This window comes from Brassica rapa, chromosome A04, assembly GCF_000309985.2.
Source record: "Brassica rapa cultivar Chiifu-401-42 chromosome A04, CAAS_Brap_v3.01, whole genome shotgun sequence".
NCBI classification, from domain to species: Eukaryota; Viridiplantae; Streptophyta; class Magnoliopsida; order Brassicales; family Brassicaceae; genus Brassica; species Brassica rapa.
Genome location: NC_024798.2, coordinates 11,664,394 through 11,773,781, shown reverse-complemented (window position 1 = coordinate 11,773,781; position 109,388 = coordinate 11,664,394). Strand labels below are relative to the sequence as shown.

The 109,388-nt window shown below is 35.4% G+C and overlaps 19 protein-coding genes, 2 long non-coding RNA genes and 2 pseudogenes across 28 annotated transcripts; 14 read left to right on the top strand and 9 right to left on the bottom strand.

Annotated features, from left to right (window-relative positions):
- Positions 1 to 673: 673 nt before the first annotated feature.
- Positions 674 to 1,659, top strand: LOC103864242 (cold shock domain-containing protein 4-like). The gene has a single exon (XM_009141999.3). The coding sequence runs from the start codon at positions 792 to 794 to the stop codon at positions 1,407 to 1,409; it is 618 nt and encodes a 205-aa protein (XP_009140247.1). The 5' UTR covers positions 674 to 791; the 3' UTR covers positions 1,410 to 1,659.
- Positions 1,660 to 4,229: 2,570 nt separating this feature from the next.
- LOC103864241 lies at positions 4,230 to 4,909 on the top strand. The gene has a single exon (XM_009141998.3). It carries the CDS (start codon positions 4,380 to 4,382, stop codon positions 4,716 to 4,718), a length of 339 nt encoding a protein of 112 aa, XP_009140246.1. The 5' UTR covers positions 4,230 to 4,379; the 3' UTR covers positions 4,719 to 4,909.
- Positions 4,910 to 6,139: 1,230 nt separating this feature from the next.
- LOC103864240 (serine/threonine-protein kinase ATR) lies at positions 6,140 to 15,970 on the bottom strand. Of its 2 annotated transcripts, XM_009141997.3 has the most exons (15): positions 15,802 to 15,970; positions 15,565 to 15,709; positions 15,378 to 15,490; positions 14,988 to 15,292; positions 14,747 to 14,871; positions 14,450 to 14,594; positions 13,776 to 14,321; positions 13,619 to 13,694; positions 13,225 to 13,528; positions 11,782 to 13,029; positions 8,217 to 11,583; positions 7,550 to 8,119; positions 6,767 to 7,387; positions 6,474 to 6,668; positions 6,140 to 6,376 (listed from the first exon to the last, which is right to left on the bottom strand). In XM_009141997.3, the coding sequence occupies exons 1-15, from the start codon at positions 15,968 to 15,970 to the stop codon at positions 6,227 to 6,229; spliced, it is 8,079 nt and encodes a 2,692-aa protein (XP_009140245.1). In that variant the 3' UTR covers positions 6,140 to 6,226. The 2 variants fall into 2 exon arrangements, with proteins under 2 accessions (XP_009140245.1, XP_033145941.1); XM_033290050.1 differs by lacking the exon at positions 15,802 to 15,970 and having other exon boundaries at positions 15,378 to 15,476; positions 15,565 to 15,704.
- A 1,810-nt stretch (positions 15,971 to 17,780) lies between these two features.
- On the bottom strand, positions 17,781 to 20,885 carry LOC103864238 (probable metal-nicotianamine transporter YSL4). The gene is made up of 7 exons (XM_009141995.3): positions 20,323 to 20,885; positions 19,928 to 20,100; positions 19,750 to 19,847; positions 19,521 to 19,658; positions 19,266 to 19,455; positions 19,066 to 19,189; positions 17,781 to 18,976 (listed from the first exon to the last, which is right to left on the bottom strand). The coding sequence occupies exons 1-7, from the start codon at positions 20,669 to 20,671 to the stop codon at positions 18,030 to 18,032; spliced, it is 2,019 nt and encodes a 672-aa protein (XP_009140243.1). The 5' UTR covers positions 20,672 to 20,885; the 3' UTR covers positions 17,781 to 18,029.
- Positions 20,886 to 21,114: 229 nt separating this feature from the next.
- Positions 21,115 to 22,516, bottom strand: LOC103864239 (mitochondrial import receptor subunit TOM20-4). Its single transcript, XM_009141996.3, has 6 exons — positions 22,256 to 22,516; positions 22,084 to 22,162; positions 21,844 to 22,013; positions 21,726 to 21,773; positions 21,507 to 21,602; positions 21,115 to 21,423 (listed from the first exon to the last, which is right to left on the bottom strand). The coding sequence occupies exons 1-6, from the start codon at positions 22,349 to 22,351 to the stop codon at positions 21,298 to 21,300; spliced, it is 615 nt and encodes a 204-aa protein (XP_009140244.1). The 5' UTR covers positions 22,352 to 22,516; the 3' UTR covers positions 21,115 to 21,297.
- Positions 22,517 to 28,488: 5,972 nt separating this feature from the next.
- On the top strand, positions 28,489 to 33,887 carry LOC103864237 (chloride channel protein CLC-a). The gene is made up of 6 exons (XM_009141994.3): positions 28,489 to 29,965; positions 30,927 to 31,127; positions 31,218 to 31,395; positions 31,468 to 32,000; positions 32,327 to 33,464; positions 33,552 to 33,887. The coding sequence occupies exons 1-6, from the start codon at positions 29,790 to 29,792 to the stop codon at positions 33,654 to 33,656; spliced, it is 2,331 nt and encodes a 776-aa protein (XP_009140242.1). The 5' UTR covers positions 28,489 to 29,789; the 3' UTR covers positions 33,657 to 33,887.
- A 275-nt stretch (positions 33,888 to 34,162) lies between these two features.
- Positions 34,163 to 46,416, top strand: LOC103864236 (annotated as a pseudogene).
- Positions 36,303 to 37,145, top strand: LOC117133351 (glutathione S-transferase T3-like). Its single transcript, XM_033289358.1, has 2 exons — positions 36,303 to 36,834; positions 36,928 to 37,145. Exons 1-2 carry the CDS (start codon positions 36,303 to 36,305, stop codon positions 37,143 to 37,145), a joined length of 750 nt encoding a protein of 249 aa, XP_033145249.1.
- LOC103864415 lies at positions 37,842 to 39,161 on the top strand. Its single transcript, XM_033289357.1, has 2 exons — positions 37,842 to 38,436; positions 38,575 to 39,161. The coding sequence occupies exons 1-2, from the start codon at positions 37,842 to 37,844 to the stop codon at positions 39,159 to 39,161; spliced, it is 1,182 nt and encodes a 393-aa protein (XP_033145248.1).
- Positions 46,116 to 48,118, bottom strand: LOC103864235 (cystinosin homolog). The gene is made up of 8 exons (XM_009141993.3): positions 47,768 to 48,118; positions 47,550 to 47,682; positions 47,383 to 47,472; positions 47,163 to 47,287; positions 46,892 to 46,934; positions 46,681 to 46,798; positions 46,543 to 46,592; positions 46,116 to 46,461 (listed from the first exon to the last, which is right to left on the bottom strand). The coding sequence occupies exons 1-8, from the start codon at positions 47,884 to 47,886 to the stop codon at positions 46,336 to 46,338; spliced, it is 804 nt and encodes a 267-aa protein (XP_009140241.1). The 5' UTR covers positions 47,887 to 48,118; the 3' UTR covers positions 46,116 to 46,335.
- Positions 48,119 to 56,013: 7,895 nt separating this feature from the next.
- Positions 56,014 to 58,385, top strand: LOC103864234 (putative F-box/kelch-repeat protein At4g39600). Its single transcript, XM_009141992.3, has one exon. It carries the CDS (start codon positions 56,934 to 56,936, stop codon positions 58,230 to 58,232), a length of 1,299 nt encoding a protein of 432 aa, XP_009140240.2. The 5' UTR covers positions 56,014 to 56,933; the 3' UTR covers positions 58,233 to 58,385.
- Positions 58,386 to 60,905: 2,520 nt separating this feature from the next.
- LOC103864232 (glutaredoxin) lies at positions 60,906 to 63,954 on the top strand. The gene is made up of 4 exons (XM_009141991.3): positions 60,906 to 62,559; positions 62,678 to 62,766; positions 63,349 to 63,447; positions 63,565 to 63,954. Exons 1-4 carry the CDS (start codon positions 62,504 to 62,506, stop codon positions 63,789 to 63,791), a joined length of 471 nt encoding a protein of 156 aa, XP_009140239.1. The 5' UTR covers positions 60,906 to 62,503; the 3' UTR covers positions 63,792 to 63,954.
- A 1,154-nt stretch (positions 63,955 to 65,108) lies between these two features.
- LOC103864231 lies at positions 65,109 to 65,663 on the bottom strand. Its single transcript, XR_632189.3, has 2 exons — positions 65,522 to 65,663; positions 65,109 to 65,382 (listed from the first exon to the last, which is right to left on the bottom strand). It is a non-coding gene; the product is annotated as an uncharacterized LOC103864231 (long non-coding RNA).
- Positions 65,664 to 66,688: 1,025 nt separating this feature from the next.
- LOC103864230 (RNA exonuclease 4-like) lies at positions 66,689 to 74,919 on the top strand. Its single transcript, XM_009141990.2, has 6 exons — positions 66,689 to 66,799; positions 67,702 to 67,853; positions 67,936 to 68,066; positions 68,586 to 69,013; positions 69,166 to 69,246; positions 70,700 to 74,919. Exons 1-6 carry the CDS (start codon positions 66,759 to 66,761, stop codon positions 70,938 to 70,940), a joined length of 1,074 nt encoding a protein of 357 aa, XP_009140238.1. The 5' UTR covers positions 66,689 to 66,758; the 3' UTR covers positions 70,941 to 74,919.
- On the bottom strand, positions 72,498 to 76,656 carry LOC103864229 (protein farnesyltransferase subunit beta-like). 3 transcript variants are annotated; one of them, XM_033290059.1, is made up of 14 exons: positions 75,668 to 76,656; positions 75,483 to 75,569; positions 75,120 to 75,225; positions 74,843 to 74,968; positions 74,668 to 74,750; positions 74,527 to 74,580; positions 74,330 to 74,381; positions 74,049 to 74,113; positions 73,901 to 73,957; positions 73,667 to 73,739; positions 73,500 to 73,586; positions 73,223 to 73,388; positions 73,076 to 73,143; positions 72,498 to 72,934 (listed from the first exon to the last, which is right to left on the bottom strand). In XM_033290059.1, exons 1-14 carry the CDS (start codon positions 75,781 to 75,783, stop codon positions 72,695 to 72,697), a joined length of 1,380 nt encoding a protein of 459 aa, XP_033145950.1. In that variant the 5' UTR covers positions 75,784 to 76,656; the 3' UTR covers positions 72,498 to 72,694. The 3 variants fall into 3 exon arrangements, with proteins under 3 accessions (XP_033145950.1, XP_033145951.1, XP_033145952.1); XM_033290060.1 differs by having other exon boundaries at positions 74,933 to 74,968; XM_033290061.1 differs by lacking the exon at positions 73,076 to 73,143 and having other exon boundaries at positions 72,793 to 72,934.
- A 1,897-nt stretch (positions 76,657 to 78,553) lies between these two features.
- Positions 78,554 to 80,641, top strand: LOC103864228 (WAT1-related protein At5g40240). Of its 2 annotated transcripts, none has more exons than XM_009141986.3 (7): positions 78,554 to 78,924; positions 79,028 to 79,093; positions 79,169 to 79,282; positions 79,565 to 79,817; positions 79,912 to 80,070; positions 80,134 to 80,319; positions 80,402 to 80,637. In XM_009141986.3, exons 1-6 carry the CDS (start codon positions 78,710 to 78,712, stop codon positions 80,314 to 80,316), a joined length of 990 nt encoding a protein of 329 aa, XP_009140234.1. In that variant the 5' UTR covers positions 78,554 to 78,709; the 3' UTR covers positions 80,317 to 80,319; positions 80,402 to 80,637. The 2 variants fall into 2 exon arrangements, with proteins under 2 accessions (XP_009140234.1, XP_009140233.1); XM_009141985.3 differs by having other exon boundaries at positions 78,561 to 78,924; positions 80,134 to 80,285; positions 80,402 to 80,641.
- A 1,565-nt stretch (positions 80,642 to 82,206) lies between these two features.
- On the top strand, positions 82,207 to 84,101 carry LOC103864226 (WAT1-related protein At4g15540). Its single transcript, XM_009141984.3, has 7 exons — positions 82,207 to 82,544; positions 82,627 to 82,692; positions 82,763 to 82,876; positions 82,969 to 83,179; positions 83,260 to 83,418; positions 83,506 to 83,657; positions 83,793 to 84,101. The coding sequence occupies exons 1-7, from the start codon at positions 82,342 to 82,344 to the stop codon at positions 83,935 to 83,937; spliced, it is 1,050 nt and encodes a 349-aa protein (XP_009140232.1). The 5' UTR covers positions 82,207 to 82,341; the 3' UTR covers positions 83,938 to 84,101.
- A 94-nt stretch (positions 84,102 to 84,195) lies between these two features.
- LOC103864225 (protease Do-like 9) lies at positions 84,196 to 89,544 on the bottom strand. 2 transcript variants are annotated; one of them, XM_033290055.1, is made up of 9 exons: positions 88,859 to 89,544; positions 87,732 to 88,112; positions 87,466 to 87,657; positions 87,151 to 87,383; positions 86,975 to 87,076; positions 86,849 to 86,899; positions 86,674 to 86,778; positions 86,448 to 86,595; positions 84,196 to 86,301 (listed from the first exon to the last, which is right to left on the bottom strand). In XM_033290055.1, the coding sequence occupies exons 1-8, from the start codon at positions 89,448 to 89,450 to the stop codon at positions 86,497 to 86,499; spliced, it is 1,755 nt and encodes a 584-aa protein (XP_033145946.1). In that variant the 5' UTR covers positions 89,451 to 89,544; the 3' UTR covers positions 84,196 to 86,301; positions 86,448 to 86,496. The 2 variants fall into 2 exon arrangements, with proteins under 2 accessions (XP_033145946.1, XP_009140230.1); XM_009141982.3 differs by having other exon boundaries at positions 84,196 to 86,595.
- Positions 89,545 to 93,361: 3,817 nt separating this feature from the next.
- Positions 93,362 to 95,314, top strand: LOC103864414 (annotated as a pseudogene).
- Positions 94,916 to 95,290, bottom strand: LOC103864413 (heat stress transcription factor A-1d). Its single transcript, XM_009142164.1, has one exon. It carries the CDS (start codon positions 95,288 to 95,290, stop codon positions 94,916 to 94,918), a length of 375 nt encoding a protein of 124 aa, XP_009140412.1.
- Positions 95,315 to 95,574: 260 nt separating the features above from the next.
- LOC103864224 (putative F-box/LRR-repeat protein 23) lies at positions 95,575 to 97,822 on the top strand. 3 transcript variants are annotated; one of them, XM_033290068.1, is made up of 5 exons: positions 95,575 to 95,936; positions 96,034 to 96,983; positions 97,071 to 97,261; positions 97,352 to 97,503; positions 97,648 to 97,822. In XM_033290068.1, exons 1-2 carry the CDS (start codon positions 95,620 to 95,622, stop codon positions 96,416 to 96,418), a joined length of 702 nt encoding a protein of 233 aa, XP_033145959.1. In that variant the 5' UTR covers positions 95,575 to 95,619; the 3' UTR covers positions 96,419 to 96,983; positions 97,071 to 97,261; positions 97,352 to 97,503; positions 97,648 to 97,822. The 3 variants fall into 3 exon arrangements, with proteins under 3 accessions (XP_033145959.1, XP_033145958.1, XP_009140229.1); XM_033290067.1 differs by having other exon boundaries at positions 97,595 to 97,818; XM_009141981.3 differs by having other exon boundaries at positions 97,071 to 97,503.
- On the bottom strand, positions 97,517 to 105,175 carry LOC117133566. Its single transcript, XR_004457443.1, has 2 exons — positions 104,411 to 105,175; positions 97,517 to 102,358 (listed from the first exon to the last, which is right to left on the bottom strand). It is a non-coding gene; the product is annotated as an uncharacterized LOC117133566 (long non-coding RNA).
- Positions 105,176 to 105,728: 553 nt separating this feature from the next.
- LOC117133564 (proline-rich receptor-like protein kinase PERK9) lies at positions 105,729 to 108,736 on the top strand. The gene is made up of 2 exons (XM_033290064.1): positions 105,729 to 106,520; positions 106,769 to 108,736. The coding sequence occupies exon 2, from the start codon at positions 106,943 to 106,945 to the stop codon at positions 108,161 to 108,163; it is 1,221 nt and encodes a 406-aa protein (XP_033145955.1). The 5' UTR covers positions 105,729 to 106,520; positions 106,769 to 106,942; the 3' UTR covers positions 108,164 to 108,736.
- The last annotated feature ends 652 nt before the right edge of the window (positions 108,737 to 109,388 follow it).

Genomic DNA, 109,388 nt, shown 5'->3' with positions numbered 1-109,388 from the left:
AAATTGTGGGGCTAGTCAAAATATCTTCTTACGTCCGTCAACTTTAGTGTTGACTGAACCTAAAACCTAAAACCTTTTTTTTTTTTTTGGTAACACAGTGTTGACTGAACCTAAAACCGAAATATTAAATATTTTGTCTTCTCCCCATAATATCTTTCACTCCGTTAGATCTCTTCGGGAGAAGAAGATAAGCTTTGAACGATTTCGATCTATTTTCTTATTAAAATATACTCCAGTAGTATAATCAATTATGAGATCTGAATCTGACGGCTTAGAGCCATCTTGCAAAGCATCCCCAACCGTCCAGATCGAAGCTGGGCCAGCGCTTGCTTTAGTTTCCCAAAACGGAAAAAATAATACAGTCTGGACATTAGATTGGCCCATATCCATTTTAATTGATTTATTTACTATTCACAAATTTGTTTCTATGTGAAAATGTTAAATTTCCTCTCATTTTTTTTGTATTTTTGGCGTAATTTCTAAAATTTAAATTCTTTTTGTTCTGTTTGAAAAAGTCAAGAGATTCATTGTGCAGATTTAAAAAAAACATAAAAACGAATCGAAAATGGGAATACGTACGTCAATAATGGGGAATACGAAAATATTATAAAATGAAAAGAAAGTAATTCCGGAATAAATTTTTTGGGGAATAATAAAATGCAGACGTGGCGGTGATACCCTTTGCACACATCTGCTGCAGATATAAACAGCGTCTGCCTCACGCCAAAGTAGAGTGTGTTAAAACAGAGAGAGATAGAGATCTGTTCGGTTATTTCGTAGATTTGATCAGAATGTCTGGCGGCGATGGTAACAACGGTGGAGGGAGACGCAAAGGCTCCGTGAAGTGGTTCGACACCCAGAAGGGGTTCGGCTTCATCACACCCGACGACGGTGGTGAAGATCTCTTCGTTCACCAGTCCTCCATCAGATCTGAGGGTTATCGTAGCCTTGCTCCGGAGGAATCCGTCGAGTTCGAGGTTGAGGTCGACAACAGCGGACGTACCAAGGCTATCGAAGTCTCTGGACCCGACGGCGCTCCCGTTCTTGGAAACAGCGGCGGTTCATCTGGAGGTCGCGGTGGCTTCGGTGGTGGTGGAAGAGGAGGGGGACGTGGTGGTGGCGGGCGAGGTTATGGTGGTGGTGACAGTTACGGAGGAGGAGGTTATGGTGGTGGTGGAGGTTACGGAGGAGGAGGTTATGGTGGCCGTGGAGGCGGTGGTGGTGATGGGGCTTGTTACAAGTGCGGAGAACAAGGTCACATGGCGAGAGACTGTTCCCAAGGTGGTGGTGGATACGGAGGAGGTGGCGGCGGTAGGTTCGGCGGTGGAGGAGGCGGAGGCGGAGGGAGCTGCTACAGCTGTGGAGAGTCGGGTCATTTCGCGAGGGACTGCACAAGCGGCGGTCGCTAAATAAAAAGTTAAAAGCGGCTTGTAGAAGGGTAAATCAGTCATCTCGCCGCCTGCTATCTATCCTCTATCGTTATGTATTAGGACTTTGTCGTTATGATGGTACTTGTGTTGCTTAAGAATCTGGTTTCATGTTTGCATGTTTTATCATTGTTCTTGCTATTTACTCCAAGCGTTCCATAATTTTTTTCCGGTTAAAAGTTTGTTCACGATTCAAGTCTAAAAGTTGTGTTCTGCGAACGGATAAATATTTTTTAATCTCCCAAGACTAACCTATAAAATGATTGTTTAAACTTGATGAAAAGATTTGGATAAAGATTTTCTCCTAAAACACTGGTGGCTTTGCTACTGAGAAGGAACCCAAATCTCAGAAAATTAATTTTGATAGTAAGCTTTTTACCAAAAAAAGTCTCCGAAAATTTTGTGGGTTTTGTGGGAAACGACAACTTTCACTGATGGACTCTTCACAATGATAAGTTGCTCTATTGATTTATTATTGCTTTTGATTCAAAGGCCACCAGCAAGGTTGCCGTTAGGTTGGCCGAACATAGGAGTCGAAGCCATCACTGGCTGAGGGCATTGTCAGCATATGGTGAAGTATAACACCAGCTTGCTTGGTCCCAAATCCTTCACTCCTACTTATTGTTATGTTGGATCCCAAAGACTTAAGGGCAACATTATTGGTGTCCTTAATTTTTGGGTCCTTAGATTAGTTTAATCTTATTTTGATGTTAAGGACAAAAGTTAGGGACAATCCAAAATAATAGGATTATTGGTAGGACTTTTTGGAGTATCTTAGCAAAGTAATAAGATTATTATAATTAGTAATGACATATAAAAGATAAATTTAGAATAAAACATATAATACAAAACGACTGATTACATGAGAAAATTAAAAAAGTGAAAAAAAAATTCGAAAAAAGAAAAAAAAAACATTTTATTGAATTCATAGAAACTTAAACATTGTAGTTATTTGGGAGATGTCCAAATTTAGTCCATATATTTTCAACCAAATCATCTTTTAATTGTTGATGGCCTTGTCTATCCCGAACTCCTGCTCGACGACCCATTGTATTACTGAGATTTGTAGTCCTCCTAACTTCAAATGTAGGATCCCCATCTTCTCCATGTTGAAATTCAGAAGCGTTAAGCTGAGTGTATGAATCTCGTTCATCTTCGACAATCATATTATGGAGTATGATACATGCTCTCATAATATTTCCTATTTTCTTTTTATTCCATAAATTAGATGGATTTCTAACAACGGCGAATCTAGCTTGCAGGACTCCGAAGGCACGCTCAACATCTTTTCGGACGGCTTCTTGGTTTTTAGCAAATTAACAATTCTTTGGACCTTGTGGGAGTCGGATAGATTGAATAAAAGTTGTTCATTTCGGATAAATACCATCGGCAAGATAGTAAGCCAAATGGTACTCTCTGCCGTTAACATAGAAATTGACTTCCGGAGCATTTCCGTTAATAATTTCATCAAAAACAGGTGATCGATCAAGAATATTAAGATCGTTCATAGTACCTGGAGCTCCAAAAAACGCGTGCCATATCCAGAGATCAGATGAAGCTACCGCCTCCAATACAATTGTTGGTTTTCCGGTTCCTCGTGAATACATTCCTTTCCACGCGGTAGGGCAGTTTTTCCACTCCCAATGCATACAGTCGATGCTTCCAATCATTCCCGGAAATCCCCGTTGTTCGCCAATTTGGAGTAGTCTTTGCAGAGAGAGGAGTCGAGACCAAGATTATTCGAAACAGATCTTCGTGTTTCCTCTACCCCTTTCGGTTTTCCAATCAAACTGTGCCACGTGCTCAATAAGGACGAGCTCGGACATTCCTTGATTAACCCACGTCTCTCTTCTTTTCTTTTATTTTTTATTTATTTTTCGGCCCATTTCGCCTAAGGACGACCTGCTGGGACGCCGATAATGTTGGCCTAAGAAACAAATTACTTCAAATTTTTTTTTCACATCTCATTAAACTTTTTTTTTTTTTTTTTGACAACCATCTCATTAAACAAAACACTCGGATCAATACTAAATAACTGCAAACTAAACAAATATGGAACATGGTTAACAAGTGGAGATATTAAATAACTGCCAACTAAACAAATATGGAACATGGTTAACAAGTGGATATGATCCCGTTAATATCAGAGAACACACGATGCCATGACTCTCGTATTATTATTACACCAGTATTATTATTATCAAATCTCATTCACTCATTAGAAGCAATTTATGATGTAAGTATAAATCTTTGCATTGATTTAACCATGTCTGACATCAATGTATAGGGCGTTGGGTCTTAAAACAGAAGGGCCAAAAAAACACAAGAAAGAAACAAATTTGTTGTGTTTTGAGTCCTCTTTGAGCCACAACATCACCAACTAATATGTCTAACTAATATGATTATATTAGGAAACAAATAAAATAAATCATTCAGTAATTAATGTACCTGGCCATGGAAATTGGATGCAATTGTTAGGTACCATGCAGTGTATGTAAGTGGTCATTCAATAAAAGACCGGACTAGTTTTACACCAATGTAAATAAATCATTGATTCCTTTTTTTTTTTTTGTCAACAAATCATTGATTCCTTTTATTCCTTTATTTATCAAACTATGATTCATGACTTATATGTAAATAATCCAATACCATTATATATAAACAATTATATTTTACAAAAAAGTTAGTTAGATCTCAAAAATTAAAAAGCTAAAACTATGATTAACTACAAACAGGAGAATACAATATTATTTACTTTTTTTTGTCAGTGCGATTTATAACATTTCTTATATTTAATATTTTTTTAAAATGATTAACGGGCTTTGAAATGGGCCAAAAGAAGTGGCAACCAAGCAAAGAGATTAGAGCAAAAAGGCCCAGAAGGGAAGGGGTTTGAGAGATAAACCCTAAATCGAAGACTGTTCTCGGTGATCTGATCTGATCTGGTAATCGATGGCGAGTCGGCTCAAGGAGATAGTGAAGAAGTACGGGAAAGTAGCGCTGGGGGTCCATTTCTCCGTCTCCGGCGTCTCCATCAGCGGATTCTACATCGCCATCAAGAACAACGTCGATGTGGAGTCCCTCCTCGACAAGTACCAAATCCCTTGGTTCTCCTCCGATGAGAAAGCTTCTGCGGAGGAGAAGAGCCGGCAGCTGGCCAAATCAGCAGGCGGAGCCCTAGCTTTGGCGGTTCTGTGCAATAAGGCGCTGTTTCCGATAAGGGTGCCGATCACGATGGCGTTGACTCCCCCGATCGCTAGATTCCTCCGGCAGAGAAAGATCGTCGGATGAATTGCTCTCCGCAAACATTTCATCATCTGTTCTTTTTTTGTTTTGTTCTGTTCTGTGTGTGTTGGATGAGAAATTTCAGAGATATATTGTGATGCTTATTGTATCGAGTGAATCCCAAAATAGTTTATGAAATTAGCATTTTCCCAATAAACATAACAATATTGAAATCAAAAATAGCTTTTTTTTTTCTTTCGTTTGGTTCTTGGTTTGATTTTCTTTCAGATGATCCAACACACAGCTTTCAGAGAGCCTCTGCATTGATGTGGTCCCGTCTTCCCCACTCTGTTTCTATGTATTCTGTAGAGAACACCTTAACTAAACAACGACAGCTCAGGTTGTTTGATTCCTTGAAGTTTCTATTTGTGCATCCAGATCAAAGAGCTAAGTTTTAAAAGATTAACAAACTGAGACAAAGGAAAATAACGACTCTCGTGATCGTTATCAATACAGCTACAACATGTATAGACTAGTTAACAGATCTTGGAACATATATAGCATGGTTCAAGGCGCCAGTTTGTTCTGTAGCATGCTCATAAGGTTTGCAGCAAAGCATGCACCCAATATGGCAAGCTATGGCAGGGTTAAAACGGCAGTGGTTTATGTGGCAGAGTAATGGCAATGATGCAGTCTATCGAGAAGGCTTTAAAAGCAATTATCTTAATCAATCTCGATTGTGTTCAGCAGTTTAATCACTCTTTTTCCCAATACATTTTTTCTCTTTGTTCTCAATAAACTTTTTTTCTTTGTTCATCTTATTACTCTATAAAAATAATCGTAATCAGAAAACAAAAAACAAAAAAAAAATCATGTTTCAGTATATATATGTACTCGAAAAAACAACCTCGAAGACATAACAAATAATAATCAAAAGCAAGGGTGTATAATTTGACAAATGTTATTTTTTCAATCAGAAGAACCAATATAGAAAACTATGTCAATTCCAACTTCAGTGGCACAAAACTGATCTGGAAGCCTCAAGTAGACCAAGTGGTCTTGGTGTTTTCTTCTGGTTTAGTAGATTGATTCAAGGGTCTCTAGGATGAGGCACACATATCTAAGGTTTGACTTACAAGAATCAAATCAGAAATCAAGCTTCAAGTGACAGTAATCGAAATTTCATTTTCTATATATTTACAACCAATGTGATATTAAATTGCGCAAGGTTGTATTTTTTATTCGAGTAAGAAGACTAATGTGAAGGGTAGGAAGAATAATTTTGATCTGTTTGAAGAGAATGATAATAGATGAGCAATTTGCAATGATTGGAGATGGGATTGCGCTTATTGGAGGATCCGATGACACGGACGATGTGCCTCCCAAACGACATTGATCCAAGTGAACCATGCAAGATTTGTAGCCACCCATGTTGCCATAGGCGACTCATGAACAATCAACTTAAATCTATTTTCTGTGCTGTTATCACGAGGCACAAATAAGGCATTTCATAGAAGATTTATAATTTCCATGTTAAAATTAAGTGGCACCATGCAATATTTGATAGGTTTAAATCAGAACCAGGGCATCCACCAGATATACATCTTCCCAAGATTCTCAAGTGAAACTGCATCAGAAATTAACCGGCGAGCTTGCCCTTCAACTGGTAGGGGAACACCAACAACCACCCCCCGCAGCCGGGCTTCAATGCTGCTTATGGCCCGCTGTTATTGCCAAGTTTATCACACGTTCAATTAGAAGACAAAATGTAAGAATAGAAGTGACTGACATGTACGAGAAGCATCAGACTGTTATGCAAACCTGTGCATGTGGGTTCTGAACTTCTACACCGCTTGATTTGTGTGATTTTGTCCACTCCACAAGAGGATCGTGGATGAAAGTCTCCAGGATGCTCATTAGTGTCTCCCTATGTGTCCTCAACACTGTGAGAGTGATTTCACATACCTTCATGAAGATGCCCTCATATCCAGTGATGCCCAAACCATCTATCATGTTCTGTCGTTTGGCAAACCAACATTTACATGGTCATTATTATTATATAACCAAGGGGGCAAAAGTATCAAAATAGAACACACAAACAAACGAGAGCTTGCCTGGGTCAATCTGAATGGCACCAACTCAGGCTTCTCCAGTTGCAGGCCTTTGTCAAATAAGCAACTGAAGTCTACATGAACACAGTCGCCTGAAGTAGAATCAAAGAGTATATTTTCTCCATGACGGTCCCCAAGTCCAACAACGTGCCCAACCATGGACCAAACTGCTGTGGTGTGAGCATAAGCTACACGTGACCTAAACCAAGCAGCTGGTTCAGAAAACGTTGTCAGGAACCATTTATGGAAAAGTGGAGGGAACATAGGGAGGATCTTGGTCTTGAGCATCTCACACTCCTTTTTAGCAGCACACTGATCATATATTCTTTTAATTTGAGGATTTGTTTTCTGCCGATCAAACCTCCCGCAAGAAATGTATATATCTTGTAGAATATGGCGGAGTCCACGTGTATGTGGAACCCACTCCACCATGCCACAGTCCTCAGTCAGCGGAACTACTGCAAATGTGCGGATATATAGCTTCCTTCGCCTGCTTTCGGGATATTTGGATAGTAAGCGGTTTATCATCGCATTAAATTCCATCATCCGAGCATCTTTCCTGAGATCATCCTTGGGCTTGCAGAGGAATGGATACTCAATACCATCATTTCCCAGCAGGATGATCTGAATATACAAAATATAAAGGCATATTTCAGGACTGGTCCTCGAAGATAAAAATGTATCTATGTTATTAGCAGACATAGAAGGAGACAAGCAGAGAGCAGTGCAGAGAATCATGGAACCAGAGAATCACATTTTCAATCCGTGAAAAAAGGAAAAGCATACCTTCTTTGGGCGCTGAAGGGATGAAAGTATCTCGGCTTCATCAGTTATACCACATATAGTTGGTAGATCCGAACCAGAAAAGACACTGGCAGAGTGTCGTTCATTATTCTTCATATCGAATGCTGGTAGGGTAATTGTAAGAGATTGTTGAATTGGCATGATGATATCCAGAGGCATCATTCTTTTCAAGGCACTGAACTCAGTCGCTATATTAATAATCTTGGATCTTGGTTGTCCCCCATGGAAGCACAGTTTAATGAAATGATCAGTCAAGCTAGCAAACTGAATGAACATATTGTGCCCTCTGTCACTTTGGTTAAAGCCTTTCCGTGCACCTTGTAGAATTTCTGCAGCTGCTTCCCTCCTAGCAGGAACAGCTGATTTCGAAACAGCAGCCATAATCCACAGCCCTTGCTGAGGAAATTGGTGTAGAACAGAGGTGATTAAATTTTTAACCATTTGCACTGTTTCCCCGTTCTGGTGGCAGATTCTAGATACCAACTGAGGCAACACTGTTAACCATTGATAGGTTGGCAGATCCTTTAAGCACCCCCTCATTAAACTCATTATCTGCCAGAATAATCAAAGATATTGTTAACTTATGAAACAGGAGAAGTATTAAATGTCGAAGAGCTATATAAAATAGAGAGTACACAATCAGTACTACCTTCATATGAGTACTTTTCATTTCCTTATTTCCTGCTGAACCACTCATTTGATAGATTGTACTAAAGTCAAACCATAGTGTTAACAACCTCGGAAGTGCTTGAAAGAGATTCTTGTGCCCACTGTGAAGTCCCTTAGCATAGAAATACATTCCCTTAAATAGGTAATCCCACCCTGCTTTCTCAGTGCTCGAATTCGACGAGACTGAACCTTTTTTGCTGCCTGCAGAGCTCAATACAATGCTCTCTTGTTGACACTTTCTTGCATCAACATATAGTTCATCATAATACTTAGCCAAGTGGAAATATCCCTTCTCCCAGGGCTGCAAGTCCTTCACTTGGGTATAAAGATTTAAAACATCTTTCTTTTGTTTTTGCCCGCTGTGGTGGATCCATTTGGTATACAGAAGAAGCGTCTTCGCAACATCCTTTTTGTCACTGAAAGATTGTGTGTTACGAACTGTTGGCTCTGGATTTGGGGGAGCCATCAATAAGCTATTGATAGAAGAAATTACAGTGGAGTCGACAACTCCCTCAGGCATATTCAGGAGAGATTGTTGTAGCTCTATAATGGCACTGTCCGAACGCCTAGTGATCCAAAGAAGTTTTGCCTTTTCCATGTGAACATTAGGTGCACCAGAAGCCTGAGCTTCCAAAAGTGCCCTGTGAGCTGTCTCATAGTGCCCAGCCAAACGGCAAAGCTTTGCATATTGTAGCCAACAGTTCCCAACTTGAGCACCAAGCCCAGAGGCACCAAAGACAAGCCTTCGGAAAGCTAAAAGGGGTTCCCTTGTCCACAATGATGATTGAGTGAACCTGAGCCGGTTCTCCCAGTTATCTACTACTTTTGAAAACACTGGATCACTTGTACTAAATGATTTCTCCAGATATGATTCCCCATTAAGAAGCGCCTGTAAGTCCTCTAGCTCTCTTAGCAAGTGAAGTTTGACAACAAAAGGATAAGCTCGTGTATAGGAGTCCATGCCTGCAGCAGCTAGAGGAGCAATAAGAGCTTGCTTGGAAATTGCTATTCTCTCAGCTACGGAATATTGATCCTTCTTCATCATTGCTTGGAGAATCTTTGCAACATCTCTGTCAAAAGAGGCATTACTGTCTGAACTACTGAAGAGTAGACCTTCTTCATCTGCTCCACCAAGATACTCATCCATCAAGTCCCATTTTCCGAGTCTCCATGCAGCTTGTACACCTTGCGTACACCACGTTTTCTTGTACTCAGGTACTCTGGAAATTAGTCCGTCAACATGAGTGACCATTGTCTGATGGTGGCACATGTTAAGTAAGCAATTAAGAACATCTGAGTGTCTTTGAACTGATGTTGGTTCCATCTGAAGGGCTTGTTCACATGCAGTAAAAACTTCTGCCCAGTTACCAGATTTCTTATCTATCAACAATTGGTCTTGCAAACTTAACGATTTGCTTAAACTTGCAAAGCCAGAAAGACCATCAGGCTCGTCAAGGCAGCTGTATATTCCCATCAGAGAAGAAACATCAGCATTTTCAAAGAAGCCTGTCTTCTCAGCTGCCGGATTCAAGGAACCCGACTTTTCACGTACATGGGATTCAAGGTACATCAACGACCTAGCATATGCTTGACACCTGAATGATGCCCTAGCAAGGGTCACCTTGGGAATAGCAAGCAAAAGCTCCAACACATATTTACACTGTACAAGAAGTTGATCCTGTTCTGTTGTTGAAGTTGAAACCTGGTCTTTTGATTTGGATGCTACTTGTCTACCGCCTGATGACTGTACAGACAATGAGAGTGCTACTCCCTGCTTCACATCATCAACCCATTGCCCAAGGTTGTCAAGAAGCGTGAAAACAGATTGAACACAAACTTCACTCCGACCAACACCAAAATTGTTTACCCCACTATTTTCTGATGTAGCAGCATCAAGAACAGAAAGGATCTCTTCCGAAATGCTAAGCCGTGCTGCCTCCGTCCCATGGCAAACAACATCCAAAACTAAATATGGTAAGAGATACGTAGCTGTCTGCATATCGTGACGCACTATGCCCCGGCAAGCAGCAAATATGCTTACACGGGATCCATTTGCATGTGCTGTCAATTTCTTTATCCAGTAGGATAGCCATCTTCTGAATGACATAGATGGCCGATAAATTGGTCCAGCTGATCCGGGGTCAGACACATTTGGAAGCTGAAACCTTGAAGTCAAGCAGGGAGCTATTAGTTCTTTAACATAGTTTGAGAACCGGCCCCATAGTTTTTGTCCCCTTTCATTCACTTCACTGCTACGTCCAGACTTTATAGAACCAGATACACTGACTTGCACAGGTTCCTGAGACGTAAGGACAACAACATTCCCAGCTAATGATGGCTCACAACCAGCAATCTTTAGTAATTCCTGTATAGCAAGAGCAGCAGAGTCTTGTATGATTGTATCCTGTGCAGCTCTAAAAGCTCTTGCCAAGTGTTTGTCGATGAGCTCAAAGATAAGATCATCATCTGAGCACTGGATTTTAAAACGGTTGCACGAAGCAACTCTCACTTTGGCGGGGTCAACAGCACCTACAGCTCCAAGACAATCTGCACAGACTAGCTTCAACCTCTGACCCACTGTAGTTCTTGATTCTTCTGAACATCCCTGTAGTAACGATGTGATCAAAGAGCTCAAGATCTCCATGTCTGACATAAGTTCACCGGAAATCAGTGCAGCAACATCTTCATTTCTTTGATATAACAATTTGCTTAGCTCACATGCTACCATGTATCTAACATTCAGGTTCTCATGTTTCATACCATTTACAATTTCCCGTAACTGATCCTTCAGGCTCATTAATCCACGTGCTTCTTGAATAGCATTGTTCAGTCCTGCTAAAGAAGGTATGCTAGGTAAGAGTGGGAACTCACAGATGTGCTGCTTTAGTATATCTCTATTCTTCAAAACAAGTTCTTCAAGAATTTTCACCACTTCGTCTAGACATACATGGGGACCTTCCTTCTCTCTTTCCAAGAAGGGTATAAGCGCCGCAAAAACCTGAGAAATCACATGTTTTATGCTAGACGGCGAGACGGCGGCCAATTTTTTTGTGAAAAAATGCAAGACTAAGAGACCCTCGCTCTGAAGTGCATCTTTGTCAATGGCATGCATAAGGAGAACCATAAGCTTCGGCACATATGTGCTGAGATAGTGACCCATCATCTCAATGAGCAGCTTAATACGCTTCAATGCTTGTTTTTGAAGGAAAATATCGTCGGCATGAAGCATTTTTCTGTCAATACTGTTAAGGAGTCCAACAAAATGGTTTTGTAAGAATCCTGGAAGATCTTCAGCATTTGTTAAGACTTTTGAGATTTTCTTTATTGCTTCAGGCAGTCTCTGTAGCCTGCATAAGAAAAATTCTGAAATCAAACAGTATGTCATAAGAACAAACAAAAAGGACGTTCAGTTATTTGTTTAAAATGATGATTGAAGTTTCCTCTCACGACTTTAAACAACCTCTATCTAGTCCAGTTAACATGTCAACGTTAATGAGCACACGATAGAGCCGTAACCATGCATCAAAAGAAGAAGGACAACATACCGTCTATCTGTCTCGGCTGTATCAGCAATGTCCAAAAAGCACACAAGCTCATCTAAGAGTGCAGGTAGTGCAGCAGAAAAAATTTCTTTGTTGTCAGAACCAATCTGTGAATGATACAACTGCAAAACTGAGAGGAGATTCTTCTCTTCTTCTTGATTCAGAGCAAAAGCAAGAACTCTGGGTAGCCAATTTACTATTAGAGGTACCACATCTGTGTCTAATAACTTGGCCAGTTCGTTCAAGGTCTTTGCTGCTTGAGCATTGTCCTGCCAATATACCAAGAGCTTAGGAAGAATAACAGGGACCATTTTCTTCACCAGTTCTTCAGTTTCAACACCCAAAACAGCCTCTGCAAATTCTCTTACTACATTTGGACGGATGGTCAGCCTGGCAGATAGATTATCAAACAATTTAGTTTGAATATGTGCAGCTCTGGAAAGTAGCATCGCAAATCCCCCTTTCACATGGATGTAGCATGACCGATTTATTAACCTTGACGCATTTACTCGGACGATCAAGTTTGGATGATCAAGCTGATCAATCAGCAGGAAAAGAGAAAACAAGAAAAGCTCACTGGTAATATCAACAGCTACCATAACTTCAGCTGCCGTTTCCAAGAGAGTCTGAATGACAAGCAGATCCTTAGCTGTTGCTAGAGAATGCTCAATCAAATCAACAAAGTTCCTTTCGTAACTTTTTTCCGTAGCATCCTCATCAAGAAACAAACAGCTCACAATAGGTTGCTGTACAAAGATACCAATCTGCGCACAGAATGCTTCCCTTACATCTGTATTTACATGAAGTAGCAGATACTGAAGGCATCTTATCCATTGAGACCGTGTTCTGACCAGAATATCTGGGGTTGTGTGACCAAGAACTCTTTGTATTACTTCTACACAAGCTAGTTGAGTCTCTTCAGAAGAGTCATCATATAGAAGGTTAAAATATAAGGATTGAAGATCAGAGTAATCACAATGATGACCCATTTCTAAATTTCCCATCTCGGGAGTCTCTATGATTCTGAAATGCTTCTCATCTTTGCTTTCGATAAGTTTATCACACTTCGAACACTGGAACCCTTGAAGTAGACAGTTCAGAGTCTCATCTTTCTTTATATCTTCATGTAGGAATAAATGGCATGCAGTTTTCTCTGGGCCAGTAGTACTTGATCCATATAGGCACGATAAGAAGCCAAGAGACTGAGGAATGGTTTTCTTAACCATCAAATCCTCTTCTTTCAACAAATGCCTACGAATGTAAGACAAAAGAACAGTTAAGTTACGTTTTAAAAGAACCCTGAGCAAAAAGAGCAATATGAACTTTAGATTCATTATAATGTCATTTTTCCAACTCATTTCAATAATTCTTTTAGTTGCTTTGATAGGTGCTATTACTGTGTCTCGTCAATAAAAAAAGTTCTGATTAGTAAAATTATCAACTTACTCCAGCCTTCGGAATATATGAGGAAGGGCATCAAGACCAGTGAAAAGAACTTTAAGTGGCATGGAGATAACAGCAACAGCTCGCACTTGTTCAGAATCATCTGAAAGAGCCATACTGAATATATCAAAACCACTCCCGGATTGTATTCCAAGCTTCGTCCATATCCCCACGGATAAGCACTTAGCCTTTCGTAGCGAACTAGGCCTCTTAAACAGCAGAGAGTGCGTCCAAGGAAGCTTCAGCAAGACTTGTATAGCATCCAAATCATTCTCTTTACTTGTATATTCATGTTGTAAATCCAAATCTGATGAAAGGAGAAAACATCAAGAAATGCTGAACCCAAAACTTGTATAAAGCAAAGGAAATGTCAGACTTCATGGACAAGGAAGGTTACCAAGCACGAGTAGCATATTATATATTCCTTCCAAATAAAGAGAGATATCGAAGATGATAGAGCTTTTGTTCTCAACCTACATACGGATCTTTTTAAATTAAAAAAAACTGAATTGAAAACTTTAATATAAGAAAGGGATTGGGGAGTTTATGGTTACCTGCTCAGCTATCCAGGGTATCCAGGCATACATCTGGCGAAACAAGCGATAAGTCATTCTAGTCCAGGGACATAAACAAAATGCATTGGTGAGAATGCTAAGTGCCATTATCGAAATTTCAGGCCGTAATAGACTAGGTCCAGCAGGTGGAGCCTTTAAAGATTCTACAGCTGAAATAAGCATCCTATGCAGATTGGCAGAATCCTTTCCATCAGTCTCATCAGTAATTTCAGGAGCAAAGTAAACCCCTTGTTGAGTATCAACACCAACTTTCTGGCGCTTCCTTTTGTGGGTACTTCCATCCTTCATATGCCTTTTTTGCCCAGCGTTAATACCCTGAACAGGTCTATCACTTGCTGCTGTTGTATGACTACCACATTTGGCTGTATCAAAATCAGGCCGAAGAACTACAAGAACTGCTTGAAAACATTCTATCAATTGAAAACAAGGTTCTGAAAGATGAAGCAACTCTAGAAGGCAATGTAGCTTCCAAACATAAGGAGGACAAGATTTCACAATCCGCACATAAGCACTGCACAGGGAAGCCTGCATACATAAATACTCAGTCATGATTTCCCAAAAAGTTGTTGAAAGTGCAGCAGCAAAAATCAAGTAGAAATAATTCATCAGAAATTCATAGAAGATTGAGACATGTGTATGAGATCCAAATATACCTTAAGCTCATCACTCTTTGTTCTCTGTAATGCATGAGGGAAGACCAATACTATACTTTCTGCAGTTAGTTTGACAGTAACATCAGAACAACTGGAATATACTGCCGCAAGGCAACGTCCAAGGGTAGAATCATAAACCGCATTCCTGTAACACAAACCCAGAATTTGAAGTCTTAAAATGAAGGTCTTTTATCCGAAGTTTCATAGGAATATGTGAGGAAGGTAAACAGAAAAGATCCAAAAAAATTTAAAATTAATTTACAATCATGTCAGAATCTTGAGAGTTGGGAAATGCACCTGTACACAGGAAGTCCTTCTTCATCTGCACTTAAAAGGAGTATGATTGACTGTATCAAACCCACATGAGGGAGGATGTTGAAACTAAGGATAGATCCAACGAGAGAAGCAAGTTCAAAGCATGCCTTCCATTACCAAAACAGTTATCAGATTAGTATCCCCAAAAATCATCACAGTAACACTAACAAATCAGCAAAAAAAAAAACAAATCACCAAGCTAATGAGCAAAATATCAACTCACCATCTGCACATCAGCACCACCACAGCATACCAAAGAACAAGCCGCCTTTAAAAATGATGTATGGATGAGACCCTCAACGTAGAGTGTCCCCTCAGTGAGGCATTTACAGATGAGTTTAATGACACAAGTAGCAAAAGGCTCCCACCGTTTGGCTCCCAATAAGCTCAACACAAGACCATCCCCCTCTGCTGGCTTATTAGCAACTGGCAGATCACAAAGATGACAGGAATCACCCCAAACTCCGGAAAAGGACATAGAGAAACACCTAAACAGAATGTGAGATTCATATGCAATAGGTTGCATATCTGGTGGAGACATAGAAAAAGGCATGTTAAGTAGAAGAACTCGTATTATTAACATTCACAGAATCACTTGGTCTTTGAGTCTCACCTTGAATGGCCTGCAAGGCGTCTTGGAAGAACATACGGTAGGCCTTCCTTGAGTTGGAACGCAGCAACATCAAGAGAGATCCAACAGTGTCGAGTATCACTACATGCCCAGGACTGCAATTGGTTAACAAAGAGAAACACATTAAACCGAAACTCGGTCTAGTAACCAGTGGGGGATTCAAACTTACGCAAATTCCGGTTCAGCAAAAAAGGGCAAAATATGAGCAATCACAGGGAAGACGGCAGCAGGATCTCCGTGATAGAAAACTCCTGGAAGATTCCTCGCTGTATGACCAACAAGCTTCAGTACAGCTGTCACTTCCCTCCTGCTCCCTGGCAAAATCAATCATCCGCATCTGAGGTTTAACCTAATTGAAATCATCCAGAGGGGAAAAATAGAGAAAGAGATTGTGGCGATTTGGTACCCAGAGAAGGGACGACGTATGCGTTCAGAAGATTAGGGATGACGGCTCGAAATCGAATCTCTAGAGCATCGTCTTCTCCGTAAGCGTGGCCAAGGTTGTTAGCCGACGATGCTGCGACGCGTTCACGGAGTTCGTGAACCAAGCTCGAGAGATTATTGTCGTTCGCCATTTCAGTGTGTCCCAGACGCTTCTTCTCCGCCTCTCTCCCCCTCTTTTCCTTCCCTCCCAATTTTTTAAAAGAAAATAAAAAATGTAATTTGTGTAGTGACTGGAGAATAATATTGGTGGGAAACCAAGAAAAAAATTGCAATATATAACAAACAAACAATTAGTGATTCATTATCTACTCAATTTTACAGATATAAATATTTTCTGTATTTTCTTTTCTATCAAAATAAAATATTTTTATTCTTAAAAGTATGTATAAACCTTTTTGTAATATATTTTTGGAAAATAAATTTAATATATTAAATCATATTCGGATTTCTTGAAGAATTCACTACAAGAAAACAGCGGTATACTGAGGGAAAAAATCGTCGGTATGTCGTCGGAATAACGCTATTCCGAGGACATACCGACGAAACAAGTCGTCGGAAATATCTCCTCAGAAAATCATATTTCCTCGGAATTCCGTCGGATATTTCCGACGGAATTCCGAGGAAACAAAATTCCGAGGAAACTCCGAGGACACAGAGTTCGTCGGAAGGTTCCTCGGAATATACCGAGGGACGTCTTCCTCGGAATATTTCGATGGAATTCCGATGGACCAATCCTCGGAAGTTTCGACGAAATATTCCTCGGAATGTATATCGGAAAATTCCGAGGAACTTTTGTCCCTCGGAAAATTCCGAGGAACATGTTTCCCTTGAATTAACCCCATGAATTCGGTTATACCTTGTTGGTATTCTTCCGTAAGCAATCTCGTGTTCGGATCCAAATGAGGTCGATCGATCCAAGAACGAAAATAATTTGAAGAAGACATGTTTTTTATGAATCAAATTCGTGTGTAAAGAAAGTGAGAGGGAGGATGAAGATATGGAGTGAATGAAGAGGAAGAGGGGTGTTTGTATTTATAGTTGAAATCCTGTCGACGGTCCGAGGAAATTCCGACGGAATTCCGATGCAAACGGCTAGTTCGTCGGAATTTCCTCGGAATTTTTAAAATCCCCCAACGGCTCTTCAACGGCTCTCTAACGTCTATAATATTTCCTCGGAATTCATCGGTTTTTTCCGAGGAATACTAGTTTCCTCGGTATTCCGTCGGAATATTCCGACGAGATGAATTATCCTCGGAATTCCGTCGGAATATTCCGAGGAAGCCAAATTTTGTGTTTCCTCGGAATTGCCTCGGAAATTCCTCGGTATATTCCAAGGAATTCATTTTCCGTCGGAACGTCCGTCAGAATACCGCTGTTTTCTTGTAGTGGAAGTATTCAAGATATAAATATTTATTCAATCTGCATTGAGACAAACAGTTCATATTTGGTGAACATAATCGAGAACACATTTAACTCGCTTATTTTTACATCGGAATTAACTTAAGATTTGATTGACAAAATATTTACAAAAGCACTCCTACTTCCCTCTTAAATGATAGAGATAGAAGGTATATATCTGCTAGCACCTAGAGAGAATCCATCCCACAGGTGAGGGCGAAGGTTATGGCCGAGCGAAAAGTCAAGGCTTCCGCCGTAAGGGGCGACAATGCGAAAGTTGAAGTTGCTGCATACTGTGAACATGATATCAGATCATCAATAATCTAACTAAAACTATTTTACTTTTTTTTTGAAACACTACTAAAACAATTTTACAAACAATGCTATTTTGACACTTTTTCTTGTCCACAATGTCACTTTGAACTTCCAATTCAATTTATATATGTTTTAAGATTAACATTAATTGCAAAATGCTTAAACTTATAAATAATTTTATTTATCTAAAAGTATTAGTTAAACTAATATAATTATTAGAGACATAAATGGACTTCGATCATTTTTATGATTTATGTAAAATGTTCAAAAAAACATTCTTTGTAAAACAAAGGGAGTATATAAGATTTTGCATTTGGACTGTTGCCATAATTTACTGTTAGGCAGTTTTGCAAAGCCTTCGATCATGAAAAGCAAAAGTAAAAAAGAATCATTCAACTTATAAACATCTCCTGGAGATTAACTTCAAAAGTTTGGCCTTGACACATTCTTTCCCCTAATGCACAAAGACATTAATGTCTAGGATGGTCTAAAGTACATACATATGGGTGGATTGATTCTTAAGATGGAAAGAACCGCAGACGGTATTGTCCATATTCCATCGCCACATATCAGTCCTGAAGCTACTGCACCCGAGTAATCATCTGCGTCTTTCTTATCTACCCGTTCCCATATGAACAAAACCACGGTCCCAACGAACATGTCGATGGCAAAGTACGCTCCTATATAGAATGGAGCAGCCATAGCCATAGGAAGTGGTGTAAACTTAGAGATCTTAGGCGGTGTGATGTCTCTGACAAGATTCACAACGAGAGCAGCGAGAAAGAATCCGCAACAAAGAGCCAAACAGTGTTTAGGCAGTTTCGCAAACCCTTCTATCCCAAGAATAGCCATTTCCCGGTAGATAACAGCGTAAGGCGCTTTGTAAAGACCATCAGGATCTCCGACCTCAAAAGCAGTCCAAAACATCCAAAACGTGAGGGGAGCGATCACGCAACCCATTGCTGTACCCAACAGCTGAGTTACAAACATGGATTTCGCAGATGATAACGTGAGGTAACCTGTTTTGAAGTCTTGCATGAGATCTGCTGCGGTTGAGACGATTGCCATCATAACACCACATGCTGATAAACCGGCAATGACTCCACCACCACCACCACCACTATTGTTTCCTACTATCGAAGCTATGGTAAAAAGACCAATCTTTCCGTAGGTCGAAGGCAGGCTCATATCCGTGAGCCCTGCTCCATAAGAGTTGCAAAAGGCTAGACCCGGTGCAACCAAGTATGAAGAGAGGACAAAGTACCATTTCAATGGTGGGAATATTAACGGGATGGTTGCGGTCGAAATGGCTGCTAGACACACATAACCAGAAACCGCGAAACCGAGGGGTATATGGTCCTTGAGAAACACTTCATCTCTTTTCTTCTTCTCCAGCAGTGATTCCGAGCGCTCACCACTCTCATCTGAATCAAGAAACTCTTAAGAATATGTTTGAGGAAGACTATTAATTAAAAAATGCTATAGATAAGTCAGAATCATATGTCCTTCACACCTAAAACGTCAGTAAAGACAGGTAGATGTTGTTGTTTGTTGAAGAGTTCCTTCATAGTGAGAATAGTGATCTTGATGAGGTTGTAGAAACCGTCACCAAGGATGATAGCAATGGGGATAAAGACCTATAAATGTGGTAATGACATAAAAAAAAAAAGCATGGTTCAAGAAAGTAAATATGAAAAAACTTATTATCGTTACCTTATATCCGTAGAGACCTTTGAAGTCGTTGGTCTCGAGGTCAGATGGATACCAGTCTCCAGCATGGTGTGATATGAACGGCCAGAGAAAACCCCAAGAAACGATAGCGCCCAGAAGAACAGAGCAGTTCACTAAGTGGGGACATATCAGACCACATCCAATAAAAGTAGGACTAAAATCAAAGTAAAACCTGCAAAGTCATGTAACTTGTTACAACACATGCTAAATCTTGTGTAGTGTTAATAGAAAACTTACGTGTTCTTGAATAGGGTCAAACCAAGTGTGGGAAAGTTATCAAACCCACATGCATCTCCAATCCCACTAAAGAACCACTTGAAGCAGCTCCAAACAAAGCTAAGGCTGAGATACTTCCCAAGACATTTAACTTGGTTTCTGAAGTAATTAAACAATAATATTAGAGATAAACATTAGAGCAAAAAAAAAAACAGGTAGTGAGATTAAAGATGATATCTCTGAAAATTACTCTGCAAGCTCGGCTCCAGAGTTGTCATGAAAACTGTTAATCAGCATTGCTGTAGCGGTTCCACTGGGATACGTAAGCTTGTAATCCAAAATCATCACCTGAGATAACACTTTTGTATAAGTATCAAGAAACCACAAACATCTAACAAAAGCTTTTCTCTTAATTAGTGAGACGATACCTTGCGAAGTGGAACGAGACTGAAAAGACCGAGGAAACTGACGGCAAATAAGAATACAATCATCCACCACAATCCAGGATTTATAACATCTTCAGGATTGTTTCCCGGACGATCAGCACCAATGAGCTTGTATGTCCTCTCATCCATAGCTATCAAATACGAACCAAATCCTCCTGAAACAACAGTTAAAGAGTTAGCAACTCTATCAGAGGACCATTCCATATAATCCTTATGTAGTAGCAATCAGTAAACATTCACATAGACATAAAACTTGGAAGCTTATTATAAAATCACACAAAAATAATCAAAAGTTATCCACAATATCAACATTTAAATAGCTCAGGACATATCTTAGAACAGCTTAGGTGTGAAAGGATATGTCAATCTCAAGTTACCGCTATAAGCGAGGCCGTAGCAAGCGACAACGCAAGTCTGAATAACGGTGTTCTCTTGCTTGGTAAAGGGTTTAACTGAAAACCCTAGTTTCGACAAGAAACCAGTCCATGACTTGACGAAGAAGAAACCGAGAAGACCAGCAGCTACGTTTAGCGAAGGAATGATTCCGACAGTGAGGTTAAGCTTATGGGTAATGATGCAGAACAAGATCCCTAACAAGGCGCTAGCGATCAAGCCTCGGGTCGTGATCTGATCCTTCCAATGAGGTATAACATCTTCGTCATGATTCGTTGCAGGGAACAACAATGTCTCTGAGATCTCCATTGACCTTAGAATCTCTGTCTCCATTACTTCCTTTCCCCTCGAAACTTAGCAGCTTTAAGTTGAGAATCTCTGTTGACCAAGATTAGTCCACGATCAAATTCGTAATAAAGTGAGCTGTCAACGAGGATAGAATAGTGATTACACAAGCACGACACGACTACTAAATAAACGAACATGGCCTATATGGTAGTCAATTTGCGAAGACTGATGTACTTTTAGTTACCAATAAAATGGTGAATTAATCTTTTTTTCTTTAATTAAGTATTAGTAACAGTTTTGTCATCTATTTTTAATGACAAGAAATAAAGGTCTGAGAACATGAAAGCAAAACAGAACATAGCTTTAAAGAGCAGAGCAACGAATTAAAATCAAAACCTAAAGCAAATGGAGTTAACCTGATGGTCGCACCACAAGCAACTCAAGCTAAACGGTGGAGAACCAATCTCAGATGATCATGGAAAGTACTCTTCTGAGTTAGGTGACTTAACTATGGTCTTTCACTAATTCATTCTAAAGCATGTAACTGTTTTCAAAGTTGTTATACAATGCAAATTCTCTCTCTCTCTCTCTCTCTCTCGTTTGAAAATGATTATTAGAAGTAAAAAAAAAAACGTTTCTGATCTTTAGACTCTTGCGTGTGTGTGTGGAAGTTACTGCCTCGGTGGAGGAGGCATCTGAGATTTAGCAAAACTGATCCATGTAGCAATTCCAGCGGCTAAGATGACCCATCCCATTACATCATACTTGAGATCACTGCTCTTCTTTTTCTTCACATTCTGCGATAGAGAAAAAAAAACACAAACGTTACTCAGATTTCATCAAAACCCCCAATTTGCATTTTGGAGTAAAAAGAAACGACCTCTGAAGTCGAGGCAGAGGCTGATGGTCCAGCGACACCGCCTAAAGCTTGTGGGCCTAAACCATGGCTATGAGCAGCTTTATGCAGCTCTGGAGCCTGCAAGTGGTGTTGGTCAAAAGAACAAAAATCAAATCTTCATATCAACTATTGAGAGTCCAAACCACTAGCAAAAACTCCTATTACTAGAGGAACATCAACACCATCTACTTATCATTGTACCTTAGAAGTCAGCTCCAAAGATTTGCGGTAGAGTTCGTTCTCTGGTTGCTGCAAACAATACAAAGATTATGTACAAAAATGATGATGATAAATAATAATCAGAATTATATAGTATTACCTCGTCAAGAGCTTGTTCAAAGTAGTGAGAAGCTTTCTGAAAGTGATCGGCAGCGACGATTTCATCAGGAATCATAAAGCCATATGAAGTGTGGACATTCCCAATGCACCAAAGCGCAGCGTGCTTCTTCGGATCGATTGACAAGGCCTCTTCCAGCTTCGATATGGCATCTACACAAACCAAAATTAATTTATCATTCATTCTAAAAGGAAGCTAATAATAATTAATCTGAATCTCCACCTAGAAGCATTTGCTTTGAGGCTGTGGGGTTCTGAAACTGGGAGAGTTCTAATAAAGCTCCTCCCCATCTCAACAAGTTCTGCAGAAATTCAAAAAAAAAAAGGTGGAGACTTTATCAATTTTCTTTAGAGCCAATCAAAAACGAATCTTAAAGATTAGGGAGAATACGAACATCGGCATCTAGAGGGTTTTTGATGTAAGTAGCTTCTGCTGCTTTCCGAGCATGTTCGAAGAACATCAATCTCTCGATTTCTCCCTGCATATCCATTCTTTTCTCTCGAGCTTCCACAGAACAACCAAGGTTACAAAATTGCCAGAGGATCGTTTTCTTTAGGGTTTTTTTAATGGGGAATTAATTAATGAGAATTTAGTCCCTACAGAAAACCAATATTAGTTTAAATGCGTTTTCTTTAGAGTATTTGCATTTCATATACAAAGATTATTGTGTATTTGGATAACTACCTGTAACTATTATTTATGGGTTGACTGTCTATTCCCATCCCAAGACACATTAACCCTACTTATTTTCCTCCCGCCTAACTATCAACCTTTTCGTAAATCCACCTCATCATATACTTTCTCTTTAAATCTCCCCTCTTCATAAATTTTTTTTTTGAAGCTAGAATACCTCCTGCTTGTTATACACGACCTTAACTTCCTATGACTTCATTCTAATCACCTATAAATAGATCCTCATGCCGTATTTCTTTCCTTACATCAAAAACCTAACCATAGGCATTCCAAGTGCACCAGAGCCTTAAAGTAAACCTTCTAGTCTTTAGCTTTCCTTTTATATTTAGTTTCTAGTTCTTTATTTAGATTTATGATTAGATCCTGATTTTGACTTACATAAAATCAAAAATCTGTTTGTTTTATGATTATGATCTAGATGGGGCTTGTTCTCTGGCAGACAACATTGGCCAAAATGATCACCTTGGTGCGTAATACACAATGGTGATTAATTGATTGTTTCCATTAGAACTTGTGTCTTCGTTTGTGGTTGTTAATTACAGAAAACAATTATTTATGGAAAGAAGAACACCTCAGCGATCATAAAGATAACAGCCTGTGAAGGGTGGATGTTTTGGAAGTGGAAACTCTGAAAGCTCAAATTACTTGAATGTTTTTTCCACTCTGTGTGCATGATGGATTAATTGATTGGATGATGATTGATGCATATTGGGAGATAATTTAATTGTTAGAGAATTTCGACTCACCCAGCAAATTAGTTGCTAATTAGTTTTGCGGGAAACTATAGGAGTATCTTAGGTTACGAAGGAGCAGTAATGCTAGCGTTGTTTTTATGCGTTTTACAAATAAGTATGCATTGTATAAGTATTAAGTTTAAAAGTAGTGCCTTATATATGATTGATGTTGTTTGAACCTAATAAGTATTATATGAATAATAAAAGTTTATGAAATGCTTGGGTATCATCACGAATATTCATCAGATCTCCTCTACTTTCTCTTCTATTGTCTTCATCCACATCTCTCGTGATCAAAACCGAAAGTCAGACCGGCTGGCTAAAAGAGCCTTGGCCCAGCTACGCTCTATCTCTTTTCCGAATTTCATGCAATCCCTAAATGGACCAAACTATTTTTGGGCCTTCCTCCTATCTTAATGAAAACTAGATCTTGACCCGCACATCTGTGTGGGTTTTTTCTATACTAAAATATTTTAGTTTATATAACAAAATTTACCAATAATTTAATGTAATTTAGTATTATATAATATATAACTCTATAATACCGATGTTTATGTGGATTATATATTATGACGATGAATTTTTTGTATTTTTGTACCAAATATTATTTTGAAAAAAAATATTAGGTAAAAATACTACTTTACATATTTTTATTTCTAAATTTCATTTTTATATGGATAAAAATAATTTGGACCTATCTATATAGTAGAGAAGATAACTTTTGCGATAATGTTAAAAACAACAATAGATATTTTTAAGAAGTAAACTATAATACAACGTACTTCAAAATAAAGTAAAGATCATATTTGAGAAAATACTTGAAATACAATAAGTTGGATAAAAACATTTCTTTTAATTTGAAATAGAAATGAATCTTTCTAACAAAATATTTTTGAAATCTTTGTAAAATGTTTTTTTTTTAAATTAATCAGTTTAAATTGTTATTATCATTAAAATATAAATAAAATCCTTCATATACTTTTAAATTGTCGAATAATTATATATTGATGGAATAATATATTTTCGAAATTAATAAAATCTAATAATATTTTGATTGAATAAAAAGAGAATTAAATATGTTGTTGGGATTTTATTATGAACATACAAAAAAGTTATGTAAAAAACTTTCTAGGAAATAGTCCATTTAAAAATATCACACATGAAATAAGTCATGATTTCTACTTTAATAGTATAGATGTTTGGTGCACAAAAAAGTGAAATGTTTGGGTTCCATGTATTATTAGTCTAGTCTAGGATGAACCAACAAATGGTTTCAAATTTGGATTACAAAACCTTAACTTGGAACCGGTAGGAAACCCATTTTTAGATATTTGACCTTGGGATTTTTGAGTTGATGTAGGATATTTGGATCAAATGTTTCGGTCCGTGGTAGTAACATTTTTGATCGGGTTAAAAGAAATTTGTTGGTCGTATATGTTCTTATTTGTAACAATTTTGATCGGGTTAAAAGAAATTTGTTGGTCGTATATGTTCTTATTTGATTATTAAACGGAAAACTAATCATATTAGTTGAAGGCTCCTACATCAGATACAAATATTCTTCTCATAGTCAAGCTCATCTTTCAAATAGTTATATACATGGTCTGGAGAGAAAGAAATTCTAGATTGCATACGAACTTATGCAGACCTCTTCAGGTAATTATTCAGGAAATCAAGCAAACTCTAAGGCTAAGGCTTGACCCACTGTCTCGGGACATGAGGACCACCAATAGCTTTTCTCTTACTTTTTTGGGATCTTGGTTAATTTTTTTTAGGGCATTGTTAAGTCTCTGGTATAGTCTCCCCCTCTGGTTTACAAGGCAGGTGATCTATGGATCTTGTAATCAGTTCCATTAATTTTGAATAAAGAGTAGTTTTAACAAAAAAAAAAAAAAAATTCTAATAGGGGTGTTACAGTCATATCACATCCCCAAGGTCGAGGAATTGCATAACAAACTCGAAGAGTGTACGTACCATAGGCGGTGAGTCGATGCCGTGTTCAATACTACCATCTTATTAAAAATAAAATAATGTTGTCGCCAATATATTTGTCTAACTTCATACTCCAAGAAAATATGCAAATCTCAGTATGCAATTATTTAATACTGGAAAATGCAAATTTATCACGAGAAGACTTGTGCAGCTGGAGATCTATATTGTTTCATTTCTAATATATAACATTGATCAAACCCATAGAATCATTATTTCAAAATAGCATTTGTTCGTATAGACTTTGAATATCATTTTTAGATATATAAGAATCGCAAGTTACAAGTGATTGTCAAAGAGAAATCGACATCTAGAAAGAAATAAACAACTCATAAGGCCAAAATAACAAGCTGGAGAATTTTATTTTGGAATGTCGGTGTAATTTCGAAAACATTACAACACTCAAATCAACATCTTTAAACTCTCAAAGATAAGATTCATCCTTTTTCATAACGTTGGGGTCTTCTGGACTGGTCTTGTTCAGTTACAACCAATGATCAACCAAGACATTGTGTGTGAGTGTTTTTCTTATATAAAGCATTAAAGCTTCTATATATTTTCAAGTTATAATTGGTTCATGTTATCATCATCTCGATTCGTAGGATAAAAAGCAAAAATCAAAAACTCACATGAACCATGACGAGGTACGTGTCCCACAAATGAAACCAGCCAGTTGGAATAGATCTGACATCCGCTAACACTGTGATCACTTGTGGCCCCAATGAAAACAAGATCGTTGTCAAAAGGACTCTACAAGTGGACACATGGTCTCCACAGTTGCCACGTGTATGTTCATCTGTATGTCCCCAATCTGCGGCGAAATTGACGTTAAAGAAAATACATCATAGAATCCTTTTTCTTTGTTTGTTAATCTGTTATTTTATTTATAGGGTTTATTTGCCAAATAACCAAAAAAAAATGAAAATTAGATTTTGGGAGAGAGAGTAGAGAGAGATAGGAAGAGAAAGTAGGAGAGAAGGGAAGATTTAGGTTAGTTAGTGTATTTAAGTTTTTTTTCATGTATATAGAGTGCAATTTTCCTTATTTATAAGCAACTTTTTTTCCGTTGTCAATAATACTCAACCTCATGATTTTCAAAATCATTTTTTATAATTTTTTTTTTATAGCGAAGCATCGTATAATCTTAAGACTTAAGGTACATTCAGTCAAATATTTGTTTTAATATTCGGTTTTTGAGGCCGGCACATATCACGTGTATGCAGGATAAATGATTAGGTCGAAAATATTCGTACAAGAAAAATAATAATATAAAAAGTGTCTGCTCGTTTACCTCAAGGGTCGGAATTCTTATGAACGTTGGATCTTGAGATGATGAACGAGTGTGTGTTATTTACAGTTACACGTGATTATCTGTTATTGGTTACAATGTTTTTTGCTGATCTGTGAGATATTAATGGCTGCGTTGCTGCTCCACACTAGCTACCAGCCTAATGGTCACTTGGTCAGTAGATAAACCAAATGACAGATTGAAAAAATGAAATGTTTAGTTTATGAATAAATTAAACTATTTAAAACTTCTATTCAATTTTTTTTTTTGGACTAAAAGACTTTTATTCAAAGTTGATATTAAACTTCTCCGTATAGGAATAAATATTAATACAAAAGGCCCATGCATGGGACAAAAAGCTACTTATTCAAAACTCATGATTTTTCAAAACATTTTTAACAGTATTTTGAAAATTATGAGTTTTTTGGTATTATTTAGCTGCTTGTGTATGCATGGTGTAGATCACATTAAGAAATTTACGATCATATTTTTTTAATTTATCATCTTGATGAAAATGAAGAAAATTGAAAGATCAGATCGTCAATTTTTAATGTATTTATCGTGTATAAACAAGCAACTGTAACAAATGTATTCAATCAATGTTGTAAAAAGGATAGCCTCTAGCTAGTGAAAGTTGTAGAATATTCTACAAACTTGTATGGACAGTATTTGTATATCATTATAGTCTTATACACATAAAAACATAATAAGTTTGTCAGTGATGCCTTATAGCTAGAGATCCACGTGCAACAGTCTTTATCTATCCAAAAAGGAAAAGTATGGAGCGTTGATCTGTGCAAGAAACAAGTGAAAATAGTCATATAATGTTGTACTTTAGAAAATACACATTTATACATTTGATAAATAAAGAAATTATGAAAATGTAGTTATCCTTAAAGGAAAATAATAAAAATTGCTTTTACAAAAAAAAAGGTGAAATTTGTTAGAAATAATTAAATATATACGAGAAACTCTTTCGTTAAAACTAAAGAAATTACATCTCGTAGATAAGAAAAAAATCAAAATTCACAAAATGACTAAAATCTTATTTATTTTCCCTTCTTTCTTCATATTTCTCTCTAATCTCTTTCTTAAAAACTAATTTTAGTTTTTTTTTTTTATTTCACAAATAGCACCTTAGGGCATTTTCAACCCTACTGTAAAATCTTCTCCAACCCCACTCCATTTTGGAGTTAAAAATGGAGTAATGGCTAGGGTTACTCCATTTATGGAGTAATCTTACCCATTACTCCATTTTGGAGTTGAACTTTTTTTATTTATAAAATGATCCTTTGAATCTTTAATGTTTCTATTTTTTACTTAAATAATATTTAAAATGATACAATAACATGAAATTGCAGAAGATGAAAATGAGCGTGAACTTGATGCACCAATTGAACTTGAAAGAGAAGCTCCACCTCCAGATATTGAAATTGCAGAAGATGAAAATGTCCGATTTCAAAATTTTCTTGCTCGATTTAGGAATATCAAAAATAAAGAAGCTCATTTTTCATTACGAAATGCATTAGTTGATCATTTGTGGGAAAAATATTCTAATGCTCATTGTTGAACCTATATATATGTTGTCTTTTTTAATGATTTCTTGTACTTTTTAATAATAAATATTTAATTCAAATAATTTATATTTTAATTATTATCGTAAACATAAAATAATTGGGGTTAATTGGTAAATTTTTATAAGTATAAGATTTTATTTGCAATTATTAATAAAATAAAAATGAAATTATTTAAGAAATATTATTTTTGGAGTAGAAAATGGAGTAATACATTGGAGTAAAACCTTACTCCATTTTGGTGTTGCACCATTTTGAAATAAAAAATGGGGTAATACATTGGAGATGCTCTTAAAACTAATATACCAGCTTGCGTCATAAAGAGTTGTCATCATGCATACACCGGGAGATTTTGGAACTATCCACGTAAAACGTTTCTGTTTGCCACAAAAACTCTTGAATGTTTCTTTTTTCTCTTTTTGAAAAAAAGAACTCTTGAATGTTCGAGGTCAAGTGGATAAAAATTTATTAAGTTTAGTGAATAATATAAAGAGTGTGATTAGGAAATATGATATATTAAGTTTGTGACTATCACAACCTTTTACTGATCCAAAAGATTATTTCTATGTTTCACTAATAATTTACCAAACAAGTAAAATATGTTTTTTTTTACTCTACTAACTATTCAAAGAAAAATATATACACACTCAAATTTACTCTCAGTTTTGTTAGAATAATATTTTTTTGTCATCAACATAAACAGATTGCTAAAATTCTGAATAATATTTATTTTGTACTTTTTCAAATTTCTTGCTTAAAATATAAATGTCATTAACTGAATAATGATTGGTTGATTACCAGATTAATTTGGAATCCAGTTTGCTCGAAAGAAACTGATTTTCAAGTTTCAAACAAAAAAAGAATCTGATTTTCACAATTTTATTTTACTTCATTTTCCACCTTTAATTTTTACTTGAATTTACTTTAATACTATCAATCAGACTCTTACCCTTGTTTTAGTTAGAGTAAATTTGTTTGTGTATTTGATCATCAATGACAGTAACTTGAAGAAATAGAAAGAATTTTTTTCACCTAATTGGTAAATTTTCAGAGTAAATAAAAGTAATTAACTTTTCTCTTAATTATTAATTCTCAATGTGCCATACAGTTAAAGCCAAATATGTTCTTTCATTACTTCTTCAACATGCGTCAAAATCACATATCCTTGTAAAACATAGTTACAAAATAGGAGATTCATACACACAAACTGATAAAAAAATTTACGTTTAAATCGTAACAGATACGGTAATTTTACCTTTTGTTATATTATTTAAGTATATAAAAAACAAAGATTGTCTTATTTCTCCTTCTCTAGTGAGAAACGCATATGGCACCCACCCATCCACCCACTGTGACTCCCCACAACAAATAAAATTTTAAATAAATGTTATCATGTGTGTACAATACAAATATATATACATATAATGTGTATGTAGAGGTATGCATGTATGCTTCTATATGTGAAAGATCTATAAAGCTTTACAAAAGTGCTTCATCTAGGAGAAACGACAAAATACGCAGAGAAATCCAAACAAAAAGTGCTTCCTCTTGAAGATCCATCGAAAAGGTTCTTCTTCCGTTTTTTCTATTTCTCTTTCTTTCTCTGGGTGGTCCTGTTGATCATACAGAGAGGAAGACAAAGAGTTATCGATGGCTGAAGATGGAAACTTGCATATTGGTAATAGTAATTACAATAGAGAAGAAGAAGCAGATCCAGAGAATAACACTATGAACCAACCTCTCCTTAAGAGACATAGAACTCTTTCTTCAACTCCTCTTGCTTTGGTCGGTACCAAGGTTTCACACATCGAGAGCTTAGATTATGAGTATGTCTTCTTTACCTAGCAGAATCAGATTCTTAGTCTCATTCTCTTTCTATAAATCTTTGATATTTACTCTGTTTTCAGTTAAATTTTTATTTTTTTGACTAAAAGCTTTCATAAATTTTCATTTTTGCAAAATAAAAGAAATACTTAGGCTTTGAATGATGACCAAGAAACGAAAAGAAACGTTGAATTTCTTATCATTCCAAAAAAAAATCACCATTCAAAAAGAATAGTTTTTCCTTCTTGTTCCTCTTCATTCTATTTTGTGTAGAGAAATATAGAACAAAAGCATTTCTTGTTAAATTTGATAAGGAACAATCAGTCTTTTTCATTCTTGTAATTTTATTTCTATACGTTCTTTTCCTATTTGTTCCTCGTGTTCCCGTAAAGGTCACCGGTCGGAGCCTTATTCTTTTTTTTTTGTAACTGGGCTTAAAAATCTTTTCTATATAGTGTTGAGCTTTTTTCTCTGTTTTCAGATAATGTTTATTTAAGAAAAAAATTGGATATAAGGATTTAATCTCACTCTCTTTTCAAGTAATCTTTTTTTAGAATTTTTTGAATGGATTCTGGGTCTCAATCTCTTTCTATAAAGCGTTTGTCTCTATCTATTCTGATTTTTTAGAACATAAATTATATTTTTAAAAAATGGATAAATATTTTAGTGGTCGAGACATTTGAACTGTTGTAACACTTCAATATTTTCTCACATCTCAATTTTCCGCAAACAATCATCAGCAAATCTTGAAAAGAATCATGATAAGATTCTGATACCTTTTATTATAGTTGTCTGATAAGTCTTGGTATCTATCTTTTTGATAAAGTTTTTTTTATCTTCTTCTCTATTAAAAGATAACCTTCATTCAAATAAGAACATGGGGAACAAATTTCGGTGATAATTTTGTATAAAAAAACAAACAAACAAACAAAAATTTAAGCTATAATTTTGTGGTTTCTTCAGGATAAATGAGAACGATCTGTTCAAGCATGACTGGAGAAGCAGATCAAAGGCACAAGTGTTTCAATACATATTCGCAAAATGGACATTAGCTTGTCTTGTTGGTCTCTTAACTGGTCTCATCGCTACTCTCATCAACCTCGCCGTCGAAAACATCGCCGGTTACAAACTTCTCGCCGTTGGCTATTACATAGCGCAAGACAGGTATTGACTCACCAGTCAAATCTTGAAAACAAAACAGCCAAAGATCAAGAAACTGAGTTACCTTGTCTGACAAGTCTTGTGTTGAAATAGGTATTTGACAGGTCTGTTGATCTTTACGGGTGCAAATTTGGGTCTGACTTTGGTGGCGACAGTACTTGTTGTTGTCTTTGCTCCTACGGCGGCTGGTCCTGGGATTCCTGAGATTAAAGCTTATCTCAACGGCGTCGACACTCCCAATATGTTTGGTGCAACCACCATGATCGTTAAGGTTTGCTTCTTAGACCTTGTGGACGTTCATGAACCTTTTTTTTTTTGTTAACTCACCCAATTTTGGACTTAGATCGTTGGAAGTATTGGAGCAGTTGCAGCTGGACTTGATCTTGGCAAAGAAGGGCCTTTGGTTCACATTGGAAGCTGCATAGCTTCTTTGCTTGGCCAAGGTGGTCCAGACAACCATAGAATCAAATGGAGATGGCTTCGTTACTTCAACAACGATAGAGACCGTAGAGATCTTATTACATGTGGATCCGCCTCTGGAGTATGTGCGGCTTTCAGATCACCAGTAGGAGGAGTGCTCTTTGCTCTTGAGGAAGTCGCTACGTGGTGGAGAAGCGCTCTCTTGTGGAGGACCTTCTTCAGCACAGCCGTTGTTGTGGTTGTACTGAGAGCGTTCATTGAGATTTGCAATTCTGGTAAATGCGGGCTTTTCGGTAAAGGAGGACTCATTATGTTTGATGTGAGTCATGTTGAGGTTAGGTATCACGCAGTAGATATAATCCCTGTCACGTTGATCGGAGTCTTTGGTGGCATTCTTGGAAGCTTATACAACCATCTTCTTCATAAAGTTCTTCGTCTTTACAATCTCATCAACCAGTAAGTGCAGCTTTTAGAGCATTTCTAATAGTATTCTATTTTTCATTTTACAATAGAATTTAGAATAAAAATGCTCCATACTACTCTACTTTAAATTTTATAATAGAGTAAAAAATAAATTTACTCTATAAATAAAATAATTCATTTACTTTGTATTCATCACTATATTTTATTCTATAAAATAGAACATATTAGAGTATAACTCAATTTTGTTATATAATTACTCTATTTTAAAGAATAAAATAAATAAACCATTGGAGATGGTATGATCAATAACAATTTCAAAAACACCAAAAGTTTGACTTTACTTACTACTTTTGGTGCAGGAAGGGTAAGATTCACAAGGTGCTTCTGAGTCTTTCGGTGTCTCTATTCACTTCGGTGTGCTTGTACGGTCTTCCTTTCTTAGCGGAATGCAAGCCTTGCAACCCTTCGATAGACGAGGCATGTCCAACAAACGGAAGATCAGGGAACTTCAAGCAGTTCAACTGCCCCAACGGTTACTACAACGATCTAGCGACACTGTTTCTCACAACCAATGATGACGCAGTAAGAAACGTTTTCTCTTCAAACACTCCTAATGAGTTTGGTATGGTTTCCCTCTGGATATACTTTGGCCTCTACTGCATTTTGGGGCTTATCACATTCGGTATAGCAACACCTTCCGGTCTCTTTCTCCCGATCATCCTCATGGGTTCTGCTTACGGTCGGATGCTAGGCACTGTAATGGGATCTTACACAAAGATTGACCAAGGGCTTTACGCGGTACTCGGTGCAGCTTCACTCATGGCTGGTTCCATGAGGATGACAGTCTCGCTCTGTGTGATTTTCCTAGAGCTCACCAACAACCTTCTATTGTTACCCATCACAATGTTTGTGCTTCTCATTGCTAAAACAGTTGGAGACAGTTTCAATCTAAGTATCTACGAGATCATTCTCCATCTTAAGGGTTTACCTTTCTTGGAAGCGAATCCGGAGCCGTGGATGAGGAACCTCACTGTAGGTGAGCTTGTTGATGCTAAGCCTCCGGTTATAACGCTCCGCGGAGTAGAGAAAGTCGCGAATATAGTCGATGCGCTGAGGAACACAACACATAACGCATTCCCGGTGTTGGATGGAGAAGATGTAGATAATGGTGCTGGGACGGAGCTTCATGGGTTGATCTTGAGAGCACATCTTGTTAAAGTTCTGAAAAAGAGATGGTTCTTGAATGAGAAGAGAAGAACGGAAGAGTGGGAAGTTAGGGAGAAGTTCACACCGGTGGAGTTAGCTGAGAGAGAAGACAATTTTGATGATGTTGCAATCACAAGCTCAGAGATGCAAATGTACGTTGATCTTCATCCTTTGACCAACACAACACCTTACACTGTGGTGCAGAGTATGTCAGTGGCCAAGGCTTTGGTGCTTTTCCGATCAGTTGGACTCAGACATTTGCTGGTTGTCCCCAAGATTCAAGCTTCAGGAGTAAGTTCGCCACCTTTTTTTTTTACTATCTTGAATGTAACAATCTTTCAAGAACACTACTAAAACTTGTTTCATGTCTCTTTGCAGATGTCTCCTGTCATAGGGATCTTAACAAGGCAAGATCTAAGGGCTTATAACATTCTACAAGCGTTTCCTCACTTGGATAAACACAAAAGTGGAAAGCTGAGATGAAAGAAGCTAATCTAAGCAAAAGCAAAGAGGCTTCTTCACCTTTTGCTTTTGTGCCACTGATTGCATCAGCTTTGGATTTGTGTTTCATTCTCCCATTCTTGGTCATATTTTTTCTGTCCAGTTTTGCTTGCATTCTTTCTTCAATACCCCCCCCAAAAAAAAATATATACTGTTGTTTCGTAGATATGTATTTTCTATTTGTAAAGCTCTATATTTCTTTTTTACCAGATATTATAAGAATAAAAGCAATTTTTTAGAAAAATAATTACTTATCCCCAAAATCCTAAGAAGAGGATAAGCTTATACAAGAACAGAACTGAAATCAAACAAAATTCGGTACAATCTTACAACTTAGCAACTTCGAATCCTTAAGACGATACAGTCAAGTCGCGGGCAATGATATTTTTGAAAAAGATAAATATTGGTTTTATTTATTTTATAATTCTATGATTAATATATAGAAAAATATATAGAAGCAAATTCTTAACATTATTTTTGAATGGAATGCACATATCACATCTATATACTATTTTAGTGTATAAGTAAATTCTACCATCAAAGGCTTTCAAAGATTGCATTTAGTAAGATGTGGATCAGACCAATCAAACAATAATTTTGAAACGTTCTGATAAGAATTTTGTTAGTTTACACTCAAGCAATTTTGTTACTTTACACTGCAAGCAATGATGGACTCTCTTACTTGTTTGTAATTTTGTTAGTATCTAAATTCAGAGAATTTTGTGTTTATTTATCAGTAGATGCAGGAAGAAGAAAAATGGTTGCTTTCAGTGATGGTTGTAATGTAAATGTATTCTAACAACATTACTTGTAGTGTAAAGTTGTTTATTTGGTGTAACAAAAAAGTACATAAATCGGTACATACATTGATTTCCTTTTTTTGACAACCATTAACTTTAATTACTTACTCCTAACTTATGAAGGCTTTATTTCTTACCTACCCTAAATCATATGTAATATATGTATATATATATAATATATTAGTGAATATAAAATTAAATATAAAATTACAACAAATAAAAATAAATAAAATAGATTTGAAACATGTTTATATTATCATTTTTAATTTTTTTTATAAAATTCATTTAAAGATTATAGAGTTTTTATCATTTGCAAACAGATTTTTTTTTTTTGAATAAAATGTTAAATTCGATTCAAAAGAAAATATACTTGTTTACAGCATTAGCTACTTTGTTTATAACTTTTTGAGCAACATATGATTTTAAAAAAAAATTAAGACTCCACTGATACGATCCATGCCTTTTGCAAACAGATTACTTTGTAAGTATATGATCACCAGAAAACTTCGTTTCACCTTTGGTTTCAATTGTCAACTACTTCATGTCAACAACCATAGCAGAAACAATTTATTTTGTTAAGCTTCTTAGACCATCATTATCGCGGTATCAAGAGGAGGGTTTTAAGCTAATTTCGGTTTTAAAATAAATAAAAAATAGAGAATTAAAGAGAATACGTAGCTTAATGTGGAGCGGAAGAGACGGGGTTTCAAGGGCACGTGTCACTCAATCACAATCTCTCTCTCTCACAACCGTCTCGTCTTCTCTCTTTCTCTCTTGGCGACACCGAAGGCGAAAGAATGATTTCTCGACGACGATGATCTCTCCGACTCGTCGACGGCATCAGCCGGAATCTCTATCGGTGGAATCGTCGCCTCTCTCTCTGTGGTCGACGAATCTCCGTCTCCACCGGTCTCCTCGACGATTCCGCCTCTCTCTCTTTATCGGTCTCCCTCTCGATCTCCTCGACGATTCCGCCTCCCTCTCGATCTCCTCGACGACTCTGCGTATCCCTCGCTCTCCACGACGGCTCACTCCACCTTTCTCTCCGGCCTGTGGCTATCATCCACGAAATCAAACCGAAATCAAAAGCTAAGTTTTTCCCCTTATACGTCTGAATCATTCATTTTTTTATTGATTCGTTTGTTGTGATGCATGCGTGTGTTGTGTTTGTTTATGTCTGATGATTAAACTCGGTTATGTATCTGTCTTTGTTTGTTAATCATTCGATGGTTTATGTCTCTGTCTTTGTAATTATTCATGCGTCTGAGTTGTTGCTCTTGTGTTTGTTTGTGTCTCAATATATCAATCGAGACTGTTGGATAGTTTATGTCTACTGATTCAAGAGATGATGTTTCAGTATTTGTTTCTTAATCTTTCTTGTGTTTTAATCGTTCTAGTGTTGATTTGCGTTTCCTTTTCAGAAGAGACATGAAGTTTCTTCAAAGAAGACGTCTGTGGTTTGGACGGATGTAGACGCAATGGCTTTTTGAGGTTAGTTATTTGATTGCCTTAACTCTGAATTGATTGCGAATCTGAATTAGAAATTAGGTAGATAGCAGGTAGTTAGAAAGGAAATGAGTTAGATAAATCTCTGACCGATAGTGTGATAAATGAGGTAGATAGCAATGAATGTTAGCTAAATTTGAAGTGTGATTAAAGAGTTAGCTAAATGTCACCTCCAATGTGGTTGTGGGTGTGATCAAAGCGTTAAACGCTTTCTCTCTTCTATTAAACAGGGTCGTTCTTCTCTCTTTCTCTATCAAACACGCTTTCTCTCTTTTATTAAACACCATCCATCTTTCATCTATCTTCTTAGAAAAATTCTGATATGGATTCCCATCCGTATATGAATTTAAATTTTGTTGATCTTCTTCAAACTCAACAAGATTCTGGCGTTGGTTCGGAATCCTCACCTATTCCTTTATTTGGGACGCAAGCAACCGAAGGTTCAAACTTCGAACCAGACAGTCCTGTGGAGAGTAAAGCAAGACGCACGTGGACTCCAACAGATGACAATGTCCTCATCAGCTCATGGTTGAACACCAGTAAAGACCCTATCATTGGGAATGAGCAACGGAATGATGCTTTCTGGAAGAGGATAGCAGCCTACTACTCGGCTAGTCCTAAAATTGCTGACTGCGACAGAAGAGGGGCATCACAGTGTAAGAATAGGTGGCACAAAATCAACGAAGCAGTGGGGAAGTTTTGTGGAGCTTTTGAAGCAGCGACTCGTTCTAAAACCAGTGGGCAAAACGAGACTGATGTTCTCAAACATGCCCACGAAATCTTCTTCAACAACTACAAAAAGAAGTTCATATTAGAACATGCTTGGAAAGAGCTAAGACATGACCAGAAGTGGTGTGATCTATCTTCGCCTTGCTCTCAAGGAGATTCCAAAAGGAAGAAGCTTGATAACGGTTCATAGTCAGGGTGCTCTGTAGCTGATGAAGCAGGGATTCGACCCCCTGGTGTTAAGGCTGCAAAAGCCCGTGGGAAGAAACCAATTGTTGAGGGAAAAGACGTTGGTGAGCTTCAGGTAATGTTGGTTAAGAAGGAGAAGATGTCCAAGATGAAGCTTCTGGACAAGCTCATGGCTAAACAAGAACCTCTAGATGATGATGAAATAGCTCTGAAGAAGAAGTTAATTAAGGAATTGTTGCTGTCTAATTAGGTGTTCTTGTTGTTTGGTTAATTATGTTTGGTTCTCGGATTTGAAAGCTCTGTTAAAGAGCTTCAGTTTTAACTTTAATTATCGGATTTGAAAGCTCTGTGAAGAGCTTTATTTTTCACTTTATCTGTAATTGTTCTCCTGTTCTTGATGATATAAAATATTTAAGTTGTTCTTGTGTTGTTCATGATATATCTTGTTTCTTTGTCTTGTAGAGAAGTCACGGAGTCCACAGAGATGCTTGGACTGAAGGGAGTCACGGAGTCCACAGAGAGATGTCATGTACCATGTCTTGTAGTGTGCTGGGTCTGTAACGAGTCACGGACCATGTGTTTGTATGTGTCAGTATGTGTTTGTATGTGTCTTGTATGTGTCACAGAGTCCATGTTTTTGTTTGTGTTTGTATGTGTTTGTATGTGTCGATGTCTTGTAGTCACGGACTGTATTTTTGTAGTCACGGACTTTTACCAAACTCATCTTCTATTTATAACATCAATCTCATCTTCTATTTATATCAACCTTCTCTCTCGAAACATATACAACGAACTCTTCTTCTCTGCTTTACAACAACAAACACTTCTTCTCTTCTTTACAACAACAAACTCTTCTTCTCTTCTTAACAACAACAAACTCTTCTTACCATATTTATATTTTTTCCCCTTATTATAAACACCAAAACCATCTTTATAAAAACTTTATATGGCTTCTTCTTCTCATGATGATGATGCGTTTGATGATGCATTTGATGATGTTTTTGATGATGTCTATGATCAATATTTTGATCAAGCATTTGAGAATTTGACCATTCGTCGTGATCAAGAAGAACGAAGAAAGAAAAGAAAAAAACGAGCGTATATCGAAAGACATCGTGAGGAAGGGCATATTCGTTTATGGAATGATTATTTTAGTTATACTCCAACGTATCCTGAAAATTTCTTCCGACGACGTTTTAGAATGAACAAGTCATTGTTTATGCGTATTGTTGACCGTCTCTCCAACGAAGTTCAATACTTTCAACAAACGCGAGATGGTCTCGGAAGGAGCAGTCTCTCTCCCCTTCAAAAGTGTACTGCAGCGATTCGTGTCTTGGCATATGGGTCTGCGGCTGATGCGGTCGACGAATACCTCCGGCTCGGTGAAACAACAACTCGGTTATGCGTGGAAAATTTCGTCGAAGGGATTATATATTTGTTTGCCGGTGAGTACCTCAGAAGACCGACACCGGCTGATCTTCAACGTCTACTTCATGTTGGAGAGTATCGAGGATTTCCCGGAATGATTGAAAGCATCGATTGTATGCACTGGGAGTGGAAGAATTGTCCCACCGCTTGGAAAGGGCAATATTCTCGTGGTTCGGGTAAACCAACAATTGTTTTGGAGGCGGTTGCTTCATACGATCTCTGGATATGGCACGCGTTTTTTGGACCTCCAGGTACGTTAAACGATATCAATGTTCTTGATCGCTCGCCTGTTTTTGATGACATTATAAACGGTGAAGCTCCTCCAGTCACTTTCTCTGTCAATGGAAGAGAGTATCATATGGCTTACTATCTCACCGATGGGATCTATCCAAATTGGGCGACTTTTATCCAATCAATTCCACAACCACAAGGGCCGAAAGCTGTTTTATTTGCTCAAAATCAGGAAGCTGTCCGAAAAGATGTCGAGCGTGCATTTGGAGTCTTGCAAGCTCGCTTCGCCATTGTCAAAAATCCAGCGCTGTTTTGGGACAAAGCCAAAATTGGGAAGATTATGAGAGCGTGTATCATACTACATAATATGATTGTAGAAAATGAAAGAGATGGATACAGTCTATTTAATGTTGCGGAGTTCCAACAAGTAGAAGACAACGGAACTTCACAAGTCGATCTCGGTTTTTCACAGGAAATGCCTACAAATATCGCCAATATGATGCATTCTCGACAAAGAATTCGTGATGAACCAACGCATCACCAACTAAAAGCTGATTTGGTTGAACATGTATGGCATAAATTCGGATCTGATGAAGACGACAACTGATGAAGCTTCGTTCCAATAATTCTCCTTTATTTTACTAATCTTTTTTTATATTTTATTTTAATTCTATATTTAAAATGTTATGTATAATAATTTTATTAATAAATTTTAAGTTGCCTAAAATAATGTTTTTTTTTTAAACCCTAAAATTAGAACCTTGCAATGGACACACATATTTGAAGATCTCTTATTTAGGTTTCTTAATGTCACTTTTCCAACTTAATAATATTTAAAAATTAATTAGCACCCCTAAGTGGGTATCAAGGATAATGGTGCTCTTAGGCTCATAATTTAAGCCCGGTTTTTTCAATTTTTTTTACCAAATCCTAATATAAACTCATTTATAAACAACAAATTTAAAAATTGTTCTTAAAACTTCGAATTCTATTAGCCGTTTGACTGACAGAAAAAAAACAATTTAGAGAAAAGTTTTTTAGAACTGAAAGAAGATTGGCAATGGGTGAATCTGCAGTTCTGTTTCATTCATATTCATTCGCAGCTCCTCTTTCACGTCATGAATCTCATGAGGTTACCTTCTTTCCTCTCCTTTTTTATTATTATTTGAGATTATAGTTTGTTGGGTTCCACAGGATAATACGATCCATGCGCTTAGCCAATCAGTCTCCTTTGGAAGATTCACGACAGAGAGTCTTGAATGGGGGAAGTGGTCAAGTTTCTCGCACAAGAAGTATGTTGATGAAGCAGAGAAATACTCTCAGCCTGGATCTGTTGCTCAGAAGAAAGCTGTCTTTGACGCATTACAAGAGAATAGCCGAAGCTAAGAAAGCAAAACAACAAGTACAACCGGAAAGTGTTGCGGTGTTGCTAAACACTTTGGAGACATTGACTAAGGATGAAGTTAAGGAAGAAGAGGAAGAGAGGGGTGAAAAAGAGTTAGTCTTGTGTGGTGAAGAGTTGGTTTCGAGTATTGAGAAAGATGAAGAAGAACCCAAAAGGACTAGTGCACTAGAAGACGTTGTGGAAGCTAAAACCGTGATCGAAGATGATTTACAGGCTGTTATTGAAGTGCTTGATGGTCTAGAAGAGAAGGAGAATCACACTGAGGATGAGAGCTCTTCTGTTGAAGAAGAGAGAAAATCTGTCACCAAGAACTCATCGTTGTTTAGATCAGAAGCTCCGGACAAAGCAATGGAGCTTGTTGTCACTCGTAAAACAAGGTACATAAAAGCAGCTGTAGTAATATAAACTTGATTTATGATATTTCACACACCTGTAACTTTACAACATTTTAGTACATATATAATCTAAAGGTTTCCTAGAAACAAAGGTTTCTCAGAACAAAACCCACGTAATATTACAGATGTCCAAAACTAGTCACTTGCTTTTCACATGCAAGTCATACCAAAATAGATTACGTAATCACTTGACCACCTTGCCACATCTTTGACTAAGGCACTTTCCAACAAATCTCCTCCTTGCCTTAGTTCCTGGAAACACCTAGTTTGTTTCTCAGATATTCAAACCTTGCTTTTGGTAAAGCTTTGGTGAATACATCAGCGATTTGATCATTTGTTTTGCAGTACACCAACTTTATCTCTCCATTCTTCTGTTCTTCTCTTAGATGATACAGCTTGATATTGAAATGCTTGGTTTTGCCATGGAAGACAGAATCCTTTGAGATAACAATAGCAGCTTGATTATCAACAAAAATCTCTGTTGGTTCCTTTTGCTCCATATGTAGATCAGCAAGTAGTTTTCTGATCCAAACTGCTTGATTTACCGAGGCATTTGCTGCAACATACTCTGCTTCTGCAGTACTTTGAGCTACAACATCCTGTTTCTTTGAACACCATGAAAACATTCCTGATCCAAAAGTGAAACAGAAACCTGTTGTGCTTCTCATATCATCAATAGATCCAGCCCAATCACTATCAGAAAATCCAGCAAGCTTGGGACTGTGAGAACATGTATACTTGATGCCATACTCTGTTGTTCCTCTAACATATCTCAAGATTCTCTTTGCAGCTTGAAAATGTAATTCACTGGCACAATGCATAAACCTTGAGAGAGAACTTACAGAAAACATTATGTCAGGTCTGGTGGATGTGAGATACATCAAGCAACCAATCAAGCTTCTGTATTTATTTTCATCTATCTTTTCAGCTCCATCCTCTTTGCTTAATTTCTCCTTTTGATTCATTGGTGTGTCTGTGCTCTTGCAATCTTCCATCTGAAACTTCTTAAGAATCTCTTTTGCATATTTTCTTTGATGTATAATAATCCCATCACTTCTTTGCTGCACTTCCATTCCCAGAAAATAAGACATCAAACTGAGATCTGTCATCTCAAATGCTTTGAGTATTTCAGACTTGAAAGCACCCACTACCATCTCGTCACTCCCTGTCACAAGCAGGTCATCAACATAAATGGAAACCACAAGTAAATTACTACTTGTTTCTTTGATATAAAATGTAGCTTCACTTTGACTTTTGACAAATCCCATCTTTTGAAGATGATCATCAATTCTTGTGTACCATACTCTTGGAGCCTGTCTAAGACCATACAAAGCTTTTTTCAACAAGTAGACTTTCTCCTCCTGTTCCTTTACTCTAAACCCATCAGGCTGTTCTACATAGATTTCTTCTTCAAGATAGCCATTTAGAAAGGCTGATTTGACATCTAAGTGAAATACTTTCCAAGTATTTTGAGAAGCCAACGCAATCATCATTCGTATCGTGTCTAACCGTGCCACTGGAGCAAAGGTTTCTGAAAAATCCACTCCATATACTTGGCTATAGCCCTTCGCCACCAATCTGGCTTTGTGCTTGTTTATAGATCCATCAGCATTGAGTTTAGTCCTATAAACCCATTTAACCCCTACTATCTTTCTGTCTGATGGTCTGTCCACTAGCTGCCAAGTATCATTTTTATCAATCATTCTAAGCTCTTCATTCATTGCTTCAACCCACTTGTGATCCTTTTCAGCATCCTCATATTCACCAGGTTCAAAGACAGCAATATTGCAATGATCATAGATGTCAGACAGTAATCGTGTACCTCTCACTGGAATATCGTCGATGTTATCTCCAGTGTCTTGTAGAATCCTAGGCACATGTTCTGAATCAGATTGCTCCCAACTCCATTGTTTATCTTCCATAAAAGTCACATCTCTGCTTACCAAAAGCTTTTCATGTTGAGGATGAAAAATTCTGTAAGCTTTACAAGAATCACTATAACCAACAAACACCCCAGGTTCTGCCTTCTTGTCAAGCTTATCTCGCTTCACATATGGAACATGAGTAAAACAAAGACAACCAAACGTCTTCAGATTAAACATGTTAGGCTTGTACCCATACCAGACTTCGTATGGTGTCTTTTTATCCAAAGCTCTTGTTGGTAACCTATTGAGTAAGAATACTGCAGTGTTTGCAGCTTCTGCCCACAAATTCTTTGGAAGCTCTTTTTCATGCAACATGCATCTTGTCATCTCCATAATGCTTCGATTTTTTCTCTCACTTACACCATTTTGTTCAGGGGTGTATGGGGCTGTAAACTGATGCTCAATACCGGATTCTTCACAAAACTTTCCAAAAGTTTTATTTGTGTATTCAGTCCCATTGTCAGACCTCAAAATCTGCAACTTGCAACCACTTTGATTTTCCACCCAAGCCTTGTATTTCCAGAATATGTTAGCTACCTCACTCTTGAATTTAATGAAGTAAGTCCAACAAAACCTGCTGTAATCATCTATGAACACAATATAATACTTACTACCATTCAAGGATGGTGTGCTCATAGGACCTCCAACATCTGTGTGTACTAGTTGCAGCTTTTTTGTAGCTCTCCAAGTTGCTTGAGGAAATGGTTTTCTTGTGCTTTTTCCATATTGACAAGCTGTACAATCTCCTAACTCACTTTCCAACAATGGAATTCCTTTTACCATGTTATTTTTCTGCATATAAAGAATTCCACCATGATGAAAGTGACCAAGCCGTTTATGCCATAAACTTGCATTACTGATTGTGCTTGTGTATGCCATATGGTCTTCCTCCATAAGGTTTAGATGAAAGCTTTTCGCTCTCATTTTAATTCTGAACAAGTCACATCCTTTAGCATCTTGTATCAAACACCATTTGTCTTGAAAAATGACTTTGAAACCTTTCTCTAGCAACTGTCCAACACTTAGTAGATTCTGATTGATCTGAGGCACATAAAGAACATCTTGAATATACTTCACACCTGTTACGCATTCGATGGCCACCGTTCCTTGCCCTTTAACGGAAAGAAATTCACCATTTCCAATTCTTACTTTAGAAGTAATAGATGTATCTAATACCTTGAACAGTTCCTCATCGTTGGTCATATGGTTTGTACAACCACTGTCAATCAACCAAGAATCATTTGAGAAGTTAGCTGCTACAAAGCTCGTCGCGACGAACAATTTTTCTTCCTTTTCTTCTTCGATCATAGCATTTGCTTCATCCTTTTGTTGTGTCTTGCAAACTCGCTCCACATGGCCAAGTTTACCACACTTTCTGCATTTAATGTCTGGTCTCCACCAACACTTTCTTTCTTCATGACCTGTCTTCTTGCAGTGAGGACAGGTTTTATTACTAGAAAGTTTGTACATACGTTTATCTGAAACTCCCTTTGCTTGAAAAGCCTCTTGAGTTTCATTATTTGTTTGAAAAGCTCCTTCCATTGATCCTTCTTCTCGCATTGATCGTCTTTGCTCTTGAGCTTGCATTGCATTTACCAATTCTGCTAAAGAGATATTGGATAAATCTTTGGTTTCTTCTAGTGCAGAGATTTTAGATTCATATCTTTCAGGTATGGATACCAAAATCTTCTCCACAATTCTTTCATCTGAGAAGTCCTTGCCAAGCAGTCTCACCTTGTTGACAATACTTAGTAGTTTATTTGAATATTCTCTTATGGTCTCTGTCTCTTTCATTTTTTGAATCTCAAACTCCCGAATCAGATTAAGTATCTGCATATTCTTGGTTCTTTCATTTCCTTGATACTCCTTTTTGAGATATTCCCATATGCTTTTTGCTGATCCCAAGTTCATTACTCTTGTAAATATGGTGCCTGATAGTGCAGAGAATAAACATGCCTTGGCTTTAGACTTCCTTGTCTTCTTTTCTTTGTGATTTCTAAGCTGGCCTAGCGTGGGATTTTCAGGCAGGGGAGACACTTCATAATCTTCTTCTATAGCCTCCCAGAGATCAAGAGCTTCAAGATGAACCGTCATCCTAACTGCCCAAGCTTGATAATTTTCACCGTCGAATACAGGTGGTGTGCTGAAGAAATTTACTTCTGTTTCCATCACAGATCCCTTAAGAAAAGAGCTCTGATACCACTTTGTAGTAATATAAACTTGATTTATGATATTTCACACACCTGTAACTTTACAACATTTTAGTACATATATAATCTAAAAGTTTCCTAGAAACAAAGGTTTCTCAGAACAAAACCCACGTAATATTACAGATGTCCAAAACTAGTCACTTGCTTTTCACATGCAAGTCATACCAAAATAGATTACGTAATCACTTGACCACCTTGCCACATCTTTGACTAAGGCACTTTCCAACAGCAGCTTTTGATTGTTGTTTTTTTTTACTAATAAACTTTTGTCCTCTGTCTGATTAGTTTTATGATGTTACCCTTGCAGCGACAATTTGATGAAGAACAAGGAAAAACCAGTTCGTCAAAAATTCAGTTTATTGAAGTAAGACGGATTTGATTTCTCTTCTTGAGTCAGTTTGCATTTGAGTTTGATGTTCGTGTCCTAATTGTAAAAACTCTTTAAATTTTTGTGATGTAGGTTTTTGATGGGAAACAACACTAAGAGTCTTAGTCTAAGACTCAACGTCAGAACTCCAAGGTAAGATTCCGATATTAACAACGAGAATATTTCTCATTGCTATTAGGAATGTAAAGACTGATATAGCTGTGTTTTTCCTTACAGAGAAAGAGAGATAAGAAACCAAACAAACCATTTCTATGTCTTTGCTTCAACCCTGATGTGGTCAGGGAAACAAAAGGGCCAACCAAAACTAAGAAGGGGAATATCTGAGAATAAACGATAGATTCTGTGTTGGCTAAAACGCTTTTAGAAAGATCTGTCCTCGGATTCAGAGTATGGTAGCAAAAGAGAATCTTTTGAGTGCACAGTGGCAAAACACAAAACTGGAACACCCAGAAGAAAAAAGGCTTCGTTTTCTTGTATTGTGTATCTTCAATGAAATAATTTGGTTTCTTTTACAATCTTATTCTCATTTTGATATGCTATTATGCTTGCTTGTGTTGTTGTTATATTGTAGATCTTCAATGAAATACCTTGGTTTCTTTTACAATCTTACAAAACCAATAACTTGGTTTCTTTTACAACCTGATGGTAGGAACCTCTCTTTTGATTTGGTATGGATTGTGTCTGTTCAGTATAAAGATATAAACTCTGCAGAATTATTTAGTTTTGTAATCACTATAAACAGACAAACCTACTCCACATCTAAACAGACATACCTACTTTACATAACTTATCATTATAGTTCTTTATTTAAGAATCAAATCACATCTTGTATGGAGTACATACCAATAGAGCTAAGAAACATCTTATGTTACTTTTGGCCCAAAAAATAAATATATCATATGTCCCTGAAACACATGCTTTATTTGCTTTTTATTCAGGGCCGGCACTGATGTCCATCCACCACCCCCACATCACAAAAACTCATCCTTTCATTATCATGAGAACCATATTCTCCTTTATCATCATCATCATCATCATCATCACCACTTTGTTTCTGTATATTCACAAGTTATTCTACAACGCTTCATTTGCATTCTCTAGCCTCTGCTTCATCAGATTCATAATCATAACCATAATACTTCGAATATATGATAATATATGTATATAATTATAATGTATATATCTAATTATCACGGACAAGAAAGATTCTCACAAACTTATTTGATAGAAATAAATTATATTTAATGAAATAGGTTTGGACAATTTTCAAAGAAAAAGTTTTCTCGATCTTACAAGAAACTCAAAATTGACCGTTGTAGTATGCATTCGGTTTTTTCTTTTAACATTGTGATAAACTACAAACACTGTAGTTACTTAACAATACAACAAAGGCTTTACTTTCTGTACAAAAGGAAAAGCTGTGGAACTAAGAAGGGTTTTGTTTCCCCGACTTTAATTCTAAATAGATTCATGAGAAGGATCTATGAGAGGCTCGTTCGATTCCTCAAGACATTTTGAGGGTTTCTTCGGAGGGTACAACACATAGTGTTGAAACATGAAAATAAGATCGAAAAATATCGTGACCTGCAGAAAGATATGTTTGGTCAGTTATAAGAAAGAAAAAAACAGAGAAAGGAAGACTAAGAGGCTCTGGATTTTTCTTACGAGTGAGAGAAGAGTCTTCCCAATGTTCCCATAGAAATTCACCCAAGAACCTAAAAAAAACGAACAAAAGAAGATAGTGAGTGTTAGTTTATGCGCAGCAAACAAATTAAAGCAAATGGTGAAAAAGAGATTTGTTACCTTGGTCAATCGATTGAACAACCATTTGGAGATAATTAGAGACTCCTCCAGTAAAATCGAGAAGAATATTCTCAATGCTCCACCCGACTGTGCTCTTCCTAGTAAAGTTCATCTTCGCCTGTGAAGAGACAGATAAATGAATCCATAGTTAACACAGTTTCAAAAGTAATTGTGAAAAAAAAACTAACTAAGCTTCAGAATCGTTTCTCACCTGTGGAATGTACTTGACGCATGTCATGCATACCTGAATCGAGCTATATAACAATGAACATTATCATCAAAAGGTATATCCACAAATATTTACATCTTTATTGTTAGTTTATTTATTACTAGAGTTGCTCTTATGAATGAAAGGTATCCATTACAGATTTAAAAAAAAACAAGGAGTTATCGTTTCCTCTAATAAACGAATAGGAGAATGTTTTTTTGTTAGTTTTTTCTCGAAACATCTTAATAGGATAACTCGCTAGTCAAATGCTTACTTGAAGAGGGTAATGAGCCAGAGCCAAGAATGTGTAGGCAAAGCAATGAAGAAACAAGTAGCTCCAAATCCCCAGACAAGGATGACAAGACCTGTAGCACATCTTGATACTTTTTGAGTTCCGCGCTGACAATATTAAGTCACTTAGAAAACCATCATAAGATTAAAGAGAGAGAAAAAAAAAGAACAGCCCATATATATAAAAGGAGAAGACTACTCACTTCGTAGATACAGATCTGGAAGAGGGTAAAAGCTGTCATACAGACAGCATGGATTGAGAATGCAACATCATTTGCAGCCACAGGTATCATCTGGAGAAAATGATTTAAGTTAAACAAAAATCTGATAGGGAAGGAATAAAAAGCAGAGAGAAGGAGAGAGATACTACCTCTTTGTCTCCATAAAGGTCAAAGTACTGTTTCTGAATAAAGGGGCTAAAGTAGAGGCAGACGTTGTAGATCATATACGACGAGTGCTTTGTGAAATTCAAAAGAGCAAAGTCGAAGTTCAATCCAACAACACTTCAAAAACACCGAACACATACAAAATCAAATTTCCGACACAAAGCCCATAAAGAAAGAAAGAATAAAGATGAGATGAGATTACCTTTTCCTTTTGAAATTCAAAAGGAGCTGAGGGTAGAAGCTAATGGACCACGAAGCAAACGTGATCCATCCGACGATCTCGTACAAGATTTCTAGGGGGATCGAATTCCACGAAGCCATATTTGTCTCCGTCTGATTCGATCAAAATCTTTTGACGACTTTTTTCTTCTTTGGAGGAGATTGGACGAGAGCCGCTTAATAAAGCTTAAAAACAACAGAAGCAATATGATGATGTCGTGTCATGACGGCCTTGGAGACTTTTACGCTGCTTAAAAGATTCCACTATCTGAACCTAACGGTTAAACATGGGTATATTCGTATTTTGGGAAGGCTCACCCACCGACCATTTTTCTTTATCATCAGTTTTTATGTTCAAATAAAGAAATCGATGGGGACCTCCCAACACCCACGTTTTTTAATTATTTAACTTAGATAAAATATTGTGTTAAACTTATCTTTTTAGTTTTATTATATTTTTATAGGTTTGAGCAGGAGCGAAGCCAGATATATTATTCTATGGATGCATTATTGATAAAAAGAAAAACAAAAGAGAGTTAAACTTAATAAACTTAGGTGCATAATATGGTTTTTACCATTTTACCTAACAAATTTTAATGGTTTTAAGAATAAAAATTTGAATCTTATTATTTGTATGGGTGCACCTAGCGCTGCCTTCACCCCTGAGTTTGACTATAAATTATATATCACTGTATTATTAGGGATAATTAATCCATATGCGTAATTTCTTTAAAGCCTAAGACATTGATTTTCTGTTTCGTAATCCCAACTTCTGGTTTACGCGGTTGCGTATTCGATCTCCAAAATAAAATAAAAAATAAAATTTTAGATAAAAATAAAATCATTTACTATCTGAGAATTATTTATGTAGCCTAGGCCACTTGTACATGCTATATAGATAGAAAAATATTTATGTGGGAAATCATATGTTATATTGGATTTTCATCATAGGCTTTGATATCATATTAGTGATGAGACTAACTCACACCTCAAAGCTATCTCAAAAATGAATGATTACCCATACACATATATATTGCCCAAGGAACATCATCATAAACAATGTGGGACTCTATTAATCTCGCCTACAGTTATATATATAATAGACTCTGAAATCTGATAATAGATTGAAATCTGACTTGAAACATTTTTAACTAAGAGATAGTTAGACAAAACGAGGATTTTTACACCATTGTATTGTACTCTTTTTTAAATCAATAAAATCTTACTTTTTGCAGAAAGAGACCGCTGCAGAGGAAAACAAATATGGATATTCGATAAAGTGAGAGAAAAGAAATTTGAGAAAGTTCAAAATATAAAAAAAAAGGGGCAAAAGAGTTATATTGCTCTCATCTTGGATACGCCACAGGTAAAAAAAGTTGGTTTGAATTAAAGAACAAGAATTTAATTCTCAAAATCTGAATTTTTTCAACGGTAAACTCATGATTTACTAACTACAACGGTAAGATATCCAAAGGACATAGTTAAAATATGAAAAATCTTTGAAGTAGTTAACCAAGATGCCAGATGATGTTTTCAACGACAAAGTTATATCATTAGATCTTCGTGATCATCACCACCCGAAGCTAGACACCTATCTAGGATGGCATCTCCCTGAACTTCTATTCCACCTCTCGGTCGCAACCTCCTGCTCATAAGCTAGAAGATAAACCTAAGACATCATCTTGATTGACATGGTCACAATAGGTAGATCTTTGTAATTATTACCCACCAAACCAAGGTTCTATTCATGATAGCACTACACAATATATTGTCTCAGGGTACGAGTTCTTACTTATAAGCACGATGTCATCATGTTCAAGAAGTACATCGACAACTTTACCATCTAGTTTGATCATGCACCATTTAGACCACATAACTCCAATCGACCATGAGGTCACATGCCCATAAGGCCATGCATTCATATGGTTAAACACCAACATAGGACCAAAAGTCCATGTAAACCACCGCTTGGTCACACATGCCCAGTCTTTCCTGAGGCCATACGCCTCTAGTAAGGCTGTTAAATGGTCCATGGCATAATGTCCGTCAAAGTCGACGTCATACTATCTAAACCATAAGGAACTTGCTTCCAAAGGTAGGATTCATGTCATCCAAAAAAGCGTAAGTTATTTTCTAACTTCAAACATGAACCCGAAAAATAAAGTGCAAATTCTGAGGAATAATCAAGGTCTTTTTACAAAAAGCAGGATGTCAACCTCTTGTTTCTAGGTTACAGTAGCTTCTAGGTCGTAATCCTTTCCTGTTTTCAGGTTATTTTTTTTTAAATAGATATAATATTTTTATCATTTCTCAAAACGTGGTCATATCTAACATAAATCTTTTTTTTTGAATAACCTGGTGTATCCTTGCCTCCACCAAGATAGACTCAGACTAGCAGTGAATGTCCGTAATAGCCTACATCATCGGTCGGATTATGCCTCGGTCACCGGGCGTTGAGGGAGCCCAAATGTTAGTTTTTGCCCCCAGTGCCCGACAGGATTCCATAACTTAGTGTATAAGAGCTAAGATTTGTAACATGTAACAACTAAACATTACAGTGGTCAATAGGATCGCAATAGTTGATCACGAATAATTACTTTAATCATAATAATTGTTCGTACAAATAATTACAATAGTTTACAGTATAACCTCTTTAAATTAATACTCTATAAATTAATACATTAAAAATCTCTATAAAATAATATAATTTTATAGTTCCAAATTGAGTTTTTGGTTCAATTAGTATATCGATAAATTAATATTTCTATAAATTAATAAAATTTTTTTATAGTTTTGGCGTATTCTAAACATCTCTATTATTAAAAGAGAAGTACCAATATAAATTATCCCTTAGTTTTCAAAGTTATTTACATTTGAATGCCACTGAAGTAATAAATTTACCTACCTTTTAGTATTCTTGTCTTTTATAGTTTAATTAATGCATTTTCCTAAAATAAAGTATAACAAATTATGTTTATTTATTTAAAAAATATTTCCTATAATCTAGGTAAACAATAAATTATACTTAATCAATATTAATGTAACAAGATTTTATTATTACGGGGTGGTTATTTTTTATTTTGGCATATTAACTACGTCTAAAAAAACATAAAAGTGTTATAAAAATACATAATATAAACCACAAAATTTTAAATAATATATTGAATTACTTAATCGTATAAATCAAATATAAAAATAGATAACCATTTTATTTTCAATTAAAATTTTGATCCATGAAAAATACATTTGCACGAACACACGAGTTATATTTTAAAAATATGATTGTAACAGTTGACGGATCAAAAAATAAAAAAAAAATTATTCATTATAAATTCTAAAATGATTATGTTTAGAAATATATTAAATAATTATTTAATATATATATATATATATATATAAATTTTAAAAACATATATCATTATTTATATAAGATAAATATTTTTTTTTTGCAAACCAAAAATGAATATCCGTACGGATACGCGAATCAAACTCTAGTTATTAATTTATAAAGGTTTCACTGCGTATTGTAATTTAATAAAGTCGTCGACATAGTGGAAATCACTTATCACACACGTCGATGTACTTATCACGCATGACAATAGGGGTGGGCATAATAACCGCTATCCGAACCCGAACCCGAACCCGACCCGAAGTAAGTGGTTCGGTTCGGGTTCGGTTAGTGCCAAATACCCGATCGGTTTTTATCCTGTCCCTTTTCGGTTAACCGAACCCGATCGGTTATTACCCGATACCCGAACCTACCCGAACATAACCGAAACTAAATAACCCTAACATAGACCTTACCTTTTATGATTTTATTTCCTTTCCCAAAATCTAGTCTAGCAATCTACTCGTCGTTTAGAGTTCCCGAAATTAACGATTCCCAAATCCTTCATCTATTAAAATTTAATTTCATAAATTGACAAACTGGAAACCCTTAATAATCTTCCCTCTTCTCCGTCTCACTCGGTGACATCGACATCGAGAAAACTATCTGAGGTGATTTTCTATTTTTTTTTTATTGATTTTGTTTTGATTCTGTATGTATGATGATTAGATGTATGATTCCCTTTGATTGTGTTTGTCTTCTGCTTAGAATTTTCGTGTATGATGATCAAAGCCTTAGAGTCTGATTCAGTTTTGATCACGTGCATGAGATTCTGTTCGAGCTTAACTTGTTTCTTATTTTGTATTTTAGTATATTTCAGTTAATGGCTTTAAACTTGATTTACTTGTTTTGTCAGTTTGTTCTGTATGCAGAAAGAATCATTTGCACGACTGTTTTGTTTTGCATGATTTATTTGTTTTCTTTTGACTTATAAAATATCATAGTGAGTGGAGTTCTTAATTTCTTTGTGAATTAATATTAACAGATGGGTTCATCATCATCTCCCTTTCAAGATAGCAGAGGCTTACATGGAGATGAAGATGGAAATGAGTTCATGACTCAAGATACTGATCATAGAGGGAAAAGGAAGCAAACTGATTCAAATGAAAATAATAGTGAAGCAGAAGCAAGTAGAGCCAAACGTGTACTTCCTACAAGGTCAGACGTGTGGAGTCATTTCAAAAGACTAGAAGACAATAGGGACAAATGCATCTGCAATTACTGTATGAAGTCTTTCGCATGTCCAACAAAGTCTGGAACAACAAACTTGCGCAATCATCTTCAGAGTTGTAAGCAGTTCAAGGCATGGGAAGATGGTCAAAAACATGGGCAAAACCAACAAGCTATAAGTAAAGAAGGTGGTCTCAAGAGTGCCAAAGTTTCAGAGACTGTTTTTTGGGAAGCAACAAATGAATTGATTGTACTTTCAGAGTTGCCACTATCTTTTTCAGAGAGTATAGGATGGAAGCACTTCTGTGATAAGGTAAGGAATTACCAAAAAAAAATTTCATAAAGCATTTTTTTGATTCAATGTGCGATTAATATATATATGTGCTTTGTGTTTAGATGAACTTGGATGATCCTCAATCACGAAGGACAGTGACAAGAAAAATTGTGGAGATGTATAGTAAGAGAAAGGCTGCTCTTAAACAATGGTTCAAATCTAGCAAGCAAAGAGTGTCATTGACCACAGACATTTGGACAGCAAAAGTAACAGGTAATGTTTCTCAGTCAGCAAAAACAATTGTTATATGTTTCTAATTTTTATTAATGGTTTTACAGGTTGTAGCTATATGGTTATAACAGCCCATTACATCGATGCTTACTGGCGCTTAAAGAAATTGATCATCGGGTTCAAGTATGTCACAGATCACAAAGGTAAAACCATCTCATCTACTCTTTCAGAATGCCTAGCTGAGTGGGGAATAGATAAGGTTTTCTGTGTGACAGTCGACAATGCTACAGCCAATAGCAATGGTTTGTTGCATTTTGAACATAGTTTCTCTTCTCTCTCGGATGAAGCACTGGTCATGAAAGGAGAGTTTATGCATATGAGGTGTGCTGGTCACATAATTAATTTGATCGTGAAGGACGGATTAACTGAAGTAGATGAAAGTACCTAACCTGATGTTGGGAACAGATTATGATGTGCTTTCTTGGTGGAAAGTCAACAGTGGCAAGTATCCAATTCTTTCACAGATTGCTCGAGATGTATTCGCTATGCAAGTTTCATCAGTTGCATCTGAAAGTGCATTCAGCACTAGTGGCAGGATAATAGAACCATATAGGAGTTGTTTAACTCACTACATGGTGGAGGTTTTGATGTGTACAGAGCAGTGGCTGAAACAAGACCTTAAACTGGAGTCAAAGATTCTAACAAATGCTCAAATACTTGCAGAAGTTGAAGCAGAAGATAAGCTTCAGAGAGGTTTGTATATTTACTATTTTGTGCTTTGTTTTCCCTTGCTGTATAAGTTAACAATTTTTTTTTATTGTTTTTGATAAAATATTGCAGAGTATGAACCTGCAACACATCAAGATGAATAGAAGAACAAAGCAAATTATTGCTCTGCTTTGAAGGTATTACAAAAGTTATATGAATTTGTTACTAATTTGTGATTATTGTTCAGTATTATAATTTGACAAATCTGTTTTTTTTTTTCACTTACAGTGTGAAGGATACAAGGAAGCTTTTTGGTTTGTATCATCATCTATGCTTGGAAGTAGAAACTCTTTTAGCTTGTTTCAGTTTGTTTGCTTAATCTAGGAACTTTGTTGATGTTTTCACTATGTTTATGGATGGATTACTGTTGTTTTTTTTCCATTTCATGTGTGTTTTAGACTATTTATATTATCAGGAATTATTTGAAGGCAAAACAGAATATGCATTTTAAATTTTTTTTTTTTATGTCTGGAGTTCGGATATATCCGAAATTATCCGAACCCGAAGTGAAAATACCCGAACCCGACCCGAAATGAGAAAATACCCGAACGGGTTTTATACCCCTTTACCGAAATACCCGAACATCCGAAATACCCGATCCGAACCCGAACGGGTACCCGAACGCCCACCCCTACATGACAAGAAGACTTTAATGGAGCTATAACAATATTATAACCTCTTATATCAGTGATCATAAGTTGCAACGTACACGCCACGAAAAGGACTGGATCGCCATTTGGTTTGCAATCAAATTTTGGTTCGGTTTCGGTAAAAGCATTTTGGGTTGATTCGGTTTGCCTTCTTTTTTTTTTTTTTTTTTCAATCTCCCTATCGTCAGTGGGTTTTGATCTACATTTCTGACCCTTCTCATCTACTTATCGCCGCCATTAGTCTCTTTTGTCCTTTTTTTCTGTCTCTTTTCGTTCAAACTTCAAAACACCTTTTTAGTTATTCCAAAGGGCAAAGAGAGATACAAGAATGAATCCAAAATCAGACCTTTTGTGCACATTTGTACGAATAAAAAGTCCAATATGAATGAGATCTCTGGGCACTGTGTGATTTGTGTTGTTGTCTAACCACTAACCAGATTGCTGAAGTTGCTTGATGTTGTGATCCCTTTCAACAAGCACGAGTAAAACTTTATATTCAACCAGATATAATTAATGCTATAAGTGAAACTTTCATACCACATCACAACTCAATTTTTATCAATCTTTATCTACTCTGAGGCTTACAAGCTCTTACATTGTGACTGGTTATAGTCTAAAGTTCTTAGCTTTAAGCTTTAGTTGGAGTCTCGAAGAGCTATCTTTGCGTAGCTCTGACGCGGTTGAGATAGAACCCGGTTTATTGGCGACGTTAGGACAGCATTTGGGGAGGTTAAGGAAACCGGAATTTTCGTTTAACGAGTTGTTATTCGACAAAGAAGTCGTTTCGATGTTAAGCTTCTTGCATGGTTTGGTTGAGTTGAGTTTGAGAGGATGTAAGAACTTGACAGGTTCAGTGTTGTTGGTTTCTCTGAACAAAAGCTGTGTGAAGCTGAGGAATTTAGATATAGTAAGTTGTATATTGATTCAGGCTGATGAAGTTGAGGCTTTTGTTCTCAAGTCACGATGCTTGAACAAGATAGTAGTTGAAGAGAACAAGATTATGGAGACTGCCATGAAATGGGCTTCGAGTATGTTAATTGAAGTTGTTGCTCTTGATTCAGATGTTCCTTGGTAATTAATTGGGTTAGTGTTTGAACAAAAAAAGTACTCTATGCCCAGAGCCGGGCTTCATCATATTATTTTGAAACAATCGAGTAGGGCCCCCATTTCATGGGGATCTCAAATTTTGAAAATTTTGCAATATATATATATATATATATATAAATATAATAATATGTATAAATGTGTAAGTTTAAAACAAAAAAGTTCATAAAAGATAAATAAAAATGCAGAATTATTTGTAGATATGGCAGTAATTTAGATTAAATCTATACTATTATTTGAGAAGTATATTTTTTGGAATCGAACTCTCACGTTAAAAGTTAGAGCGGTTAATATCGTTATAATCTTAAAGAATAAACTATCTAAATTAATCAAAAAATAAAAACGAATTTCAAATCTATATGATTAAAAATGATTAAAATTAATAATAAATGGTTTATACCTTTAATAAATAAATTATATAAATTAGTCAAAAACTAAAAATAAATTATCTGATTAAATAAGTGAATAAAATTAATAAGAATAAGAATTATCTAAAATATAAATAATTATAAACGAATTTCTATTAATAATATTATATTAGATAATTTGACTATAAATAAATATAGTAAAATTTTCAAAAATAAAAACATGTTTTAAACATAAGATAATTTTTTTTTTCAAATTTTTTTTTTGTAATTCGAAAATACTTTTTGAAACTATTTTCAAAATTTTTTTTCAAATTTTTAATATTTATTTTCTATTTTTTAAAATTTTAAACCTCAAACCCAAATCCCCATCCATTAACTCTAAACCCTAAGGTTTGGATTAGTAAACCCCATGAGTATAAATGTATATTTACCTCTTTAATGAAACATTTTGGTCATTCTGATTTTTATAGTCTATATTTGTGATAGAAACTTTTTAGTGCTATCCTATGGTATTTCCCTTATAAAAATGAAAATATATTAAATAAAATTAGTTTTTAATATAGATATTACTATTTTTTATAATAGTTATTAATAAAACTTACGGATCCGGATATCCGGACTAAGAAATCAAGATATCCAGATTCGGATTCGGCTTTGACGGATCCAACATTTTACTATTCGGATCCGGATTCGGTCTTTCCAGATATCCGGATGTGCAGATCGGATCCGGATCGAATCTCGGATCGAATCCGGATCTTGGATAAAAGTCTCATGCCTAGGGGGGACCCCATTGGAGATGGTGTAAATAAATAATCACATTAAGGCTTCGAATGGTAGCCAGCTTCCCGCCCCGCCCCGCAGTTAAGAGTAACAAAAATCTCTATATATACATTATATATACATATTTTTATAACTGTTAGAACAGCACCGCAATTAAACCGCTTGTTTCGCACCGCTTAACCCGCAGTCACCATTCGGAGCACAAGAGAATTCATCAACTCTTATTCACATATTTATGTATTGTGATCTGCCGAGTTGTCTTTCTAATCCTCAACGACATTTGGTCAAGGGCATCGCAGTTTCTACTAGTTTTATATTTGTGGTAATATAAATAAATGGTGTATTCAACTGGAATTTTCTCCTTTAATAATATATAGTTTATAAAGTATGGACTGAGTCTATTTAAAAAACTAATAATGAACAAGAAAAGATCAACAAATCGAGGCCTATTAAAACTCCATCACCGGCTAATCATATTACTTCTGTGGTGTATCTCTCAAAACAGAGAATTTGATAAACGGCTAATCATATTACTTCTAATGCCTCCGTCTTCAACGGCTAATTTGTACCGACGAATCTTACTGCTAGTTAAGAAGAAGAAGAAGAAGAAGAAGCCGTCCCCTGAACTCCCACAGACACCGCAGCAGTCGACACCGATTTCGTCGCTTCCTGATGACTTGCTATTGACTTGCTTCGCACGCATCTCTAGATCATACTACCCAACTCTCTCCCTCGTCTCCAAAAGATTTCGATCTCTCCTTTCTTCGCCTGAGCTTTACGAGACCCGATCCCTCATAGGCCGCACCGAGAGTTGCCTCTATCTCTGCTTACGGTTCCCTCCTGACCCCAACACACGCTGGTTCACTCTCTGTCGGAAGCCTGAGTTCCAAACCCTAACCAGCAAGAAGAAGTCAAGTGGTAATATTTTGGTTCCAGTTTCAGTTCTTAACGCTCCTCCTGTCGATTGGACAACTCTCGTCGCGGTCGGTCCTTACATCTATGCCATCTGCGGACACGTTGAAAAGGCTCCCTGCTCTACCGTCCCGTTCCTTGACTGTCGAACTCACACTTGGCTCGAAGCTCCAAGCTTGCGGCTTGCATACACTGATAGTGAACATGACGGTAAGATGTATTTAGCAGGAAACGGTGAAGATCCAACTTCTTTGAACTGTATTGAAGTGTTCAACACGAAGACAAGAACTTGGCAGCCCGTGCCGCCCGGAAAACGTGAGCTACACGGTAAGAATATGGAAGGAAAAATGATCGTAGCCAGCGTCAATAAAACTACTGGTGAGAAGGGTTTGGCTTTTAAGCCAAAGGAAAGGACAGGGGAGTTGCTAGGATCGAATACGGATTGGGATTCTCCCTGTATGATAGGAAACATAGCCTACTATTATAGGTCTTGCAGTGGTGAGTTTGAATGGTTTGACACCAAGAATGATAATGTTTTTGGGAAATTACAAGGTTTAGAAGGGCTACCGGAGTTTGCAGGTTACAGTTGTGTCAAATTGGTGGAACACGGTGGAAAGATGTTGGTTTTGTGGGACATGTATGCCCCTGCAAGGGGGTTTAGGGAGGAGATTATTTGGTGTGCAGAGATTAAGCTTGAACGGCGCAGCTGTGAAGAGATTCGGGGGGAAGTCGAGTGGTTTGATGCTGTTCTTAAAGTGCCTAAGTCTTACGAATTTATGTATGCTATCTCTTGTACTGTTTGATGGATGACTCATGGCATAGTGTAACCCTTTCTGCTACTGTTTGGATAAATGGGTTATCTGACAAGCGGGTAATGTTGTTGTAGTTGTGAATATAAATGTGTTGCAAAACGGTTGATTATATCTAATAACAGAACATATGGTTTGATTTTGAAAGAGATAGTTTGGAGCTATGCTCTTATTGTTTGATGGATCAACGTGATAAGCGGGTACTGTCGTTTTTGTTGTGAATATGTGTTACACAATGTTTGATTATATTTATATGTAAGAGGTTAGTTATTTTATATGGTTTTATTCTTATCGAATTGTATTTTTATAAATAAAAATCTACTAATAATAGGAATCCTAATTAATTCTAAAGGTTGTGAATCCCACTTGTTGAAAGGTTGTGTCTTTTTTAAAAAATATTAAGAAGGGTTGTGTCTTTTCAAAAGTTTAGTGTTATAAGGTTGTGTCTTTTCTAAAAATTCATATAAATATATTTTAAAAAGTGAAAAGTTGTGACTATTCTATAAGCATCTTTTCAAAATAACTACTTTTAAATTGAAAGAATGTGGCTATTCAAATGGAAGAGTTGTGACTATTCAAGGTTAAAAATTGTGACTATTCAAGATGAAGAGTTGTGACTATTCAAGTTGAAGAGTTGTGACTATTCAAGTTGAAGAGTTGTGACTATTCAAATAAATTTTTAAAATCTATAAATAGTCTTTGACATGCATTTCTCAATCGCTGGTCATAAAATTAAAGCTTATCCTCCTAAAGAAAACCCTATCTCCGAACCATTCTCTCTTTTCTCTTTACTGCCTTCTCTCCCTCTCTGCTTTTCTTTGTCCAAGGTCATGGTTGCTACAAAAACTGGGGATGTAAACATGATAAAAATTAATTTTTTAATACATGAGTATAAGAGCATCTCCAACCCATTGCTATTTTCACCTCTATAATAGAATTTAGAGGTGAAATTGCTCAAACCCACCTCTATTTCTTTCTCTATAATAGAGATCTCTATTTTTTCCTCTATTTATAGAGGAAGAAATAGCATTCCTCTATTTTTTACTCTATATTTAGAGATTGCTATTTTAGAGGAATACATTGGAGCACATCCCATCTCTATTATAGAGTTCCTCTATTTTAGAGATGAAAATAGCAAAATACATTGGAGATGGTCTAAAACAAATTTTTGGTTATGAATAAGGTACGTAAGAAAGTTTCTTTCTTCTTTTTTCTTCTCTGTTTCCTGTCATATCAGATATTCCAAGCGATTCTGTAACTAACGTCTTTCATCGCACTTTCACCAGCCGAACGTCGGCTGTACGCCTCTTGGTATCTTGTGCATTGTTACTTAATTCCACAACAAATAAATCATTGAATGATGACCATCATCAATGTCATGTTGTTTTTGTTGATGCTTTCAATGCCTTCTTCCCTTTCTCTTTTGTCAAGCAAACGTCATTCCGACCAACTTCAATAGATTATTCAGAGAAGAATGTGTCGGCTTATTTCCGGTGGAGAATTCTTCACATGGCTGTTGTTGGTTCATGTTTGAACCGGTTCGTTTCTTCTTTTTCTGAGGCATAATTGATTGTGATGATCATATCTTAAAATCAGAAGAGGTGGTGCATGATCAGATTTGGGATCCAGGAATTACCCTTATGATCTTTGCAAACGGAGTGATGAATCTCGTGATAAACGATTACGAGAATATTCGAAAGCTACAGAGGGGAAAACTGCGGTACTTTATATTTTTTTTTCTCAGTTAGACTATGCATTCTTCAGTACAATCGAATGAGAAGAAGATGGAAAAGTCATTGGAGAATTGATAAAGGCAGATTTATCAATGGAAAATTGATTCAACAACATAAACAAAAAAAGGCGTTGCAGGAAAAGAAGAAGATTTTCAACAAAGACAAATTCCGATCCAATTTATGTGGTATCGCCGCGTGGAAATATTAGAATCATTTCATAAATTAGATTTTAAATGATGTGGTCAACAAACTTTAACAGTATCCACATCCAATCGAAGTTGAATACGAAAAGAATATAAACAGATTGCATCTGTTGGCCAGTAAGACATTCATTCGGAAAGCTTGGTTATATTTCATTTCTCTTGCTTAATTTTCAATTTCAATATATTGTTGTAATGGTTTTTCTCTATTGGTCTTGAACTTTGTTGTAAAACATTTCTGATATCAATAAATTGATTTTCCGGAAAAAGTATTGAAGTGCTGAATCTTCTTATTAATACTTCCTGTTTTTTTTCTCTAAACTTTTCAATAATTTTTTTTAAAAAATTTGTCAAGATAAGTAAAATTGTCAAGTCAAATTCAAGTTGTGGCATATGTAAAAAAATATGAATCAACATAATTATCTGGTTAAATTATATCTGGTCTAAAAAGTATATCAAAAAAAATTAAAAAGGGGAAGAAAAGCAAAAGAAAAAACGAAGATAATAGATGCATGATGGGTGATCAAACGGCTCCGACTGATTAAAAGTAAGCAATTTAATAATATATAATATACATAAGTTTGAACTTCTCAAATAAAAAAGGGTTGCTATTATATATAGAAAAAAAATACTTTCAAAATAATTATAAAAAATATAAAAAAAGTTTAAGATGTGTCTTTTCATTTTAAAATGAGATATGTATTTTTACTATGTAACTATTTGAAAAATTGTGAAAGTATGTGTAGATGTGTCTTTCATGGTAAGAATGTGTCTACACATCCAAAATGTGTCTCTTTAAGCTAAATGTAATATCTAAAAATAATTATTTCAAATATGAAAGTTGTGGCCATTCATATAGAATTTTGAGAGACTATAAATAGTTTATTTCTATATATATAAGTAATTCATTATAAATTTTAGTTATTTTATAATATTATATATTTATAAATTATGGCAATTATTGGTGATTATAGACTTTGGTGATGAACAATTATAACATTGGAACTTTTGGTAATGATATATTCTGGTGATGAACCATTATAAATTTTGGTGTTAACAATACTCTTATGTAACTATTGTGATGTTTGGCTGTTAACGTTGCAACTTTTAACTTTTTGTATAGGAAGTTAAGATAATTGGCAAATCATAATTAAAAATTGTTAAAAATATAGATGTGTTTTTAACATCATCTCTAAAATGTATTAGTTTTAAGAGTAGTGTCTTTTTAATTAGTTTTAAAAAAGATTAAAATATCCAAAATGTGTTTCTAAAAATTGAATAGTTGTGTCTTTTCATTATGCAATAAGGTGTTTTTTTTTGTAATGATGTGTATATTCAAAATATATTGTAAATATATTATCTTACAATAAATATATCTCGAATTTAAAAATTGTAACTATTCATATAGTTCTTTGCAAAACTATAAATAGGTCATATCTATAAGTTTTTTATTGTAAATCTTTCAGTGAAGAAAACAGGTTATGTGTAGTTAACTGATTACAAATTTTTGAATATTTTCAGATGAAATGTTGTCAACAAAGGATAATAGGAAGGATCATTCATGTTTGGATAGCAAAAAAAAATCTAAAACAAAATAATGAAATTATTAGTCTTAATTTTCTTCTATCAGATGAAAAGGTGTGTTTTTTTTTACTTCAATTAGTCGTCATAAGCTACCTTATTAATTTAGAAAATGATTAAATTTGAATGTGTTTACTTTTAGTTAGTTTCAGTTGTTTTTGATATTCCTAAATAATTTAGCTAAACAGATAATAAGACATATATCTTATCTAATATTGACATATTTGTAATTTTAATACAACCAACCTACAAACAAAATATATATTTTTAATATCCCAAAAGTCAATTATATAATTTTGCTTTTCTTTATAAAATGAGTTCACGTGCGATATCGCACGGGTTCTTTACCTAGTATTAATAATACTAATTTGATAAAAACACTGGTTTTCCAGTACTCCCCAAATTTTTGGACCAGCTTCACGCATTACAAACCAATAAAGATTGGAACAACAAACCAATAAATTCAAGGAGACCATTTTTTTAAAAAATATGTTCATTTAGCTAACTATAAAAATATTTGATTTTGTTTTGCCACCTTTTTTAAAAGGAAACTGCGAAAGTATTTATTTTTTATTTTTATTAACCCCCTCCAAAAAAATACGTTTCAAAATCGACGGCTGATATATGAAACAAGCGTTTCATATAGTTGACTGATGACAAAAGTCTGCAACTGCGTTTCGATAAAGCGGATTGATTCGCTTCTTCTCCCAACATTCCTGAGAAACCAAGAAAAGCGAATCTAAAGTTAAAGATGGCGATGAAGAAGGCTAAAGAGATCGTTTCCAGCAATGTTGTCGTTGTTTTCAGGTCCGTCTCTTCTCGACTCACGTTTTTTTTGTTTGTGAAGGCTTTGATTGTGTGTATGATTACGATTATCAACCAAAGGGAGTCTTTGTATTTTGATGGGTTTTATATTTTTTTGCAGCAAGTCGTATTGCCCATACTGTGTGAAAGTGAAAGATCTTTTGAAGAAACTGGGAGCTAAATTCATCGCAGTTGAGCTCGACAAAGAAAGTAATAATCCCCAATCTTCATCGCATAATCATTTCATTTTTTATGATCTCAAAATCAAAGGCTTCTCTGCTTTTACTTCCAGAAACTTTGTGATTGTTTTCTTCTCTTCTATCCTCTGTTTCATCCAACTATACGCCTGCTCTAGAGTTTTTTTTTTTTTTTGGTAAACATGTTAAATAAAAATGTAGTTTTATCTCTTTGCCGGGAAACCAAACATTGTAAATAGTCCATTTCACCGTGAATTGAATCCGGGTGGCGGTAATTACAACTATAACTCCTTTATCACTAGGCCAATTCAACGTTGGTTGCTTTGGAGTTTCTTGTTTAGTTATTGATTCCTATCCAAGTATATATATCTAAAATGTCTCTCTGCTTTCTCTTACAGGTTAAGTTTTTTTTTTTGGTTTGATCCTTCTGCTCACGAGCCCATCATTCATAATTTTATCTCTTTTCTCTAAAGATTCGAGTTAGGTTTTCCATTAGGTTTCGTTCTGGGATCATTACACTCAGATGTGTATATTAATTTGATTCAGAGAATCCATACTCAACCATTGTTCATTGCTCTTGTTATTTATAATAAAGGTGATGGTGCCCAAGTTCAATCAGCTCTTGCAGAATGGACAGGACAACGCACCGTTCCCAATGTATTCATAGGTGAAAAACACATCGGTGGCTGCGATTGTAAGAGAACTAAAGCACAACTCTCTTTCCACTTTTTCTTCTTAAAAGCTTTTTCGAATTTTTCCTTTTGTTTTTCTCTAAACCAAATCTTATTGTTTTCATTTTTTTTTTTTGTAGCGGTAACCAACTTGCACAGAGGCGGTAAGTTGGTTCCTCTGTTAACTGTGTCCAAACCAAGTTCAAAAATCCGGTCCAGTATCACAAAAGCCCGACAAGGAGATAATATGCCCACGGAAGTTGAAGGTCCGTCCCGAGCTAGGAAGACAAGCCACACTGAACTGACACGGTCAAAGCAAAAACATAAAGGAGGTCGGGACATTAAATATGATTTTAAAGACACTTGATACTTGCCAAAGATCACGTCACCATTATGATCGATTACTTTTGTACTCTTATTCTCTGATACCCCAGAGTCACCATTGTTGTATCACTTGTGTGAGAAAAGAAATTCAAAAAAATGAATGTTTAAAATTGTTTGTTTTAAGAAATCTTCATTAGAGTTCTTCACTTGGATTGTTCTTATTGCTTGAACCTTAATGATCACCTACTTCATGATATATTAGGTGAATTGAATGCAAAGGAGTTGACTTGATTACTTGAAAATAATATTTGTGAGCAAAGTGTCTTTAGCCAATTCTGAATTAATGTTATTGCTCTTTGTAAACTTATCGAAACAAAAACTTAATCCATGTCTAAGCTCTTAAGATATATAAGCAGGGTTCAGCCTGTAAAGAGTAAATTGATTCGCTTGACAGAGATGCTACTTGAGATATTGTGAAAAGACAAGAAAGAAAATGGTAATTGGATGCAAGTGGGTTTATAGAAAGAAACTAGACATCTCATGAGTTGACCAACAAAGGTTCAAGACGAGATTGGTTGCCAAATGATTCTCACAAGTATGAAATGAAATATTTGTGAGCTGCAACAAGGATCTTAGGTGTGTATATAGTACAAGAAATTCTGAAGAAGGTTCACTGAAGTTTTCTCAAAGAAAATAATTAGAACATGTGCTCTCAACTTTGACCATTGCGTATTGCAAACCAATTTCTACTCCATTAGGGTATCAATTCAACCTGAAAAGTATGAGCTAAGAAGAAGCAAAGAGGAACCAGAGTAGATGAGAGAAATTATGTATGCAAGTGCAGTTGGAGGGATTCTGTGATTGTGAGCAGGTTTATGGGAAATTCAGATAGAGAACACTAAGAGAAAGTGAAATGGATTTTAATTTACATTTGAGAAACAACTGATTTTTCCTTGAATTGTTTGAAAGAAGCAAAGTTTGAGGTGGAAGGATTCTGTGATCTAGATTATACAACTGATCTCCACAAAATGAGATTAATTACTGGCTATATTTTCACGTATGAGGGTAATACTATTAGCTTGAGATTGGAGCTCGAACTAATAATTTCTCTCTTTACTATAGAGTCAGAGTAGATGACCTTAACTAAAGCTACTGAAGAGGTGTTCCTTGCGGTTCGGATCATCCATATAATATACAAAAATAAATTTCAGATATTTGAAATCTTTCTATTTAAATGAGATATCAATTTCAGCGATGATTTCATTAGAATTGATTTTCTTCCTTAAGAGTTATAGTCTCAGTACGAAGACTAGTTCTTATGGATTAAGGGTATGTGTGATGATCTAAGCCATGATACATGAGCAGTTAAAGTTAACTGTGAATCACAGTCAGCTATATTTTTGGTAAAGAATAGAGGCTTTTACAAAAGAACTAAACACATACGTACAAAGTTCAATTTTATTTGAAATGTAATTGCCGATGGAAGCAGGATAATGGTTTAGATTCATACTACGCTAAACCTAGCTGATATCCTAACAAAGACCGTACTTGGGAAGACACTGGAGAAGGATTTGGTGTTTGTCAAAGTTCGCAGGTTCCATGCAACATGCGGCTGATGAGATGTCTCGATGATTCTCATATTGCAGCGAATAAGAAGGTATAAGTCAGTTTTAAAAGGCAAAAGGTTGAGTTCTACTGATAAAATAAAGATCATCGGTTTGCATATTTAGATCTACCTCAGATTTGGAGAAATAAGTAAGAAGAAGTGTTTACCTCTTACCAGAGGTGTAAGCGGAAGCTTGAGCCTATATGCGGCCAACTTTGTCATCCTAAAGGGTTAGGGAAGTCGGAAGAAGGGGTTGTCAGTTTGGCGGTTCAGACTTGGGAAGAAAAGGAATTGAAACAAGAATATAAAATGTGATATCTTGAAGGTGTAGCTGTGTTGTGTAGCTCAGTTTCATCATATGTGATGAAAGAGAGACGTCAAGATAAGTAGAAAAAGAGTAGAAGACAAAAGGAGTTCGTCAGAGATTCACTAAGCTTTTGGAGGGTTGTCTGAAATGATAAGTTTTGATGAAAACAAGGTAGAGGTTATGGAATTAACGTGTCTATACCGAAACTCTATTGGGCCTAAATTGGACTTTAAGCGTTTACAGCAGAATGGATCTGTTTGGGCTAATGGATCTAAGGTAGCTTAAAGAAGGATGACTATTGATATGTTAAGCTGTCACACATTAATGGGTTTACAAACAGAAAAAAAAACAGAGAAAGAATCATAGGAGATTCCAGAATTCGATAGTCTAGCGTTCTTGTCCGCATCGGTATAACCACTAGAAAAAAAGCAGTCTCAATGGTAAAACCTCATTGAGATTCTTAAAAAAATATCCTAAATTTTAAATAATTTTTTTGAAGTCAAATTTTAAATAATTTTTTTTAAGTTAAACTAACAAACAATTGACATTTAAATTCTGAGTTTCTTTAAATCTCCTAATTAAAAACTTCTTCATATTCTCTCTTTTCATTTCCATTTTTTTTCTTTATTTTTAATTATAATGATACCCACTCAAGTTTTCCCTTTAGAGCTGCTCTTAGACTATTTTATCGGTTACTAAGCTTGTGATTGACTTTAATCTACACCAGATAAGCTTTCTAGTGAAAGTTTAGTCCAGGTGAGAGCGCTGTCTTTCCCAAGATATAGCGACACTATCGTGAACTGAATAAATTTCTTGAGTATTTTAGATTCGATCGTATTGACAACAATAAATAAGAACTTGAACCCCGTAACCACAAAAAAAACTGTGACTTTTAGTTAAATTTTTAGTCAGGGGAATCATCTGACTTTGCCTTTTTAGTTAAACTTTTTTCTGAGATTTTTTTTATTCCTCAGGATTTGCCTATATAAACACATTCTAATTTATCCTCCAATCTCCACATGCACAAGTTGGCATAAACAAAAATAAACCCATCAAAGCAAACTCTATTGACACAAAAACTGCTTGCTCAATTTACAATGGACTACAGACTGTCAGGGGAGCTCTCAGAAACCCAAAGGTACTTTTTTGTGCTATTGTGTTAAATTTTGGTTTTCTTTGGATATAAGTTATACCATCTTCGATCAGCTGATTGAATAAGGTTATTTACACCCAAAAAAAAGATTGAATAAGCTTTCCTTTCTCACATGTATGTTTTACTACTACCATCAACATCCAATAAATTTGGAACATAAACTATAAGTAACTTAAGTTAGGTAAAAGAAATAGGACAATCAATACACAAATCTGTAACACCTAAACTTATATTTACATTCTTAGAAAAACTAAATGTACCGTAAGAATACTATAAAATATATTGTGTATTTAGTGTGAAATAAAATAATTGTGAAACAAATATCACTAATCATATTCGCCCATATAGAGGCTTTAAGTAGTAGGAAAACTACTTTCGACACCATACCTCTCCAACATCTCTGAAGCACACAGCCATGTATCATCAGCTTTAATGGCAGAAGCCATTGCTGTCCATCGAGCGGTTTCTCTAGCCGTTTATTCAAACGTCCGATCCCTGGCGGTTCTATCCGATTCCTTATCTCTGATCAAGCTCTTGAAGAAGGGATGGTATCAACCTGAACTGTTCGGTATCATGTTTGATATCTATCACTTTATGTCTTTCTTTGATGTTATCACCTTTGATTTTATTTCTTGAAACTTCAACTCTGAGGCTGATTCTGTGGCAAAATCAGTGCTTGCTATGTCTGTAACCCACTCCACTGTTGGAGTGTAGAACCCCCTTTAAGTAATGCAATGCTTTGTTTGATCAAAAAAAAAAAAGTAGTAGGAAAACTAGACTGTTAATGTACCCCATCAAATCATCTGGATTTTGATTTGGAAATCCTCTAGTTATCAAAAAGAAAAATTGCGAGATAAACAATGATAAAAAAGTATGCATGGATGCAGGAACAAGTGTGGAGGGTGTTATAGGCAATTCAACAAGAAAGAACATTTGGTGGAACACATGAGGACGTCTTACCATTCGGTTCATGAACCTACATGTGGCATTTGCAACAAACACTGCCGATCTTTTGATTCCCTCCGTGAACATCTCATTGGTATATCTCTAACCTCTATATATCTACTCTCTGACTCTCTAATTTGGCTTTCTAATTTCATTTAAAATCATATTGTATGTAGGGCCATTGCCGAAACAGGAATGTAAGAACATTTTCAGCATCTGCGGCTGCAGATTCTGCCTTACGATCCTTGAAAGCCCCAACGCTCGTAGGATCCATCAGGAGAGATGCCAATTCTCAAACGTCAATTATGTAATTATACACATAAGTTAATATTTGCATAAATGAATTAACTACAGCATATTGCTATAGGTCTCGATTTCAGACACAAAACAAGCATTTTGTGCATCTTTTTGTGTTTACTCAGGTGATTGGGATGAACTCTAGCTTTATATTTTTGGCTATAAAATTTAAGTTGTAGATTTATGTGATGTAGATTATTTTTCTGTATATTTGTAAAGCATTTTTTCTCTGGAAATAAAGCTTTATATACCCACATTTTAATTTTGCAGAGTTTTTTTTGTTGTGAGTTTTTGAAAGAAATGAAAGCTCGATTGGTTGACATATATGACTCTAGACTAAATTTTGGCTGTCTAGAACATTTACAGCATCAACCAACGATTTCATTTTGTGATGAAATATTTTATTTTGTAAATAATTTTGCAAATGATAACTTAAATAAAAACACAATACTGTATTAGACATAAATGAAATAAAACAGTATATTCTTTCTATTTGTTGCTTGATACTAATATCTAAGTAACATTTCAGGGACTAACTGCTCGTATGGCGGTCTTAGGCCTAAGAGATAATCCTACAATTGATTACACTTCTTCCAGGTCACCACGAGTGGTCGCACTCTCATGCAAGATGGTTGGAGGAGGGAGTGATGGATCGCTTGACCTATGCGCGAGAGTTTGCATAACAGATGAGAGCGAAAACGTGATTTTTCACACGTACGTGAAGCCAACATTGCCCATAACGAATTACAGGTACGAGACTACAGGAATACGACCTGAGAATATAAGGGACGCGATGCCATTGAAACAAGCACAGAGAAAGATTAAGGAGTTTCTTTGTTATGGAGAACCAATGTGGAAGATTCGTCCAAGAAGTGGAAAAGCGAGGATTCTCGTGGGACATGGACTTGATAGCCATCTTGACTGTCTTCAACTTGAATATTCTTCTTTCATGATAAGGTAAATATACCTTTTACTACACAATTTTTTTGGATGGTAACGACAATTTTCACTCGTACCACTGGTGCAGATTAGTCCGAATTTGATTCATAATATATGATCATTAATAAATAGAATATGTATGATAAGACATATTATGTTTATTTGTAAAGAGATACTGCGGAATACCCTCCATTGATGAAAACAAGCAAGCTAAGCAACTCGCTCAAGTACTTAACCCAAGCCTATCTGGGGTAAATATTCTTCTTCTTTTTTGCATCTCTTTTTTCTTTCAATTTTACAAAATTGAAAGACCCATAAACATGAATGGGTACATTTTTGAAATTTAATTTCAGCTCATCTGTATATAATTTTAAAAATATTCGCCACAAGTTGGTAAATATAACTTTACTTAAACAAAAATTCTGTAGTTCATCTGATCAAACCTACTATCAAAGATTCCATAATTCATAAAACAATTATTCAACTCGGAAAAGGTTTGTCTACTAAACCATGCATGTATACAGATTACAAGTTTCTATAATTTTATTTTAATTTGCTGTGTGTAATATTCGGACGTAACAACTATAAAGTAGGTATCCGATGTACTTATGACGTGATTAAAAGTTTTTAATCCGTGTAAAGTACAATATGCTGATTAGCTAAAAAGTTTCTTAAAAATTCGAATAAATCAACCGATGATAATCCTAGGAATATTTCGAATAACTGATATCTCTACGATTTCTATGTCTCTACCTCATACTTCGTATCTTTTATTCATAACCAAAAGTTTCGAATTTCTAATTTGCTCCCCTCGTTTTATAAAGGTTATCCTAAAGACACAAAACAAAAAAAAATAGATTATTATTTTTCCTAAAATATACAATGCAGTAAAAAATTTCTGTATATTTTAAACTAAAGAAATATATTTCATCTTTGTTCAGGATTTCGGATTAGTGGCAGTGACAGAAAATAACTTATAACATCACAACTAGACTACTTTAATAAAATTTTGATAGGGGTCAATATTCTTTTTTGGTTGGAGTCAACATAATTTATTTGGTAAAAATAAATTGTTTTCATAAACTTTATGGGTGTCACTTGACCCCTTCATAACACACTCTCCGCCATTGATTAGTGGTAGGCTCTGTAAGAAAGAGGAAAGCTTGAAGCTTTACTTAAGTGATGAACAAAGCTTTACTCAAATAAACATACTTTCATTCATCCCATCGTTCTTTACAATAGATGTCTTTATATACTAAAGAGAACAGAGCTCAGAGACATCTAAACCTAAAGGAATATACTTAGGATATTCTTCTCCAGCTAGCCATCCTTATCTTCAAGCACTGAAAACCTGTTCTCTGTTTTAATTGCAGCTCCCGTACTGTCTTTTGTCTTGTTTCCAGAGCACATGACCGTTGCCTTGTAACTCTGCAACTTCGGTTTATGTTGATCATGGGCCTCAGGCCCATCTCTGTTATTAGGCTCTAGAAGTTATGGTTTCTAATATAGGCTTCATTTTCAGTGCATATGGTATTTTTATGGTTTAGGGTTTATAAATAATAAACTTTGAGGTCATAAAATAATATTAGGAATTGGATTTACAGTACATTATTAATTTATAAAAGTTTATGCTATTTCCTTATTTTGATCTAAAATAAGACTGTTTAAATTGATCTCATTTCTATCTTTTCCGACCTTCTAAAGGTATGACATTCATGTGGGGATGCAAGATCCTTATGAGGACTGTGTCACGACGATGAGGCTGTACAAAAGAATGCGAAATCAAAAACACAAGACGGATGCTTATCCGTTGGCCTCAGACACGCATAACACAAATAACTATGCGTCCTGGAGACAGAGCGAGCTTGAGAGTATGTCAGAGGATGAGTTGCTCAACCTTTCCGGGTCAGACTATTACTGCTGGTGCTTGGACTCAGTTCCTTGAAAATTAAAAGTTATCGTACGTGTTTGTACTTCAAGAATAAGATGACGACTGGAATAATTTAATTAGTAGATTCCATTTTAATATCGAATAATCATGCTTTTAAGATATTAATCAAGTTGTATCATTGCTATTATAGAATACGTTGGTTATGAGAAGCATAGGTTGTTGCAATAGCATATGTACGTACGCTTTCTTTGGTAACAATTATAGATTTATCATTAAAACATATTAACATTTATGAAATAAATAGTTTGTGGTCAGTTTATGAAAAACAATTATGAACAGATCTATATAATTACCATTTATTTATAAGAAAGCGTAATTATGATCTCTAAATCCAGGAGAATATAAATATCATAGAAACACTAAATTAGGCTCTTTTGGTCGATATGACTGTATCGGAGTTCACTTTCTCAGCTGGAGCTTAGTTCGCACTCCCTCATGGATCCCGATACGGTAATATCGGAGTTCACTTTCTCAGCTGGAGCTTAGTTTGCACTCCCTCATGGTTGATCTTCAGGAACATCGCCTCACCTCTGCCGTGTCGCCTCCGTATCCCAATCCCTTCCGAGAGCCGCTGGTACTCAAACGACACATGCTTTGGTCTGAACCAAAACTATTTATGGAGCTTAAACTTGCTGATTGTTATAAACTTGAGCTAATATTCTTTCTCCGAAGCATCATGTCTGTTTACAGTCTGCCATTGCGCCTCAGTGCAAAGGGTTCACCTAGCCCAAAACCGTGATGTTGTGCTTAAATTGCCATTATTTGTACATCCATCATAGGTCAGTAGAGTTTTCATTAGCTCTCATTTTGACACTGGCGCTATTCGGTTTCATGGTCCATCATATTTGTTTGTCAGAGTAAAATCTAGGACTTTTATATTCTCCGGTTCTGTTGAGATTCACCTAGTCTCTTCGTGGAACCTCGATGTTGGAGCTAGAGCTGTTCATGCTCTTTCCACCTCCTTCCAAACTTTGCAGTTTTGTATAATCAACGTCGGTTTCGACTACTTCATGCTCGTAATAGTAACCTATTCAGGGATACATCTCATGCTTCCCACGATTCTCCAATGGATGAGCAAGACTCTCTCATTTAGCTTTGTTATCACTTGTTTTATGTTATATTTTATGATCATCAAACCGTCGAGGATCCCTCTGGTTCTTATCTTGTTATCGTTGAGCTTAGCTCCGGATGTAATGGTTTAAACTCTTTTAGATTTAATATAATCGTATGTATTACAAAAAAAAGGCTTATTTGGTCGATGAAAGTGTTCCTTATGGTCCATGTCCATCTCTGATCCATGTCCTCCATTTTCATCTCTTTTCCCAACCAAATCGGTTCGTCGACACTGCAATCTGGTCGAGCTCTGGTCGTCCATCCTGATCGAGCTTCGGTCGTCCATCCTGGTAGAGCCTATGGTTGTCCATCCTGGTCGTGATTGGCTCTACCTTCCTGGTCGATGTTCAGCTCTTTTCCAATGATGGCCAAATCCAGTCGACCATCCACACCATCTACATGGCAATATCCTGAAAACAATGACGAATGACGCATGTCTTTCAACAATCATCCAACTTTTTGAATTATTCGTACGACCAAATATATATGTAAATACACATTAAAGTGAAAATAAACTCAATAATTCAAGGTTAAATCAGTAAAACACTATAACTTTTGTTCAAAAGTTGCACATACAACACAACCAGAACTCTCTAATACTGGCTTGGGAGTTTCCCAAATGTGGCGAGCACAGATTATACTGCTCTATGGAAGAACTCTATGGCTTTGTTGTACCGATCCATGACAACGTTGTGGAGGAGGTGAACTTGTTCAAGGTGATTAGCATAGCTACCCAAAATGTCACTATTCAACGGCGGAGTATCTTTGTCTTTTGACCAAGCGTGTTGAGCCACGGAGAGACCGCTTAGACAGTAACATGTGTGGTAGAAGTCCCGGGGTCTCCCCGGCTTGTCTCTGAATCCACCTTCAGGAACCTAACAACCAGTACAGAAAATATTAAAAAATAACATAGATGTGCAAGTAAATCAGAAGACGTGTGTGTGTGTGTGCGCGCGCGCGCATGAGTAAACTTGGCTGGATTATTTGTTTTGGTGTTAAAGCAACTAAGAACCAACCATAGAGCACAAGATCACATATCTCTGCAAGTTGAGGCTGTCAAAAACAGGTTGCACCCTCCTACAATCTTCAAACAAAGCTACTAAATTCAGTTGCCTTTTAGAATTTTAGATGGGACAGATGATAGGAGAAAGTTAAGAGCAAACCTTCATTGCTGTCCTCATCAGAGTCATCGTCATCACTTTCAGGATCATCTTCATCATGAGCATGTTCCTCGTGATCTTCATCTCTCGGTTGGGACATATGTAATGATCCTTGAAGTACCAGATCATGGGCTGAATATAATCTCTGTAGTAGAACACAAGGGGCTGCCTGTTAAAGATGTACCGAGAAAAAAATAACGTCAGGTGATGAGTATAGGACATGTATTCATGGAAACACATAAACAAGCTTATGAAAGATCAAAGAGAATAGAAGATTGACCTGCCAAAAAGTGTAGCAGCCATCAACCAGCTTGTTCGTCCGACCTTGAAATCCCCTTTCTACTCCTTGTTGATGTACAATCCAATTCTAGTATCATCAGAATATTAATTTGTAAGAAAAAGTAAAGTTATTTCATTAATCATCTCAAAGCAGATTGTGTATGTTACCATTAATGAATCTAAGTTCAAGCGGTCGACTTCAGTGATTAAAGCCATAGTAGCCAGCCCACAGTATGTGTTCCTAAACAACAACGTACATGGTAATAAGTGAAGGTAGCAACTCAACATTTAAGGAAACTCAATTATAGTAAGCCATGAATAACCACGTCATCGAGGAAGCGAGATGCAAAAGTCAGTTTAGATAAAGGGTTCAACATAAAGGAAGTAGGTAGGAGACCATACCCCGCGTGAGCTTCGGAGCCAGGCTCTCCTCCAATGCCACCTTCATAAGTTTGGCAACTGCTTGAAATAAAGCGAGTTAAAAGAGCTTTGCATGGACTTACAACTGTGTAACGACTTTGCATCTTTGAAAAGTAACACGAATAGCTACCTCAAAATGTAATCTCCTAAGCCTTGGGTGAGTTCATCATCCAAAATGTTCAGGATGCTTGCAATCTGTGTCAGAAGATCAAAGGAAAAAAAAAACTAACGGTAGGATGCAAGACTTTGAAGCGCAAGTGTGCAAATAACTAGACCATTAACCATATACAAATGCAAGTCATGAAATAAACGTAGCGAAATGGGCCCTGAGTTGTTGGTATCACTGAGCCTAACAAGTTTTGGTGTCCCCAAAACGTGAAAACAAGAAACTGTAATTTTGATAAAACTCACCGAAATCGCAAGGTAGCACGCTCGCACATCCATTTCTCCCATATCATGCACCCTAACGAGCAGGGACTGAGTGGTGTAAACAAATTGCATAGAATAGAAAAAGAGACGAGCAACAATTGACGAACCAAAATGACTAAAGCTAAGATATTAACAGGAATAATAATACAAAAAGAGTGTTGTCAGTTCAAGAACCAAACCTGAAACCTCCGTCTGGATCCTTCATTCGTCTTAAAAAGCTAGACATTTTTTCTCTGAAAAGTTATGTCACACATGTAAGTCTTCTATATCAGTTCTCTTAGAAAAGAAACTGATCACAGGAAAAAAAACGAATGCACCACCTATTAATTGAAGAAAGGGCTTTGTCACCTCCTAAAGTAACAAGTGTATTCACTGCAGCATAACTTGTTGCAAGATGTGCAAGCTACGAAGAAAGGAAATTCATTACTAGTGGACGAGAGAAAATTAAAAATGAAAAACAAACCGGCTAAAATATTAAACAATGAGAGATCTCACAGAATATAACGATCTGGTCTTCCTTTCAAGTTTCCAGACACATGAACTGATATTGATCCACAAGTTTTCAAGAAATAGGCATATACTTACTTGGCCAGGACCACCGCCGTATCCGCCATCAGAGCCCTGGCAAACAACGCATTAAAGCAAACTATGAAAAAAAAATGAACTTGAGGAGCAGAAAAATAAAATAAAATAAAGAATGAGATAGATCGGAAGGTTTCCACGATTGGCTTAGACAGCTAACAAAAAGCAAAGGAACCTGAAAGGCCATTACCTGACAGCGTCCAAGAAAGTCGATGGTATTGTTTTCTAGTTCATCGTCCACAGACTCCCCAAGCAAAGCAATTGAATGAAGAATCCAGTAGCAAATCCATGGTCGACTGTCCAAAAAAAAAAATCCAACTCAATCTATTGGCATCCGAAATTTTTACTAAAAAAAAACTCTTGAACATGTGAGTATCTAAGAAAACATAGTGCGTAAACTACAAAGAGAACACCCAAGTTCTCTCAGCGAATACACAGAGACTGTTTAAATGAAGAGAATTCGAGGAACATGAGCAAATTTTGACCGCCAACGTACTCTAGCCATGAGACCAACTACAAAGCATAGCTTTTCTCACAAAGAAAATATACGTACTTAGCATCTAAGGACGAAAACGAGGGGCCTAGATGCCTTAAGCCATTCATCAGATAATCCAACTGCTTGTCGCGCTGAATCTCCACCCTATTACAACAACTTTGATCAGTAGGGTTCATCTTATAAATCACTACAAAAACCCCAAAAAATCAAATCAAGCACAAATTAGAAACAATCGATATTACGTGAATATCTGAGTAGCAATGTCGCTGGCGTCAAAGTCACTGTATATCCGGAAGACATCGTTTAACACCAGAAACTGGTCGCGCTGACTCACGGTCATGCTCGGAAGATCTTCCATTACTCCGTCTTACACAGATGACTCCAGCTGTGCCCTTGTCCTAATAACCTATATACATATAGAGGAGGGGTTCTACGTCGGCTCTTTTTTCTTTCTTTATTTTCAAAAATCCGAGTTTCCTTTTTAATCACTTTCTTTTTCCTTTTCCTTTTGCTAAGTTTCATTTAATTTTAAAATCTTGTAAAGAAAACTGTTGAGATATTTTTCAGAAACCTTTCATCCACATGTCCACTTCTAAATGATATTATTTTTTAAAATGTTTAATGAGAACAGGTCCTGAGTTTTCTAAAGCTCTTATATAAAACTAAAAATAACAATTTTAATATCACTAAAATATATTAAATAATTTATGCAAAATTTATGTATTATAATCATTATACATTTTATAAAACAAACAGCTAAATGAAATCATTTTTAAAAACTATTTATACATTATGTAATTTCATTAGATTGTTTATATAAGAAAATTAGTTTCATTTATTTTGTAACTTTATTTTAAATAAATATGCAAAAATAGTTATTTCATAATTTTTTTTTAAAATGTGGTTCCCATTTAAATGCATCACAAGAATGGTCTGATGCTCTCTCTCTCAATAAGAGTGCTCTAATGGGGAGATTGTTAGTGGGTATCTAAAGATTAAAAGAAAAGACATTAATTAAAATTTAATTAAAACAACTCGATCCTTAAATAAGTACTAAAAACAACTAACACTTCATTCTCAGGGATTCTTCGTTTCAATGTTCAGCGCGCTTACCCACACATGGGGTCAACATCTGAAAGGCCCTGTCTACGTATCCTTGTTTAGGCCATTGTCTATAGCGATTGCAGTGGCCATGGGTGCTATTTTCCTCGGCGATGCACTTCACCTTGGGAGGTACCATATCTTTTCATATTCTTCATTTCTAGCAGGTAATGAAGATTTTATCTATCTAATAAGCTTATTGATAAAGAAATAACTGATTTAGATTCCACCATTTTTTGTGTTGTGGGCAGTGTCATTGGATCAATGATATTGTGCTTTGGGTTCTACACTGTAATTTGGGGCAAAGCAAGAGAGGACTCAACCAAAACTGTAGCTGGTTCTGAGCATTCACCTTTGCTGCTTACACACGTCGTTGGAGTCGAAGACTTGTTAGTAAAATAGCTATTTTGTTGTCAACTGTCAAATTTTTAAACCAAGTTTGGGTCAAAAACAATTATTCCTGGGAACAATTTTAACTGGCCATTTCTGATTTACATGAAAAAATACGTACCTGGTTCTAGCTTCCTTTACTAGTGAATCCACAAAGATATTTTGGCTTCTAGGATACTGATTAACCAAGGCTTTCATCATCATTGCATGAGCTCTGGTTTCCGGCTTTCTGCCATCGTTTCGGAGAGTCGAGGAAGCTCTGGTACCTTTGATTCAGTTAAACATTGAATTCAATTGATTACACAACGAGAATCCAGTGTCAGTCTGAACTATTCTACATATGGAAACAGTTTTGAACTGGGAGATCAAACAAATGGATGGGAAGAACACATTTTGCATGGAGATCTTTCCGAGACAGTTTACATGAAGCAGCCTGCTGATTTTGTCGATAGAGAGAAACCTCATCATGTCTGCAAAATTAACAAAGCAATCTACGGGCATAAACAGGCTCCACGAGCATGGTTTGGTAAATTCAGCTATTTTCTCATTGATTTTGGCTTCGTTTGCTCCAAGTCTGATCCATCCATGTTTGTTTACACAATAAATAAAAACATGACATCTTACTACTCTATGTTGACGACATGGTAATTACAGGAAATAGCTCAACAGTTCTAAGTTCTAACTGATCTTTTACAACAGCTTCACATAGAGTGCAAGATGAATGATATGGGCAGACTACACTATTTCCTAGGCATTCAAGTTCAAAGTCACACAAATGGATTGCTATCTGTCAACAAAAATATGTAGAAGACTTACTTGCAGTAGTTTCGATGACTGATTGTGCTCTAGTTCCCACTCCACTTCCCCTGCAATTAAAAAAGATACCTGATCAGTAATAAGCTTTCTCCAATCCTACTTATTTCAGAAGTTTAGCCGGTAAACTTCAATACTTTAACCAGATATGATATCCATTTGCTGTTAATTTCGTCTATCAAAAGATGCACTCAGCGAGTGTATCAGACTTCAACATTATCAAGCGGATTCTTGGGTATTTTAGATTCTCGGGTATTTTAAAAGGCACAATCACCATGAGTATCTCACTCAATAAGTACACAGGCTTCACTCTGACCGCGTATAGCTACGACGGTGATTGGGCTGGATGCCAAAATACTTTTTTTTTTCTTTTTTTTGTTAAGAAAGTATCAATACAAGAGCAAAAGACTCACCTTTCTTCTCTATTTGAGTCTACTGATAGATTCAACAGTCACAATGATAGAATGCTTACAATTTTCTTAATGAATCTGATTTTGTTAGGTACTATGTTTTTATAACTAACAGTGTTTTTACTCGTTAAACTGTTAAGGTTGTTATCCGACGTGGCACTCAGCAGCTCGTCCCCTCGATGATGTGTCCTCCTCTGTTTATCTGTATCATGAAATTACTTGCCTCTGAAGGTAAAGAAAAGAAACTGATCAAAATATTACCTTTCTGAAGATTTTTTTTTCTGAAGGTACTTATAGATATTAAAATGGCAAAACTTACTTATCGTGGGTCCCAAGCATATTCAAATACGATTCTTGCCGTGTGAAGTACTTGGTCAAGTTGCGATATTTATTTATGGAAAAAAACAAAAAAGACTATTTCCATAGTGATGTCATCACTGAAAATATCATTGGTTTCTAAATAAAATAATGACCATTTAGCAAACGTGGTGGAGTTAACCAACAAACACCATGATTGCGTCTACATTCATTTTGATTCCAGAGAGTTTCTGAAATACCAAGAGATCTGTGATGAGAGGAGCTAGAGAAGAGACGGTGGCGTGGAGATACTTTAGCAGAGATGTTGTGCCTTTTGCTGCCATGTTTACGGTGGAGTGTACCACTGTTGGAGCGAACACACTGTACAAGGCTGCCTCTCTAAGAGGATTGAGCTTCTATGTCTTTGTCTTCTACTCTTATCTTGTTTCTACACTTCTCCTTCTCCCACTTTCCCTCATCTTTGGAAGGTAACTGATCTCTTCATCCACTCTTTACCCCCTATGCATGCTCTTTTTTTTTTTTTTAATGCATGCTCTTTTCAAGAATATTAAATTACTTTGAAATATGCAGGTCAAGAAGATTGCCTCCAGCCAAATCTCCTCTGTTCTTCAAGATTTTCATACTTGGGCTTCTCGGGTAGTAGTGATACTACACCTGCGTCTTGATTAAAGGGCATTTCTGGTTTTTGTTTTGTTAACTTGTGTGAAACAGGTTCATGTCGCAGATAGCTGCTTGTAAGGGTATAGAATACAGTTCTCCTACTCTCGCTTCTGCTATCAGCAACCTCACGCCAGCTTTCACATTCACACTCGCCGTTATCTTCAGGTTTTACCTTGTTCCCACAGTTATTAACCATACGAAATCTCAAGACTAGTAGTCTAGACGTGACACCAGTGGATGCAATAAAATAGAAGAGAAAGTACAGATAACTTCTCATGTTATATACTGCTATGAAATACAAAGTAAAATTTGAAGTTCTTGTATTAGTGGTCACAGAGTCTACAGTACAAGTTTAACCTTGTGGTTGGCTACAAGTTGGGTGTAAGTGAGGTCTGTTTGTTACTATCTGTTTCTAACTGGTTCTGCTTCCCTGGGTGACTCATAAAGGATGGAACAAGTAAGGTTAAGGAGCTCTGCGAGTCAGGCTAAAATCATTGGCGCAATACTATCTATATCTGGTGCTCTAGTAATTGTGCTATATAAAGGCCCAAAGGTTCTCTCTGGTGCATCTTTTACACCTTCATCATCTCTACCCATTTCGGTTGACCAGAATTTGACTTCGTCCGATTCAAGTTGGATGATTGGGGGCCTATTTCTTGCTTCACAGTATTTTCTTCTATCAGTCTGGTATATTCTTCAGGTATAATCACTTGAATTTTTTTTCAAAACAGAGACTTTAAGTTGTTCTTGACACATGAACTTCTTACTAAATTCGGTAGCTGTATCTGGTTCAGACTCGGGTTATGGAGACATACCCTGAAGAAATAAGAGTAGTCTTCTTCTACAACTTATTTGCAATGATAATCTCAGCACCAGTGTGCTTATTTTTGGAAAGAAACTTGACTTCATGGGTGCTTAAACCAGATATATCCCTCGCTGCAATCGTATACTCGGTGAGCATCAACTAACAATTGAAGATGATGTTATAAGCTAAACAACTAACACTTCATTCTCAGGGATTCTTCGTTTCATTGTTCAGCGCGCTTACCCACACATGGGGTCTACATCTGAAAGGCGCTGTCTACATATCCTTGTTTAGGCCATTGTCTATCGCGATTGCAGTCGCCATGGGTGCTATTTTCCTCGGTGATGCACTTCCCCTTGGGAGGTACCATATCTTCCATATTCTTCATTTCTAGCATGTAATAAATATTTTATCTAAATAATAAGCTTATTGATAAATAATAGCTGATTTAAATTTCACCATTTTTGTGTTGTGTGCAGTGTCATTGGATCAATGATATTATGCTTTGGGTTCTACACGGTAATTTGGGGCAAAGCAAGAGAGGATTCAACCAAAACTGTAGCTGGTTCTGAGCATTCACCTTTGCTGCTTACGCACGTCGTTGGAGACTAAGACTTGTTGGATTAATGCAAGTGATAATCCTTAATACTATTGATTTGTAAAAATTTGCACAATACCAGTCTTCTATAATATTATTTGCGAATTATTTTTTTTTACAATCTCTCAGGTTAAAGGTTAGAGCGGTTAATATCGTTTATATGCTTAGTGAATAAAATATATAAATTAGCTAAAAATAAAAATGAATTTAAGACTGGGGCAATTCTTTCCTCTCAATAGCTAAATATAAAAATAGTTCTCAAGAAAGAAAATGACCAAAATAATCTTTTTTATTTTAAAAATTTTAATTTTAATTTTTTATTCTTTTTAATTTAAAACTTCATCCCTAAAACTATAGCCCTAATTCTAAACCCTACGTCTAGATTAGTTAACTCTACATTTTTACCCTTTAATAAAACTTATTTTGGTGATTTTCTTCATTGAGGACTATTTCTGTAACAAAAACTTAAAAGTTGTTATCCTAGGAAATTTTCTTAAGATTTTTTATAAGATAAGTGATTTAAAATTATTAATAAGAAAAGTTATCCAAAATCTAAAAGTACTTTTTAAAATAAAAAGATAATTCCTATATATATTATGCTGTTATCCAAAAAATATCTTTTAATAGAAAAGTTAAAAATTAAAAAGCATAAAACACATGACTTATGATAATTTATTATTATAATTTTAATTAATAAATATATATATATTAATAAGTAATTATAAATACATATGCCCGTATGCACGGGCTAAACACCTAATTTTAAAATATTCACTAAAAGGATTGGTTTAAGTTAATAGAATAATGCAAATGGTGCATAGCTGAATTTTCAAGCATATGAAAACAAAACTCAGTTGATGCAATAGGCGAAAGCAGAGCTAAAAGATTTCATCTTTCCATGAGAAGCTTCAATATCCACCAAGACTGGCCAGTCAATATTCCTTAAGCTTGCATATATAGTTCTGTATTATTTTCGGGTATGAGCAACACTTAAAGTCTCCACATTTTTATGGTATGTCACTGTATAAACTGCAATATGTTTTTTGAGACAGTAGTAACCGATATTGATTATTTAGCCATATAGATGTTGTGGGTAATGTGATTGGTTCAATTATATTGTGCATTAGATTCTACTGTATGATTTGGGAAAAAGCATGAGATCATGCAACAAGAGCATTATTGATGCAGGTGGGGTCCTTGCACCATTCACTTGTAAATATGGATCTCTTAGGGCAACATTATCGCAACGTCCCAGCTGGTCCTTAAGGGCAGGGGACCCACAAAAACACCAGGATCGAGGGGAAAAGTCGTTATATAAGAAACGTCCCAGCTCGTCCTTCGTCCTTTGATATCTCTTGCGTCCTTTACTTTTTTTATTTTAAGGACTTAAAATTCTCCTAGCGATAATGATGGCCTTATAGAAAATGGTCCCTGTACTGTACATGTTTAGTAATATGTCTTCTTATTTCTGGTAAGATGTATATATAAATACTAACGTATACGAAGGGGTTTTTTGAATAAAAAAAAAAAAACGTATGCGAGGGGGTTTCTGATATATTTTTGGTTAAAATTTTATAAATGGAAGTTAGAAATTTCTTTAGCTGAAAGATATAATGGGCGAAGGTCCTTGTCGTGGGTCCTTGTAATATTCTGATATTATTCTTGTGGTGTGAAGTATATGGTCAAGTTGGGATATTTTCCTGCACTGAGAAAATGTCTTGGTTTTATATAAAAACAATTTAGCAACAACCCTGGTGACGTTAATAACCAAGTTCATGAATCCTTAGGTAACTTGAGAGAATTTCTGAGAATCTGGATATCATGAGAGAAACAGTGGCGTGGAGGTACTTCAGCCGAGATGTTGTGCCCTTTGCGGCAATGATCGCAGTGGAGTGTACCACGGTTGGATCGTCCACACTGTTCAAAGCTGCGACCTTGAGAGGATTCAGTTTTTATGTCTTTGTCTTCTACTCTTATGTTGTTGCTACGCTTGTCCTATTTACACTTTCCCTCATCTTTGGAAGGTGCTTGATCTTCTCAACTAACTCTTTACTCAATATCATATAATACTTTTCAAGATTATGTAATTTTACTTTACTTAAGCAGGAAGAGAAGATTACCTTCAGCCAAGTCTCCTCTCTTCTTCAAGATTTTCCTACTTACGCTTCTTGGGTAACTGTTTCAAGATCTATGAGTATTCTTAGGGTTTTTTTTTCTAGTTTGCTAACTTGGCGTAAAACAGGCTTACCTCGCGGATAGCTGGTTGTAAAGGAATAGAATATAGTTCCCCAACTCTTTCTTCTGCTATAAGCAACCTCACACCAGCTTTCACCTTCATGCTTGCCGTCTTCTTCAGGTTCCACTCTCTTCTCTTCTATTTCCTTTTTTTTTTTGAAAAATGAGATTTGTGTGTTGCTATATGGTTGTGCTTCTCGGGTGACGGTAAAGGATGGAACAAGTGATGTTAAGAAGCTCTGCAACTCAGGCAAAAATCATTGGCACGATAGTATCTATATCTGGTGCTCTTGTTATTGTTCTTTATAAAGGCCCAAAGCTTCTTGTTGCTACATCTTTTACTTCATTCGAGCCAAGTTGGATCATTGGAGGCCTTTTGCTAGCTTTACAGTTTTTGCTTCTTTCAGTCTGGTATATTCTTCAGGTAGTACATAAACTTAAAGCCTTACGTTTGATGGTAATGCTTAAAGTTGAGCTAAAGTAAGCAGCTGTACATGATTTCAGACTCAGATCATGGAGATATACCCTGAAGAAATAAGCGTAGTCCTCTTCTACAACATGTGTGCAACGCTAATCTCAGCGTTAGTATGTCTATTTGTAGAAAGAGACTTGAATTCCTGGAAGCTTAAACCGGGAGTCTCACTCGTTGCAGTCATATACTCGGTGAGTAATCAAACCTTAGAACTCTCTTTAAGTACATATTCTTATATATCTTCTATCTCAAGCTTTGAAGCTGAAACTCTGTTTTAGGGATTCTTTGATACATCATTGGGCTCAGTTATCCACACGTGGGGTCTGCATTTGAAGGGACCGGTCTATGTATCCTTGTTCAAGCCCTTGTCTATTGCCATTGCAGTTGCCATGGCTTCTATTTTCCTTGGAGATGCACTCCACCTAGGGAGGTACCATTATCTCTCTCTTTCTTACTTTCAACTATAGTGTCTCTATATTGAAAAACATAGTTCTAGATTTTTGGTTGTTGGATAATAAGATTCAGTGATTAGTACATATTATTTTGTATCTATGTGTTGTGGCAGTGTGGTTGGATCAGTGATATTGAGCTTTGGATTTTATACTGTGATTTGGGGCAAAGCAAGAGAGGATACTACCAAAACAATAAGTGATTCTGAGCAGTCGCTTTTGTTTCCTACACAGAACAGAGAAGATGAAACCTTATCATGAAGATATGCATTCTGTTGGATACAAGTGAAATCCTATATATTGCATATATCTTCTTCTTTCGTATCAACATCTTGTATATGCATGACCAAATGTATTTTTCTTGCATTGTTTTGAAGGTAACAAGAATCTAGATTCCGTCTTTTAGTTTCATAGATTCGTTAACTGATTTATATCCAGTTGAAGATAGGTCATAACTAATTTTGTATCCATTTGAAGATGGGTCCCGAGAATTTAGTTGAGTCTTTTAGTTTCAGTAGATTTTTTTTTTTTTTTTTTTTTTTTTTGGAACATAGTTTCAGTAGATTTATTTAAAAAAATTTGTATCCATTTGAAAACTGGTCCCCGTCCCTGTCTATCTTGTGCTATGTATGCTTAAGTTTTGGACTTTATTGATTACACATCAGGTCATGTGTGAATACACAAATATCTTATATTATGAATGCTTAAGTTTTGGACTACTGATTACTAAATTAGTTCATGTGTGATACACAAATATCGTGTACTATGTATGCTTAAGTTTTGGACTATTGATTACTACATTCGGTCATGTGTGATACACAAATAAAATAATTTATATATTTTAAATTAATAGTCTGTTTACTTGTTGCAAAACACTAATAACCGCTACCAATTATAAAAACTGTGTTTGTGGGTGGTAGCGAGGAAATCAGTCATACCCTAAGTAGGAGAACTACAACGAGTTCAGAACTGCATACCGTAGAATTAGGATAAGTGAATAGTCGTTAAGTGAATAGTCGTTATCGTTAGAGTTTTAAACCATGTATTTTATGTAGATGATATTAGAATTTTTTTGTTGATTTTAACCAGATGAGCTGGCTCAGTTAGAAAGGATTAGAAACATTTGTGCAAAAAATTTCTAGTTAACCAAGTGGTGGTAACCTAATGGTAATCTTTTGGAGCTTCGTGTGTATCCACATTAGTTCTAGGTTCGATTCTCTCTGGGAACTAAATAATCATTACTTGGTCAGTCTGAGTTTCAGCCCAAATGATTTACATAGTAGATCATAATAGATGATCGGTTCACTTCCTGACATTAGTCGGAAAGTATTCCAAATTCTGGTCATGCAGTGTGGTAGTCAGTGCACTATGTATCACTAAGTGTGTTCCTCTTGAGGCTGACCAGATTAGCCGATAAGGATTATAAAAAAAAAAATTCTACTTTGAGTATGCTTGACAACCTGAAAAGATTATTAAGTAATCGGCCTTTTTCTCCGGCCCTAGGAAAACCTCGTTGTTTAACAAAAAATTTCTTCGGCAAAAAAAACTTTTGTTTAAACTTAAGTACTGACTTTAAGCAATAGAACTATTCCCAACGATCCGTATGATTTACACACTATTAACATCCGTGTTTAATTTCTTAAAATTAGGTTTTGTAATCTATAGTTTAACTACAAAAAAATTGATTACGTACCACAACGAAATTTCTCTAAATGGATTAGCCTGAAACTGAAAGCAAGTCATAACATCACCAACACCAACATCATTAAGTGAGAGAGAGATATATTTTAAAATGAGACACACATTAAAAACTTTACAAATTAATAATAATGGGATTAATGCAATTTAATAATCTATAAAATTGTTACAGAAAAAGTAGTTTTACATATTTTAAAATATTTTATTTAAAATTAAAAAAGATATTTATTTCACAATAATATATACTCCATTAGTTAGATTTGATAAATTTGAATTTCATTTATTTTTATTAGATTATTTAAATATTTTATATATGTGTAATGCAGATGGTAGAATACAAATGTGTTTTATATGTAATTCGATAAAGTAATATCAACATATTAAAATGAACAAATAAAATTAGAGATGAAATTTATCTTGAAGAAAAAAATGATAAAATGTTGTGTTATATGTTATATAAAATTTAAACATATACTAATTATTAATATAACCATATATTTAGGTAACAACTTTTAATATTATTAGTTTATTATCTTACCGAACTACTTCATATTTTACACGAAAGTTATAATTTATTGTGTTTATTCAATATTAATATACTTGATAAAGTTTATACTGTATTTGTTCCACTTGATTCATTAACCTCGTAAGGAAGATCTTTATATCGAAAGATTCGAAACTCTAATGCTCGAGTAGAATTTAAAGAGATTTTGTTCTTCTTTTTAGACAAAGACATGAGACCTGATTCGAACTCAACGATAACGTGTAGCAAGCATGATGGCATAAGATAGTATGGTTCACCCCATCTATTCTACCTAATATGCTTTTATAACATTGTAGACAATTGGGTGTCATACAAACTTGTACGCTTTGCAGAGAACCAAATGAGATTAGAGACCATTTTGTTTTTGCATGCGTTTTACTCTTTTACGATTTTGACTCTCATCTTTTGTTGATCAAATAAGTCGAATTCAAAACAAAAATCAAAGAAGACAAAAGATATGGTTTGAGCTTTTAAAGCTTGTCTTCCATGACTGTATTTGCTTTTGTGTGCCTTCCATGGTGCAAAATCTCTCCTCCTTACATGCTTTGTTTATGGCTGCCACTGTTTCGGTTTCTTATTCAAGTCTTAAGATCATCAGACATAGCAGAAGGTATGCAATGTGTGGTCAGAATATCTAAAGTTGCCTCTTTTGCAGTCTTAGTTTGCAGAACAACAATCTGTCCACAAAATACCCCAGAGAGATTTTAGCTAAAAGGTTATTATGTCTACAGATCATCAGAGAGAATCATTCATACCTGATGATAATCAAGATAAAACTCCATGTATTCATCCACACAATTCTCCACCATCTCAGCCAAACATTTCAAGTTTTTCACAGGTTTGCCATTGAAAGCAACAACCTACACAGACCACCATATAGAGAGTTGATGGAAGCATCATCAACACATGATTATGCAAATTTATACAAACCTGGGTATTGACAATCTCCTCATAACCAATGTTAATGTCAGAAACAAGAACCTGCATTTGATATGGATGATGAGATTTCGATATCAAAGGCAAAGAATAACGTTTGATCGCGCAAAAGAAACCAACCTGTGAAACTACAACAAGTTGCTCGTCCACGGATTGAGTCATTGCATGAAGATGTTTCTCCAAAAGCTTGACAGGTGCATCATACTCGTATTCTTTTCCATACTGCAAAAACATAGAATGGGAAATGGTTACAGTGCGTGTGAGATAGAAAGATATAGAGAGAGTCAAAGACAGACCTCAGAGCGAAGATAAGGAACAGAGACTGTAGTAAAAACAAAGCCAGCAACGATGAAGTAAGAAGGAGGTTTGCCACTTATGTGTGCAGGGATTAGCTTCTTGTGAATTGCAAGTTTTACGTTGAACTCAAGAATCTCTCTGTTACGCAGGATCTTCACAAGAGCAGAATCTCCAGTGTACTTCTGAGATATAAGATAGCTAAACCCAATTCTTTCTCCATGCCTAAATGGAACTATACACAAAAAAATCCAAACAAGAACATAAAGCCAAGAATGTCTCAGACTCACTAATTGGTAGTAAGAAGAAATCATTACCAGTTCCATCATTAGCAATATTAACTCCATCAAAGCTAAGGATGATATCAGATGGCTTCAAAACCTGTGACTCCGGGGCAGTAGGCTCGATTCTCCTTATCCTCACCCCCTTTTGATGAGACTCCATTCCCATTTTCTTACGCAAATCTGGATTCTCCATCTTCTGCCACTCAATCCCAATCACAGGAAACCCTAAAACAAGTACAAGTAATGAGACACAATGTAGTAGATATAGAAAGAAACACCAAAGAGACTTTAAAATGTACCTGTGTACTTATTATGCTTCTCATAGTCTTGAATGAAATGTCCAATCACAGGCGTTGGTATGACATAACCAATGTTCTCAGCATCTTCATGTTTCAACGACTGAAACGCAATCCCCACGCATTTCCCCTTGTCGTTAAACGCTGGACCACCAGAGTTCCCAGAGTTTATAGCCGCGTCAATCTGCAACCCCAAAAGCTCTGTCGAGCCATGTACATAAGACAGTATCTCCATCCGAGAAACAACACCGCTCGTGACGGAGATAGTGTCTCCACCAATCGGATAACCAACAACAGTTACAGCATCTTGCAAAGCTGGTAGATCTCCAAACTCCACAGGAGACACTCCTTCCCAAAACTCATCATCACTAACCGTCAACAATGCTGCAATAATCCCAAGAAACAATCAAGAAACTGTTCCATTGCAACTAGGCCTGGGCAAAAAAAAAGAAAAAACCGAACCAAACCTAAATATCCAAAACCAAAACCTGACTGAAACCCATAAATACCAGAATGATTCCTATATTTTTATATTAAATATCTAAACTACTCTTAGAGTCCCACATCGAGAAAATATGAGTGAATGGGAGTAATATATATGTGTATGGGTAAACCTCTACGCATGAGGTAGCTTTTGGGTGTGAGTTAGACCCATCACTAATATGGTATCAGAGCCCAAAAATTTTCAATTTTTCGATTGTGGCCTACCCGTGGATGTCCAGTCCCACAAACTTTACGCTTCAGATGTCCAATCCTGAGCGTGAGGGGGAGTGTATTAGAGTCCCACATCGAGAATATATGAGTGAATGAGAGTAATATATGTGTGTATGGGTAAACCTCCACTCATAAGCTTTTGGGTGTGAGTTAGGCCCATCACTAATATACCCGAAAGTATCCAAAAGTATCAAAATGTTTTTATTCGAAGTATTTTCTGATTCCTAGTTTTACTATCCGAACTGAACCAAATCCAAAATTAGCCGAACCCAATCCGAAATTACCTGAACCGAATCTTAAACTATCAACATAGGTCATATAATAAATAGAGCCTCTAGTCCCCTACCCGAACTACCCAATGCCCAAACTGCACAGGCCTAATTGCAACACAAAACTAAAAACAGCAAGAAACTTACCAATGTCGCATTCAGTTCCAATGGCTAATACCGTAGCTAGATACTTAGTGTCGGAGCCACGCTTCTTGAGCTTAACTTGAGTATGATGCTCAACGGAATGAGCGTTCGTCAAGACCCTTCTTCCTCCGATGATGAAGCCGCTACTACCGGAGCTGTACTGCCGTTTCATCTGCCACGGCAGGGAGAAGTTAGGATCAGTGTGGACGCAGAAGACTTTCACCACAGCGTCCATCGAAGGCACAACTTTCACGACAGTCTCCCAGCTCGGAGCAGCAGGTGTGGATTCCGCTGTTGCTGCCGCTGAAACAGTCGTCCCATTGTTGTTGCAATCAGAGTGGTGGTGGTGAGGAAGAGACGACCTCTGGCTGACTACGCCGCCGCGTTGCTGCTCGGTGGTTTCGGATGGGTTGTTGCTCAGTCGGCGCTTTTTGCCTCTCCCACGGTTGAGTCGCGGCGGAGATGGGTTGGTTTCGGGAGGCTCAGGGGACGGAGATTCGGTCAGGTGTGTGACGGAAGCTTCTTTGACTTCGCCGGTGGCGTTTTCGGCTGATTGTGTTTTGAGTTTGCGAGCTCTCTTTTGAGAAGGTTTCATCTTTCTCTAAACCCACAAGTAGAAAAGAAGAAGTGAACTGTTCCTCTGAAATGTATAATACTCTCTGTTTCGACGCGGCTAGGGCTTATATTCGGCGATCGGTTGTGCCGTTGTGTCTGAATATAGAAACATGGGCCTGAATTTAGACTCCTTATTCAAATGTATCCAGCTTGGGCTTTTTAATACGGAACCTAAATATATTTTGAACCCATGCATCATGTTATCACTAGGATTACGCCAGTTCAATCATTTTAATAAAAAACACTTAGGGTATGACCAAGGAACGACGAGAAATAATACATTCCCTAACGTTCTTAAAAAAATTACCATTCACAAGGAATAATAATTTCCTATCATTCCCTCTTATTCTTTTTCTTTTTTGTAGAGAATTAAATAACAAAATTATTCCTTGTTAAATTTGAGAAGGAACAACCATTCTTTTTCATTCCTGTTATTTTATTCTTGTACATTCATTTTCTGTTCGTTTTTCTTGTTTTCTGAATGGTCACCAGTCGCCAAGGGAATGAGAAAGAACACTATGTTCCTTAGCATTCCTTAAATTTTTTACCATTCATGAGGAATAAATTTTCCTTTTCATTCCTCTTCGTTCCTTTGTTTGTAGAGAATTATAGAATAAATCTATTCCTTATTAATTTTGATAAGGAACCATCATTCCTCATCATTCTTAAAATTTTATTCCTACTCATTCTTTTCCCATGTTCTTATTGTTCTTAAGATAGTTACCAGTCACACTTGGCTATTCATTATTCTATGGATCGATCGCATTAAAGATCGATCATATTTTTATTGTTTTTACATAGTGTTGATCGCTCCTATCGCCTCTTACCCAAGTGGATTTCATGTATTTTTGTACCTTGGCATCTGGATCTTGGGGTCGGATTTGAGTCAGAGTCTTTCATATCCTAGACATTTGAATCCAACAAACTATTTAGAAATTTACGATTCGGTTTCAGATAGGGTCTTTTTGATCCCATGTCAGTTCAGTAACAATATAAATAGCTATGAAGAACATCTATTTTTCGGATACAAACGGCTCCGGTTTGATTTCGGGTCTTTTGAGTATTTTGGGTTTTTTCCTGATTTTGGGTCGGTTTTTGTAACTTTCAGGTATACATCGAGTAATTCTTGTCTATTTTACCTTATACATGGATTTATACCCCAAAAATATTTACAAACAACTTAAAACCTGCAACTTTTACTATCTTTGGCGCATCAAATTATGTTCTTATGGAGCTTTGACGCCTCAAATTTGTCTTGACAGACCATGAGACATCTGTTCATCCTTTCCTGGAACAGATAAAACCAATTTCAGTAACATAGCAACAACAAAAAAAAGTTAATATAATCATAATTAAAACCTGAAACTGAAACTGAGCCATTTTGCCTTCGAAATACGTACTGCTGAGAGTTGACAACATGAATACTGCAATGCTCACACAGTTGGCTTTCTCTTCTTGCCGTCAAAGCACTCGTATGCACATTTTGAAATAAGCTTGGTGCAATTTGATCATTATTCACATCAACATTATCAAGTTAACCGCAACTGAATATAATTAGTGCATGCATGTAAAAAATACAATATCGAAAAAACAATACACTTTTCATAAACACATGAGTTATAGTAACCACGCACTGGCTGCGTGGTACATGGGGTTTCAGTATCCCCAAGGGAGCTGAGTGGAATTCGTTTCTACTCAGATTACCTTAATGTATAGCCATGCGGATATATGATCATGCTTTGTGACCATTTGAATTAATATCTGGAGAAAGAATTTATTGGTGGGATGCACCTTCCTTAGGGATTAGTCTGGACTTCGGCCCGGAATACATCCAGGTTAAATAAAAAAAAACTTGAGTTATATATAGTTATAGAGATATGACCAAAACTATCACAGACAATGAACAGACAAACACATATATCTGAAGGGTGAGTTTGGTTTTTACGGTTTTAGGGGTTTAACATAGGTCTAAGGGTTATTCAAAGTTGGGTCTATTAATACCCGATTGGATCGGGTCCAAGACCCATGGGCATTCTACAACAAGATCCAATGGGATAAAATGGCATTATCCGTATCTGATCTGAACCAGTTTTTGGGTCGGTTTTGGTTCGAGTTTATGGTCTTGGTAAAATACCCAAGCCTGACTTAACTTAAAAATCACATATATATAAAGTTGTGAATTCTTCTAATAGGTAAGATCCTTCTGTATATTAAATGAGAAACCACTTAATTGACTTTTTTATGCGATCATTGGTGAAGTTTTTAAAAATTGCTATAATTTTACTGTCGATGATTTTTAATTTTGATTTATTTAAATTAGATCTATAATTAAAGATAAGTCTAGAACCAGTAAATGTCACATGCCAAATAAGCTAAAGAATATTACAAATAATAACTTATGGTAACTAATTTTAAAAATTATAGAAAGAATAATAATGTTTGATAAATTATTTTAATATTTATAAACTATTTAATATAATGAACTATTTTTTTATAAAACTTAATATATAATTACATATATTTTTAAAATAATGATTAATATAATATAATAACTACTAAAATCTTATAAAGTCTACACATGCTTTATAAATCATTATTAACTTTAAAAAAAAAATTCCTACGTATTAATGAGAAGTGACTTAAGTGACTTTTGTTTATGTGTCTATCACTGGTGAAATTTAAGAAATTATTATAATTTGATTGGTCAATGATTTTAATCTTGATTGTATTATTTGTGTTATTATTTAGAGTGATATAGAGATATTTGGCAAAAAAAAGTATGTAAGAAAATTAGGAAGACATAGCAATGCATGTAAAATGTGATAAAAAGAAAGAAATGACAATGGGAGAAACAAGAAGAGAATGAAAAAGGCAAGTACAAAGTAGATGCATAATATGTGCTGGAGAAGTTAATGTGATAATTACATATGCAATTCCACCGTCATTTTTTTATTACTAAATATTAATCAGTTATTTTTTATTAAACTTATGAAAACTTTGCAACTTAGAATTACTTTGCTTAAAGTTAAAAATGTGATAGATAAGATAATGCCATGATTATAAAATGTTTTAAAATAATTTTTTGGTTCACCTAATCATGAATTTATTAACAATTTGATCAAAATCATGTAAAATAAATATTTTTAGCGACTTAGATTAATATAATTTAATTAACATTAAAATTCACGTACCAAAAACACAAAATGAAATTTTAGATTTTTAATTATTTATAAAAATTTATAGCATTATATATATATATATATATATATATATATATATATATATATATATATATTTCATACAATATTTCTAATTCAGATAAATAACTGAAAATTTTCTGTTTTTCGAACACTAATAAATAAGAATTTAGAAACAATCTTTTGGGAATGAAAGAGGATATTGCAAAAAAGGCAGTTAAGAGTATCTTTAATCCAGAAACCTTTTTTGAGGTGCTTTTTTTTGTCTGATTTAAAAAAAAAAAAATAATAAACCAATCGGGGGATTGTTTCTAAACAACAAAAAAAAAAAGCACCTCAAAAAGGATTTCTGCACTGTGCAGGCCCGCAAACAGTGCAAACAACACAATGACATCGGTGCTTATATAAACTGCATAGGCACCGGTTTTTTCAATTTAGTGGAATCCACCCCACTATTTTATTATTATTTTTGTAAGCTCCACCAATAAGCATTTTGAGATAAAGATGCTCTAATTGACAAGAAAGGCAAAAAATACTGGTTTTCTTATATTCGCTTCACACAGAAACGAGGGAAATAAGAGTTTTTAAAAAAGGAAGGTACCCACTGGACCGCCCTTAAAAAGTCCATAAATACAAAAAGTTTGTGAGTCTACGAAAGGGAAAACAAACAGGGAGAAGGAAACCCCTAAATCCTATGAACATTATTATCCCCGATGATTTACTGGAAGAGATATTCTTGGACTTCCACTGAAGTCCATCCTCAGATTCAAAACCGTGTCAACACAATGGAGATCAATCCTGGAGTCGAGGAGCTTCGCGGAGAGGCGTATGAAAGCTGAGAAGAAGAACCCGAAAATCCTGGCTGTAGGAGACAACCGATTTAAGTTAGACGCAGGGGAGATAGAGGTGGTCTGTTTACTTGCAGCAAACGCAAAAAGACCCTCGCTTACTTGTGAAGGTTTGGTTTGCCTCCCCGTACCAGGTTTCGTCAACGTTTTGAACCCTTCGACCGGAGAATACATCAGTTTCCCTTCCGGTATTGATCCAGTGACCAGGCGCTTTGATGGCATATTCTTTGCAGGTAAATCTTTTTTTTTCAACGATATATATGCATTGAGGTCATATAAATCACATATTTTTCACTGAATTGCAGCCCCATGGTGGAATATTTTCCCTGGATATTGGGCGATGGATTTGGTAAGGACCAAGTTAATGGAAACTATAAAGTAGTGAGGATGTTCTTTGAACCTAAACTTTATTGTGAGATTCTTGATGTGAGCATTGGGGAATGGTGGATAGTGAATCCGCCTCCTTATCGTGTGGATCCAAGGAAGAAGTCTGTGTGTGTCAATGGATCCATCTACTGGTTAGAGATGCTGGACGGTGATAACATACTAGCTTTGGACCTTCATACCGAAAAGTTCCGTGATGTCCCAGTTCCGCCAGAATCCTCGGACTTAGATCAACTAGTGAACTTTCAATACAGTCTAGCCATAGCCACACCTGATACTGTCCCTGTTTGGAATCTAGTGCTATGGACCATAGATGCACAAGAAAAAACATGGAGCATGACTTACACCATAGATTTATGCCTCCGCGACCTTGAACCTTCTAAGGTGTGGTTTAGGCCCGTGGCGGTTTGTAAGGAAGGAAATTTTTTCTTCTGTGACAATAAGAAGAGGTTGTTCAAGTATTATCCAAAGACGAACAAGCTCTCTTGCATCTCTTCAGACATTTGGGTTATATCTGATTTTGATGAAAATTTGGTATCACTTCGTCCTTCTTCTCTTGCAAGTACATCAGAGTACCTATCTGGATTTAACTATCAATACGATGTGCAAGATGATGTGCAGGACAATGTGAAGGGATCTCAGCTGATGGAAAAGTTTAAAAATATCAAAATGCGAATCCCAAGTATTTTGATTACCACCACTCTAGTGTCTGCAATACTTTTCCACTATTTTTCTGTTTCGGGTAGGTCTAGACATTAGTATTTATTATGATTTTATTTTCTATAAAACTCGGTGAATTATAAACTGTCCTGTTTTATGTTCTCATATAGTAAGCCAATGCGCGTATTCTATTATGGTTTGTGATTCACAAGGCAAAGATAAAACTATAAGAATCAAAGATTTGGAGACAAGATAAGGCAGAGATCATCATCATACAAACATCTACTGAATTCGAAAATAGAACAGAACTAATATTGTTTCGGAAATTTCCAAGTTTCATTACACGTAAAGAATAATCAGATTTGTAAATTCTCCAGGAGACGAACAACTTTGGCTCTAGCTTTCTTTGCTTTGGCTTTGTCTCTCTTCGCTTTGAGTTTAGCACCAAACTTGTCGTCCCAAGCTTTGCTCGGCACCATCCTCTTCAAAAGCCAAGGTCGACTTCTCACGAAGTTATTATGCCCAAACTCGAACCAACCGATTCTCTGAAAACCATGATGGCGAAGCTCGGACACAAACTCTGAGAAATTCCTGCCGAACTCTACAGATTTGGGAAGAATCTTTGTGCAAAACCGGGGGACATCCCAAACGATGAAACTGTTGTTGCTGTTGTTGGTCCACGAGATGATTGCATCCAACGAGTGATCATTCACAATCTCATACAGCTCCATGAAGAATGAATCCCTGTTGCTGATCTGTGAGCCATCCTTAACCCTAATGGAAATCAGAAGAATGAGAGAGAAGCTTTTATTTATAGCTGAGGGAGATTTCAATTGTCACGATTAAATTTACAAGGTTTCCTTTTCCTATCTTCTTCTATTTCCATTTTTCTAACTACGTTAAACAGTCATGGGCTTAGGCCCAATATTCACTCTAAATATTGGGTTTGTTTCGTAAATTTAGTTTATCATTAGGAACTTAATTAGAGAGGGACCCGGAGAGTCACACAATCTTTACTTTAACCTTCAGAAACTGATTCGTCCTCTTTATCTCCGGTGAGATGAAAGACGCAAAACTTATAAACTGGGCGGAGCTTCCATCGGAGCTGATCTACTCGATTCTTCACCGTCTTAGCGTGCCTGATAGACTAGGAAACGCTCGGAACGTGTGCAGATCGTGGCGACGCGTCTGTCAAGACCCCCTGATGTGGCGGAAAATAGAGATGTCAAACATGGGAGAATACAAAGAAGCCAAGGATTATTATCATGCCGCGGAGGCCATGTGCCGTCGCGCCGTTGATCTAAGCCAGGGAGGCTTGCTGGAGATCAACATTGAGTACGTCGGCACCGATTCTCTCCTCGCCTACCTAGCTGACAGGTGAAACGAACCCTAAAACTCTGATTCCTGATTCTATGTCTATGTGTTGGTTGCAAATAATAGTTTGTGTTTTTATATGACTTTGGTATGGATACAGGTCAAGTAACCTGAAACAGCTTGTACTTACTGAGTGCAATGGCATAACGGATGTGGGACTTTTGGGAGCAGTCATGAAGCTCAAATTGCTTGAACACCTTGAACTTTCTTACTTCTATTTTATGGAATTGGATTTGGAATCTATAGGCCGTTCCTGCCCGCTTCTCAAGACTCTGAAGCTAAACAATGTGGGTTGCTACTACTTGGAGGACGAGTCTGATGATGATGCTTTGGCAATTGCTAAAACAATGCCCGGTCTTCACCACCTCCAGCTTATTGGGAACATGTTAACAGACACCGGCGTAAACGCCATTGTTGAGAATTGTCCTCACCTCAAATCCCTTGATTTACGCGATTGTGGCTACATCAACCTTGCCCCCCGATGATTTCCAGAAGTTATGTGAAAGAGTGGAAGGGTTTAGTTGATTTTACATTTGCATTTTGTTGATGAGGTTACATTCTTACAAAATAGTAGTACATGATTTGTGTTTGTTTATCTATAAGAATGCTTTAGAAAATCTCAACTTGTTGAATAGATCAAAGTTTTACATTTCCTTTGGACATAATGCAAACCAAAACTCTTTGGCACTTAATTTCTTTGTCCAACAAACACCTTTAGAGCACAATTATCGCCGTCCTTAAGAGACGGAAAATAAAATAAAAAATACATAATTATGGAAGAAACGTCTTTTAATTAGGGACAGGATGAGGCGTTTCTTGTTGACACGTATAGGCACTTGAAAGGTCAGAGGAGGTGTGTTCCTTCTTCGTCGTTTCTCTCTTCTCTCTCTCACGCGAAAGTTCTCTCCCGGTTGGAACCTCCAATCCGACGACGGCACGAAGAGACGAGATGAAGCTGCAGAGGAGAGGAGAGATGAGATGAAGCTGCGGAGGAGAGAGCTTCTGGTAGTGAAAGCGGGTTGGATTGTATCAATGGTGATCCTGTTAAAGGTAATCACTTTTGCACTCTACATCATCCCAAATTCGTCTATTTTTTATTTATATTGATTTTGGATTCTGGGGATTCATTGTCCTTAGGTTTCGCGTCACCACTCATTGTAGAGAAGGAGCTACGCTCGTCGTTCGTAACTGACGCTGTTCGACATGTTACCGGGTCGCTGATTAGAGGGGAAGGGCTTCGATTCGCCATCCTGAGCTCTCCAACTTTCGCAAAGTCTTCACCTTTTCAGGCTTTTGAGTTCTGATAGATTCGTTTTTTATCTTTCAAGGTTGTTGCTCGTTTCAATGAGGTTGTGACGAAGTTGCTTTTGGAAGGAGCCATTGATGCAATTGAAGCTAATGAGGTTCTACTTAATCAGGTTATATGGGTTCCCGGTAGCTTTGATCTCGGTCACTCGTGAGAAAGGATGATCTCGGTCTCAAAGCTTCTCTGTTTGGGAATGGCTCTGCGTCTAAGACTGCATTGTCTCCTAAGCTGAGCCAAATCAAGGCTATCATCAAGCCAGGAGACGTAATGTCTCATCTTTTGCTCATCTGATATTTTGATACTTTTCTTCGTGATTATGCAAGTTTGATCGATTTTGTTTGGATTCTGTCTGCAGGTTCTTTTCCCATACGAAATTATCACTCATGTAATATCTGTATGTTGATGCAGATTTAATGTTGAAGCAAGTTGGCAATTAAAACGAGTGGCCTGTTGTTGTTCTTGTTGTTCAATTAAAATTAAGTTGAAACCGTGTGGCCTGTTCTTGTTCTTGTTGTTCTGTTATATAAGCAAACATTGTTGTTTCTGTTCTTGTTGTTCTTAATTTAGGGTTCTTTTATATGTTCTTTACTAAGAGACAACATAAAAGTTTCTACCAATAATCTGCATATTTAACATTGTTTCTTAACAATATCTCTTATTCTAAAAATAATAATAAAAAATGCTAAGACACCTAAAATTTGTCCCCGCAATAATGTTGCTCTTGGTTCCGCCTATTAACTACCAACAGTCAGGGTGCGTTGAGTAAAAGGTCCAACCTCCATTGCGACCGGCCTTGGGCGAAAGCTCGTAAACCAAGGGCTTTAGGCGCCAGGTAATATAAAAGTTAGGGGCGCCAAAGATAATAAGTTGCTTTATTATACTGGCTTCTCAGTTGTGTCTCTATCTTATAGTTTGTAGGTTAGAACCCTTGCTCTTTTAATTTATTTATTTGTTTCATTTTTTCATTTTGAATCTTTGATAATGAAACAAAAGAGATATGAAAGAAGATCTTAATAAGATCCGATCCATTTTGGAAAAGATATTTGTTTCTTCCTTTTGACAATTTTAGTATCTTTTGTCATATATTATACTACTGAATACTGTATTCTAACAATATTTATGTTTAGTTTTTATTCATTACATCTGTTTTTCTTCTAAAAATTATGTATGTTGATTGATTGTTGCTAGGCCTGGAATTTTTATCCGAGATTCAATCCGGATCCGATCCGAAAATTCGGAAGGGCCGAATCCAGATCCGGATAGTAAAATATTGGATCCGTCAAAGCCGGATCCGGATATCTTAATTTTAATCCGGATATCCGGATTCGTAAGTTTTATTAACTATTTCAAAAATAGTAATATCTATATATAAAAACTAACTTTATTTAATATATTTTCATTTTTATAATAGTATATGTAAATTTTGTTATATTATACATAGATATAATTAAAAACATTATATTTTTTTATTTTTTTATTTTTTTAATATTTTTAATATATTAATATTAATTTTATTTATTTGAAGGATCCAAATCCGGATCCGGATATCCGCCGGATATTACAATTTTTAGAAGGATCCGACACCCGGATATTCGAGAACCCCGGATCCGGATAAAGATAGTAAAATTATGGATCCGCCGGATAAGGATCCGGATCCGGATACCTGAAAATTATCTGGATACCCTATCCGTCCCAATCCTAATTGTTGCTTCCCAATAGAAGAGTTACTGCATCTTCCATATAATTTTGTCTTTATTTTTCTCTATTTCTGCATCTTTTTCATGTTTTTTTATAGTCTACAAAAATTGAAATTATATATGTGCGACTATGTCTAAGAACAAACTAGATGGCTTATTAATAATATCAATAGAACACAAACTCAAACACTGAACTATTTATAGTTGCTATATATATATAAGTTATTGTAGAAAAAGAGATTTATTTTTCGTAATAAATTTATGTTTATGCATTTTCAAAAAATAAGCTCTAAGAATGTTTTACATTATTCTGATTATATACTTAAAATGTAAAAAATAATAGTTAAAGGATATTATTTTTATAGTGTGCTTTAGGCGTCATTTAAGTCCGGACATTGCGCCACCTACACATTGATTTCAAACACAATGCAGATTAGAGTTTATGATGATTTCATCGTTTAATTATCTTGAAGAGATTTGCTATGACTTACAATTTTTTGTCTAATTGGCTTCTTGTAAATTTCACAATATATATAGATAGAAAAAGAGCAAATTTCGCCCAAAATAGTTATATATATACATATATATATATATATATATATATATATATATATATATATATATATATATATATATATATATATATATATATATATATATATATATATATATATATATATATTAAGAGGTCCCCTTTGACAAATATCTTAAATAACATAATAATCTTATATTTTATTTTCATAAAAATAAATTGCAAAACGGCTTCTAATTTATAAAAAATAAAAGCAAAATATTAACTAATTATGATTCAATCATTTTATAAATATTCATATTCATGCATGAGACTTCAAAATTATTTCTTATGTTAGTTAATGTCACTCTGTACTCCAATTAGTGTAATCATACAAAATCTTATCACGATTTAAACATAAATTAAATAAATCATCAGACTATCAAAATCATAAATATAATTAATATATAAAATCATCATAAAAACCTGGTTATAGATCATCAAACTGATCTAAACTCTAATAGTCAAAACCATAAGTTTAATTAAGTCAACAATACATTATTGTTTAGAATAATATTTTTTGAAACATGTTTAGAATAATTTTATATATAATCTTTTACATGTAAACTACAAAATGACTTAAATTTATAAATAAAAAAATCAAACTACAAAATTCGTTTTTCATTTTTACTATTTGTTTTCCAAAACTACATCTATTGAATTATACATAAATTTATAGAAATATTTATATATGTAAAAAAATCAACTATACAAAATTAACAAAATTAATCAAATATATAATAATTAAACCACTCAAATTTTGTATATCATAGTCATGTGTTTAATTAAGATAATAACATTAAAATTTCAAAATAAATTTACTTATTTTCCTTAGATATGTATTATAAATCAGTTTAAATTATAAAAATAAAAGTAAAATACTAAACAATTATTATGTATTTTACACTATAAATATTTATCCGCGCATGAGGAGAGGAAAGTTACCTAGTTATGTATTAAATTGAGAAAATACAGTTAGTGATTAAAGTTAGGATTAGTTAGTTAGGGTTGGTTTATAAATTATAGTTTTAAGGGGGTGTTTATAAAAGTACTTCTATTTTAATAAAATAAATTTTCATAAATTTATAGAACATTTTCATGTGAAATAACATTTTATCTTGAAATTCCAGCACAAAAATCAAATAACATTTTTAATATTTATTTAATTTAGTTTAATTTAATTAATATAAATAGAACTAAAACATGTTACTATGCGGGCTAGACTCTAGTTTTAAAGTTACAATTTAACTTGATTAAATGTTCGGATTTGTTATTAACTGATTTTATTATAAATATATACTAAAACATTTTCTTCACCAACTAGAAAATCAGGCAAACACGTATTATTCTCATAAAGCGAAAAAAATAAGTTCTCAGTTTTAGTTTGTCATTTGAAATATAGTATCGAGTAACTTTAGCTAGAAGAATGTTATCGTTTAAATAGAAATCTTCAATTATACAATGCAACAATTTAATTTTTCTAAAAACTTATTTTAAATTTATTAATTTATAAAATTATTAAACTAATTGTGTATTTTATTTTTAACAAAGTCTATGTAAAGCTTGAGACGTCATTGATTACAAATTAATATACGTTTTTTTCAAAATAAATAATCCAAAAACAATTAGAACAAACCTTGAAGAAATACAAAACATAAAAAAAATTGTGATTGCACAGGTGTTTCATACTCAAAATAGAAAAAATCAGATAGTCTTATACGTAGTGTCCGGAGTCAATCTTCCTATTTGGTTCATATAGACGTAAAATTTTGAGTTTGGTAATAGTCTTGATTGAATCTGTTTAGGATGATGACGTAAACAAACGCGTCATAGACTCTAACTAAGACATCAGTCTTATTCGAACACATTGGTAACCAGAAGACAACAAAAAAAAGGGAAAAGGAATGTCTTACTCATACACATTGGTTTTGACTTAGCTAGATACTTACTAGGTAAGATAGAGAAATGCAGTAATTTTTCAAGGGAGAAACTTTGAAATACCATATAGATACTGTGTTTATATCATTATATGTAAGAACATCATCATCAGTGTGGTTTCTCAATATAGTATCCTCAGTATATTATAATGGTATAATTTATTTAATAAATGTAACTTAAATTTAAAGAAAATCAGTCCAATAAAATATCATGTAGTGGAAGAGTTCTCCCAAATTTCTGTTTCTCAACTCTCTTTTTTTTCCTCTATCTTCCTTTGTTCTTTTTATTGTATTATTTAGATTTATTTTTTAAGAACTCATCTTTGTATTTTCACTGCATTTATTCTAAGAGCACCTCAATTAATTGATACTCAATGAGTATGAGTATCTAAGTAATAAAAAAAGAAAAAATGTAGAAATTAGGAAAAAGACAGTAAAATTTTTTTAAAAGAGTGCTTTTAAAATACTCTTCTGAATTTAAAGTATCATGTGTCAAATTTTTCAAAACATTAAAATTAACTTAATAACTAAACTTTATTAAAATATTTTTTTTTTAATTAAGAAGCTCACTTAACATACTGCACCAATAAGGGTGCTCTAAGTAGTTCAGATTTTTATATACATTGAATTTTAATTAAATAACTATATTTATTAGAGTATTACTATTCTTTAGATTTCCTACTTAGTTGAAGATTGTAGGCCATGTGGATGTGCTCGTAAAACAGGTAAGTCATAAAGGTTTACCATTCATACTTTTATCGTTATTTTGTGTAAATATATTCAAATATTGGTATATCTTATGCATAATAGCGGGGGAATTCGAAGAAGAAAAAATACGTCAGCTTTTGACCTTAAATCTCCCAGGTGGCCGATTGTCATCTACCAGGAAGCAGTCCTTTCTTGTAGGAAGTTAACTTCTTTTTTTTTTTTGACAGCAAAGAATTTACAGACTCATGTTGACTCTGTAAACCAAGTTGGTAACTCCGCATCTATGTGAACGACAAAGGACGATTGTTTCCTAGCATTGCGTGCTAAGCTATCCGCCCGAAAGTTCGCCGTCCGAGGAACATGAACGATGTCTGAGTTGAGGAAACTTCTTTTGAGAAGTTTGATATCTTCCAAATAGCTTTCGAATGCTGGCCATTCTTCTGGTTCTGAAACCATCTTCACCAATTGAGAACAATCCGTCGCAAACGTTACCTGTAACTGTCTTAAATTCTTCATACATTCCATTGCCCAAATCAAAGCCTCTACCTCCGAATGGAGGGGTGAAAGACATGCCCTTACATTCCTTGCCCCTAACAGACCATCAAACCCCTGTAAAGTACTATACCAACCTTGCCCTGAAAAAGAATCCTTATCTTTCCATGAACCATCTATGAAACACCATCGACCTTGTGTTGCTAGGGAGGAACTGGTCTGTACCGAAGGCTCCCTCGTAGGATCATTTCCCACATGTGCTTCTGCCCAAAGTGATGATTCTAATTCAGCTAATTGAAGAGTATCCCTCGGATCAATATCCAGATTACTAAAAACTTTGTTATTTCGGGCTTTCCAAATATACCATAAAATCCATGCAAACTGATGGTCATCCATCTTTGGCTGAACTCTCCAAAAAAGATGATCCATATTAGCAAATAATGAGGTGATAGGAAAGATATTAGGAGACGACGGAATCTTGGATAATGCCCACACTTGGCGTGCCGGCGGACATTCAAAAAATACATGGTTAATTGATTCTTCCGGATCTCCGCATCGAGCACAACATATATCTCCTTGTATCCCTCTTGCCTTGAGATTTTTCATTACCGATATACATCCCGAGAGAAGTTGCCATAAAAAATGTCTTATTTTTGGGGGGCACCGAACTTTCCAACAGAAAGCTTTAAGTATATCCACTGTAGGGCCATAAAAATCTGGTGGTTTTTCCTTATCAGGATAGACTCGTTCCACTTGATAACCTGATCGGACTGAATATTTTCCATTAGTAGTAAAATGCCATCCATTCCTATCCTCAAACTGGTTCCTACTTAAAAGAATACTTTCAATAATTTTTGCATCCGTAGGATCCACTAGAGTCCTGATTGCCTGTAAATTCCATGAGCGAGATTCCGAATTAATGAGGGAATCCACTGTGAGGTCCGGATAAAAGTTGGGAAAATTTTTGTTTGCTGGTCTCGGGCGAGTGGCTGGGATCCAAGGATTATTCCATACAGAGATAGACGAACCTGTTCCCACCCTTTTAATTAGTCCTTTACAAACCAGAGATCTAGCAGAAATAATACTCCTCCAGCCATATGACGGAGAAGAAGACTGAATCGGTTCCAGGGGTGAAGCATTCCTGTAATACCGTCCTTTGAAGACTCTTGAGAAAAGGGTATTTGGCTTCTCAATCAGTCTCCATAATTGCTTTCCAAGCATTGCCGTATTAAAATCCATAAGATCCTTGAAACCTAACCCAGCATTTTCTTTGGTTTCACATAATTTATCCCATGATTTCCAATGCATACCTTTAGAACTTCCTCCTGGACTTCACCAAAACTGAGCAACTGCACTTGTTAATTTTTTAACAGTAGTCTTCGGTAATCGATAAACAGACATTACATGGTTGGGCAGAGCCGTAACTACCGATTTAATAATTACCTCTTTTCCTCCTTTAGTAAAAAATCGAAAGGTCCATCCATTAACTCTATTATTCAACCGTTCCTGAACAAAACCAAATACTTGTACCTTAGATCCTGCTAGACTTTCTGGCAAGCCTAAATAGGATCCCATGCCTCCTATATTTTGAATTCCTAAAACATCTCTCAATTCTTGACGATTTGGTTCTTTAATCTTATGCCCAAATTGAATTGAAGATTTCTGAAAATTTATTTGTTGCCCCGAGATAGCCTCATATTCCTTTAAAATCCTAAGAATGGTTTGACATTCCTCCTTATTTGCCTTACAAAATGTAGGAAGTTAACTTTTAGTGCCAAAATGATAAATTGTCAGTTTTTTTATTTTAAGCAAATAACCTGTAATTTATTTTCTTTTGAACAAATAAAAGTTCAACAAATAATATGTCAGTTGAAACTATAATTTACTAACCAATTAAAAAATATCTATCTTATCAAAATAATCATCATATATAATTAATGTTTACCTAAAGTGTTATTTACGAAACATGACGTTACTATTTGATTTCTTAGAATTCTTTTAAAATAATAATGTCAAATCTGTGGTTAATGATTTTACTCATAATGTATTTTAAAAAAATAATATTTCAAAAATAAACACATGGTTTATTTTCTATTATAACAAGATCTTAAAAATATTTTTAAATATATTTGTTAAAATTCAAAGTTGTTGCTAAATATATTAAAGTTACAATTTATTAAATTTTGATATTCTGTTTTAAAAAAAAACATATCAAGAGAAAGAAATCATTACATTACTGTATGCACAAATAATTGTCTTTTTCATATAAAATTTTTGACATCTTCATATAAAATATCAAGAGAAAGAAATTTTTAATATCACAAAATCATGTTACTTTTTGACATCTTCTTTTACATCACATCCCATATATATTAAAAGAAAAGTATTATAACATTTTTTGTAGCCACATATTATCACCATAATTATTTTTAAAATCTTTAAAAATATGTTGGTCCATCAAAATATATAATAAGTTTTTTATTATTAATGTTGTTCACTGTTTTCTTAAATAAAAATAAGGGAATTATCAAATATGGCTAAAGTATATATGATTAATGATTTTGAATAATAATGATTTGATAAAAATTAGTCTATTCTCTATCATTTTTAAAATTTTAACATATTAAAATAAATTAAACAACCATATTAACTATATAGTAAAATTTTAGATTTTTCTGTATATTTTATATTTAAAATTTTTAAAAACGAATATAAATGACTACAATTGTCAAAAATCTCACATTGAATTTTTTATGGTTTAAATTTTTTTGTTATAACAAGATATAAATGATTACAAAATTATATAATAAGAAGTCTCTTTTAATAAATATTAATATATTATAAAATAAATTATTTACCATATAAAAATACATATGTATTTTAATTTCGAAATTTGCTTTGATTTTTTTTGATAAAATTTTAAACAAATATTGACAACTTAATATTTAGTTTTAAAACTTTTCATAATGTCTTTTAAATTATAAATGACTAAAACTATTAAACATCCCACAAAAAAATTGTTATCTGTGATTCAAAATTTTTGTTACAAAAAAATACAAATGATCAAAAAACAATATGAGCATAAAATATTATTTAACAGATATCAATATTAAAAATGTACTATATATCTATGTTAATATCATTAAAACTTAATTTTATATCATATAAAATAGATAAAAAGTTTTTTTTTGAATTAATAAAATTTATTTCTGTGTTTACACTAATTTAATCATATATGTAATATTTACTGAGTTTTTAATTATCAATATATATATATATATATATATATATTATTTTAATAATATATAAAACAATATATAATATATAAAATTAATTTATATAATATTTATTCTGTGCAAAGTGCGAATCTTAACCTAGTAATCATGTTATTAAGTTCTAACAAATTAGTATTGTAACACGTTACTAAAATCCAACGAAATGAACATATTTTATTTTGTCATAAAGCTTTACTATTCATACTTTTATCGTTATTTTGTGTAAATATATTTAAATATCGGTATATCATATGCATAATAGCGGGGGAATTCGAAGAAGAAAAAATACGTCAGCTTTTGACCTTAAATCTCCCAGGTGGCCGATTGTCATCTACCAGGAAGCAGTCAACGAAATGAACATATTTTAAGCAGTCAACGAAATGAACATATTTTATTTTTAGAATTAATATTTTTTCATAAAAGATAAAATATTTATCAACAAAAAAAACAAAAAAAAACATATATAAACAGAAATGTAAAAAAAAATTATTAAACTTAAATTTTGTGTTTTGAAAACCCGGGTGACAATCTAGTAAGTTTATTAAAATTTAAACTGCAGCGTTCGTTTCAATTAACGAAAAGAAGAACATATCATCCAAACATTCGTGCAGGAACCAAGTTGCTTTGGTCTAGTGGTATAGGAGCTCCAGCTGGAGTGCCCGCCCCTGGGTTCGAGCCTTGGCCACTGCGGAATTTACATATGGGCTGCAGCATCCGAGACCGAAGACCGTTACACGGTGAGCCACATGGTGACGCCCTGGCAGCGTCCTTGCTCACTTCGGTCTCTAGTCTGGACCACCTCGGTGGGGCCAGGATACTCGGTTAGCAAAAAAAAAAAAAAAAAAAAACATTCGTGCAGGAAAGAACCCTTTCTCAAAAATAACAAACATTTGTGAAGGAAAGGGGTAGGAAGTTTCGTATGTGCTAGCTACTGCGTGTCCCCACGCGGCTATATATAGAAGGAGGAAAAAAAACTATATTGCACATTCATTTCAATCAACTCTCTCTATACATTTTCCAAACATGATTTTTCGTATTATCATTTTGGTATTCATTGCCCTCGGTTCGCATGGTCGTGTATGTTCTAGTCATCAACCACCAACAAATCAGAGCAATCCAAACCCTTCATTTCCGGTGAACGAAATGGGTTCTGAGTTGCTCGGCCACTCAACTCCACCGAGTCAGAGCAATCAGACTTCGTCATCTCCGGCTTACCCAACCCAGCCAGAACATCCACTCAACCCCATTCTTCCATTTATGGTGAGGGTTCCTCCACCTCCTAGTCACCTAACCCAGCAAGAACAAAACACTCATTCGCCCATGCACTCAACTCTTCCCGGTCAGAACTACCTGAACCCTCAGTTTCCTATGAGGGTTCCTCCATTTCCCGCTCATCCACCTCCACCGGGTTGGAGTAACAATCAGTCTCATTCAGTTCCGTCTCACCCAACTCAGGAAGAACAACATAGTAACACGATTCCTCAGTCTCAGTCTCCGAGTCACCCACCTCCACTCGATGATACCATCTCGATTCTAGTGTACCAGCGAGCTTCTCAGTCGTCGGATCCACCAAGTCAAAGGAACCAGACCGTTCCATTTCCGATGATCCAACAATTCTTTCACTGGTCGGACCCACCAAGTCAAAATAACCTGACCCTTCCATTTACGATGTTCCAGCAATTTTTTCACTGGTCGGATCTACTAAGCCAGAGGAACTTGACCCTGCCATGTCCGATGATCCAGCAACGTTTTCAATGGTCGGACCCACCAAGTCAGAGTATTCAGACTCTTCTATTTCAGATGTTTCAGCTATTTTTTCAGTCGGCGGCTCACTCACTTCCACCAACATCTCCTTCCATTAGGATTTCTGCATCACCTGGCCCACTTCCACGTGAATTCCACGCAATGGACCGTCTAAGCTTATGCGTTCTAACCTATTTCCTTGCTGTTGGACCAAGCTACACATCGACGTGGTCTCAACGCCCAAACCTAAGCACCAGCATCCATATCCAATGCTTCCTCAACCAGGCAGCTTTCTCTCTCTTCCTTTTGGCGAACGCGGTGTTTCCCCGAACACGTCCAGTTCTGGCTTTCGTTTTAGATCGTCTCTCAGTCTTTCTAATCGTCATCTCCGCTTACTTAGCTAATATGCCCATGTTTCCTCCCCACTTTGCTATCATTATGTTCCTAGTTGTAGCTATCGTTTACATCTTTGCTCGTTTCAGGAGTAACACTGGACGTTAAAAACAAACAAACACTTGACGTTGATAAAATATATTTGAAAAAACAATATTATCGTAATGGTTTCCTTTATTTATCGTCCACTATGTTTCTACTTATTCTTCATTTCGCTGGATGATAATGTTTGATTTACCACACGTGCTAGTGTATATATATACAAAAAAGAATCCATCATATTATCATTATACATACTAGCGTCAAGTCGTCAACGTTAAGGGCGTTGTTCTAAGCCTAGGGTTTTCTTTTCATGCAACAATTACATGTTAAAAACAAGAAAAACTTAACCAAAAATGGATACTTTCATTTATTTTTGTATCACTAATATTATCCTAAGAAAGGAAACAAAAAATTGTAACAATAAAAAATGAAAGGTTATAATTGAAAGAAGAGTCTCGGGATATTAGACATATAAATTGTTCAGGCTCAGAAGAGTTTCAGGAAATTAGAATAAATTGTTCAGGTTTAGAGAATTTATCAAATATGATTTTTTCATGTTCCTTTTACCCTAATTCAATAATATATATATATATATATAAATATATATATATATATATATTAATAAACTCACAAAATCTTATATATTAAAACAGAAGTCACAACCTTAATTCATGTGTGATTTTTTTAAAATGGACCTAATGAACCTATTCATAGAAATTCATACTATATTTTAATTCAGACTAATAATAAATATAATTTTAAAAATATTTTAATCATAGTATCTTTTGATATCTTTTAAATTTAAATATAAATATATTTATTTTAAAATGCTAACAAATCTGTTTTAAAAGACTTTTACAAGATCTTCATTTTTAAAATTATATTTAAATATTTTTATTAATTTCGAAATTAGTTTAAAATATTATTATACATTAATATATTCAGTTATATAAAATGAAAAATAAAAAATCTATAATATTTTAGTTATTATATAATCATAATCAATCATATTAAATTAAAATTATTATATTGATCTAAATATAATAAAATTGTATTAAATTTATATATTTATATATTTTATTTTCGTAATTATAAAATATTTATGTTCAAAAATAAAATCTAATATGTTGGTACGATGGGTTAACATTATCAAACTATATAATACATGTATAAAAATTAACATGTATTTCTTTAAAGTTAATAATATAAAATCTTTGTAACTACTTTAATCATAATATATTTTCATTTTAAATATAATATATATATTTATATATTACATTTTAAAAATTCT

Excerpts from the sequence above, each read along its gene's own strand:
- LOC103864242 (XM_009141999.3), top strand. The coding sequence starts at position 792 with ATGTCTGGCGGCGATGGTAACAACGGTGGAGGGAGACGCAAAGGCTCC.
- LOC103864241 (XM_009141998.3), top strand. The coding sequence starts at position 4,380 with ATGGCGAGTCGGCTCAAGGAGATAGTGAAGAAGTACGGGAAAGTAGCG.
- LOC103864240 (XM_009141997.3), bottom strand. The coding sequence starts at position 15,970 with ATGGCGAACGACAATAATCTCTCGAGCTTGGTTCACGAACTCCGTGAA. Across the intron at positions 15,710-15,801 it reads ATACGTCGTCCCTTCTCTGG|GGAGCAGGAGGGAAGTGACA; the intron begins GTACCAAATCGC and ends TGATTTTGCCAG. Across the intron at positions 6,669-6,766 it reads TGCCATTCAGATTGACCCAG|AACATGATAGATGGTTTGGG; the intron begins GCAAGCTCTCGT and ends GCCAAACGACAG.
- LOC103864238 (XM_009141995.3), bottom strand. The coding sequence starts at position 20,671 with ATGGAGACAGAGATTCTAAGGTCAATGGAGATCTCAGAGACATTGTTG. Across the intron at positions 19,659-19,749 it reads TCTGGAGCCGAGCTTGCAGA|AAACCAAGTTAAATGTCTTG; the intron begins GTAATTTTCAGA and ends TAATTACTTCAG. Across the intron at positions 18,977-19,065 it reads TGTCTTTACTGACGTTTTAG|ATGAGAGTGGTGAGCGCTCG; the intron begins GTGTGAAGGACA and ends TTCTTGATTCAG.
- LOC103864239 (XM_009141996.3), bottom strand. The coding sequence starts at position 22,351 with ATGGATATGCAGGGAGAAATCGAGAGATTGATGTTCTTCGAACATGCT. Across the intron at positions 22,163-22,255 it reads AAAACCCTCTAGATGCCGAT|AACTTGTTGAGATGGGGAGG; the intron begins GTTCGTATTCTC and ends GAATTTCTGCAG. Across the intron at positions 21,774-21,843 it reads TTGAACAAGCTCTTGACGAG|CAACCAGAGAACGAACTCTA; the intron begins GTAATACTATAT and ends TATTGTTTGCAG.
- LOC103864237 (XM_009141994.3), top strand. The coding sequence starts at position 29,790 with ATGGCTGAAGATGGAAACTTGCATATTGGTAATAGTAATTACAATAGA. Across the intron at positions 31,396-31,467 it reads CAACCACCATGATCGTTAAG|ATCGTTGGAAGTATTGGAGC; the intron begins GTTTGCTTCTTA and ends TTTTGGACTTAG. Across the intron at positions 33,465-33,551 it reads CCAAGATTCAAGCTTCAGGA|ATGTCTCCTGTCATAGGGAT; the intron begins GTAAGTTCGCCA and ends GTCTCTTTGCAG.
- LOC117133351 (XM_033289358.1), top strand. The coding sequence starts at position 36,303 with ATGGATTCCCATCCGTATATGAATTTAAATTTTGTTGATCTTCTTCAA. Across the intron at positions 36,835-36,927 it reads AAGACATGACCAGAAGTGGT|GGATTCGACCCCCTGGTGTT; the intron begins GTGATCTATCTT and ends CTGATGAAGCAG.
- LOC103864415 (XM_033289357.1), top strand. The coding sequence starts at position 37,842 with ATGGCTTCTTCTTCTCATGATGATGATGCGTTTGATGATGCATTTGAT. Across the intron at positions 38,437-38,574 it reads AATGATTGAAAGCATCGATT|GTACGTTAAACGATATCAAT; the intron begins GTATGCACTGGG and ends TTGGACCTCCAG.
- LOC103864235 (XM_009141993.3), bottom strand. The coding sequence starts at position 47,886 with ATGGCTTCGTGGAATTCGATCCCCCTAGAAATCTTGTACGAGATCGTC. Across the intron at positions 47,288-47,382 it reads TCCAGATCTGTATCTACGAA|CGCGGAACTCAAAAAGTATC; the intron begins GTGAGTAGTCTT and ends TAATATTGTCAG. Across the intron at positions 46,799-46,891 it reads GCGTCAAGTACATTCCACAG|GCGAAGATGAACTTTACTAG; the intron begins GTGAGAAACGAT and ends GTCTCTTCACAG.
- LOC103864234 (XM_009141992.3), top strand. The coding sequence starts at position 56,934 with ATGAACAAGAAAAGATCAACAAATCGAGGCCTATTAAAACTCCATCAC.
- LOC103864232 (XM_009141991.3), top strand. The coding sequence starts at position 62,504 with ATGGCGATGAAGAAGGCTAAAGAGATCGTTTCCAGCAATGTTGTCGTT. Across the intron at positions 62,767-63,348 it reads AGTTGAGCTCGACAAAGAAA|GTGATGGTGCCCAAGTTCAA; the intron begins GTAATAATCCCC and ends TTTATAATAAAG. Across the intron at positions 63,448-63,564 it reads ACACATCGGTGGCTGCGATT|CGGTAACCAACTTGCACAGA; the intron begins GTAAGAGAACTA and ends TTTTTTTTGTAG.
- LOC103864230 (XM_009141990.2), top strand. The coding sequence starts at position 66,759 with ATGGACTACAGACTGTCAGGGGAGCTCTCAGAAACCCAAAG. Across the intron at positions 66,800-67,701 it reads GAGCTCTCAGAAACCCAAAG|GAACAAGTGTGGAGGGTGTT; the intron begins GTACTTTTTTGT and ends GCATGGATGCAG. Across the intron at positions 69,014-69,165 it reads TATTCTTCTTTCATGATAAG|AGATACTGCGGAATACCCTC; the intron begins GTAAATATACCT and ends TTATTTGTAAAG.
- LOC103864229 (XM_033290059.1), bottom strand. The coding sequence starts at position 75,783 with ATGGAAGATCTTCCGAGCATGACCGTGAGTCAGCGCGACCAGTTTCTG. Across the intron at positions 74,751-74,842 it reads AGACCAGATCGTTATATTCT|CTTGCACATCTTGCAACAAG; the intron begins GTGAGATCTCTC and ends CTTTCTTCGTAG. Across the intron at positions 73,389-73,499 it reads GCTGCTACACTTTTTGGCAG|GCAGCCCCTTGTGTTCTACT; the intron begins GTCAATCTTCTA and ends CATCTTTAACAG.
- LOC103864228 (XM_009141985.3), top strand. The coding sequence starts at position 78,710 with ATGAGAGGAGCTAGAGAAGAGACGGTGGCGTGGAGATACTTTAGCAGA. Across the intron at positions 78,925-79,027 it reads CTTTCCCTCATCTTTGGAAG|GTCAAGAAGATTGCCTCCAG; the intron begins GTAACTGATCTC and ends TGAAATATGCAG. Across the intron at positions 79,094-79,168 it reads TTCATACTTGGGCTTCTCGG|GTTCATGTCGCAGATAGCTG; the intron begins GTAGTAGTGATA and ends TGTGTGAAACAG.
- LOC103864226 (XM_009141984.3), top strand. The coding sequence starts at position 82,342 with ATGAGAGAAACAGTGGCGTGGAGGTACTTCAGCCGAGATGTTGTGCCC. Across the intron at positions 82,545-82,626 it reads CTTTCCCTCATCTTTGGAAG|GAAGAGAAGATTACCTTCAG; the intron begins GTGCTTGATCTT and ends TTACTTAAGCAG. Across the intron at positions 82,693-82,762 it reads TTCCTACTTACGCTTCTTGG|GCTTACCTCGCGGATAGCTG; the intron begins GTAACTGTTTCA and ends GGCGTAAAACAG.
- LOC103864225 (XM_009141982.3), bottom strand. The coding sequence starts at position 89,450 with ATGAAACCTTCTCAAAAGAGAGCTCGCAAACTCAAAACACAATCAGCC. Across the intron at positions 88,113-88,858 it reads TGGAACTGAATGCGACATTG|CATTGTTGACGGTTAGTGAT; the intron begins GTAAGTTTCTTG and ends GGATTATTGCAG. Across the intron at positions 87,384-87,465 it reads TATTGCTAATGATGGAACTG|TTCCATTTAGGCATGGAGAA; the intron begins GTAATGATTTCT and ends TTTTGTGTATAG.
- LOC103864413 (XM_009142164.1), bottom strand. The coding sequence starts at position 95,290 with ATGGAGCTGTATGAGATTGTGAATGATCACTCGTTGGATGCAATCATC.
- LOC103864224 (XM_033290068.1), top strand. The coding sequence starts at position 95,620 with ATGAAAGACGCAAAACTTATAAACTGGGCGGAGCTTCCATCGGAGCTG. Across the intron at positions 95,937-96,033 it reads CTCGCCTACCTAGCTGACAG|GTCAAGTAACCTGAAACAGC; the intron begins GTGAAACGAACC and ends GTATGGATACAG.
- LOC117133564 (XM_033290064.1), top strand. The coding sequence starts at position 106,943 with ATGATTTTTCGTATTATCATTTTGGTATTCATTGCCCTCGGTTCGCAT.